At 37.4% G+C, this 144,179-nt stretch overlaps 4 protein-coding genes across 4 annotated transcripts; 2 read left to right on the top strand and 2 right to left on the bottom strand.

Moving 5' to 3' along the window:
* The first annotated feature begins 6,241 nt into the window (after nt 1-6,241).
* Nucleotides 6,242-16,637, top strand: LOC133877061 (beta-galactosidase 8-like). Its single transcript, XM_062315297.1, has 19 exons — nt 6,242-6,758; nt 6,847-6,942; nt 7,275-7,387; nt 7,550-7,616; nt 7,707-7,799; nt 7,917-8,060; nt 8,237-8,325; nt 8,501-8,606; nt 9,645-9,732; nt 10,014-10,132; nt 10,281-10,442; nt 12,023-12,225; nt 12,354-12,463; nt 14,621-14,730; nt 14,900-15,013; nt 15,279-15,380; nt 15,624-15,835; nt 15,911-16,247; nt 16,339-16,637. Exons 1-19 carry the CDS (start codon nt 6,603-6,605, stop codon nt 16,459-16,461), a joined length of 2,544 nt encoding a protein of 847 aa, XP_062171281.1. The 5' UTR covers nt 6,242-6,602; the 3' UTR covers nt 16,462-16,637.
* Nucleotides 16,638-57,576: 40,939 nt separating this feature from the next.
* Nucleotides 57,577-59,318, bottom strand: LOC133878657 (uncharacterized). Its single transcript, XM_062317231.1, has 2 exons — nt 58,927-59,318; nt 57,577-58,433 (listed from the first exon to the last, which is right to left on the bottom strand). Exons 1-2 carry the CDS (start codon nt 59,243-59,245, stop codon nt 57,697-57,699), a joined length of 1,056 nt encoding a protein of 351 aa, XP_062173215.1. The 5' UTR covers nt 59,246-59,318; the 3' UTR covers nt 57,577-57,696.
* Nucleotides 59,319-71,179: 11,861 nt separating this feature from the next.
* LOC133877265 (probable pyridoxal 5'-phosphate synthase subunit PDX2) lies at nt 71,180-100,043 on the bottom strand. Its single transcript, XM_062315506.1, has 7 exons — nt 99,856-100,043; nt 99,653-99,780; nt 98,994-99,081; nt 98,780-98,853; nt 87,451-87,642; nt 71,587-71,684; nt 71,180-71,517 (listed from the first exon to the last, which is right to left on the bottom strand). Exons 1-7 carry the CDS (start codon nt 99,908-99,910, stop codon nt 71,391-71,393), a joined length of 762 nt encoding a protein of 253 aa, XP_062171490.1. The 5' UTR covers nt 99,911-100,043; the 3' UTR covers nt 71,180-71,390.
* Nucleotides 100,044-113,454: 13,411 nt separating this feature from the next.
* On the top strand, nt 113,455-131,786 carry LOC133876827 (serine/threonine-protein kinase GRIK2-like). Its single transcript, XM_062315068.1, has 13 exons — nt 113,455-114,052; nt 114,303-114,498; nt 114,692-115,076; nt 116,227-116,301; nt 116,409-116,453; nt 116,761-116,835; nt 117,441-117,528; nt 117,689-117,813; nt 118,398-118,493; nt 130,658-130,724; nt 130,835-130,950; nt 131,049-131,127; nt 131,281-131,786. The coding sequence occupies exons 3-13, from the start codon at nt 114,756-114,758 to the stop codon at nt 131,442-131,444; spliced, it is 1,251 nt and encodes a 416-aa protein (XP_062171052.1). The 5' UTR covers nt 113,455-114,052; nt 114,303-114,498; nt 114,692-114,755; the 3' UTR covers nt 131,445-131,786.
* Nucleotides 131,787-144,179: the final 12,393 nt, after the last annotated feature.

Here is a 144,179-nt window from a genome sequence, read left to right as displayed (position 1 = left end):
GGGTTGTAGAGCAGCTTTGGCCAATAGGTGGGCTGCCTCGTTTGCTTCCCGCTTCGTATGCAATACGCACCAAGTGTGGAAACTATGCGGCACAAGTTGGATCTTCCCTCTCAAGAGCGTGGACTATCTCTAATGCACCGCCTTTTAGAATAACATTATAGAGATCTAGATCGATCTTTGCCAAAAACACAGCCTTCCATGCTACAAAAGCCTCCGTCACTGTAGGATCACTAATAAATTTCATCGAAGAGCACGTTCTAGCCATAACCTTCTCCTCATGGTCTCTAACAATTGCACCACAAATTGGGCACAAAGGGTTCTCAACTACAATTTTTTTAAACCAGTTTTCTTTGGTAGGTGAGTAACAAATTATTACAAGCCTTTCAAAAAAAAATACTCATTCCATAAACTAATTGGGATATGTATTCCATAACATGCTGAGGCCATCAACTTTAACCACTTTAGGTGGATGATAGGTGTGATAGGTGTTGTTTTCTGGCTGGCGTTACAAAAGCATGTCTTCCTAACATTCGCATAATATTAATTGGACGAAAATTTCATACAATCTGATTTGTAAAAAAATTTTTACAATCCAACTTCTAAATGTAAACACGTGCTTTTCACATACTTTTTTAATAGCTTTATAGCTTTAAATGATATATGTCGTTTTTATAAGTTAGTCTAGATGAAATTCTTACGAATCAGTTTATTTATAAGAAATTTCTATATGTCCCCAAAGGGTAACTCAATCGGGTAGGGATCACGCCTCATGAAACGGAGGTCAGTAGTTCGAATCCCCCCTCCCCCTCTCTTGTGTGGACTTGTAAAAAAAAAAAAAAAAAAAAAAATTCTGTCCATATATTTTAATTTATGATGAATAAATAATAATAAAACACGTGTCCTTTTTGTCATGTTCTCTTATGGAATACATAGATATCGCAATTAGTTGCCAACTCATTGAGCTAGTGGAGCTGCCGACCATCTGAATGATAAACCTACCTCTGGGGTTATAATTTCTTTACCATTATGCCCTTCCAATATTTTAATCCTGTTTGTCCTTTCCATCTATCCCGTTACGACAAAAGTCATGCAGATAAGAGAGAGAGAGAGAGAGGACTTAAGGGTCTTTTGTGACGCAGCACAAGTCCAACTGCTGCACGACACGTTTGAAAGTGACATTTGTCATGGAATTGACGACATATTATACCCATGAAATTGTTAAGGATAATCGTGCAATTATTAATTCAACTTATCCATTAATTAAATAAATAAAAGAATAATGATTCAATGCCACTTAAATATATAACTTTTCACCACTTTGTCTATGTGGCAAGGTAGTCCCCCACTACTTTTTGAATTTTTTATTTTTTAAAAATAAATTAAAGTGGGGACCACCTTGCCACATAGACAAGGTGGTGAAAAGTTGTATATTTAGGTGGTAGTGAATCATTACTCTAAATAAAATGTCTTTCACGTTCCTGTCCGTAAAAGAAATGTTTTCTTTTATTTTCATATATTTTTTTTTAATTTTTTATTTTACAAAAAATGCAAAATATACTAAAAAACATGTCTTGTGTTTCTAACCGTAGGATAAGGTGATAAGGTAATTGTCATCTTTTTTCGGCAAGGGCATCTTCATAAAGTCAAGAGAAGGGACCAGAAATTGATCTGGATTCCATTAACCCTGTCCTGCATGGAGAAAAAGATGAATTGGCAAGCTTTGGCAATTGGACGCGAATATTCCACACCCTAATCGCACGCTTGCCTCGCCTGTGTCCAACGTAAAGTGTTTAACACAAACGCACACACGCTCGGGCATTGTCAACAAATGTATGCGGTGGAAAATTCCGACGTGGATATTAATAACATCTGTATTTGTATAATGTAGTTGTTATATTTAGGGAGAAATGTTAGGCTTATACCCAATTCTCCACACTCAAATACCTATACTCTTACGTGACATTACCACATCAAATTTTTTTTTTTTTCTTGTTTTATTAAGATTGGTGAAAAGTTGGATTAAGAGAGAGAACCGGAGAACCATCCGGACTGGTCGAGAGAGACGGCTGGCGACTGGAGCTCTGGAGAGATGGATGGTAGGGTTGTTAATTTTTGACACGACCCGCGAACACGACACGAGAAAATAGGGTTTGAATTTTATATAATCGGGTTCTGGTTGAAATCGGGTCGACACGATTTTATTTTATTTTTATTTTTTTAAAAAAAAAAACCCGAACCGAAACACTCAAACACGAAATGCGTTATGCGATTATGCCCATTCTGATTTCTGAAAGACTGAACTGAAACCTAGCCCACTGCCCAAGTGCCCAGTAGCCCGCCCGCCCGCACGCCGCCATCTTGCACGCTGCCTACAAGCCAACTAGCAAAGTCGTAGTGTCACTGCGACGCTCGTACTGGCTTCCATTGCGAAACCCTAAAGAGACCATTCTTGACCAGATCTGACCTCTCTCTCTCTCTCTCTCTCTCTCTCTCTCTCTCGGTACGTACTCAATTTGCTTCCCCGCCACTTCCTTTCTCTTTTTACTTCGTTTTGACTGCAATTGTTGTATTCAATTGCAATGCTGAACGAATGCTTAATCGTTTGCCTCTGGATTTGAAGAATTTTGTTGGTCTTAGTGTGACTTTGTGTTCACAATAGAAATGGCGTGTATATAGATATTTGATTTCGAAACCGGCAATTGAAATTTGAAGGTAAAAAGCATATGAAAAAACATGCATATTATGAAGTTGATGTCAGGTCAGGTCGTGTCGTGTTGGGTAAACAGTAACACGATTATTAGCTGGGTTTATCGGGTCGTGTTCGGGTTACCTGATTATTAGTCGGGTCGCGTGTCACAACCCGATAAATAATCGGGTCGGGTTCGTGTTAGACCCATTTATGTAGTCGGGTCGGTCGGGTTGACACGAACCCGACCCGTGAACCCGAATTGCCCACCCTAATGGACGGCCAACGAGAGGGGAGCGAGAGAGAGAGTGCCGGAGACACAAAGAGAGAGAGAGAGAGAGAGAGAGGGGCTGGCCGGAGACTGGAGCTCGGGATATGGACGACTGGACCTAAAGCTCAGGAGAGATGGATGGTCAGCAAGAGGGGAGAGAGAGAGGGATGTAGATCCATGTTTTAGGGTTGTAGATGTTTCGAGGAAGAAAACGAAAACAAAAATAAAAACAAATATCTGGGTGTAGATATTTGGGTGTGGAGAGTTAGGTGTAAGCCTAACATTCCTCATTTTTAGATATTCGCATTCACATTTATGTGGTTATTGCGGTTATTAAATACAGTTATTATCCACTATCCGCATGTGAGAAAATGACATTTTGGATTACTAACTAAATCTATATGCAAGATAAAATAATGTAGTTATTAACATATTCAAACTTAAATATATTAAGATTTCACTTTTTACACAATTCAAGATTATCAAACATAGAGGATGATTGTCTCATAGAGTAGTTAGATTTGGATAACCCAAAGAAAACACAAAAAAGTAAATATGGTAAGATATAACTTTGAGATGATAGTGAAAAAAATCTAACATAACTTAAAGGTCATAAAGACCTAAACTTTACAAATTCAAAACGACATCGTTTTAGTAAATTTAATTAAATATATATTATATATAAATGGAATGCGGATACGGTTATTAACCGCTATATGTATTCCCATATGCAGAAATCGAATAGTGGTTAGGTACGGATAGCACAAGCGGGTGGTTATTATCCGCTCGCATTTTCGTCCCTAAAATGTACATACAAAATACCTAAAAAAAAATGCTATTATTTAATAATTAATTTTTATTGTCAAATCATGTCAGTGGTATGATAATTCTATAATAATTTAATAAATAGTATTTCTTAACTTCAAAATACTAACGACCTGCTTTCAAAACCTGGAAACCGGTTTCAACACGGAAACCTGCCCGAATTCAAGAAGAATTCAAGAGAAAAATGAATTCTACGTGTGGGTCCCACTCCACCGGTTGGCCGGTCTACAAAAGAAACAAAAAAACGCATGGGTCCCACTCTTTAAACTGGCCAATCTCCAAAAGAAACAAAAAAAATAAAAATAAAAACATGTGAGTCTCACCCTTTAAATAATTAAATAATAATTATTTAAATTAAATAATAGTTTTTAATATTTTTTTATAATAAATAAATATTCTTTCAATCATTATTTCATACTACTTTTCATAACACTAATCATTATATACAACTTTTCATACCTCCAATCATTTTCTACTATTAAAAAAATACTATTTTTTAATCTCAAAAAGAGTTCTAATTCTATTTTTCATTCAAACATAATTTTTTTGCCTCGAAATCGACAAACAGAATAAAAATTCTATTCAAATTTTTAAAATTTAACAAACAAACGACCCATTACTTTTTTCTAATGTGAAAAGTGTATATAGAATTAAAAGTGACAATGATGGGTATTGGGCTTTATGAACCATTTTTTGTTGGGTTGTGATTCATGTACAACTAATGCACAACCTTAATACATATTGGGGTGAGACCTATGTGTAGGCTCCACCCCATTGTATCTTGAAGTTTTGCATTAGTCGTGTTAAAGTTGTCTTTTTAACATTTCTCTTTCTTATCTATTTTCCATGATGTTGAGACTGATCGCGTTGTCGGTGAGGGCAAATTGGGTAGAGTATACTTGGGTGTATTGCTCACATTAAAGGTCTAAACTACCTAAGGTCTATAATTATTATTATTCTTTTAATTTTTTTTTTTTAAAAAAAATACAAAACCAGACTCCAACTTATTTGCATGATTTTGTGATTTTTTTTTTGTTTAATTAAAAGAATAAAAAAATTCAATAATTATATCAATAGTTATGCCATAGGATAGCAATTCAATGGAATAATAATTTTTTTGTTTGGTAGGGTTTATTTTTTGGAATAGTTATTCCCTTTGGAATAATTATTCCCTTACGAAGATGAATACTTATTCCTTTAAAAAATGAGAGGAATAATTATTTCTAAGGAAATAAATTATATTTTTCAGAAAAAACCATTTATTTTATATTTTCTCTTATTTTTTTTTAAAGAAAAAAGAAAAAAAAAACCCTTCACTGTCTGGTCGACCACCCATTGGGGTGGCCGGCCAGCCCATATATGGCACCGGGGGTGGTCGCACCACCCTTGGAATGCCTCGTGGTGGCTGAACCACTCCCAGGCCAAATGGGGGTGGTTTCGTGGGTGGCCGAACCACTCCCATGTGGCCCAAATGATTCGTTTTTTTTTTTTTTTTTGGAAGCCTCCAAAAAAAAAAAAAAAATTACAAAAAGGGCAGCCACGTGTCGTTGACGTGAAAATCAGTTAGTTTTGAACGGAAAAATAGACGGAGGTATCATCTTCGTTTTTTTTCATAGCACAAGTACTACTTATGAAAAAAATGAAAATTTTGAAGACAAAAAATAAAAGTTTTAAACCACAAGAGATAAAAAGGTATTTAGCGAAAAAAAAAACAGAAAAAAGAAAAAAAGGGCCTTGACTTTTTGATAGTACTTCTATCAAATTTAACCTTTCACCAATCACAATACCCCAATGCAATAATTTTTAATTAAAAATGAAAACATTTGCTTATCGGAATGTGCTCTTAGTATGTTGGAATGTTCGATTTTTTGTATTATATTATACTATTCTTTATTATATTTAAAATTGTAAATACTGAAGAAATTTATTTTTTGAAATTATGTTTGGATAGTTTAAAAAATTTGAGGTAAAATTTTAAAAAATAAAATAAAACTTAAGTAGAATTTAAATTTAACAAAACAACCCATACATGTATTTAAAAATTAATAAAATATAATAATAAAAAAATGTGTTACCTAAAACACGCTCTTAAACCTTTCCAGCCAAACAAGATGCATAATCGGTTCAATAATGCCGCTTCAAAAGTGTGAATGAAAATGCTACATATCTTAATTTTTTTATTTTTTTTTTAAAAAAAAATTAGTTCTCAAATAAATGATACAAGCATTTTGAAAATGTGCATGACACGTCATTTAAGAACAAAATTTTAAAAGAAAAATTTGAAAAGTAGCCTGCCGTATGTTTGTCTTCACGGTCTAAGAGGAACCCACCACAACCACCACGCGTCACAATAAAATCGCATGGCCACCAATCTTCACGTGAGCTTATGGACACCTGATATTTTCTCCAACTTCAGCTGTAGTCACTCTTTATATAAAGCGAGGCATTTATGAGTGAGCTAGAAGAGAGTAGGAAGAAGAAGAAGAAGATAGACGACGCCGACGCCGACGCCGACGCTGACGACGGCGATGATGATGATGATGATGACGCGCTCTTAGGCGGAGGTGACGTGTACTCTCCGGCTTAGCTTAGCTTAGCTTAGCTGCTCCCAGTTGATTTCCTTGCCTCCAAGATAACAAAGCGGGCAAGCAAGATCATCAAACAAAGCATCATCCAAAGCAATGTTTCAAATAAAGCAAGCAAATAACTTGCTTTTAAGCCATTAACCGCTGTTTCAACGAATAATAAAAAAAAAAGTGTTACTACTTACAACGATACAAAAAGAAACTAAAGAAAAACTTGTCTCATCCGCGCGCAGCCATGAGAGGGGCAGGGTTTCTGTCAGTGCTGTGCTGGGTGCTGCTGACGACGTCGTTTGCTGCCAACTTGACGTACGATCACAGAGCGCTGGTGATCGACGGCAAGCGGCAGGTCTTGATCTCCGGCTCCATTCATTACCCTCGCAGCACTCCCGAGGTGCCAAATGTTATTCAGACTCTGCTCTCTCTCTCTCTCTGAAGCGCGCTCTCTGTTTGTGTTACTAATTTGGTTAATGTTGTTGCAGATGTGGCCGGATTTGGTTAAAAAATCCAAGGACGGAGGATTGGATGTGATCGAGACCTACGTTTTCTGGAACTTGCACGAGCCAGTTCGAAACCAGGTTTCTTTCCTTCTTTTTTATTTTCTCTGTCTTGGTCACTGGCACTGTTTCCGCATTTGGCAAATTCCTTGAGGCTTCGTTTTTGTTGGTGGGAGAAAATGTGGAAGAATTACAGAACTCAAAACAGAAGATACTACTCAGCTGGCTCTAATTAATGTAGAGTTTTTTATATTCAGGGGAAAAAACATTTTTTATAAAATAAAAAATATTCCAATTTTATCATATTAGGCTTTCCTTTGTTTTCTCAACAACCAGGTGAACATTACTCTAATTCTTGATTTTCTTGCAATTTGCTTCTTGATTTTGTACTGACCCATTTGACATATCTACAGTATGACTTCAAGGGAAGGAAGGATTTGGTGAAATTTGTGAAGACTGTTGCGGATGCTGGTCTTTATGTTCATCTTCGTATTGGTCCCTATGTATGCGCCGAATGGAACTATGGGTAAAGACTTTTGCTTTCCCAGCTTTGGTGGGAAAAATAGAAGCTAGATTTTATTTTTTATTTTTGTAAGTAAAATAGAAGCTAGTTGTTAATTGTTTCCTTTTCCTTTTCTAATCTTAAATTTTTCCTTGCATAATCGTTTGTGTTTTAATTTTTGAACAGTGGTTTTCCTCTATGGTTGCATTTTATACCCGGAATTGAGTTTCGAACTGATAATGAGCCGTTCAAGGTTTTCAAACTCACCCTGCATTCTATTAATGTGCTATTATTTTGGTGTTTTCTTAAGTTTATCCATTGATTGTAAAACACTCTGTTTCAGGCAGAAATGAAGCGATTCACGGCCAAGATTGTGGACATGATGAAGCAGGAGAAACTTTACGCCTCTCAGGGCGGACCTATCATTTTATCTCAGGTAATTTTCCAAATATTTTACGCAATTGCGGTTTCACACTTGGATAGAAATTTAATGGGTCCTAGACGATCCGAAATTGAACTTTTGGTTGTTGAAGGTTATTCTTTTTTATGCCAGATAGAGAATGAGTATGGAAATATTGATTCAGCATATGGGTCTGCTGCCAAATCTTATATCAGTTGGGCAGCATCCATGGCTACATCTTTGGATACAGGGGTGCCCTGGGTCATGTGCCAACAAGCAGATGCTCCTGATCCCATTGTGAGTTTTCTCATTTACCTTGCATGGCAATTTACTGGCTTGGTCAGAAATCTATCATGAGCACAACATAGGTGTTACAAACGCAGTGACCAACTTATTTCAAATAGTATATTTACCAATCAAAGCGTGCTACTCACTTGGCTTTCTATAATCTTTTTAATCTCATTTGCTTTCAGATCAACACTTGCAATGGATTTTACTGTGACCAATTCAAACCTAATTCTGACAAGAAGCCAAAAATGTGGACTGAGAATTGGAGTGGATGGTAAGCTGTCCCTTCTAGTTACTAACATTCTGGTTGTTATAATGAAAAGTTGGATGTTGTTCCCTGAGATATGACCTCATGGTTTATATCCACATTAGCCTCTGATTTTTATTTTTTTGGATGGAAACATATTTCTTCCTTCACTGGATACTTTTTTATTTGCATGGAATTTTAGGTTTCAATCATTCGGTGGTCCTATGCCCTACAGACCTGTGGAAGACCTTGCATTTGCTGTGGCTCGCTTTTTCCAGCTTGGTGGAACTTTCCAAAATTATTATATGGTACTGAAATTATATTGATAGTTTATGTTACATAGTTCTTAGGGGAAAACACACTTAGCCCTCATGAACTGATAGGTCATTTGCAAATAGTCACACATTTGTGGTATTTGACCCCTCAAACTACCATTTCCTTTCAATTGGCACCCTCTGTTAGTTTTTGGCGTTAAAATGGGCACACATTTGTGCATGTGACTTACATGTGCAAAGTTTTTATTTGAAATATTTAAATTACCCTCCAACCAAAGTGAAAAAAAATGGATTGAGGGGGTGGCCAATTAGTTGGGATGGTCAAATCTAGTATTCGTTTTCTATGGATGCCGAACGATCCCCTCAGCCCAAGGGGGTGGTTCGGCTACGTCCAAAGTCATTTTCTGTGGGTGGCCAAACCTGCGGGGGTGGTTTGGCTGCCCCCAAAATCGTTTTATGGTGGTGGTCCAACCACCCTCTTGGACTGAGGGGGTCGTTTGGCCACCCCATCTCTTATTTATTTATTTTTTTTTTAGTTTAATTTTTGTTTAGGAAAATGATAGGTGGGGGACAAACAACCATCCCCAATCACCTCATTTTGATTTTTTAAATAAAAAAAATATAAATTTGTCCTTTGATGTGACATCAAAAGACAAATTTATATATTTTTTGATTTAAAAATGAAAAAGGGGGTGATGGGGGACGGTTGTTTGTCCCCCATGTATCATTGCTCTTTTGTTTAGTGGTTAACTTTCTTTTTTTGAATGACAAATGCGACGTTCTAACTACTAAAATCGAGGTATTTTTGGCATTTCAAATAAAAAATTTGCACGTGAATGTCAAAAGCGGTATTTTCCATCCATTTGAATGTCAAACACCAACGGGATCAAGTGTCACAAATAATAATTTTGGGGGTGAGTGCAAATGAGATGTCAGTTCGAAAGGGTAAGTGTATTTTCCCCTAGTTTTTATGAAGATTTCTTGATACTTGTAGTCTAGGATAAAATCCAGTCTAAACTCTGACACTAAAAATCATGAATGATGAATCAAATTGTTTTTGCTCTTAAACAGTACCATGGTGGTACTAACTTTGGCCGGACTACTGGTGGACCCTTCATTTCCACAAGTTATGATTATGATGCTCCAATTGATGAGTATGGTATGGTATCCATCCATCTTTTGCCAATATTCTAAATCTACCATTTACATTGTAAGCCTGAGAGTTATGTGTGCAGATGCTCCTCCAGGTCATCAATTATATACAGCCTAACTAGCACTCGCTGTCAATGAGATGCTTAGCACTTATGATGTGCTTATCATATTTTAATATTTGAAAATAAAAAGTTGTATAATAGCGCCTCTAGTTACTCAGTTTTATAGTATAGTTGGAATGTCTTTGATCTGTGATTGAATTCAAAATTTTCCATGCTTTTGGTGCAGGGATTCTTAGACAACCAAAGTGGGGTCACTTAAAAGATGTCCATAAGGCAGTAAAGCTTTGCGAAGAAGCATTGGTGGCCACTGATCCAAAGGTTACTTCTCTTGGTCCAAACTTGGAGGTATAGCCAGTTAATATACATTACATCTTTTACAGTTGTTGGGGAACACAATTTCTGCTCGGTCCGTAGTATCTCCACGCCTAAATTTGTGTGTGCTTTGAGATGTAAGGTTAGTTTTGTTTTAACATCGGTTTATGTTGAATTTCAGGCCACAGTTTATAAAGCAGGATCCAGATGTGCTGCTTTTCTTGCCAATGTGGGCACCCAGTCTGATGCAACTGTGAATTTCAATGGCAATTCATATCACTTGCCTGCATGGTCCGTGAGCATTTTACCTGACTGCAAGAATGTAGTTCTTAATACTGCAAAGGTTTGCCTCATGAGCTTGCATTGCATAATTTTACATTTTGATTCTAGTAGATTCCCTTGGTTTATTGTAGATGCACAGGATACTAGGATATTTTGTGCTAAATGTGTGAATCATGATTGCTTTTTCTCAGTTAGATTTGTAGCTCAATTCCACGGGTTGTCCATCAAAAGTGTATTAATGACTCCAATGAGTTGTAACTCAGATGCTACCGCCTTCCCTTCATAAGAATTGGGTGGTGGGTTAGGTCGTAAGTTCAAGAGCCCCTGAGTACATGGGTGACTTACCAATCCAGGAACAGAAGTATATTAATTGTTTTATGGCTCTGTAAAGTTTTCTACTTATTTCATTTAAAATTGTCTGTCCCTAAAATTTATTTTACAGTTGATATTATTTATATGGTTTACAACAGAATGGTGAAGAACTTCTTTGGGATGGTGGCTTTGCTTAAATATTTACTTGCAGATTCCAACTTGCCTTAGGGTTTTTTTGTGGGTTCATGATTTCTATTTTGTTCGTCTTGATTTACTTCCTATCCTATATATCTGCAGCATGCCTAGATAGCTTGAAGTCTGGTCAGAAACAGGCATTTTGTATTATTCTTGAACATTATATACTAGTTTTCCATATATTTGATGTTCTTCCTTCAATAGATATTTATAGACGGACAGAAATTTCCTAGCTACCAACTTCTAATAGTGACATGTGTCCCTTATATGTGAGAAGCACATGTTTTTTTAATATTTTAAAGGACATGTGTCGCTTTTAGAAGTTGGTTTGTATGAGTTGTAGGAAATTTGTGTCCTTTATAGACATCCTTTTGAGGTGACTTTCAGCACCAACTTCTATTGAACACTGTCAGAAATTCTAATTTTTTTTTAAGAAATTATTTTATATAATATTGTTGGAAAAGTAAACCAAGTTTCAAATTCTTGGCTTATTCATTACAATTAGTTTTTCCGTTTTAGGATTTTTCAGTTACTTAGTGGTATTGTCCAGGTTTGTTTAGGAAATTTGTTAGTGGTTCTGTATATATTTTGGTGTAAGGGAGGAGGATTTTGTGCTTGAGCTAGACTAATGAAGTTACAGAAAGTTTATCCACCCTGGTTGTGGACCTCTCGTCCCAAATTGATTGTTTTTTTTTTATTATTGACCTATGCAACCATTTCAAGCCACATGCTTTCTACCACATTGTTTTGAATGAAGTTTTACCATAACATTTCTCTAGAAGTTGCTGTAACCAGTAGGTAATTAATTCAATTATGGAATTATGAATCATCATTAGAGCCCTGTTCAGTATGATTTCTATAACCCAATGTGGAAAAGAATGAATTTCTCTCACTCGGTGTGTGCTGCAACCAAAGAGGGTTAACATTGCCCGCATCGCAGTAAGTTTTCAAAAGCGTTTCGGGTATGTGAAGCGTCTTCTTGCTTGCTCACACATTGGAGCTGTGGAACCAACGAAAGATTCTCATGCTAAGCACTTCTCGTGGAATTTATTTATTTATTTATTTTTTGCAATCAATTTCAATGTCTTATCAGCATTATCTAATTAATCACTTAATATAACGTTCTCAAGACAGGTTAACTCTGTGGCTATGATTCCAAGCTTCATTCATCAATCTTTGAGTGGCAATGTTGATTCCTCTGAAGCATTAGGCTCAGATTGGAGCTGGATAAATGAACCAGTGGGTATCTCAAAGGATGATGCATTTGTCAAACTTGGACTATTGGAGCAAATAAATACTACAGCTGATAGAAGTGACTACTTATGGTACTCATTAAGGTAAAGAAGTCTCTTGTTTGTAAAGCTTCTTTGTTTGACATAATGTTTTCCGCTCCAGCCAGTTATATTATGATATGATCCTATTGTAATTTTTTATTTTATTTTATTTTTCTGGTTACTTTTGTCAGCACTAATATTAAAGGTGATGAGCCTTTCCTTGAAGATGGATCTCAAACAGTTCTCCATGTGGAATCAATTGGTCATGCCCTTCATGCTTTTATTAATGGGAAGCTTGCAGGTGATTGGCAATCATAAACTAATGAGGATTTTATATGCTTGAATTAACATAGATTTATGTTTCCTTACGTTATGCCTTTTCACACTGTTTTTTGGCTCTTCCCCCACCCTCCCTTTTTCCCACCTTTCTTGGAAACCTTGGGGATGGGTTCTTTTGTAAATTTTTGATTGTTCCTCCCTTGCTAACCTGAAGCAAAGGGGCTTTGGTAGCATTTTGATAGCCAGGGCAAAATTCTAGAGGAAACCTCAATCTTGGCTTCCTTGGTAAAATTGTCGAAGGCAAAAGTTACTTTTTCATTCATTAGGTTAAGGGAGGCATAGGAGGTTCCAAAATTTATACTTTATGTTGTGTGTGTATATATATTGAAAAATCTAGTTTAGACTCCAAGTTGTAGCAAACAGTGAATATCTCAATCATAACAACAATTAAGATTATTGAAGTTATCAATTTTAAATTCAAACGCTACAGATGTCAATACCAAAACCAAGCAAAGTAGTAAATCAATCAAAACAAAGATTTTGGTAACGAAGTGGAAACTATTTGAAGAACTCTTCAAATAGTAAAGCAACTCCGGAGCCAGCCAACCTAAAAGGCATCCACTATAGAAGACCTGTGTTATAGATTGTTTACTTACAAAACTTTGTAATCCGAAGACTCAATCTCGTAAGTAAACGACACGTTCACTTCCTACCGTAGTGGCTCTAGAACTTTTAGCCCTCTTCTATATGGATTACTTATATGAATGAACCTCGACTTCTTCAAAAACTAGAACTCAAGTGGCTGTAGACTTTTTTGGTGGTTCAGAGATAAAGATGAAAGAAGGAGAAGGTTTAGAACTGTTTAGGCTCAAGAACAATATGAAACCTCTCCAATATTGATGAAAAATAGCCTCTCCAATATGAAACCTCTTCTATATTGATGGGGAGAAAACATGGCTTCTTAGACTAAGTCGGTTAGGGTTTTATAGCTTTTTCATCGGCGGTGTCTGGACCCGTAGGAACAAGGCTCTTTGGAGCTTCAAATAAAATGACTCGTTTAGACTTGTGGGAACGATTTTCCGAATGAGCGTCTCGGTGGCTCCTTATAACATTTGCTCGTTCGGACAACAGTAGATGAGTTTCCGAACGAGCTAATTTGTCCAGATTTTCAGACTTCTATTGACAATCCATTTTAATCCAGTAAACATCGGAATTGGAAAATATTAGTGAAATACATAGTTATAGCATTTTGAGTCAGCTTCGCAAAGCCACTAAGTTTGCCTTCATTTGACGTCGAAATCAAAAGATGTGGCTGTTTTAATCTGACTAGGTCTATGTTGGACAGCATACACAAACTTGAATTCTCATGTTTTGGATCAACTTTGCACTGGTTTAACTCTAGACTTTAAACTTATAACCAAACATGTTTTGACATTAAATTTTCCAACACTAAAAGCGTAATATATATATATATTATGCATTCAACTACTGTGCTGGTTCTGTTTTTAATTAAAGAAGCCATTTATGTATTTTTTTAGTGGAAAGAGAGCTGGAAGAATTTTTTCATCGACTCCATTTCTGCTTAGTTCTTAATCATTCTCTTGCTTCTCTTGGTTCATTTTGTTGATAGACTTAATTGATCACTTTGAAGCTTTTTCCTCCTCTATAATTTTTAATTTTTAAACTTTTTTTTTTCACTTTGTTGGGAAAGACAAAAGTCCATCTTTCAACAGTGCAGTCTTTGCAGCAATACAGTCAGTGTAGTTGACAATTCTGGTTGGTATATGATACATTACCTTTACCTTACTAAATCTAACTTTTGAGCCCTATGGGGATATTCTGTAGTTTGAACCAATTAATAATAATTTCAAAATACTGCAGGCGGAATATGTCTTTCATTGGGTGCCCAGTGCACCAAGGCTGTTACCGCTAGTATGGTAGTTCTAGGTTTCTATCTTGTGTAAAGTCTCTCATATTATTCCCTGCTTACTAAAGTTTGATATCTCCTGTAAATGAAAAAGATACAGAAACTAGGATCAAGCCTGGTCCAAGCAAAAATTTCATAAAATGTTTCACAGTAGTACTTTTCAAATGTATTATGGGTGAATACTTTGCCAAACTTATGCATCACAATACTGTATATTTTGTACTGATCATGTAACAATTGAAACCTTTGCAGGGAGCGGAAAAGGTAACAGTGGCAACGCTAAGGTTGCAGTGGAGATCCCCATTGCACTTGTAGCTGGGAAGAACGCAATTGATCTCCTCAGTTTGACAGTGGGACTTCAGGTCAGCCTTCCTGCATTTATTAAATCAGGGAAATTATTTATTGCTACAATGGTTTTCATTTTCAATGAATATATTATCTGTTGGATGATTTTTTTATTTTTTATTTTTCCAAAAAATAAATCACTAGTTATAAGAAATTTAAATACAAACATCTATTCATTTATATCAGAACTATGGAGCTTTTTTTGAGAAAAGTGGTGCGGGTATCACTGGTCCAGTAAAGCTGAAAGGCACAAAAAATGGCACTACTGTTGATCTTTCTTTTCAGCAATGGACATATCAGGTTAGTGTTCTTTTTTCCTTTTCTATTTTAAATCCGTACGTCCTGCGATTGGTTACGGAAAGATAATAAATTCTTGAAACAGCAAATAGGCAAAACAAAGACAATCTCAATTTCTCAATTAATTCATCGAGAATAACTAGACAGACAAGTTATACACTCCCAAATAGGATATTTTAGTTTTTTCCTTTAACTCTGAAAGGATTAAATGCAATAATATTCACTTTCCTCTTTTGTTTTTTTCCTCTCTTTTTCTCTGTGAGTGCAGGTTGGACTTAAAGGTGAAGAATTAGGTCTGTCTAGTGGAAGTTCTTCACAGTGGGTTTCACAACCTACCTTGCTCAAGAACCAACCCTTGACTTGGTACAAGGTAACCTTATTTTGTAATATTTTGGATGTGACTTAAATCATTCAAATAGCTTATTTCACAAACAAGGGAAACAATAGTGATCGATTTAACTAACGGTGACATGGTTGTCTATGTGTGCCTTTGTCCATATCCACCTCAAGTGGATTCCAGTAGAAGGCTAGTCATGATCTAGAAGAAGATTACTTGGAGGTCAATTGGGAAAACTTTTTAGATACTAATCAAAAGCCATACTTGTTGATTCAGACAAAGTTTGATGCGCCTGCTGGAAATGATCCAGTTGCAGTAGACTTTACAGGGATGGGGAAAGGTGAGGCATGGGTGAATGGACAAAGCATTGGACGGTATTGGCCGACATATATCGCTTCAAAGGGTGGTTGTACTGACTCTTGCAATTACCGAGGATCTTACAGTTCAAACAAATGCCTCAAGAACTGTGGGAAGCCATCTCAGACACTGTAAGTGCTGTAAAGATTCTTCATGTGAAATGTTTGCAAGTAAAAGATTTGGTTCTTATATCCCTGAACTCACAGGTACCATGTACCCCGTTCATGGTTGCAAACGAGTGGCAACACTCTTGTACTTTTTGAGGAAATCGGCGGTGATCCAACACAGATATCTGTTGCCACAAGACAGATTGGAAGTTTGTGCTCGCATGTGTCAGAGTCTCACCCATCACCTATAGAAACATGGAATGCAGATTCAAGTTCAGGAATGAAATTAGGGCCTACACTATCATTGGAGTGCCCATTTCCTGGTCAGGTCATGTCTTCAATCAAGTTTGCAAGTTTTGGGACTCCACATGGGATTTGTGGGGCCTTTAGACATGGCCAGTGCAGCAGCAAGAGGGCTCTTTCCATTGTACAGAAGGTGTGATTTTGCTCGTTCTTTTTTGTTAAGTTTCGTATATCCCTTAATACCAACTTATATTGGCTTATCTGACTAGTCTAAACTCTTACAGGCTTGCATTGGATCAAAGAGTTGTAGAATTGGAGTATCAATTAATACGTTTGGTGACCCTTGTGAAGGAGTAACAAAGAGTTTAGCAATAGAAGCTTCCTGTACACAGAGAGACATCCTCTGAACCTTCAATTTATTGATTATAAGAGTAGACTCTCCGCATAAGCTTCCAAGTGAATAAGCTTTTTACTGGCTATTATTGTAGAATGAATCCCTACAGGAGGAAGGAAAGGTATCTCATGAGTCATACCTCATTGTATTCTTGAAAGAATAATATATAATTACACTCTTTGGGACTTCTGATCAATTGTAAAATAATAATGGACTATTCAAGGAGCACTACGTCAAATATGGTTTTTAGTGACGATAATAATAGCGACAACACAGATCTCTTCACTAATATTGGGTACTAGCAATGACAAGATGCGGTCATTTGTATTAAACTTTAAAATATACCTTTTAGTGACAACAAAACTTGGCTATGGTTAACCTCAAGGGGTTCGGTCGAGTGATGATGGCCATGGACTTGGTGGCATCTCTTTTTATTAGGTCTAATGTTCGAATATTTGTGGTTGTAAATAGTTCCTTGGGCCACGCCTATGGTAAATGTGAGTCTTACCCAGTCCGTGCTGGGGTGCTTTGCTCGGATCCGAAGTTTGTACTTCAAAACTTGGTATAGGAAGTGGATGTAGTTAATGCCCTAACAGGAAGTATTCTAGCACTTAAAAAATAATGTGGCAAACCTTTATCAAGGACTTAAATAGTGATGACACGTTGTCAGGGTCCTTGGGTTTTATTTCAAATTATGCACAAATTTAAAATTCAAGGGATGGGTTTGTAGCCCTACGAATCCCTTTGTTCTATTTGCTACTGACAATACATTTTCATCGCTACAAGGTAATTTGGTTATGATATTTGTAGCGACAATTTGAACGCTCAGTAATATTTTTGCCTTCAAATATTAGTGACAACTTTACCATTATTGCTAATATGTTTGTATTCCTCTCTTCCTCTTCTTCTTTTCTTTTCTCTTCCTTTCTCTTTTTTTTTTTTTTTTTTTTTTTTTTTTTTTTTTTTAAAAAAAAAAAAATTAGTTTATTTTTTTAAGCAATATAAAGGAGAAAGTGGGGGGGGGGGGACATCAAGAATACATTAAAGCAAAGTATAGAAAAGGACTAAGCAACTCAACAATGAGCTTGATATAACTATATAGAGTGTCATAACAACTAAATAAGAAGGGAATGTGCCAATTGAATGACATGACCCTATAAATTCTTGGCAAAATGTTAAGGAAATTGGCCACCAGTTACTGTGGTTTGTAGCACGAGCAGGGGTATGAATCTCATAAGATCCCTCTACCTTTTTTGTAACAAGGATGGCATAGTCATGGGGTATGGGAAGAGGCATGAACCTCATAAGGTCCCTCAATCCTACTCGAGCCTCCTTAATGAAATTGCTGCAGTAGCACACCGAAAGTAGATCCACAGCAGCAAGGATGATACTAATGTGTTGCACATGACTATTTTTGCATTTAACTTTGCAAAACACCCTTAAAATTATTAGAAAATAAACTAATAAAAACTAAAAATTAAATTATTAAAAATAATAAATTAAACAAAGAAACATAAAAAATTAAATGAAGGAAAATACCCTTTGGCCCCCCAAACTATAACACTTTTTTTATTTACGTCACCAAACTTCAAAACTGGCATATGGATAAGTCAAACTACCATCAATTGTCAAAAAAGCCACTCTGTCAGCGTTGGATATTAAGATGGATGGAAAAGTGGCGCCACACGCGACCACTTTTCTGTCTTTCTTCCTAAAATACCTAATTTTTATTAAAAACTAAAATAAAACTAAAATAATCAAAATAAATAAAACAAAAAAACCCTTAAGGGTGGCCAAACCTTGTGGGGGTGGTTTGCCCACCTCAAATGATAAAAGGGGGGTGGCTAAAGTCACCCTATAAACTAAGGGGTGGTTCAGCCACCCTTGCATTTTTTTTCCCAGTTTATTAGTATTGTTGTTATTATTATTATATAAGTAAGTTTAATTTGTTTTTTATTTTTTAATAATTATAATGTGGGCAATTATGGTATTTTTAAAAGTAAAAAAGGGGGTATTATGGGAAGAATGACATAAAAGTGGTCACAAACGGTGCACGTGACCACATTTCTATCCATTTTAACGTGTAGTTCGGGGACAAAATGTATTTTCCCCTTAAAATTATTATTAAAAAAAATAAGAAAAAAAATAAGGTGGCCGAACCACCCTAATAGACTGTGGAGGTGGTTCGGCCACCCTCATTTCACATTTTTTGAGGTAGCCAAACCACCTCCAACTATGTGGGGGTGGTTCAACCATTCCCATACATTAGAGGGGTGGTTTTGCAACATCGCGCTTAAAAATTAGGGTTTAGGACACCTTACTCTTGCCTAAGGGTGTTTAGGTTAGTCGTAAGTATCAAAAGGGGGAGAAAATGAGATTTTTGGATCTTTGGAATTTTTCTGCGTGTAACGATTGATCTTCCTCTTGGAACAATCGAATGGTGCTACTCAGCCCATAATGATCGAACTGTACGACTCTGAGCACAATGATTGATCATTATTTTTAACGATCAAAAGGTGACAGTTTGCATGCGAATAAGCATTGGCCATTTTAGCATGAGCTCGTGGAAGGGAGTGTATTTAAGGATCTAGGTTGAACTCTAGAACCCATTTGTCACCCTCCAGCCACTAAATGTTGGGAATAGTTTTGTAAAAACATGTTTACGCAACGGAAAATAAAATTTCTAAGCCAAAATCGACTTTATGAAGAACAAGTGATGAACGATGCTATTTTAAAATGAAATTGCAGAACAAGAATTACTTACTTGAAGAATTCAGCCACTCCTTGGCTTTTTGGACAAAACTTTGCTCCTTGCTCCTTAGTAAAGAACGTGTGATCTCAGGGATTAGGAGACCTTTTAGATCTTCTCACCAATGACTAATTATAACCAAGAGCATAGGCTCTCAACTTGCTCTTCAAAACTTAAACTCATTCTCGAGAGTTAACTCAAGAATATTAGTTCTTAGTAAAAACTAAAGAACTATTGTTATCAGTTATTTTACAAGAGCTACAAACATATCTATTTATAGGCTCTGAATACTAGGAGAGTGAGAGATTTAAGCAATGTAGGACAAGTTGTAGTAAAAGTCTAGTTGAACTAGAACTCCCACTAGGTACATGATGCATAGGCCAATGATTAATTCCCTGGCCCATGTGTCATTTGCTATTCATTTGGGCTTGGGTTTCTCCCAACCCAATCTCCCATCTTGCGTTTCATGCATAGTTTCTCTCTAACCCATTTTTTAATAAATTAAAACAAGTAGCCTAATAAATAAAAAGTCTGATCTGGTTAAATTAAATCAGTTTGGCGGGGGACTTAAAGGAACAAAATAAAAATAGCCAAAATAGTACAAACTCATCAAGTCACTATTTAATTACAATTGATTCAACTAAAAAATTGTAATTGTACTATAGTTTTATTTATTTATTTTATTAAAATAATTAATCCCTTTGACTTAATATTGACTTTTGATTCCTCCATGAAGTCTTCCGTCGGAGAATTAAGGCAGGGGATGCTGTCAATTAATTATGTAACTTTTTATCCTTGAGTCACTATTATTGTTATTCTTGTACTTATGAAAAAACCCTATCACATGTACATGGTATTTTGTATGTCATACCAAAATGGTCTGGCCAGGGACTGAGAATAACCAATTCATAAAATCTATCTTAAGGAAAAAAAATTTGTCCTTTTTAAGAAAATGATTTGGATTCTTTCTTGAGAAAAGCTTTCTCACAATGTTAGATGTGATAACCTAACACACAGGGAATGTTGACCCAAGCAAAGGTCTCATCCATAGATGTATCAAAGCAACTTCCATTTCACATATGAGTATACAATCCTTTCAGAATTTAGAATCAATACATTAAGTAGTCTTTTAGGAGTTATTTTCTTTCCATATTGATAGTACATTTTATGAAAGACAACTCAGTGGTCTGTTCAGTGCATAATACCTACACATCAACCTGAAGCCTTTAGCTTCAATCAATCAAGGTAGATCTTGAGGTTCGATGTGTAACAATCTTTCACAAATGGAATGTCCAATTCCATTGCCGAGAACTATCTCATAATTTAGAACTACAAGGATTATGGACTATGACCTTGTGTGATAACCCCGTTACTCACACCCATAGACCATATTCAATGTAATCCAATGACCTTTCACATGCACAACATATATACCTTGTAATAGGCATGTAAAGGATACTATATGCCATATGCTCAAATAATTTAATTGGTGAATACCGACTTATATTCATTACAAACTTTGAATGTCAAGATAAATATAATATTATTGGGATTTAGAGCACAATCCCCAACACTAAACCCTAGAGAGAGGGAGAGAGAGAGAAGAAGAAGAAGAAGAAGAAGGAAGGATATTTGGAGGGTTTTAGGGTCTCTAACTTCAAGAGATGTAAACCCTTCACCCAAAGCTTGGTTCTTTTCTTGTTATATACTTGTTTAACCCTTGTGAAAATTGAAATTGACTTCTAAATAAAAGACAAGTGTGTGCAAAGTGTGCAACAAAAATATCAATGCGGAAAGCAAACAACACAAAGATTTTTGTTGACGAAGTGGAAACTCAATCAAGAGAAAAACCACTCTGAGGCAGCCAAACCCAGGAATTCCACTATTCAGAAGACAAAGTTAGATACAAGATAGTAACACTCACATATACCCGATGCAGTGGTCGTACCTTGCTCTCTAACGTGTAACCCAACACGAACGCTTCCCAACCAGGTCTCCTACCTGAAGGGGTCTTCAATGGAATCCTTTACCTTATGGCCAACCCCTAAGATAGACTTCAGATGTAGTGCAGCAACAACACACTTGCAATGGCTTCATAGGAAAAATAACGTCTCTGAGCACTTGTGGAATTCAATACCGAATTCTTGCAGTTCTCAATGCCCAGTGCCTCTATTTATAGGTTGGGGGCTCAAATGAGCGTCAGGAAAAATATAGCTGGGCGCCGTCCGGACGGTGGTCATGGCCGTCCGGACGGACAACTGTGCGACAGGATTTTCCAAAAATTTCGCTGAGAAATCTTTCATGTTTAAGAGCCGCGTCCGGACGGGATGACACATCGTCCGGACGGTCTCACGTCCGCTGCAAGTAATTTCCTTATAAGGCTTCGCGCGTTCGGACCATGGGGGATGAGCGTCCGGACGGCTGAACTTCAACACCCAATTTCCATATCTGCTATGCGCGTGTTCGGACCATGAGAGGCAGTCGTTCGGATGGTTGAAGTCGAATCGGCAATTTCCATATTAGTTGCACGCGCGTCCGGACCAAGGCTGACTAACGTCCGGACGGTGATATTTGAATTGCGATTCTTGCCTTAAGGAGACACGCGTCCGGACGGGATATCACATCGTCCAGACGGTTGAATCAGTCTTCCCATATTCGAACTTGGAAAGAATCTGAAGTTGGTCGAGCACTGATAGGCGTCCGGACGTGCTGCTGAATTGTCCGGACTGATGCAAGCTGGATAGAAACTTCTCGACATAGTGGAGGGTTCGTACGAAAATGCACGTCGACCGGACGGATGATGCTTGGTCTGACTGGCGTCCAGACGGTATGGCACGTCGTCCGAACGGATGGAACAGTGGTCAGATGGGCGTCCGGACCGGAGCCAGATCGTCCGGACGGCTGACAGGGAACCAAAATCTTCAATCTTTTACGCAATGCAAAGTCTTCTGAGAGTGCTCTGAATAGTGGAATCCCTGTTTACAGCATCTTTACAAATAAATGATTTTGTCCAAACACAGAATGAGGCCAATAATACTAACACCTTGTTTAAATTTTGTTTAGTGTATGCTCTCGTGTGTTTGTGCGTGCCTTGGAATGTTCAAGATGGGTTAAAGGAAAGGCTTTTTGGAATTTCAAACTTTCTACCCAGAGAACAATCTAATGACCCAACCAATGATTGAACATTGTGAAAAACGATCAAACATTCAGAACAATTGAACATTTCCAATAACAATTGAATGTTCAACTAGCAGAATGTCTAAAATTCATAATTTTAGCCTAGATGTGCGACTAATAGCAGAACCTTTTGCAGACGACGGTGTTGGAAGATTCAAGGATATTTACCAAGAGGATCTTTGCGACCAAGGTGAATGAAACTCACGTGGAAACTTTTCTCAATCTTTAAGGCATGTTTATTTTATTATCAAACGAACATGATTTATACTCACATGAAATATTTTGTATGACAACATGTATTCTATTTTTGTGTAAATGGAGTTTTGGAAAAAAGAGTTGTGCATTGTATGAGTTTTATAAGTACATCCCTATAAAATGTGTAATGCCCAAGACATTTTGTAGAAATTAAAATATGAAATTCAAGTAAATAATTGACTAAAGTTAATTTAGTGTCCTTAAAAATGCAAGAGAATATTTTAAGTCCAAAGAAAAGTAAAAGAGTTAGAAAACAAAATAAAAGATAAGAGAAGAAGAATCAGATATAGTAAGGAAATAAGGTAAATGAAATAAATGAAAAAGAAACTAAATAAAAGAATGATTAAAAAGAAAGGAAATCAGATGGAGAAAAATAATAATAAAATAAAATAGAATGAATCTAAGAGCATTCATAGCAGCTTCCTTAAAGGGGGTCTATTCTCTAAGTTTTAGGAAAAATTCCAAGAAAGTTACAAAAACCCCTCCACAGCAGCTTTCCTAAAATTTTTTGTTTCCCTGGGAAGTGAATAGTGCTTCCCAATGCATTGGGAAGCACTTTGGGAACTACTATTCACTTTCCATTCAATTGTTTATTCACAAAATATATTATCTATCTCCTACTTTATTTATCTTTCCTACTTTTAATTAAAGTAAATGTAAAAAATATATTATCTCTCTCCTACTTTATCTTATTTTTCCTACTTTTAATTAAAGTAAAGTAAAAAAAATAATATTTTAATGATATAGGGAAAAATGAAAGGAAGCTGCTGTGAGATGTTTTTTGATAGGAAAGTAAAAAGTAGTTTTGTTCTCTATATTTGAGAAAAATAGTTGGGAAGCTGCTGGAATGCTCTATAAGTGAAGTAATAGTTGTCGGTCATTGTGGAGAACATGGAGAGTAGTAGGTGAAGAATAGTCAACTACAGGAATAAAGAAGGGGAAATAAAAGCAAGACTTGATGGTTAATAAAAATAAATGGCCGAATGGCCATTTAGAACACACAAAGGCCGGATGGCCTTTGTTCAAAGCATGCAGCCATTAAACACAGGGGCCAAATTGCCAGTTTTAAAAAAAGGACCAGATGCCTTTTATTTGAAGACTGTGCGCCTTTTTTCTTTTGGGTAGTTCGAAAATCCCAAGCCTTTTCTTATTATTTTCTCTTAAGGTTTTTCGTGGAAAAACCTTGATCCACGAAGATCTAACCCTCCAAACTCAAATCCAACTTCGGAAACGTGATCTACGAAGCTGGATCTACGTTTTTACCGATCATTTTGAGGTAAAATACTAAACTCATGATTTCGTGATTTTGGGTTAAAATATTGAAATGTGAGTTTAATCTAGTGTTTTCTTTAGGTAATGAGTTACTTGGAACTTACTTGAAGCTACCCAAACCATGGGTTTTGGTTTGGTGAAATTTTGCTAAGTTTTCCACAAACCCTAACTTTTGGGTATTTAATTTTAGTGGTGGTTTCATGTGATTAACCCTTAGTAAATGTTATTGAGTTAATAGTATTGTGATTTGGAGTAGTGTTTTGTGAATTGGGTAAAAATATGAAAACCCTAATTTGATGGGTTAAATTAATTTGGGATTTTAAAGTGTTTAAAACCTAGATTGTTAATTTGTGGATTAACTGTGTTTATTGTGATGGTTAATCCCAAATTAGCTATAGGATTTGTAAAAAGAGATTAGTGAAGATAATTTTTGGCTAATATTATTATAAAAGTGTGAGTGAAAATAATTTATGGTTTAGTGAAATTAATTGTGGGATTAGTGTTAATGTTATGAGTAATTAATTAAATGGTGATTTTAATGTCTAACCCCAAGTAAATACTTTGGGTTAGTATTATTTGAGTTTAGTTAGTATCTAGAATTTATGGGTAGATGTTTGGAACCCTAGAAATTCTATGGGTTTTCCATGGGTTAGCTCTTGAGTTGTTTAAGAGCTAAATGTGAGTCTAATGTTAGAAAATGTCAAGTAATATGAAATGTATTGTTTTTCAATTATGCATTGCAAGGTGGTGTCTAGGAAACCTAGTGCTTAATATCCGCACAGCCAGGTGAGTATTCTACTCACTGGGAAACTATTATTTTCATATATTAATAAATTGCAAAATATATATGTTGTTTTATAAATCCGAACCAACTGTATGTTGAATATATCTGTTTTGGATGATTTGAGTACTTTTGAGTATATTGAAAATATGATAATGTTTTGAAGTATGAATATGATATATGGAGTTGGAATGAATTGTGTGATTGTATGATGTGGTTGGGAATTTTGTAGACTATGATTGCAATGTAAATGAACGTGATTTTGAGTGAGTTATAAAATTGGAAATATGATGCATTGCGTGCCTACGAGCACAACTTGGTACTTGCGTGCCTATGAGCACAACCCAGTTACTTGCATATGCATACATATATTGTGATGTGATGGAATGTGTTCCATGTAACACCCCGGTCCCATATTGGGAAGAGATGAATAACTCACATAGAGTGAGTAGTTTATGAAGATATTCATGGGTGCTAAGTTCCACTGATGTATGTTTTAATGAGTACTCACAAGCGCACGAATCGTTTGCAATATAGTGTGTGCAAGTGCGAGGTCGAATCCACAGGGAAATGGTCAAATGTTGGTGTCTTGTTTAATCAACCTCATTTTAACCTAGTTCCAAAAGTTTGAGGATTGATTCAAGAGTAAAAGACTAAATAAAAGAGATGAAATGAAATATGCAAATTAAAAGGAACTAAGGCTAAGGAATCTACCAAACCAAATCCAACAACTCACACTTTTGGTTTCCACTTGAACACCCAAAGAACATTAAGCTTTGGATGTCATTCAAGTGTCTTAACTACAAACTCTAGAACCATTAAATGAATCAAACTCAAAGATAAATCACAAAGAGTACCCATTTGAAATCAAATCATCCAATGTATCCATTCAATGAACAAATCACAATGGATATCATCATTCAAATCGATAAAACAATGTATCCATCGGTTGAAACACATTAAATGTCCTATATCTACTAACAACCATATTCATTGCAAAAGATAAAGCATTTAAATGAATGGAACTTGAACAACAAATATGATATATCATCAAATGTGTAAGTAGTACAACAAGAGTATGAGTGTCATTAATGGAAAGGTTTCATCCTCAACCTTAGTTGAGGCTACTAGCCTTCCATGACTAAGAACACCACAAGAAAATGAAGAAAAAACATGGAAATAAAAGAAAAGTTTTACAAAGAGAAAGTGTCTAAGAACAAAAGCTATTGAAATACACTATGAAATGAACGAAATTAAACCTAGCTACTGTTCTCTGAACTCTCCCAACAAGGAGGCATGCTATGGCTTTTATAGAAGGAAATTAGGGCTAGAAACCCATGTAAAATGACTCCTCTAACCCCCTCTAGGGTTCCTCTCTTGCTAGAGACAACCAAGGTCACGAAACCAGCGTGTTTTGCTACGAAAATCAGAGGGAGAACTGCTTTTTTGTCATGGAGAAGCTCCTGATTGGGTGTTCTGGCGCGCTTCTGCAAAAGTAACTTCTGGGAAATTTCGATCAATCGATTAATATTCGATCGATCGACTTCGGGCAAAATTCGATCGATCGAATTTAAGTTCGATCGATCGAGTTCTTCAGAACTTTCGAATTTTCCAAGCAATTCCACATGAATTTTTGCCATTCCTCATTTATTGACCTACAAAACAAAAAAACACAAAAACTAACCAAAGCATCAGAAAATAACAAGGCTAAAGGTCTAACTAATGTAAATCAAGGGGTCCAAATACACAATATTTGGCACTCATTAAATACCCCCAAACTTACATTTTGCTAGTCCCTTAGCAAAAACAAAATGGAAAACAAAATCAAAGCATGAAACATAAGTCCTCTTTCATGGGAGAAACGATTGCATTTAGCATATGCAACAAGCCTTTTAAACCCCTAGGACTCCCTAGTGGACGAGTGAAGTCTCGTGAGGGTTTGCCAGAAATGATACCCACCAACATTGAAGTACTGAATTATCAATTGAGCAAAAATCATCATTCAAACACATGGTTCACACATCATGAGTATTTTTTTAACAAAATGAATATCATATTATCATGTTATCAAAGATCGATCAACTCATAGATGGAAAATTGAGACAACACATGTTCAAAAGTGTAAGGTGTGAATAACATAGAGTCATGGGGTTTCGATTTTCCTCAAAGCACATATATCCAAAAATTCGCAGGACTTCCATCAAATAACCAAGGCTTATCTTACATTTATTATTATTTATTTATTATTTTTGTGTCGGCTGTGCAATGTTTGACTCCATTAAGCTTTCTAATTGACCCATGTAACGAGTGTTGGGCCAGTGACTCCCAAACTAGATGGTTTTAGGGCACTAGATGTAAAAACATCCCTAAGGGCTTAATTACTCAAGTCAAAAAGGTTACGAAGTCAAACTAGCCAAACAAACATTCAAGCTGAAATTCTCATCTTTTTACGCGAACACCCAATGCTTAATGAGGCAAGGAGCCTGGTTACTCAATGAGAAGTCAAAATGGTAATATTTTTCTAAGCAGATTTTTTTTTTTTTTTTTTTTTTTTTTTTTTTTTTTTTTTTTTTTTTTTTTTTTTTTTTATAACAATAAGCCAAGGTTTCATCAACAAGTCATCCTACAAATCTCCAGACACATAATTTTTAATTCAAATCTCATACCCCATAGAAACAATGCTAATGTGCTTGTGATAAACAATTTAAACATGTCAAGTCTCTCTAATCCAAAGATGAGTCAAAAGATCTCAGATTTTAATGATATGCAAAATTCAACATGTTAAACAAACCAATGAGATGCAAACCATAGCAAGATGTAACCATGCTCAACTAACAATAATGTATATATATTAACAAAGCAAACATTAAATGAAAACAGACAGAAATGTCTACCCCACCCCCAAACTAGAATGACACATTGTCCCCAATGTGGTTAGAGATACAATACCGAAATGGTGATGTAAGCTGGGCACACTGCAATCCCCCAAACTTGAACGGCAGACACTGTCCTGAAAATCACAACTAAAACAAAAGAAATAAAATCAAATGATAAGGAAAAATGATGAGGGTTGCCTCCCACAAGCGCTAAGTTTTCAGTCTTCAGGCAAACTTTCCATCCTGACGACAATCACTCCGAGTAACTCGGATCCTCTAAAAGGGTCGTCTCAACCTCCGAGCTCTGTAACTCCAAAAATGGCTTCAGTCGTTGCCCGTTCACCTTGAACGTGCTGCCATTTTTTGGATCCTCAATCTCAATAGCCCCATAAGAAAACACTGATCGAACTATGAAAAGGCCTATCCGAGATCGAAACTTCCCAGGAAACAGATGCAGACGTGAATTGTAAAGAAGGACTTTCTGACTGGGCTCAAAGAATCGCCTCAATATGTTCTGGTCGTGAACCTTCTTCATCCGTGCTTTGTACATCCTAGCACAATCATAACCATCGTTCCTCAGCTCTTCCAATTCATTGAGTTGGAGCTTCCTCTGTGAGCCAGCCTTTGTGAGATCGAAATTCAGCTGCTTAATGGCCCAGTAGACTCTGTGCTCCAATTCCACGAGCAGATGGCATGCTTTCCCATACACTATACGGTAAGGTGACATGCCAATCGGTGTCTTGAAAGCTGTCCGGTACACCCATAATGCATCGTTCAACTGGAGAGACCAATCTTTTCTTGACGGGTTCACCGTCTTCTCTAAAATCCTCTTGATCTCTCTATTTGAAACCACCACTTGTCCACTCGTCTGAGGGTGATAGGGAGTGGCAACCTTGTGCGTGATGCAATATTTTTTCATCAGCTGCTCGAAGACCCGGTTTGCAGAAATGCTTTCCACCATCACTAATAATTGCTCGAGGAGTACCAAAACGAGCGAATATAGTGTCTTTTAAAAACTGGACCACAATTCTGTGGTCGTTGGTCTTGCAAGCAACTGCCTCTACCCATTTGGACACGTAGTCCACAACAACCAAAATGTACAGATAGCCGAAGGAGTTTGGGAAAGGTCCCATGAAATCAATGCCCCATACATCGAAAATCTCAACAATAAGAATCGGGTTGAGGGGCATCATATTTCGACGTGAAATACTCCCTAGCTTCTGACAGCGCTCGCATGCAACACAATAAGTGTGAGCGTCTTGAAAGATGGTAGGCCAGTAAAATCCGCACTGCAAAATCTTTGCAGCGGTCTTCTTCGCACTGAAGTGGCCTCCACAGGCATGATCATGACAAAAGGAAATGACACTAGATTGGTCAGGCTTGGGAATGCATCTCCTAATGATCTGATCGGGACAATACTTGAACAAGTAAGGATCGTCCCAGAAAAGATTCTTCACCATGGACAGAAATTTGGACTTATCTTGCCGTCCCCAATGCGAAGGCATTTGACCGGTGACAAGATAGTTCACTATGTCAGCAAACCATGGTGAGTGAGTATGAGCAATATGCATCAACTGCTCATCGGGGAAGGTCTCAGAGATGGGGGCGGCTTCTTCCGTGAAGTCCACGGTAATCCTCGAGAGATGATCAGCCACCACGTTTTCGGAACCCTTCTTGTCCCGAATCTCAATGTCGAACTCTTGTAAGAGCAAAATCCACCGGATGAGGCGAGATTTAGCATCCTTTTTGGAAAAAAGATACTTCAATGCCGCGTGATCTGAGTAGATGATGACTTTCGATCCTAATAGGTAGGATCGAAACTTATCCAGAGCAAAAACGACTGCCAGCAGCTCCTTCTCAGTGGTCGAATAATTTAGCTGGGCGTCGTTCAGAGTCCGACTAGCATAATAAATGACGTGGGGAAGTTTGTCAATGCGCTGCCCCAACACAGCTCCAACGGCGTAATCGGACGCGTCACACATGATCTCGAAAGGTGTACCCCAGCTTGGGGGCCGAATGATGGGTGTGGACGTCAGAATTGCCTTCAAGGCCCCAAATGCCTTCTTACAATCTTCATCAAAAATGAAAGGGGCCTCCTTCACCAATAATTTGCACAAGGGCTGGGCGATCTTGCTGAAATCCTGAGTGAATCGCCGATAGAATCCTGCATGGCCCAGAAAAGAGCGAACCTCTTTCACCGTCCGTGGGGGAGGAAGGTTGGATATCAGATCTACCTTTGCCTTGTCGACTTCAATCCCCCGACGAGAGATGACGTGCCCGAGCACGATTCCTTGTTGCACCATAAAATGGCACTTCTCCCAATTGAGCACTAGGTTCTTCTCTTTACACGTCTCCAAAACCAACGTGAGGTGGTGCAAACACTCCTCAAAAGATGACCCGAAAACCGAAAAGTCATCCATAAACACCTCCAGGAAACGCTCTACCATATCAGAAAAGATGCTGATCATGCACCGCTGAAAAGTAGCTGGTGCATTGCATAAGCCAAAGGGCATGCGTCGGTAGGCGAACGTTCTGAACGGACAAGTGAAGGTCGTCTTCTCTTGGTCTTCAGGGTCCACAGGGACCTGGTTATATCCAGAATAACCATCCAAAAAGCAATAATACTCGTGCCCGGCCAACCGCTCCACCATTTGATCAATGAACGGAAGAGGAAAGTGATCTTTCCTGGTGGCGGTGTTCAGCTTGCGATAGTCAATGCAGACTCTCCATCCAGACTGTACTCGAGTTGGAACCAACTCGCCTTCCTTGTTCTGCACGACTGTAACTCCAGCTCGCTTGGGCACGACATGAATGGGGCTCACCCATTTGCTGTCAGAGATGGGGTAGATGATGCCAGCATCTAACAACTTGATGACTTCTCCTCTGACGACTTCTTGCATGGTCGGGTTGAGCCTTCTTTGTGGCTCCCTTGATGGCTTGGTGTCTTCTTCCAAGTGTATCCTATGCATCACCACCGAGGGGCTGATTCCCTTAATGTCTTCAATGGTCCAGCCTATAGCTTCCTTATGCTCCCTCAAGACATCTAACAACCTCTCCTCCTGAGAGGTGTGAAGATCTGAAGCTATGATGACAGGCAAAGTGTCTGCTGGACCGAGGAACTTATACTTGAGATTGTCCGGTAGGGGCTTAAGTTCCTTCTTTGGAGGCTCAGGTACTGCTGCCTCCTCTTCCTTCTTGCTCTCCAGAGGAGCAAACTCCAAAACAGCATTTGCTTGCTCAAGCAGGACATCCAAGTCCAGATCCTCTCCAAATTGAGCAAGGCATGCTTCCAGGGGGTCTTGAATGCTTGACTCTTCAATGCTTTCCTCCAGGATTTCCTCTATCAAGCAGACATTGTTGATCTCATCACACTCCCTCGGCTGTTTGCTGATGGTGAAAATGTTCAGCTTTACCGTCATGTTGCCGAAAGAGATCTTCATTACCCCCGTCCTACAGTTGATCAGGGCGTTAGCCGTAGCTAAGAATGGTCGTCCTAGGATTACCGGTATCTGAACTCCAACGTTCTGTACTGGCTCGGTGTCAAGCACTATGAAATCCACGGGGAAGTAAAACTTATCCACCTTAATCAAAACATCCTCCACTATTCCCCGTGGTATCTTCACTGACCGGTCAGCCAACAGCAGTGTCGTGGAGGTGGGCTTCAATTCTCCTAAGCCTAATTGCAGGTAAACTGAATAGGGTAGGAGATTGACATTGGCTCCAAGGTCAAGCAGGGCCTTCTCAATGTGGCTGACTCCTATTGTGCAAGAGATGGTAGGACATCCAGGGTCCTTGTACTTGATGGGCAGCCGGTATTGGAGGATTGAGCTGACTTGCTCGGTTAAACAAACTTTCCTCGGGACATTGTTCCTCCGCTTGACGGTGATTAAGTCCTTCAAGAACTTGGCGTAAGACGGTACTTGCTAGATGGCATCCAAGAATGGAATGTTGATCTGCACTTGTTTGAATACCTCCCGAATGTCCTCGAATGTTCCTCCTTTCTTGGGTGCAAGAAGTCTATCAGGGTAAGGCGCCCTAGGTATAAACGGCCTAAGAGGAGGAGTCTCTACGGTCGGAGCCTCTACGGTCGGAGCTAATGTAGATGGCTCGGCATCTTTCTTCTCGACGCTCCTGCTTCCTTGTTCTCCTTGTGCAGCAGGGTTCTCTTCCGGTTGAACCACTTGGTTGTCCACTTGTTTCCCTGATCTAAGTGTGACAACGGCTTGCACATGCTCCTGCCCATACACTGCATTTGATGATCCTCCCTCGTGAAATTGCAACTTCGGATTCGGCACAGGCTAACTAGGGAGCTTTCCCTTCTCTCTCTCCCCCAGGTGACTAGCAATTTGCCCGATCTGGGTCTCCATCTTGGCAATAGCTTGAGTGTTCACCATGGTAGCATTCTTCACGTCACTGATGGATTGGCCGGTAATCTGGATGAAGGCCTTAAGAGTGTCTTCCAACGATGATTGTGAAGAAGAGGCAGGGGCTTGAGTGGGGGACTGGTATGATGGTGCTGGCTGGGCTGGACGGCTTTGATGGTGAACCGGCTGATGAAAACCAGGGGGGCATTGAGTATGAGATTGGTGAGGAGCTCCCCCTTGAGCCAAAGGCTGGTTCTGCTTCCAAGAAAAGTTAGGGTGGTTCCGCCACCCTGGATTGTATGATTCGGAGAAAGGTCCATTGGCTTGCTTTCGATAATCGTTGAAAGCGTTCACTTGCTCCATTGGTGATTCGACAAAAGTTGGCAATGATGGGCAAGTCTGTGCTAAGTGCAAGGGACTAGCACAGATGGAACAGCAGTCAACATGGAATGGGTTGGCAGCATTCATGGATTTGCTAACAACTAGGGCTTCGACCTTTTTGGTAAGGGCATCTATCTTCATTTTTAATTCTACATCCTCCTTAACCTCATAGATGCCTCCCTTTTTCTGAATGCGAGCAGCTCTATCTCGACAGCTTGAAAAATCCCACTGTTGGGAATTGTCGGATAACTGATCTAAGGTCCTATACGCTTCCTCTCCCGTCAAACTCAGAAATGCGCCTCCGTTCATCGACTCGATCATGCTACGATTGGATTGAGTTAATCCTTGATAGAAAAATTGCACCAGTCTCCATTTCTCGTATCCATGTGGAGGGCACTTGATCAGCATATCTTGAAATCTCTCCCAACTCTCAGAAAATTTCTCATCTTCCTCTTGAGTAAATGAACTTATTTCCTTCCTACACTCATTGACTTTGGACATGGGGAAGAATTTGTTGTAGAACTTGTTGAGCAAGTTCTCCCAAGAAGTGATGGAACCAGGCATGTTTGAATCCAACCATGCTTTGGCCCTATCATGAAGTGAGAAAGGAAATAGCCTAAGATGCACAGACTCTTCAGAAAAATTTTGAAATTTGAAGGTGGCACAAATGTCCTTGAATTTCTTCACATGGCTATAAGGATTTTCGAGGTCTAAGCCATGGAATGCGGGTAGGAGTTGAATGACATGAGGCTTGAGGTCAAAATGAGTGGCATTGGTTGGGGGTAACACGATACATGAAGGAGAATTTGTTGCAACGGGTGCAAACAAATCCCTAAGTGTTCTAGTATGATCCACGTTTTCTCCCCGATTCCTCTCATTTTCATTTGCATGCATGTTATCTCCCATCTCAACAGAATTTCTAAGATTTCTCCTAAGAGTTCTTTCAATTTCGGGATCTAAAGATGTCAAGTCTAAGTTCAATGATCTTCTACCAAGCATACACCAAACATACACAAATGTTTAATCCAAAGAAAACAATCAAACAAAAATAAAGAAAACAATTTGCTAATAGGGAACCAAGTTCTCCAAAGTACAATCTAGGCTAATTCCCAGGTAGGTGAGGGGGGTCACAATGGACACACTTAAATCCCAAGACCAATCCTTGCCAGAATTCACCTTGACATTGCCCTTAGATTGCTAAGTACCCTTACTAGCAAAATATTTTCTTTTTTTTTTCTTTTTCTCTTCTTTTTTTTTTTATAACAAAGAAAAATAACACAACTAAGATAAATTTGAAAGACTAACACAAATGCATACAATTTACACTAAGACAGCAGTAAAAATAAAGATAAGAATACTTACAAGTTGGGACCAAAAAGAATTTTTGGTAAAAATTTTCTGCTGCTGATCTTATCCAGGAGCTGCCTTCTGAGTTGAAATCGATCGATCGAATATCGATCGATCGAAATAATATTCGATCGATCGAATATTCGAAATTTTTGCAGGGCCCAGAAATAGAAACAAAAAGTAGAACAGAAAATCTTCTCCTTTTTTTTTTTTTTTTTTTTTTTTTTTTTTTTTATGTTAGAACAAAATAACACAAATCTAGGATAATATAAAACACAAACTAAACAGAATTTGAACTAAATTATAATGAACTAAAAGAAAATTTAAACAAACAACAAAATACTATTAAACAGAAACAAATTATGAACAAAAAATGCACAAAATGGACTGAAAAAAAGGTACTGGAACAGTGATACTCACCTAGTTCCGAGCTGCTGCTGTGCAGGGAGTCGTTCGATCGAAGTATATTTCGATCGAAAGTCGATCGATCAAATATATTGTCGATCGATCATTTTTTTATAGTGCAGATTCTAAGTCGACCGATCGAAAGTCGATCGATCGAATTTATTTTCGATCGAATGATTCTTCAGGGCACCCAGTAAGTTGCAAAAGCTGCAGAACAGATCCGGGAAAAACAAAGAAAAGACTTAGAATGCAGAACAGAAGCTAAACAACAGCAAAAATGAAACAAAAATCTATCTAACTAGTAGAAAAACAAAATCAATCAAACAAAAACCAATTTTTGAACCGATTTCCCCGGCAACGGCGCCAAAAACTTGATGTGTTTTAAATAGTACTCGCAAGTGCACGAATCGTTTTGCAATATAGTGTTATGCAAGTGCGAGGTCGATCCCACAGGGAAATGGTCAAATATTGGTATCTTGCTTAATCAACCTCATTTTAACCTAGTTCCAAAGGTTTGAGACTTGATTCAAGAACAAAAGACTAAATGAAAGAGATGTAATGAAATATGTAAAATAAAAGGAACTAAGGTTAAGGAATCCACCAAACCAAATCCTACAACTCACACTCTTGGTTTCCACTTGAACACCCAAAGAACATTAAGCTTAGGGTGTTATTCAAGTTTCTTAACCATAAACCCGAGAACCATTAAATGAATCCAACACATTGACAAATCACAAAGAGTACCGATTGAAATCAAAACATCCAATGTATCATTCAATCACAATGGATATCATCATTCAAACCGATAAAACAATGTATTAGTCGGTTGAAACACATAAAATGTCCTCTATCCACCACTAACCACATTCATTGCAAAAGATAAAGCTTTAAATGAATGGAACTTGAACAACTAACATGATATATCATTAAATGTGCAAGTGGTACAGCAAGGTTGTGAGTGTCATCAATGGAAAGGTTTCATCCTCAACCCTAGTTGAGGTTACTAGCCTTCCATGACTAAGAACACCACAAGAAAATGATGAACAACCATGGAAATGAAAGAAAAGCTCTACAAAGAGAAAGTATTCTGAAAATAAACTACTGAATTACACTACAATAAGCACGAAATTAAAACTAACTACAGAGTTTCTGCTCTATTCTTTCCTCTCCTACTCTCTCTACTACCCTCCCAACAAGGGGATGGCTATGGCTTTTATAGAAGCAAGCCATGGCAAGAAATGACTCCTCTACCCTCCTCTAGGGTTCCTCTGCAGCTAGAGACAACCACAAACACGAAACCAACGTGTTCTGCAGCGGAAATCAGAGGGAGGACTGCTTTTTGGCTTCTGATTGGGCGTTCTGGCGCGCTCTGCAAAAGCAATTTCTAGGAAAATTCGATCGATCAACTTTTATTTCGATCGATCGACTTCGGGCAAATATTCGATCGATCGAATTTTAAGTTCGATCGATCGACTTTTTAGGATCTCCGAATTTCCAGCTATTTCCTTATGAAGTTTGTCATTCCTCTCTTATTGTCCTACAGAAACAGAAAACACAAAAACTATCCAAAACATTAGAAAAATAACAAGGCTAAAGGTCTAACTAGTGCAAATCAAGGGGTCCAAATACACAATATTTGGCACTCATCAAATACCCCCAAACTTACATTTTGCTAGTCCCTTAGCAAAAACAAAATGAAAAACAAAATCAAAGCATGAAACATAAGTCCTCTTTCGTGGGAGAAACGATTGCATTTAGCATATGCAATAAGCCTTTTAAACCCCTAGGACTCCCTAGTGGACGAGTGAAGTCTCGTGAGGGTTTGCCAGAAATGGTACCCACAAACATTGAAATGCCGTATTTATCAATTGAGCGAAAATCATCATTCAAACACATGGTTCACACATCATGAGCATGTTTAACAAAATGAATATCACATTATCATGTTATCAAAAATCGATCAACTCATAGATGGAAAATTGAGACAACACATGTTCAAAAGTGTAAGGTGTGAATAGCATAGAATCATGGGGTTTCGATTTTCCTCAAAGCACATATATCCAAAAATTCGCAGGACTTCCGTCAAATAACCAAGGCTCATCATATATTTATTATCATTTACTATTATTTTGTGTCGGCTGTGCAATGTTTGACTCCTTTAAGCTTTCTAATTGACCTATGTAACGAGTGTTGGGCCAGTGACTCCCAAACCAGATGGTCTTAGGGCACTAGATGTAAAAACATCCCTAAGGGCTTAATTACTCAAGTCAAAAAGGCTACGAAGTTAAACTAGCCAAACAATCATCCAAGTTGAAATTCTCATCTTTTTACGCGAACACCCAATGCTTAATGAGGCAAGGGGCCCGGTTACTCAATGAAAAGTCAAATTGGTGATTTTATTCTAAACTTTTTTTTTTTTTTTTTTTTTTTTTTTTTTTTTTTTATGTATATATATATATATCAATAAGCCAAGGTTTCATCAACAAGTCATCCTACAAATCTTAAGACACATAAATTTTAATTCAAATCTCATACCCCACAGAAACAAATGCTAATGTGCTTGTGATGAACAGTTTAAACATGTCAAGTCTCTCTAATCCAATGATGAGTCAAAAGATCTCAGATTTTCATGATATGCAAAATTCAACATTTTAAACAAACCAATGAGATGCAAACCATAGTAAGATGTAACCATGCTCAACTAACAATAAAGCATCTTTTTTTTTAATTGAATGAGTATTAACAAGGCAATAAAACAAGAATTAAATGAAAACAGACAGAAATGTCTACCCCACCCCCAAACTAGAATAACACATTGTCCCCAATGTGGCTAGAGATACAATACCGAAGGGTGATGCAAGTTGGGCACACTTGTAAGAGAAGCGCTCCCCAAAACTTGAATGGCGGACACTATCCTGAAAATCACAACTGAAACACAAGAAGATCAAATGATAGGAAAAAATGATGATGAGGGTTGCCTCCCACAAGCGCTAAGTTTTCAGTCTTCAGCCAGACTTTCCATCCTGACGACAATCAGTCCAAGTAACTCGGGTCCTCTAAAAGGGTCATCTCAACCTCCGAGCTCGGTAACTCCAAGAATGGCTTCAGTCGTTGCCCGTTCACCTTGAACGTGCTGCCATTTTTTGGATCCTCAATCTCAATGGCCCCATAAGAAAACACTGATCGAACTATGAAAGGGCCTGTCCATCGAGATCGGAGCTTCCCTGGGAACAGATGCAGACGTGAATTGTAAAGAAGGACTTTCTGACCGGGCTCAAAAGATCGTCTCAATATGTTTTGGTCGTGAGCCTTCTTCATCCGTGCTTTGTACATCCTAGCACAGTCATAGGCATCATTCCTCAGCTCTTCCAATTCATTGAGTTGGAGCTTCCTCTGTGAGCCAGCCTTTGTGAGATCGAAATTTAGCTGCTTAATGGCCCAGTAGGCTCTATGCTCCAACTCCACAGGCAGATGGCATGCTTTCCCGTACACGATACGGTAAGGTGACATGCCAATCGGTGTCTTGAATGCTGTTCGGTATGCCCATAATGCATCATTCAACCGGAGAGACCAATCTTTCCTTGACGGGTTCACCGTCTTTTCCAAAATCCTCTTGATCTCTCTATTTGAAACCTCCACTTGTCCACTCGTCTGAGGGTGATAAGGAGTGGCAACCTTGTGCGTGATGCAATATTTCTTCATCAGCTGTTCGAAGACCCGATTGCAGAAGTGCTTTCCACCATCACTAATAATTGCTCGAGGAGTACCAAAACGAGCGAATATAGTGTCTTTTAAAAACTGGACCACAATTCTGTGGTCGTTGGTCTTGCAAGCAACTGCCTCTACCCATTTGGACACGTAGTCCACAACAACCAAAATGTACAGATAGCCGAAGGAGTTTGGGAAAGGTCCCATGAAATCAATGCCCCATACATCGAAAATCTCAACAATAAGAATCGGGTTGAGGGGCATCATATTTCGACGTGAAATACTCCCTAGCTTCTGACAGCGCTCGCATGCAACACAATAAGTGTGAGCGTCTTGAAAGATGGTAGGCCAGTAAAATCCGCACTGCAAAATCTTTGCAGCGGTCTTCTTCGCACTGAAGTGGCCTCCACAGGCATGATCATGACAAAAGGAAATGACACTAGATTGGTCAGGCTTGGGAATGCATCTCCTAATGATCTGATCGGGACAATACTTGAACAAGTAAGGATCGTCCCAGAAAAGATTCTTCACCATGGACAGAAATTTGGACTTATCTTGCCGTCCCCAATGCGAAGGCATTTGACCGGTGACAAGATAGTTCACTATGTCAGCAAACCATGGTGAGTGAGTATGAGCAATATGCATCAACTGCTCATCGGGGAAGGTCTCAGAGATGGGGGCGGCTTCTTCCGTGAAGTCCACGGTAATCCTCGAGAGATGATCAGCCACCACGTTTTCGGAACCCTTCTTGTCCCGAATCTCAATGTCGAACTCTTGTAAGAGCAAAATCCACCGGATGAGGCGAGATTTAGCATCCTTTTTGGAAAAAAGATACTTCAATGCCGCGTGATCTGAGTAGATGATGACTTTCGATCCTAATAGGTAGGATCGAAACTTATCCAGAGCAAAAACGACTGCCAGCAGCTCCTTCTCAGTGGTCGAATAATTCAGCTGGGCGTCGTTCAGAGTCCGACTAGCATAATAAATGACGTGGGGAAGTTTGTCAATGCGCTGCCCCAACACAGCTCCAACGGCGTAATCGGACGCGTCACACATGATCTCGAAAGGTGTACCCCAGCTTGGGGGCCGAATGATGGGTGTGGACGTCAGAATTGCCTTCAAGGCCCCAAATGCCTTCTTACAATCTTCATCAAAAATGAAAGGGGCCTCCTTCACCAATAATTTGCACAAGGGCTGGGCGATCTTGCTGAAATCCTGAATGAATCGCTGATAGAATCCTGCATGGCCCAGAAAAGAGCGAACCTCTTTCACCGTCCGTGTGGGAGGAAGGTTGGATATCAGATCTACCTTTGCCTTGTCGACTTCAATCCCCCGACGAGAGATGACGTGCCCGAGCACGATTCCTTGTTACACCATAAAATGGCACTTCTCCCAATTGAGCACTAGGTTCTTCTCTTTACACGTCTCCAAAACCAACGTGAGGTGGTGCAAACACTCCTCAAAAGATGACCCGAAAACCGAAAAGTCATCCATAAACACCTCCAGGAAACGCTCTACCATATCAGAAAAGATGCTGATCATGCACCGCTGAAAAGTAGCTGGTGCATTGCATAAGCCAAAGGGCATGCGTCGGTAGGCGAACGTTCCGAACGGACAAGTGAAGGTCGTCTTCTCTTGGTCTTCAGGGTCCACAGGGACCTGGTTATATCCAGAATAATCATCCAAAAAGCAATAATACTCGTGCCCGGCCAACCGCTCCACCATTTGATCAATGAACGGAAGAGGAAAGTGATCTTTCCTGGTGGCGGTGTTCAGCTTGCGGTAGTCAATGCAGACTCTCCATCCAGACTGTACTCGAGTTGGAACCAACTCGCCTTCCTTGTTCTGCACGACTGTAACTCCAGCTCGCTTGGGCACGACATGAATGGGGCTCACCCATTTGCTGTCAGAGATGGGGTAGATGATGCCAGCATCTAACAACTTGATGACTTCTCCTCTGACGACTTCTTGCATGGTCGGGTTGAGCCTTCTTTGTGGCTCCCTTGATGGCTTGGTGTCTTCTTCCAAGTGTATCCTATGCATCACCACCGAGGGGCTGATTCCCTTAATGTCTTCAATGGTCCAGCCTATAGCTTCCTTATGCTCCCTCAAGACATCTAACAACCTCTCCTCCTGAAAGGTGTGAAGATCTGAAGCTATGATGACAGGCAAAGTGTGCTGGACCGAGGAACTTATACTTGAGATTGTCCGGTAGGGGCTTAAGTTCCTTCTTTGGAGGCTCAGGTACTGCTGCCTCCTCTTCCTTCTTGCTCTCCAGAGGAGCAAACTCCAAAACAGCATTTGCTTGCTCAAGCAGGACATCCAAGTCCAGATCCTCTCCAAATTGAGCAAGGCATGCTTCCAGGGGGTCTTGAATGCTTGACTCTTCAATGCTTTCCTCCAGGATTTCCTCTATCAAGCAGACATTGTTGATCTCATCACACTCCCTCGGCTGTTTGCTGATGGTGAAAATGTTCAGCTCTACCGTCATGTTGCCGAAAGAGATCTTCATTACCCCCGTCCTACAGTTGATCAGGGCGTTAGCCGTAGCTAAGAATGGTCGTCCTAGGATTACCGGTATCTGAACTCCAACGTTCTGTACTGGCTCGGTGTCAAGCACTATGAAATCCACGGGGAAGTAAAACTTATCCACCTTAATCAAAACATCCTCCACTATTCCCCGTGGTATCTTAACTGACCGGTCAGCCAACTGCAGTGTCGTGGAGGTTGGCTTCAATTCTCCTAACCCCAATTGCAGGTAAACTGAATAGGGTAGGAGATTGACACTGGCTCCAAGGTCTAGCAGTGCCTTCTCAATGTGGCTGATGCCTATTGTGCAGGAAATGGTAGGACATCCGGGGTCCTTATACTTGATAGGCAGCCTACACTGGAGGATTGAGCTGACTTGCTCAATCAAGCAAACTTTTTTCGGGACATTGGTTTTCCGCTTTACAGTTACCAAATCCTTTAAGAACTTAGCGTAAGACGGCACTTGCTGGATGGCATCCAAGAACGGGATGTTGATCTGCACTTATTTGAACACCTCCAGAATGTCCTCGAACTTTCCTCCCTTCTTTGGCGCGAGAAGTCTATCAGGGAATGGTGCCTTAGGTATGAACGACCTAGGAGGAGTCTCTATGGTCGGAGCTAATGTAGATGGCTCAGCATCTCTCTTCTCTACGCTCCTGCTTCCTTGTCCTTCTTGTGCAGCAGGGTTCTCCTCTGGGTGAACCACTTGGTTGTCTACTTGTTTCCCTTACCTTAGTGTGACAACGGCTTGCACATGCTTCAGCCCATGCACTGCATTGGATGAACTTCCCTCACGGAACTGTAACTTTGGATTTGGCACAGGCTGACTAAGGAGCTTTCCCTTCTCTCTCGCCCCCAGGTGACTAGCAATTTGCCCGATCTGGGTCTCCATCTTGGCAATAGCTTGAGTGTTCACCATGGTAGCATTCTTCACGTCATTAATGGATTGGCCTGTAAGCTGGATGAAAGCCTTAAGAGTGTCTTCCAAAGAAGACTGTGAAGAAGAGGCAGGGGCTTGAGTAGGGGCTTGGTATGATGGTGCTGGCTGGGATGGACGGTTTTGATGGTGAACCGGCTGATGAAATCCAGGGGGGTATTGAGTATGGGATTGGTGAGGCACTCCCCCTTGAGTCATAGGCTGGTTCTGCTTCCAAGAAAAGTTAGGGTGGTTCCGCCACCCTGGATTGTATGATTCGGAAAAAGGTCCATTGGCTTGCTTCCTATAGTCGTTGAAAGCGTTCACTTGCTCCATTGGTGACTCGACAAAAGCCGGCAATGATGGGCCAGTTTGTGCCAAGTGCATGGGACTAGCACAGATGGAACAGCAGTCAACATGGAAGGGATTGGCAGCATTCATGGATTTGCTAACAACTAGGGCTTCGACCTTTTTGGTAAGGGCATCTGCCTTCATTTTTAATTTTATATCCTCCTTAACCTCGTAGATGCCTCCCTTCTTCTGAATGAGAGCTGCTTTATCTCGACAGCTTGAAAAATCCCACTGTTGGGAATTGTCGGATAACTGATCTAAGGTCCTATACGCCTCCTCTCCCGTCAAACTCAGAAATGCGCCTCCGTTCATCGACTCGATCATGCTACGGTTGGATTGAGTTAATCCTTGATAGAAAAATTGCACGAGTCTCCACTTCTCGTATCCATGTGGAGATGAATAACTCACATAGAGTGAGTAGTTTATGAAGATATTCATGGGTGCTACGTCCCACTGATGTGTGTTTTAATGAGTACTCGCAAGCGCACGAATCGTTTGCAATATAGTGTGTGCAAGTGCGAGGTCGAATCCACAGGGAAATGGTCAAATGTTGGTGTCTTATTTAATCAACCTCATTTTAACCTAATTCCAAAAGTTTGAGGATTGATTCAAGAGTAAAAGACTAAATAAAAGAGATGAAATGAAATATGCAAATTAAAAGGAACTAAGGCTAAGGAATCTACCAAACCAAATCCAACAACTCACACTCTTGGTTTCCACTTGAACACCCAAAGAACATTAAGCTTTGGATGTCATTCAAGTGTCTTAACCACAAACTCTAGAACCATTAAATGAATCCAACTCAAAGATAAATCACAAAGAGTACCCATTTGAAATCAAATCATCCAATGTATCCATTCAATGAACAAATCACAATGGATATCATCATTCAAATCGATAAAACAATGTATCCATCGGTTGAAACACATTAAATGTCCTATATCTACTAACAACCACATTCATTGCAAAAGATAAAGCATTTAAATGAATGGAACTTGAACAACAAATATGATATATCATCAAATGTGCAAGTAGTACAACAAGAGTGTGAGTGTCATCAATGGAAAGGTTTCATCCTCAACCTTAGTTGAGGCTACTAGCCTTCCATGACTAAGAACACCACAAGAAAATGAAGAACAAACATGGAAATAAAAGAAAAGTTTTACAAAGAGAAAGTGTCTAAGAACAAAAGCTACTGAAATACACTATGAAATGAACGAAATTAAACCTAGCTACTGTTCTCTGAACTCCCCCAACAAGGAGGCATGGCTATGGCTTTTATAGAAGGAAATTAGGGCTAGAAACCCATGTAAAATGACTCCTCTAACCCCCTCTAGGGTTCCTCTCTTGCTAGAGACAACCAAGGTCACAAAACCAGCGTGTTCTGCTGCGAAAATCAAAGGGAGAACTGCTTTTTTGTCATGGAGAAGCTCCTGATTGGGTGTTCTGGCGCGCTTCTGCAAAAGTAAGTTCTGGGAAATTTCGATCGAATGATTAATATTCGATCGATCGACTTCGGGCAAAATTCGATCGATCGAATTTAAGTTCGATCGATCGAGTTCTTCAGAACTTTCGAATTTTCCAAGCAATTCCACATGAATTTTTGCCATTCCTCACTTATTAACCTACAAAATATAAAAACACAAAAACTAACCAAAGCATCAGAAAATAACAAGGCTAAAGGTCTAACTAATGTAAATCAAGGGGTCCAAATACACAATATTTGGCACTCATCACCCACATTGCCTAGTTACTGGGTGAAACTGAGCTTTATAAGGGATTTTAGGAAAGTTTCAAATTGACTAGTCCTTGTGGGGTAATAGCGCAGATGTGGCTAGTGCTTTTCCTTGGGTCGTTACAATTGGTATCAGAGCCACCTAGTAACGCCAGGTCATGTGGTACTGGAGCACTGCATGACGTGGCCCTGACGAGGACATCAGGGGTTTAAGGGGGGAGTTTGTAATACCCCGGTCCCATATTGGGAAGAGATGAATAACTCACATAGAGTGAGTAGTTTATGAAGATACTCATGGGTGCTAAGTCCCACATTGCTTAGTTACTAGGTGAAACTGGGCTCTATAAGGGATTCTAGGGAAGTTCCAAATTGACTCGTCCTTTTGGGGTGATAGCGCAGATGTGGCTATCGCTTTTCCTTGGGTCGTTACATTGCATGTCTTATATATTGTAGTTTTGCTAAACGTATTATTTGCATGATTTAAATGCAATTAGTTTGAAAGTGCGTAGATGGTTGCATTGCTTAGAGTTAGAGATGCCATTGTCTATGTAATACTGGACAAGTTGTCCTACAAAGGCAATAAGTGGACGGGAGTAGGCATGGTGTTATGGGATGCTAATGTCTATGTAAGACCGTCGCGAGTTGTTGTTGTTCTTCAGCTAAGACGTGCTTGTATATTGGAGTCTAACTCTAGTACTCACATGATCACACTAACGTTCGAAGGCTATTAGCTTGATGGGAGTAGGCTTAGTGTTGCCTAATTCAGGGAATGTGAATGTCTTAGTACAGCTAAACTAGATGTCATGTTTTCCTGCTTACGTACTTGTATGCTTGAAATTACTCACGTACATGTATATGATTAAGCCACCGATCAAAAGTAATATATTGTAGATGAGTCGATATGTAGAAGCTTCCAAGGTGTATGGGATGACTGGAACTTCTATATATGTTCACAGCTACATAGCATACTTTAAATGTTTTCTATTAGTCGGTGTTTGCTATATCAGCTATTGGAGGTTTTTCAAATAAAAGTTTATAAATTGGTAGCTGATATTGTGTGCACGAGATTATAAAAGAAAAGTTGGTTCTTTGCAAAAACTCAGTTAGTTTAATATCACTGAGGTCTCAGTATTATGTACTGAGACGGTGAACTCATTCTTTCACCTGTGCGGATGCAGCAACCCCTGCAACCATTCAGACATTGATGCTTTGGTTGCAAGTTCTACGGATATAGATATTGACTCGTCCACCTAGCTTATGAGATGCTATGATTGGAGCACATCGCAACAGTCATAAGTTATGAACTCATGGGTAGTTCGCACTTTGGGTATTTTATTTATGGCTTGTGTCCTATGTGGCATATATATTTTTGTGAGCCTGTATTTTTGGTATGTAAATTAGAGTTTAATACTTTGTAAGATTTAACCAAATAGACTAGTATATGGCTTTTGTTGTTGGTAACAGTTATGTATTAGATGTATTTCTGCTATTGATATGTGTTCCGCTGCACATTGATATTTATATTCCGCTGTGTTAGATGTAACTTTGAATATCAAGTACATGTTATGGAACGTGTACGTTATGTTGGCTGTAACACCCCACCTTCTATAAAAAGGCGTAAGTAAATTTTTTTTTACATGACATTACGATCACATCAGATTTGTAATTTTAGCAGTGGAATATATATATATATTCAACAGATTGGGATTTTAATAACACATCAGAGCTTCTAACTAAAATACCTCAAATTAGATATTTAAAGTGTATCTGCATAATTATACATAAGATAGTATTTGTGCCGCACAAGGCATATATAATTTACAAGCCAAAATAACTAGAGTATATATACTACATACCAACAGAAATATAAACATTGTTTCTAAATATTAACATAAAGAACTACAACATAGTAGTTCACAAAATGGATGCAGCCTTACCTCAAATACTAATATCAGGATCCATCTAAGGGTCTGGATAATCCAGATACTTCTCATCTTCATAACATGTATTAATCATTAATATAGAGAGAACAACAATACAAAATACATAAGTGAGTCCGTTGTTTCCAGTAATATAATGAATGTTGATTTAATAAATGTAACACAATGTAATATAACTTCATAAGCACATGTATACGCAATATATAGTATACGGTCGCGAATCATAGAACAGATTGAATATATACACAATTATAAAGTAATCATATGATAGTTTTATATGCAATGTCTTAATTTAATTTTGTTTACTCTCTACTTATGAAAGAACCAACGGTCCGGATTAACGTGTTGTAGAAGCCAACGGTTCTCCTCACTTAAAGCTTATTTGTTTGTTACTAGAATCCAAAGGTCCCAGCAGACTAAGAGCCAAAGGTCATAGCCCGTTTATTTATTAAGTTTCATGGAAGCCAAAGGTTCTATTGGCAGCCATCACCTCCTCGCTGCATACCAGCTTTGTTATTAACCATTTTAGTTAAAAAATAGAAAATATGTAAAATCACATGTGCAAACAATAAATAAATAGGTATCCACAATATTATGGAAAATCCACCAGCATCATCCTCAGTAAGTATAAAGATACTTACAGTTTCTGCATCAAAAGATGTCCATAGAAATATTGACTACATAATTATATACATACAATAATAAATTAGCATAAGTTGCTAAGAGAATATTTGCTATTATTATTACTACCATTAATCATTATTTATTTAGATATCACAACAGCTATATATTTAAATATAACAATTATGTATCAAATCACGTAGATATTATCGTGTCTTTATATTCATTTATATTACACAAATAGATAAAATAATTCAATTGACGTTAGCCATGTTTTTAAATAGAAATGGACGGCATAACGGCATAAATATTGATATTTTATATTTTTAAATTGGACAAAATAACAGAATTAATATATTAAATACCTATTAGTATTTAAAAAATTTGGGTAGTGTAACGGTGCTACAAAAATATTTCATTTTTTCATTTTGAATTAATCCCTCCGCATATATATATATATATATATATATATATATATATATATATATATATATATATATATATAACACATATATCACTATCAATAACACACACACACACACACACACGTTTTGTTCCACAGCACCCATGTTTTGTTCACACACACACTTATTTACATCTTCTTACACACATATCTATGCTTTCCACACCACACACACATATTTGACACCTAATAACATCTTCTAGAATGGTCTTGCATATTCAAGTTTTATTGACCGGATGAGGTTTATATATATACATATATAAAAGTAAACGAAACAGAGGTGTCTTCCATTTTTTTTTTTTAAGGAACGACGAAACAGAGACAAGAAGAAAAGAGAATCGTGAGGCAGAGGGAAGAGCTTACTATCTTCTTCTAGATTGAATGCTAGTAGAGTGGTACAATATACCTGTTTTACAAAGGAAACAAGTTAAATAAAAGAGGTAAAGCTTTTATCATTTCTTTAATGGAAGAACCAAATTTTCTAGAGATAAAAGATGAAACTTACATCCAAAGTTTCCCTTTTTGATCTCTTAGAAAGATTGATCCTCTCTTCTATCTTTTATTATCGTTTCTTTCTTAATAGTAGTTGAATAGGAAGAGGTAGTGTGATTTTGGTTACAGAGAACACAAATGCAGAGAGTTTTGAGAGGATAAATTCTGATTTTCTGCACTGAGAAGTGTTCACAGCTTGGGTTCTTGTAGATTTCTCAAACCGTTGGATATATATCAATACATACATGATCGATGGATGGGCATTAAGCGAATTTGAAGAGCTGGATCTTCGACGAATGTTCATAGATCAAGGGCAGGGATGAGGTTACAAGTAGGCGGCAGTGGTACTTATATAGATATCTCAAATCTTAAGTAATTCAATGCTAAGTACACCCGCCTTAAAGCTGATTTTATTTTAACCAAATTCTTTCATTGTTTCTGGGTCGATCTTGCAGATCAATAGCAAGGTGGATTTCGTTGACTAAGTTGGGCCATTCTTGTAGGTCAATAGCATGACAAGTTTCAGGCCAAAATGCGTGTGGTTTGGGTTGGGCACTAAACATGTGATTAGAAGGAGCGTTAATCATGGATTGTGAAAAGGCTAATTTTTTTTAATTTTTTTTTTGAATAAGAACATGGGTTTGTAATAACCTACGTCTTCAAAAAAATTGTTATCTTCTCTTAAGATTATTATTTTAAATTTGTAATATTTAGGAGCTAATTGTGTGTCTAAATGAACTAAAAATCATTAACGGAAAAGATGATTTTTGCTAAAAATTAGCAAAAATCATTGACAATTTAACTATTATATATATATAAATTATTATCTCCGGGTGTTACATTGGCTGAGCGACAAGTAGTCGTGCCACTGTGAAGATCTGTTTGTATATTTTCTTTAAAAAAAAAGGTCGTCACAAAATGCAATGATTAATTGCATCATATGGCATGGATACCACTTGAAGCATGTGCATATCAGTATATGAGCTTGATTCTACGGTCCAAACAAGTAGATTTTAAGTTTTCTCGGATCCATTAGCAAGAGTGACCAGCACAACCATCCACAAATGACAGTCGTACCCTACGGCATCACTAGTTGTGTGGATCACTCCAGATTGGACCCAATCGGGCCACTTGTGGTGGCTAAACCATTGTACCTCATCGAAGCACCGATGTTGTACCAGAGGTCCTATCGAGGATGCACGTAATACCCCAAAAATCATATTTTGAAATAATAATAAATAATTGTGGTTGGTACATAACAATTAACAAAAACCCTTTTTACAAAGTATACTTGCCTCCTTATTCTACTAAAATAATTACCTTAAATTAAATAATTAATAAATAAAATAAACCTAGGTTGAACGTTTGACCCATTCTTGGAACGTTCGATATGGAACCCTACTCGAATGTTTGAAGTGTCTTTGGAACATTCAAGGTGGACCCCCTTCTACGTGTGTTTAGAATAGTATGCCAAATGTTTGAGCTCGTACACTAAACTTTCGATGTTGCTTGAAAAACAATTTTAACCTAGTATTCACCTTATTCAGTTTTATCCCCTCAACCCTTTCCTTTTAAAACCATCTCCACGCTCCTCAGATGCCTCCACATCCTTGATGCACCCATTCTACCATATTTTTTGAGTGAGAGAGAGATCTTAGAGAGAGGAGGTGTTATTGGTGTGTTATAGCTTCATTGAGGTAAAACCTGAGCTTCAAACTCGTTTTTCATATTATTAATATCCTGATCATGTGTTGTAATGAGTCTTCAATGTATCATGATGTGCTCATAATCATCTCCCTTAAAAATGAATGTTCTTTAAAAAGCTAGGATTTTACACTTATTTTTCGTAAACCTTCGTGATGGCATGATTTAACATGTTGCATTCAAGCTATTTTGAGCCTTGGTTCTAAGGAAGAATGGTCTGAGTTTGAGTTTGGATATTTTCATGCATTTTGGTACCTCTCGAATGTTTGCTGCAGTTGACCGAACGTTCAATCTTTGTTGGTCGAATGCTCGACCTTGATACCGAATGATCGAAAGTGGCCAGAAATGGGTAATTAGGGTTTTAATGATATGTTAGAATGCTAAGGTCATATTTAGGGTTTTTTTTATATGCATGAGTTAGGGCTCTCATTGTATTATGTTTAATATTAAGATATGTTTCGCAATAGCGGGAGTTCGAGATGTACAAGCCCTTGGATGAGCGTTTGAGGTAAGTAAATACTTACAAAACTCATCTTGTTTTAACATGTGATATGTCAATGGACTGATCAAGATTTATCCTTGTAATGATATACCATGAGCCTACTATTTTATACTACTTCATGATGAGTAATACTTATATTACAATGTTAATAAATGAACAATATTTGCATCGTATGACATGGTACATCGGTAAGCGCGGTAGAAGAGCAATAGGCTTACTATACAGGCTTGACCTTATGGTCATAGAAGTTACTTGAGATGATGATGGGCCTTGGATCCAATGATTTTTTTGTGATCAGCGCACCATACCCGAATGGGGGTCACGGTTACGGCTTTGCTAGTAGCATGGGCCACTCGAGGTCAGACTCAGTCGGACTAGTAGTATATGACAATATGCGTACAATATCTGGAGCACTAATGTTGTATTACAGGTTCCTCAGGATAGCGCCAACCTTATCGGAAATGGGATAATATCCTGGGCAGACCATATGATAAAGATCTACAACCTAAATTACTTATATATATATTAAAACCCACATTTAAAATTCTAGAAATATCTAGTGTTACATGAGGCTCATTTTGAGGTAAGTAAAATTTATTTACTAAGTCATAGACTTACGTAGTTATTTTTGTTTCACTATGAAACACCTTAGTGTTTTGCAGGTTAGCAGGTTTCATGTTGATAGGGTGAGAAATTCTTTAGGATGAAGACACCAAGCGAATGGATCATATTGTCTAGTTTGGGTAATTAGAATTTAACTGTTATAGTAATGTCTGTTTAGAAGCTTGAGTCTATGTTTTATGATATATAAATATGCTTTGTGGATTTAGAAATAAAAGTCTCATATCATGATTTCCGTTTTCGCATGCCTTTCTACTCTAATAAATGTAAGGGTAATTTCCCCCAACCAATTACTAGTTAATTGCATTGAGGACATCGCCAATAACCCTCCAAATTAAGTAAATACAATTACTTAATTTTGGGGCTATTACAAAGCACAAACCTCACCGTAAGAGGGTAAAGGGTATGGGTAAGCCATACATGTTCACATATGTTATCATATATTATTGTTAGTATAATGCATCAACATGATTTTTTGTCTTGTTATTTTGACAAACACCCTATCTGTAACACTCAGTATTTTAAGATATTGAATAAAATATCTTAAAATATGATTTATGACCTAATAATAAGGAAAAATAATAAATATGAATATTTATGAAAATAAATATTCATTTATTAAGGAGCTTTTATAGTTCTAGTTTAATAAAAGTTCAAACAGACCTTAAACTTTGGAATAATGAAAATAGGGTCAAACGAACTCCGTTTTGGTTGATTCAAATCCAGAACGTTCTTCTAGAAGTCCTTTAGCTACCCTCCAAATTTCATAATTTTTGGACTTTGTTAAGGGTATGAAAACATCTGTGAAACATACTACCCTTAAATAGGACGAAAATTCAGATATATATAATTTGTGGGCCCATTTTATGCCTACATGAACTCAACCCAGTCCACATGCCAGCCCAGCCCTCACATATAAGCCCATGTTCACACTCCAACCCGTTCCACCTTCAATTGAAACAAAAGAAACGAATTGGTTCAATTTAGTTAGAAATCAACTAAATAGTTAGTTAGAGATAAGAGGCATATTTTTTTTTTGAGAAGCTTCCATGGATCAAACTTGCTGCCCAAGTAGCATTCCTGACCCTTGAATTTGATCTCTCTCAAGCCATCTAAGCCGTCCAAGCTCCTTTAAAAAGGGTGGTGCAGCTCCCTTCTTCCACGCACCTCCTTTTTCTTCTTTCTTTTTCGGTTTGCAGCAACTCTTCCTCCCGTCTTCTCTAAAATTCTGCAGTGTTTCTCTCTCTCTCTCTCTCTCTCTCTCTATTTTCCTGGTTTTACAGCAAGATCCTCTCCATCTCTGCCTCTCGATCAACAGCAAAACAGAGAAAAGAAGATCTATTCTCTTCTCTTCCTCGGTACAGACCAGTAGTAGAAAACCCAGCACCTTCTCTTTTAAGTTGAAAAATCTCTCTTCCTCTTCCTCTTGGCTTTACACGTGAAGCCCAAGCCTTAAACTCTCTCACCGTAAGTCTCTCCCTCAACTCTCTATTCTTCTCTTAGGGTATGTGTGCGTGTGTTTGGCTATGCAAAAACAAAAGAGAAGAGAAGAAAGAAAAGAAGAAGAGATAAAACGTTCTAGATCTTAAAGATAAAAGAAAGAAGAAGAAAATATATAAGGAAAATGATATTTAGTTTTAAATAAATTGTTATTTTAATATTTTGGTGATTTTATAGTTTTTATTATTTTGAGTATCTGATATTTTAAGTTGTGTTTTAACAGGGTATTTCAAGTGGCGTATTTAGATAATAAATCACGCTGTTATAATGCCTGAGTAAAATGTCACTATTTTACAAAAGCGTCGTTACGCCGCCCAATTGTTTTACAATATTTTTAGGCATTAATAATAATAATGACGTTAACGTTATTCTGCTCAACTTTATAAAAAGATAACAATGGAATTAATTATGTAGTTATTCTAATCCACCTGTTTTTAAAGTATAAAACCCGTTAATTATATTAACGAAGTTATTAAGTTTATTTGATATAAAATAAGTCATATATTGGCTTAAACATATTTTGGTATCTCACTATTTCAGTTAAAATAACTGAAACAGTACTTGCCTTAATATTAGTTGATTTAAGGTTAAGTTATTTTGGGTTGCAAAACTCTATTTTAAAAATTATGAATTTTAGCTATTTTATCTATTTTTATAAAATGTGTATTTTGGCTATTATATATAAATGCTATTATAATGCCGCGTGAATATTTAATCAATTTTATATGCCATTATAATGTCCAAATGACATTATATTGATTAAAGATCAAAAATGGAAAAAGAAATATTATGCTTAAGGATCTTAATAAATACCGTAATAAATTATGCATAAAAGATTAGTAATAAAATGTAATTGGACATATTGTAGATAATTAGGAAATTATATTAAGGTTTAAAAGTCAAGAATGAAAATAGGATTAAAATGCATTTGTAGTGAATTATACTAATTCACTATTTGCTTGTATTATATATGTATATATTACAATGATTATATCTGTGAACGCTTTCCTAAAGCCAGAAGAATTACTGTGAGTATTTCTTACTCACTGAGGATGATACGTGTGGTTTAGTCTTTAATGACTAGTGATTGCTGTTTTATTTAATTGTATGCATATGGTTTGACATTTGATAAGTTTAACATGCTTTGGTTGAAATTATGTATCTGATGTTGTTTGCATGATTATACTGTGGTAAAGTTATGAGTTATGAATGGGTTAATAAAAAGATTGGAGGTTTAGGTATCAAGGCGTCAATGAATTGAGGATACCAACGGATGAACTGAGGTTTAGATACCAAGGTGTCAAACAATTGACTAAACCAGTGGGTAAACTGAAAATTTAAGTACCAAGGCATCAATACACTGATAAAACCGACGGATAAACCAAAGGTTGAAGGAATAATGGTAATAAGCTAGCGGGCACAAGGCCTCGTGGTAGACTGGCGAGCACAAGGCCCTAAGAACCAACAAGCTTTACAGTTTAAGGAGTACAAGACTCATTCATAGATAACCCCTTAGCTAAGCACAAGGCTTTAGCAAGAATGAATGCAATTATATGACTTAAGTAAATAAAGAGCTAAAGTAAATAAATGAATGTGATTAAATGTATGTGGATATAACTGTCATCATTTGATTGCATTGTATATAGTTAAATAAATCAGTGTATCACTGTGGTTGAGGACTGTTGACTGGCTCGACTACAGCATATGATTGTGGTGTTAACCACAATCATATGTGAGTTTTTGCATGAATAAAGGAAGCAGCTTAAGGGCGAGACTTTTAGTGTATAATCATTATTTGGAGAAAACAGTATTTATGTATTTATTAAGTGTCGCATGTGGCACATATTGTATTATTTTGGAATGTAATTATTATATCAGAACAAAAGGTTATTATTTTTAAGGTTATTCAGTCAACTTTGATGTGTCATTGTTAAAGAAAAATTATATTCCGCTACAAATTTATAACTCTGATGAGATTGTAAGGTCACGTGGAAATCGAAAAATTTTCACTTACGTTTTTTTGTAAAAAGCGGGGCTTTACACTATCACAAATGTAAAGCCCACGGCAAATGGTAAGGAAAGCTACAGCTCCTACAAACCCGTTAATTGAAGTTACCTTTCTAAACGAGAGGAGTGCATGAAGAAAATAAATAAGACTATGCATATAAAGTTGTCATCATATCATTGCATTTTGTGCTTCTAGATAAACCAGTAACCTTTATATTATTGAAACAATTGACTCACTCAATTATAGTATGGGATTGTGGTGATAACCACAATCACATCAATGATTATGTAGGACAGGAGGAAGGTCAAGACTATTAGAATCATTATGCCAATCCTGATACTTATGGATGAGGCTATCTACTGTCTCTTTCGTGTGATAGACTACCTCGCTTAGTCTATCTTTTGTATATATGCTAGACTTATCATTTACATATTTCTTTTAATATGTAATTTTTACGTTATGGTTTGTATTAGGTTAAAACAATGGTTACATAGTATCAATGTCGCATGTGGCACATATGTTACCGCTTTAGTGTGTATTTATTATGTAAGAACACGTTGTTCATATCTATTTATATTAAGGTATTTTTGACAAGCTCTAATGTGTTATAAGGGAATCGTCTCTCTCATTTAAAAAATAAAAAAAAAAATAAAAAAAAAAAAAAGAAAAAAAAAAAAAGACATATATATTTTTTCGCTGCAAGTTTTATGGTCTCTAATGTAGTAATGTCACGTGGTTATTCAGATATAATCCCTTACGCCTTTTTGTAAAAGGTGGTGAGTTACAAAATCAACTTTTGGTTATCTATTTTTATTAGCTGGATGACCAATCTCATGGAAAAGTGCAAAACATACCATCATTGCTTCATCCACAATGGAAGCTGAATTTGTGATATGCTTTGAGGCCAAAGTTCGTGGTTTATTGTTGCCAAACTTTATTAATTTCAAGACTTGGAATGTCGACACTATTGCTAAGCCACTGAAAATTTATTGTGATAATTCTGCAGCTGTGTTTTTCTCAAAGAACAACAAATATTCTAATGGTGCTAAGCATATGAAGCTTAAATATTTTGTTGTTAAGGAAGAAGTTCATAAACAACGAGTGTCTATAGAACATATTACTACGACGCTCATAATTGCAGATCCATTAACAAAAGGGTTACCACCAAAGACATTTAAGGAACACGTTAACAAAATGGGTCTTGATTGTAACCCGTTGTGCCTGTAATAGTTATGGATTGCATAATGTTTGTTTATGTTATTAGACACTTTTGAGATCTCATTAATTATGTTTATGATATTTCTTGTTTTCCAATTTGCACGTACATATAAGATTGGATGATTGACAACATGAATAGTCTTTGACAAAAGACAATTTTTGTTGGACCATTTGAGACACTTCTCATTTATGAACCATGATTGAACCGGTTGCTAGTGTCGCTGTACATGGAAGGGATTATGTTGCCTTTTGATGTACAACTTCCATGACTCACAGTAGTAGGTTGTTTGATTATAGAAATGTTTATGATGACCAACTTAAAGTAAGGACAGATTAGATTTTTTGTGCACCTCATGTTAAACCTCTTATTGAGTCTAAAACATTATTAGTCATAGGGGCCAAGTGGGAAAATGTAAGAATTTAATGCTCCACATGACATGGCACATATGATTATTTATTAGACTCCTAATGTCTTAAGGTTATTTAATTGCCATTAATAAACTGTTGGTTAATTAATTAAGAAAAGTTGTTTCGTATTTAATTCTTACTTAATTTGATGGGAAGTGGAATTAATGATGAATAAGGAAACCGGTCATCTCTTTACCCTATAAATATGCACAATATCCATTAGTTTTATACATCCTAAAAGGAGGGTCAAGTAAGAGAAACCATTTCCTAGTGTTTAGGCTTTGAGAAGCTAGATTTTATTGCTATGGATTCTAGTATGTTTCTTTTATCCATTTATTATGAAAATCATGATAGTTAAGATGTTGGAAGTTATAAAATATTATGTAGAATTATTTAACAGAAGGAACCACTCGATCTTAGCTTAAGTAGACATCTAGCGGACCATTTTGCTCCAACTCTGCTGGAATATATCCTGGCTTGAGCCAAGATCAAGCAGATAATCAAATATGTAGATTTGGTGCAGGAAATGCCGAGATATGCCAGCTGGAGTATATATTTACACCACAAAGGAAATAATTCATCAAAGGAAAGAACGTACATCATCTCAAGATGGAAATTAAGCACACTCATGCAATACAAAACAAGTCAATCATGCACAACCACTACAAAAATTTTGTGAAATTGCCACGTGCATTTTGACACGTGTACGGCACTGTACACGTGTCAAAATGTTTGCCACGAGTATTTTGACACGCGTCTTACGCGTGTCAGATGTGCAAGACTCTAATTGCACATTTTGACACGTGTATTGAAATACACGTGTCAAACCGTTTGACACGTGTATTTGCAATATTCGTGTCAAAACGTTTTTTTTTAAAAAAAAAAAAATCCAAATTGAATTTTTAAAACTTAAATTTGGAATTTTTTTTCAATTTAATTTTGTTATTGTTTATTTAAATTTATTTGGGTTAATAAATTTTTGTTTTTTTTTCCAAATTTTATTATTTTCGACGACAAAAATACAAAAAAAAAAACAAACAGTACATTATTAGAGAGAGAGAGACGTAGAGATCCAGAGAGAGAGGGAGGCAGAGAGAGATAGGGAGAGAGAGAGAGAGAGTAGAGAGAGAGAGACATAGAGATACTGAGAGAGAGATAGGGAGAGATACACACACACACACACACACACACACACAGAGTGTGATGTCCCACATCGCCTGGGAATGAGGATGTGCTTATATGTATAAATGCACCATTTATGACACAACGCGTTTTAAAGCCGTGATGGTCATGAACCTATCAGAACTCCGCAGTTAAGCGAACCGCTGCGAGAGCAATCCCAGGATGGGTGACCTCTTGGGAAGTCTAATATGGGGAGCCAAAAGCGGACAGTATTGTGTCATTGGGGGTGGGTCGTTACAAATGGTATCAGAGCCATTGCCCAGCCTGAGATAGTGGGAGCGTGCACAAGCCCAATGAGAGGGACGCCAGCGGGGAAGCTGGGTCCAAAGAGGGGGTGATTGTGACGTCCCACATCGCCTGGGAATGAGGATGTGCTTATATGTATAAATGCACCCTTTATGACACAACGCGTTTTAAAGCCGTGATGGTCATGAACCTATCAGAACTCCGTAGTTAAGCGAGCCGCTGCGAGAGCAATCCCAGGATGGGTGACCTCCTGGGAAGTCTGATATGGTGAACCAAAAGCGGACAATATTGTGTCATTGGGGGTGGGTCGTTACAGAGAGAGACCGAGAACCGAGCAGAGAGAGCTGGAGAGAGGGCGGCTCACCGGCGGGAAGGGCGGATGCGCGGTGGCCAGAAGCTGGCCGCTACGGCTGTGATGGAGAGGGAGAGAGAGAGAGGTAGAGAGAGAGAGACCGAGAACCGAGAACCGAGCAGAGAAAGGTGGAGAGAGGGCGTCTCACCGGCGGGAAGGGCTGATGCGCGGTGGCCGGAAGCTGGCCGGCGCGGCTGTGACGGAGAGGGAGAGAGAGAGAGAGAGGGAGAGAGAGAGAGAGAATTCAGATCGGAAATGGGTTTCTGCTACCCATTTCCGATCTATATATATATATATATATATATATATATATATATATATATATATATATATATATATATATATATATATATATATATATATATATATATATACGCGGGAAAAAACACATATAACCGGGAGAAAACACATATACACGTTCTGGCCAAACAGTACACGTGCCCAATCCGGGACGTGTATTTAAATACACGTCCCTAATTGTTAAAATTCTATTTAATTCAAAAAAAATTATATTTGGAAAAAAATAACAGTTGGACACGCGTATTAAATACGCGTGTCCAATTGGACATGCGTATTTAATACTTAAATACACGTCCCTAATTGTTAAAATTCTATTTAATTCAAAAAAATTATATTTGGAAAAAAAATAACAGTTGGACACGTGTATTACATACACGCGTCCATTTGTGGACACGGTACAATTAGACACGTGTATTAAGATACACGTGTCTAATTGGACGCGTGTCTACAGTAATCGGTACTGTAGACACGCGTCCAATTGTTGTGATTTTTGTAGTGAACTAAAATGGATATGTATCTCACCCTACTTATATAAATTTGTACGTAATACTTGTACAAGTTTTAGTGTGTCAAAAAATATATCCAAGTTCTTCTCCGTATTTTTCATATATTAATTATAAGTAAATAAATAAATTTTCATTCACCATATAACTTCCCCTTGTATCGACATACAACTGTTTGTAAAATGATCTCTTAAAAGTTTATGGAAAGGATCGTGTCATGGGCGAACTTTAGAGCGCTTATTTTTGTTTTTAACTGAATACAAAGCTGAAGACGTAAAATAGGATGAACGTCCTTACACCTGATTTGATACAAAGGACGATGTTTATTTATCAGGATTTTCTTCAATATTGAGCAAGTTCTTTCATAGCACCGAACCCAGTTTGCCTCTGAAACCTGCAAGCTTTACAAAGAGGTGAATAGAGAGATAGAGTCTGGTACTTGTCCTCCCCACCCATCATTGGCATGGGAACCCCAATCTTGACAGGGCTAACATAGTCTGGTCTGTATGTCTTACCCAACACTCCCTCAACAAGATCTGTTAGGTTGGAAAACCTGAACTGCGTCTCCAAGTGAGCAAAAGCATCATCTGCCGGTAACTGGTACTTGTGAACCCAGTTTTCTTTTTCTCCAATGGGTCTCACCCTAATGTCTATTTCAACCAGCCTAGCAATGGAAACTCTTATATTGTTAGCATCGTCGGTTCTTTCAACTATAACTTCTCTTGTTTCACCATTAGTCCTCCATTCAGCCTCTCCATCAATAGCGATGTCAACAGCCTCACCATCCCAACTTACAGTGAGAGCATCAACATTGTCGTCCCATTTTGAGACTCTCTTTGCTGCAATGACAATGGTGTGAGTGTCAAACATGATAGCCAGGGCTTGGACCCACGTAAAGTCACGAGTCCTTCCTTGTGGTCGGCTTCCGATGAAATGGGCATTGACCTGGAGGTTATCATCTGAAACAATGGCAAAGTTTCCGCCCTTTGCTCCATGGAAGTAGAACATTACACCATCCCCACCAACAAACCGAGGATCATAACAGAGGGAGCCATATCCGTTGCAGTTGGCTCTTCTCCCTGCCAAATGGCACGAACTCGGTGTTAGTTGAGATTCAATATATATTTGCCTGCTTTTAAAGAGGAGACGTGACATACATCATCTTCTTGTCCTTATCTCATCTTCACACTTCTCAAAATTATTATTAGATCTGTGAGGCCATGTGAGAGATACACATGAACTCCACAAATTTAATGGTAATTTTGAAAAGTAGGGGATGAAAGAAGGACTATGAGAAGAAATAAATCATTTTTCTTTAAAGAGAAATGCTTTCTCCTACCCTTCTCATATCCTTCTATTTTGAAGATCAACCATAGGATGCGTAAAAATTCAATAGTTAATTTTCAAAAAATGAAGATGGGAGGATCCAATTAGTGTACTAAATAAAATGTCTCGCTTTTAAATACGCTCTCGACGTTTGCAATAGAGACACAAAATAAGGTGTACGTTAAATGTAATAAATAATTGAAGTAATAAAGAAGATAGAAAAAGTTCGTTGGAAAGGATGCTTACACTTGCAAGTGACTTCGCACTTGCTACTGCAGTCGACAAAGCACCCCTTCGTCTTCTTGTTGTGCTTGGGCTTCCTCTTCGGGCATTGAGATGGACACTGCAGGGTTTTGGAGTTGCATGCCCCCTTTGCATTGCAGTTAGCTCGTTCCTCTCCCGTTTTTGCCGGTGCCAGCAATTTGTAATCTGTTGTGTCATTGCCGCTGTTCCCATTACCATTGCCATTGCCATTGTTGCCACTCGCACCCTGAGCAATGATCACATCCATGGAGAGGACTAGAATAAAGAAAGCCAGCAAAATGCATGACTTTATTTTATCCATCTCTATGAATTATATGATGTATAATGTAACTGCACTTTCGCTTAATTATTTCTCTTCCCTTTCTGTAGATTCCCTATTGCTATGAGAACGGAGGAAAGAGATGGAAAGGGTAGAGGGTGCAAAGGGGGCCTTTAAAAGACTGTTCTGGTGAGAAATAGGCCTTGGAGTTCGCCTTAATTCAGGTGGCTTTTCTTCTTCCTCTAAATAAACAGCTAAGAAAGAGCTCTTCTACAATCATTCCTTATAGATATATTGCTAGCTTTGAGTATATATAGAGGTTTTGAGTATTTTTTAAGAAAAAAGACACATGAAACTTGACAAAGCTTGTGCTTGCGTAAGCTTGTGATAAATTAACCACTTGGTAAGACAGCAACATTTTCTCCGAGGTCTTAGGTTTGCAAGAACCTTAATTAAAAGGTTTGGCTTTTTGAAATGTGGTTCATATACATTTTTCTGCATGAGACTTCATATTCCGCCAAAAGTTTTAGTTGAAATTATTAAAGTGTCCCACATCGCTAAGATTTTCTTCACCTGGATACTTTATAAGCTATGGTGTTTCCTTCTCTCTCAATGCGTCTTTTGAGAATGTTAATTGGCTCATTGACTTTTACATGGTATCAAAACTCCAAGTTTCTTATGATGATGGATATTTTCCTCCTGTTGTTTACGTATTTGGTCATTAATATCTACACGTGAGGTGGCATGTTAAAGTGTCTCATTTCGCTAAGATTTCCTTCACCTAGGTACTTTATAAGTCATGGTGTATCCGTCTCTTTTAATACGTTTTTTTGAGAGTGTCAATAGACCCATGAACTTTTACATAAACTTTCAAAATTAAGTGGGTTGACTTTAAATTAAGAAGAAATTAATTAATGAAGAAAGCTACATGCATATTTTTTTAAAATTTAAACTTAAGCAGGAAAGCAGCCGCTGTTAAAGACACATTTCTTTGTCTGGCTAGTTGAAAATAGCTTGGATCATACCACAATGCTATATTAATATATGAATAGCCTTTGATTGTAATTAAAGAAAAGGGGCATATGAGCCAATTGGCCGGACATATATATGGAGCTTGCGAGCCCTACAATTATGGACCTCTAAAACCGTAGGAAGCGTATACATTTTTTTTTTCCCTCTAATTAAAAAGTGCAAGCAGAAGAGATTAATTGTGACTATTCTACTTGAGCGTGATTATAATAACATTTACTTGCTAGAAGCCGCATAGAAAAGACCTAAACGATCGAAACCACATGACGCTCCCTCAAATATTTGTTAATATAATGCCGTATTAGCTAAGCTACGGCTAATGTTCAAATGACACAAAATTCAGGTTATTAGGATGGGAAATGATTTTTGGGGACGTTTTTCTGTCCCCCAACACTACAAAAATCACTTCATTTTGCCACGTGCATTTTGCCACGTGTACAGTGTCGTACACGTGTCAAACAGTTTGACACGTTCATTTTGACACGCGTGAGACGCGTGTCAAATGTGCATGTCACTAACTGCACAATTTGACACGTGTATTCCAATACTCGTGTCAAAATGTTTTGACACGTGTATTGTAATACACGTATCAAATTTGACACGTGTATTACAATACACGTGTCAAATTTAATTTTTTTAAAAAAAAAAAAAATTAAAAATACAATTAAATAATTAAATTTAAATTTTATTTAAATAAAAAACTGAATTTGGATTTTTTTTTTTTAAATTTAATTTTGTTATTGTTTTTTTAAATTTATTTGGGTTAATTAATTTTTTTTTTTTTTTCAGATTTTATAATTTCCGACCACAAATAACACAATATTTATTTATTTTACCCAAAAACAGCACGAAATCATATTACACAAACCAATAGTTAATAAAATATTCGTTAACAAGCAAATATTTACGAACAAAAAATAATTACACAAAATATCTACAAATCTGAAGGGCGTCCCTGCGAATCACGAGGTACTGTCCCAGGCGTGTTCTCGCCAACCGGCGATTGCTGCGCAATGAATGGTGTAGCGGGCGAAGGTGTAGCAACAGTGGAGTGCTGGCTTAGCTGTCGTCCAACAGGCGACAACGTACCAACTGTTGTCGAATTACCTGCAAATAATATAGACAATTAAAGTATATAATATTACTTGCAAAATTAAAGGGGTAATGAAAACAAATTGAAATTAATTTTGTCCTACACACAATATAAATCATACCTGCAGATACACTACTAACAGACGACGTACTACCTACGTGTGCAGGTGAAAACTGAGCACCAAGACATGGTGCTGATACTCCCATGGAGGACATGAAGACCTCAAACTGTCGCATGCGCTGCTCTATGCCGTCGAACTATTGCACGCGCTGCTCCAACCGGTCATTCCTCGCTCGCTCAGCCTGTAGCTCCGCTTGGATCTCTTCCATCTTCCGAGACTGTTCGGCCCAATCCCGAGACGTGCCCTGAGATGGTCCCCCCTGTGACCGAGGCCTATATGAGAAACATGTCCCCCGAACAGGTGTGACGTTCGGCCCAACCTGCCGAACCCTCCCTGCATACTCAGGCCTCCCAACCGCCTGTTCGTAAGCGTCGTTCGGTGCCCAACGCACCGTGTCTGCAGAGACGCTTTGCGTGGCTGCTGGATCACTGGATAAACTCTGCGTCATCCTCTCTTGTACGTCGTCAACATGAAAAAGTCATATATTGAATAATGACATATCACACATAATTTAAAAATATTAGTAAATTAAATCAGTAGCATACGCATAGGACCCGTGTACGTTCGTTCACGTAAGTGCCGTCCTTCCTTATGTGGGTCTTCACGAACGACGCGGCGCGAGTGGGGGGCGTGCCAGATGTACATGTCTGTCGTCATGCAGTTGACATATATAACAAACAGATAGTGATAAAAATAGTATAAAGAAAAAGAAAAACAATTACCAACAAATATGAAAAACATAAACATATATATTTTCATACCTCCTCGTGATTAAATCTGGCATAACTTTTAGATCCCGCACAATGGGGAAGGTCATTCTGCTCCCGCAACCTCTTCATCCGTTCAGAGGTTGCCTACGCATTGAACATGAAAATAAAAATGTAAGCATTGACACACTTAAATTAAAACTAAAATTAAATGAACTGTTATTAAAAAATAGTTGACATTTTTTTGGCCTACATACGATTTTATGCTCCCTGCACCAATCTCTCAGCAGGAACTCTACATCTGCTGCATCATACTCCTCAAAAAAATTGTCCGGCATTCTCGCACGGATACTCTCGGGCGTGTCACCGTCTCCAATACATAGTTTGGTTTTGAACCTCGACTTCCACGAGCGGTGCTTACGGCCAATATCATTCAACGCCTCCTGTTGTGCCCTACGCGCGTCTACTGATACATGTAGATAGAACTCCTCCTGCACATTCAATCAAAGCATTATAGGTTTAAAAACTTCAAGAAAAACATTAATCTAAAGTTTAATTCAAATAAATAATTAAATTATATTCATAAACATACCATCAGCGCGTCCCACATTGACTGCTTAATCTGCTTATTTACCCTCGCTCATTCGTCCCTCATGTGTATGTAGGACCCACTCCTGATCATCTTTCCCTCTGCCCGCCGAAAACGATTGCAAGCTCGTCCTACAGGTTGTATAGCAGCATTGTACTGCAATACAACCTTCTTCCCCCTCGGGAGCACCCAGTTTCTCGCTGGGTCGTCAATCACCTCATAGTAAATGGTCCCGTCTGGGTTGTACCCTAATGAAAAAAATATTCAACATTTAATTGGTTAACAATAAATAACATATATATATATATATATATATATATATATATATATATATATATATATAAACAAATTGTAATCAAATAGTTATTTTTTTCCAAACAAAAAAAAAATATGTTGGTAACATAATATGAGTTTTAAGGATGTCTAAATATGTACTTACCCATCAACTGAATCTGCTCAATCCCTATGTGCTGGGTCGCTGGGTCGCCTGCAACCTCCTCGCCAACTCCTCCGGCTGGTGGAGGCTGCTGATCATCATCTGAATCCATACCCTGGGGGCTACCGGGGGCCAACTGATCGGTACCCAACATCGCAACGTCCTCCTCATGGGTACTCTGGCTCCCCCCCACATCTGGCATCTGACTCTCACCGGAAATTGGTTTAGGGTTTATTAGGATTTACGGTTTAGGGTTTAGGGTTTAGGGTTTGTTATGGTTTAGGGTTTAGGGTTTGTTATGGTTTAGGGTTTATGGTTTAGGGTTTGTTAGGGTTTACGGTTTAGGGTTTAGGATTTAGGGTTTGTTATGGTTTAGGGTTTAGGGTTTAGGGTTAGGGTATAAATTTAGAAATTGTAGGATTTTTTTTTTTTTTTTTTTTAAGGATCTAGGATTAGGGTTTGTTAGGGTTTAGGGTTTTAGTTTCTTAGGGTTTAGGGTTTAAGGTTAGGATTTTTGTTTTTATTGTTAGGGTTTATTTTTTTAGAAAGTGTAGGATATTTTTTTTTTAGGGTTTAGGGTTTAGGGTTCGTTATGGTTTAGGGTTAGGGTTTTTATTTAGAAAGTGTAGTATTTTTTTTTTTTTAAAAGGATCTAGGATTAGGGTTTAGGGTTTAGGGTTTAGGGTTTTAGTTTCTTAGGGTTTAGGGTTTAAGGTTTGTATTTTTGTTTTTAGTGTTAGGGTTTCTTTTTTTAGAAAGTGTAGGATATTTTTTTTTTAGGGTTTAGGGTTGAGGGTTTGTTAGGGTTTAGGCTTTAAGGTTTAGGGTTAGGGTTTTTAGGGTTTGAAAGTGTAGGATTTTTTTTTGTTTAAGGATCTAGGATTAGGGTTTAGGGTTTTAGTTTCTTAGGGTTTAGGGTTTAAGGTTAGGATTTTTGTTTTTAGTGTTAGGGTTTCTTTTTTTAGAAAGTGTAGGATATTTTTTTTTTTTAGGGTTTAGGGTTTGTTAGGGTTTAGGGTTTAAGGTTTAGGGTTAAGGTTTTTAGGGTTTGAAAGTGTAGGATTTTTTTTTTAGGGTTTAGGGTTTAGGATTTAGGATTTAAGGTTTAGGGTTAGGGTTTTTTTTTTAGAAAATGAAGGATTTTTTTTTTTTCTAGGGTTTAGGGTTTGGGTATTTTTTTTAGAAACTGTAGGATTTTTTTTTTTTTTTTTTTGGGTTAGGGTATTTTTTTTTAGAAAGTGTAGGATATATTTTTTTTAGGGTTTAAGGTTTAGGGTTAGGGTTTTTTTTTTAGAAAGTGTAGGAATTTTTTTTTTAGGGTTTAGGGTTTAGGATTTAGGGTTTAAGGTTTAGGGTAGGGTTTTTTTTTTAGAAAGTGTAGGATTTTTTTTTTTGGAAAAAGGGTTTAGGATTAGGGTTTAGGGTTTTAGTTTTTTTTTTGGAAGTATAGGAATTTTTTGTTTTTTTAAGGGTTTAGGGTTAGGGTTTTAGTTTTTTCTTAAGGGTTTAGAGGGTTTTAGTTTAGGGTTTTTTCTTGGGTTAGGGTTTTTGTTTTGTTTTAAGAGTTGAATGTTCTTTTTGTAAAAAAACAAAAACAAATATGGGTTTAGGGTGTTTCTTTTTTTAAAAAAAAGGGGTTTATTGTTCCGTGTTTAGAGTTAGGGCTTAGGGTTTACGGTTTACGGTTATGAATTTAGTGTTTAGGGTTAGGGTGTTAAGGTATTTTTTTAAAAAAAATGGTTTAAGGTTAGGGTTAGAGTTTTTGTTTTGTTATAGGGTTTGGGCTTTAGGGTTAGGGTTTTGCTTTTTGTAAAGGGTTTATGGTTAGGGTGTTTGTTTTTTTTTAGTGGTTTAGGGTTAAGGAGCTTGGTTTTTTGGTTTTTTTAAGGGTTTTTGGTCATAAATTAAATATTTTGGGTCATTTTATGTTTCTCAAATTGTTTTTTTAAGAAAATACCAAAAACGAATAGTACGATATACTTGTTTCAATTTTAGTTTAAACAATTCTATAATTTTATTTTTAAAAAGTGATTTTCTATATGAGGATCATTTTGTTGAGTCATTTTGTCAGATTTCGGTTTTATAGAATTCCCAAAAACCAAAATATGATAATTGTCGAAAATGATAATAACAACACAAATTTCTAAATGGTAAAATATATCACCAAAAAACATACAACTGTACGCATGCATATTTTCCATGCATAATAACCAACCACAGAAAAATCAAAAAAATGATACAACAATATATAGTAATACTGCAATGATAAACAATTAAGAAAAATATATAAATAAATACAGTGAAATATTTGAAATTTATTATAGCCAAAAAATGTAGGAAACAAATTTTGAAAATTACTCACAATCCTATACTCTGTGATGTAATATACTACTGATTGTTGTATTTTTTGTACCTGCATTTTTTGGGAGGAACAAATTAATACTATCAGCAAAAATAAAAAACACAAAATTACAAAAAAACTAACTTAATATTATTACAAAGAGAGAGAGAGAGAGAGAGAGACAGAGCCGTAGAGATACAGAGAGAGAGGGAGGCAGAGAGAGATAGAGGCAGAGAGAGAGAGAGAGAGAGAGAGAGAGAGAGAGAGAGAGAGACATAGAGATACAGAGAGAGAGAAGAGAGAGATAGGGAGAGAGCGAGAGAGGGAGAGAGAGAGAGTATACTGAGAGAGGCAGAGAGAGATACAGAGAGAGAGAGAGAGAGAGAGAGAGAGAGAGAGAGGTAGAGAGAGAAAGAGATAGAGAGGAAGAGGGAGATAGAGAGAGAGAGGTAGACAGAGAGAGAAAGAGATAGAGAGGAAGAGAGAGATAGAGAGAGAAAGGTAGAGAGAGAGGGAGAGACAGAGCGAGATATTAGAGAGAGAGAGAGAGACCGAGAACCGAGCAAAGGAGAGGTGGAGAGAGGGCGTCTCACCGGCGGGAAGGGCGGATCGCGGTGGCCGGGAGCTGTCCGGTGCTGCTGTATGTGTCGACGGAGAGGGGGAGAGAGAGAGAGAGAGAGAGAGAGAGAGAGAGAGAGTGATCAGAAATGGGTAGCTTCCAGAGGAAGCTACCCATTTCCTATATATATATTTAATATATTATTATTTGAATTTTAAAATTTATATATATATATATATACACATATAGACGCACAGCAAGGCCAGGTGGCGCACGGGAGAACTCCCGCGCAGCTGTCCTGGCCAAAGGATTGGGCACATGTACTGAGTACACGTGTCCAATCCGGGACGTGTATTTAAATACACGTCCCCAATTGTATTTATTTAAAAAAAAATTATATATATGTATTTATATAATTTAACCACATAAAAAAAAAAAATACAAACTCATGCAGCCCTAAATGTATGTACCGTACATATAGCTAAACCTTACGCGCTAAAACTAAACCGTAAACTATAATTTAAAACTAAACCCTAACCCTAAAATTAAACTCTAACACTAAGTATATATACTATATTAAACCCTAAATAAAAAATAAAAACTAAAACCTAACCATAAAATTAAACTCTAACCCTAAGTGCATAGACTATATATAGCTATAAACTATAATCCTAAGGGTACGTACTGTATATAGTCATAAACCCTAACCCTAATCCTCTGTCCAAAAGTATATATATATATATATATAGTTATAAACCATAACCCTAAGTACATGTACTATATATATATATATATAGCTATAAATCATAATCCTAAGTATATGTACTATATATATCGGAACAATCTAATTTTGAACTGCTCATGATTTAATATATATATTTAAAAGTGTATAATAATAACACATGAAAAATATATTGACATTATTATTCATAAAATGTAAAATCAATTAAATTATAACCCATAGCGATAAGTGTATATATTATATATACCTATACACCATAAAACCCTAACCCTAAGTGTATATACTATATATAGCGATAAACCTTAACCCTAAGTATATATACTATATATAGCTATAAACCCTAACCCTAAGTGTATATACTATATATAGTGATAAACCCTAACCCTAAGTATGTATACTATATATAGCTATAAATCATAAGTTTAAGTGTATATACTATATATATCGGAACAATCTAATTTTGAACTGCTCATGATTTAATATATATATATTTAAAAGTGTACAATAATGACACATGAAAAATATATTGACATTATTATTCATTAAATGTAAAATCAATTAAATTATAACCCATAACCCTAAGTGTATATATTATATATACCTATAAACCTTAAAACCCAAACCCTAAGTGTATATACTATATATATCGATAAACCATAATCCTAAGTATATATACTATATATAGGTATAAACCCTAGCCCTAAGTGTATATACTATATACACTATATATAGCTATAAACCCTAACCCTAAGTGTATGTACTATATATAGCCATAAACCCTAAATGTATGTACTATATGAGGGACTAAACTATAAATATTTAATTCATTATGTAGCGCAGAACTCTTAAAATAATTGCATTTACTATATATAGCCATAAATAGCAAGGTTACTGTATATAGTTTCTAAACCGTTTACATGCATGTATATCTATATATATAGTATTAATTATAGGTTTTTTAACTTTGTTATGTTTAATTTTTTTTTTTTTTTTTTTTGTTTCTAAACGTAGATGGTGTACAAAACTAAACCCTAATTTGAACTATTTGGTTTAATTAGATATATAGCACCAAATTTGTTTAATTATGCATATAGTACAATATGTAAATTAGGTTAGGGTTTACGTACTTATTAGTATACTATATATATATAAATAAGGAACCTAAAAAGTATAAATTCCAACCATAAAATTTACATATAGCATATAGTTTTCAAACCTAATTTTATGTGTATAAGTTATGTACACCGTATTTTCAAAGATTTGTATGATTAATAAGATAAGGAGTTTTTATTTTTTTTGTTTTAAAAAATTAATACAACACAAAATTTTTTTTTTTAATATATATTTTGCAAAAAATAACAGTTTGACACGTGTATTATTACACGTGTCCAATTGGACACGCGTATGAAATACTCATGTCCAAATGGACACGTGTATTATTACACGTGTCCAATTGGACACGCGTATTTAATACGCGCGTCCAATTGGACGCGTGTATTTAGACACGCGTCCAAAATGGACACGTGTAATAATACACGTGTCCATTTGGACACGAGTATTTCATACGCGTGTCCAATTGGACACGTGTATTAAATAAGCGTGTCCAATTTGACACGTGTATTTAATACACGTGTCCATTTTGGACGGCTGTACAATTAGACACGTGTCTCCAAAGACACGTGTCAAATTGGACGCGTGTCTACAGTAATGGGTACTGTAGATACGCGTCAAAATGCTTCTATTTTTGTAGTGCAACCTGCATTTTTTATTAAAAAATGATTTTTTATTTTTATTTTTTTTTATCAAAAAGTAACTTCTGATGAGTTACTTTTTGATGATAAAAAATAAAATAAAATAAAATAAAATCTTTTTTTCATGAAAAGGGGCGGGCAGGATCGGTAACTCGGCCCCTGTGAATCACGCCTCTATTAGGACCTCTTTAATGCCTTGGATGCAATGATATTCTAGATTTTTTATTATTATTATTTGCACTAACATTGATAGAATTAATGAATTAAAGTCGCATTCTCAACCAAAATCATCTTGAAATTTATGCTGCAATTAAGTGAGAAGTTCTCCGTACGAAGATTTCAAAAGTGAAATTTTTTTCCACATGACCTCCTAATTACTGATTAAGATCCTATTAAATTATTTGTTAGAATTTGAAAAAATTCAGGTAAGTGATTATGAGAAAATATTTATGAGACTCACCTGACCGAATAAAAATTAGATTGTCTAACTTCTTATTCGGTCAAATAGGTCTCATAGGTAATCTCTCACAATCACCTGTTCGAATTCTTTCAAATTCAAACAAATAATTTGAGAGGATCTCACCCTGAACTACGTATCAAAGTCAATCGTAAGAAAAAAAAAAACGAAAGTCAACCATAGAGTTGATGCAATAACACGTTTGCCGGCGCCGTCCTGTTGGTTTATCAATCCAATGAAGGCAAAAAAAGGCAAAAAAAAAAAAAAAAAAAAACATTGGTTGGAGCTCACATGGCTTCATCATCATAAGAAAAAAAATAATAATAATAAATAAATAAATAAACGTTAAAAAAAATACTTCTCTTCTATCTTTGTTTCGTTTTTTATTCTCAAAATAAAAACAGTAACTAATATCTTAAAATATAAAATTCTTAAAATTAGTTTCATCTTTATGTTATATCATAACATTTTTTTTCAAACAAAAAATCATTCTCAAAACACATTAACAAATAGACGCAACATAATTGGGAGGTACTGCCCAAGGAAAGAAAAATGTTAGTTCCGGATCAGGGATAATAAATAAAATTGATGTAAAACTAAATTTACCCCATCTAACTACTTTTTCTTTTTTCTTTTTTCTTTTTTTTCTCTTTTCTCTTTTTCGCAATATCCCATTCAGCAATCCGAAATGATAAAAATACCATGCATAAGATTGAAAATTTTGAAAAAACAAAAATAAAAAATTTAGATAAAAAAATACAAAGACAAAAACAAAAATCTGAAAATGATTAAACAAATACTAACAAATGATATTTTTGTCATTTGAGCGCAAAATGGGGTATTGCAATCCCAATGGTAAATTGAGAGGACATAACAAAATAAAAACATTACGAATATGGTGATAATTAGATGAGTAATGCTAGAAGTCACTCTTTTGTCATTTTTGTGTCCCTCCAAAAACAATGTGACTTTTAAAATCATCATTGAGTTTGTCATTGATCACTATTGAATTTTAATCAATTAAGTGATAATTTTAAAAGTCACATCATTCTTTGAGGGACACAAGAGTGACTTCTAAAATTTGAGTAATGCATTTATATATTTATTTTGGGAAAAATGCACATACCCCTCTTAAACTACTACTCATTTGTCAATGTGCTCTCAAAACTACCAATTGTATTAATATACTCCCCTGAATTACCAAACAATGTCAATGTGCCCCACAATAACAAAAATATCATTCATAAAAAAATCCGAAAAGTTATTTTTTAGATTTTGTTTTATATAATTTCAGTTTGAGCCACCCCTAGAATTCTCATTTTTCTCTCTTTAAAAATAAATAAATAAATAAATTCAATCTTTAAAAAAAAAAAAAAAATCTTTTTCTTTTTAATTGAAAAAAAAAATTAGTTTTAGTTTCTTTTCGAATTTATAAGGATATATTTGTCTTGTTGAAACTTTTTAAAGGTTATTTTTGTCTTTTTTGTTGGCTTTACGAGGGACATTGACATTTTTTAATAGTTTAGAAAAAAGAAAAACATTGACACAAATAGTAGTTTATGAGGCACATTAACAATAGAGTAGTAATTTAAGGGAGTGTGTACTTTTCTCATTTTTTTATATATCCATTTATATCATCATCGTCATTCTTATTATTGCTGTTGTTTTTCTGTAGTTATTCCTATTATTATTGGTAGATTTTACAATCTACGTATTTGCTTAAACCTACTTTAGTTTACCGAATAAACCCTAGATATGTATGTGAACATGTACGTAGATTTGGAAGATAAGAGCATCGGAAACCTACTAACCGGACAATAATTCTGTTATTTATGCATCATCATGTACAAGTTCAGCTAAAATTCCATTGTCAAGAAGAAATCGGGGGTTACATTTTGCCTGATAAGTGTCATCCTGATCGTCGACTCTACGATCGCCGGGCTATCATCACTGAAGAGGCCGGCCGCTGGCCTTTAAAGAGAGACAAAATCAATAGATTTGTATCCATCACATGCCTAAGCAGCTTTAATCCTCTTTATTTGAGCATAAATGTCCTAATAAAACATTAATGGTAAATGCCACATGGTCACTTTTACATACATATGTGTACATTGACATTTAACAAGAACCCAATTGACTAAATATAATCACTTCAATAAAAATTTCAAGCTACCATAAAGAAGTGATGTTCAAATTTTATATACACCATCTGTAATGCAGAACTGGATGTCTGCCTCAAAACTAAACCAAACATAGAGAATACTTGTTCAATGAATCAATATGGATGTCAGCCTTTAAGGCGAAGAACAATTATTCAGAAAAAGAACATGTGGTAAAGATGATTATTAGTTTCTCACTGCAACTACTGAAATATAGGAAGGTCGTTCCTTGGCTGTTTGTTTAAACTTAAATCCATTCCTCCAACAGAAACAATGCTACCTGAGGCTCCTTCAAAAGCATTGCTTGCCATCTTCAAAAAGTAACTATGCCTGCAAAAGCAATTGTTTAGATCCTCATATAGTGTCATAAAATAATTGAACATTGGAAAATACATCTACCATCGAGTATCTGCTGTCAATTCAGGATGAAAGGCTGTCGCTAGCAAGTTGCCCTGCCTTACAGCTACAATCACTTTCTTTTCAGACCAATTTTTCTCCTGAAATATCGATAATGTATAAGTAAAAAGAAATGATTATTGTACAACTTTCGTACAACGATTGTACAACTTTAACCTTTTTTTGTGATCAACCATTGGATCTGTTTTCCTACATGTGGGCCATAAATATCCAATGGTTGATCTTAAAAAAAGTTGTTAAGTTGTACAAAAGTTATACGAAAGTTGTGCAATAAACATTACTTATAAGTAAATGCCATCATAAGTAGACTAACTAATTGATATTATTACTTTCAAGGTAACTACTTCCAGTGGCATATTGTGTATGGCTATAGTCACTAATATTTAAAGTATTGATTAAGTAATTAAATTTATATCTTCCTATCAATTTAAGCTTTTAGGATAAGTGGTAATTTAATATAGTATCAGAGCCAAAGGTCCTGAGTTCGAACCTTGACTCCGTCATTTACCTCTCATTTCAATTAAATATTCCACGTGTTGGGCCTCACTTATTAAAAGGAAGTCTGAACCAACACGTGAGGGAGAGTGTTAAAGTATTGATTAAGTGATTAAATCTAATTCTTCCTATCAACTTAAGCTTTTGGGATAAGTGGTAATTTAACAACTAACTGGTCTTTCTTTTTTTTCTTTTTCTTTTTTTGGAAAAATGCTGAAGTGGTCCTGAAGTATAGCCTTTTATCAAATCATTCTCTAAGGGTCAAAAGTTATAAATTTACTTCCTAAGGTTAAAAACATTATCACATACATCATTCCGTTCAATTTTTAATTGTATTGTCATGTCATACTCAATCAGAAAACGACAAGTGTCCCATATAGAATCACACAATACTTTGACACTAAATGCATCTTGGCCTTTGATGTAGGCCAGAATTTGAGTTCTCCAGCCGGTGAAGTTGGTGTTGGAGAGCTTAATATTCAGGTCGCGATTCATATTTGGAACAGTGAAACACCACATTGGAAGCGGAAGGATTGGAAGGGTGGATTTGTGTGGAACGAGTGGGGGAAGAGATAGTGGATGAGGCAATGGATCCAGACATGTTGACGAGGAGAAAAAAAAAAACAAAGGAATGGAGAAAACGTTAGTCTATAAGGGCTCTAATACCATATAGAATCACACAATACTTTGACTGAATAATTCAGTTTTTCTCTTACTCATCTAGTGAGTGTGTATTAAAGTATATATAGAGTTTACAAGACTACAAGATATCTATGACTACCATGATTTACACGATAAAGCTTATCCCTAGCATTCGGGTATGGCTAGATAAGAATCACGAACCTAGATAGTATTCTAATTACATTGAACCTTATTAACCTGATAATCTATTAAGAGTTCTACTATGACTCTTTGAGTTGTTGATTAACTTCAGAGTTGTAATGTGCGTCAATATCCCATTGATTAAAAAAAAAAATTATAAATATAGATATAAAAAAACAAAAATAAAAATAAAAAAGTCAAATTTTCTGAGGGTGGTCAAACCACTTCCAATGGCCTTAAGCTTATCATTAGCACCCATGTGATCTTTTTGGCATTGGGTCACCAATTTGAAAGCAATTTGTAGAGAGCCACATTTGAATCAAATCCAAAAGGGACGGGCTCTTTTGGAGATGCAAACCAAGTGGTCTTGTCACATCGAATTGCAAATAGAGGGCGGGCTAGCTAAGCCGCCAAGTCTTGAATTACATTGCTGAGAGAAAACAATGCAAGGAAATGAACCCCTCTGACTACCAAAGAAAAACATACATGCCTATGTTTGGTGGCTAAGAAGATGTAGAAAAAGCAATATAAAGCAAGTTTTTTTTTATGACGAGGAACCCCTTCAAGGCAGTGTCACTTCGTGTACCCAAACCTGTCAAGAAAACCTCGAACCCATGTAAAGCGCCCCATCTACACGGATTAAGTAATACTCCGGCTTCGCCGGCAGGCAGGCCCCAAAGAATTGTTTGCACCCAAGGGCAATACAAAGCAAGTTTTAAGTGCATGGGTTACAAAAATGATCAATCTAGCATCATAACAAACCATCATAACGAAACATATATGTGTATGTCTCTATCTTTGTGCTTTATGCTTTGTTTCGTAAGTGAGAAAGCGATAGAAAAAGAAAAGGAAATCACCCCAAGAGAATATGGGGGTGGTCAGACCGCCACAAGAAAAAATGGTTTTTTTATAATTATTTTAGTTTTCCTTTTTGTTTTTTATACTTATATTTATAATTTTCTATTTTTTCCTTTTATTTTTATATTTTTTGCTATTCAATGGGACACATGTCGTCTTCAAATTGGGTATAATGTGAACGTTAAAAATTTAACAGAAGGGGATCCTCTCTCACCCTTGTTGTTTGCTTTTGTGATGGAGGCTTTGAGTCGAATGATTTCTGCTACGGTCAGTGGGGGGGTCTACTTGAAGGCTTCAAAGTTGGCAATGCTACTTTCACTCATTTGCTGTTTGCCGATGATACTTTGATCTTTTGCAATGTTCGTCCTTCTCAGTTGCGCTATCTTCAAAGTCTCTTTCTTCTGTTTGAAGCTGCATCAGGCTTGAAGGTTAATTAGGCCAAGTCAGATTTAATTCTTGTGGGTGAAGTAAATCAAGTGGGAAGTTTAGCCGATATCCTAGGGTGTGGGGTTGACATTCTGCCGATGAAGTATCTAGGTCTTCCGTTGGGGGCTTCCTATAAATCTATTTATATTTGGGACGGTGTTATCGAGAAGATTAAACGTCGGTTGGCCAACTAGAAAATGCTACGCCTTTCCAAGGGAAGTAGAGTCACCCTTATCAAGAGTACCCTTGTCAACTTACCCACGTATTTTGTCTCTTTTTCCTCTCCTAGTAAGTGTAGGTGCTCGCATTAAGAAGCAACAACGAGACTTTTTATGGGGAGGGATCGGTGATGAGTTCAAACATCACTTGGTGAGTTGGTCCTAAGATTTGTACCCCAATTTCAGAGGCTGAGCTGATTATCAGAAGTTTGGTGATGTTCAACCGAGCTCTGTTAGTTAAATGGTTGTGGTGTTATGGGATTGAGAGAGAAACTTGGTGGAGAATTGTGGTTTGGCAATTTATGGGGAGGTTGGTGCTTCTTTGAGCCTGCAGGTACTTTTGGGGTGGGGTTGGGGAAGAACATCAGGAAAGGGTGAGAGACATTCTTAGGCTTTTCTAGATTTGAGGAGGGAGATAGGGCTAGAACCAAATTTTGACATGATCTGTGGTGTGGGGATACAATTCTTAAGGAAGCTTTTCTTGTTTTATTTGGTATTGCTCGTGCGAATGACGCTTCTATTGCGGATAATTTGACGCTCTAGGGTGGTTCTAATCAGTGGAGCGTGAGCTTTTCTAGAGAGGTGCATGACTGGGAAGTGGATGTCTTTGCTTCTTTTTTCCAAGTGTTCCACTCAGTCAATGTAAGAAGAGGTAGTGAAGATAGGTTGTGGTGGGTCTCCTCCAAAAAAGGCATGTTCAAGGTCGGGTCTTTCTTTAGCACTCTGGCTTCCTCTGTGGAGAGTCACTTTCATTGGAAGAGTGTGTGGCGGACTCAGGCTCTTACGATGGCGGCTTTTTTTGCGTGGTCGGCGGCCCTAGGTAAGATCCTTACTTTGGATAACCTTGGGAAGAGGCATGTTATTTTGATGGATAGATGTTGCATGTGCAAGCGAAATGGGGAATCGATGGATCACCTTCTTCTTCACTGCAATGTGGTTTACGCTTTATGGAGTGCTCTCTTTACTCGTTTTGGTTTGGCTTGGATTATGCCTAGAAGAGTCTTTAACTTGTTTGCTTGTTGGTGGACGTCCGAAAGGCCAAGGAGTGCTGCGATTTGGAAGATGGTGCCGACATGCCTTCTTTGGTGTGTTTGGAAGGAAAGAAATATTAGGTGTTTCGAGGATTTGGAGAGGTACTTGGATGATATTTTAGTTTCTTTTGTCATACTTTGTCTCTTTCAACGACGGCTTTTGTGTCCCCTTTATCGCTTAATTTTGGCAATTTTCTTGTTCGTTTTTCGCTTTCTAGTTAGGTGCTTTCTCTTGCATACTTCTGGTATACTTCGAGGCGCCTTACGCTTTTAATAAGACCAGTTTATTACTTATATATAAAAAAAATAAAATAAAATAAAATGATCTATTTGATAACAATTTCAAGCTTTAGGGAGTGAATTGATAACTTTTGAATCTTATGTAGCAATTTGATAAAAAGTCATACATCAAGATCACTGGATCATTTGTCCCTTTTTCTTTTGCCTTTGCTGCGCCAAATGAAATTGCAGCTTGTAAGTTCATGTGCCGTCTCTCAGGCGCGGAGGCAAGCCTTCTAACCTTCAAGGGCCCCATATGGGAGAAGGAAGACTTAACCGGAATGGGATTTTCCTGTCATTTCCTTATTTTGAATGACTGAAACTTGTGATGTTACGGATCTACACCCAGTGCAAAGATATCCCAATTAGAATTAGGTCTCTTGTTAGATATGGTAAGAGACGGATTGTCCCCTTTAGGAGAATAATGAATTTATTATCCCTATTAAGAAAATAAGGAAACTTGCTCATAAAGCAGCATCTCTAGGAAAATAAGGGATTTGTCCCTTTTAGGAAAATAAGGAGACTTACTCATAAAGCAGTATCTCTAGGAGGAAAATAAGGGATTTGTCTCCCTTTAGAATTATATTTACTATTTACGTTATTTCTATTCTTACTATGTAATCTTCTATTTAAACATGAGAAGTGATGAATAAAAATATGAAAAGTTTAATATTCAATTCTAGCAGTTGTTTTAGGAGGTTTACGGTTCTTTGCACTACCCTAAAATTTGGAGGCCAGGATTCCTCGAATTATTCTACCAAAATTTATCGTTCTTGTTTATTTTTCATCATTTGTTACGGAGGCCCGTAACAACTTGGTATCAGAGTCAAACAAAGACATGACAGAGCAACGGCAAGATAGCATGGAAAGGGTGTTGAATACGTTGAGTACCATGGAAGACCGAATTCTCAAACATATGGAAGAGAGGATGGCGGCGATGATCAACCAATCCTAGAATTCTCATGGACACAACCGAGTGGGTTAGGAAAGCTCTTCAAGGAACAAATCCAAGGGCTTTAACGCATGGACAGCTCAGATTTTCAAGCAATGAAGAGATAACATTGAGACACATCACAAGGTAATAGACTTATCAAAAAAAACATCACAAGGTAATATCACTCTCATCTTCACCTCCCGTTGTGGTCGCCTATCAAAAGGCAGAGAGCTTCGTAAATCTCAACCAGAACATTGAGGACGTAGAAGAATCCATTACAGATGAGAGTTTATGCCCAGCCACGAACATTGAGCCCATGGAAGAGCGGCCTGTGACGGCAATGATGGAGCAAAAAGTGGCGGTTCAAATCTAGAGCACATTTGGGTTTTAGGACTCAACTGAGAGGGATGCCATCTCGCCTCGCCTCTTCGACCGGAAGTTCGCAACGCGGAACCACGTCGAATCCAGAGCCATTGACCTAACCCAGGACGTTGTGGTCGTCGAACCCTTTTAGGAACCCATATGTGGTTCGCTTCAACCTTACTTCAAGGTCGGCACTGGTCATGGCTATCTTGGCTTCATCCTTCATTTTTTGAAGGTTAAGGTATGGGTTTCAAATAATAAACTGAAATTTTTGAGTGTTTTCGACTCTCTGAAGAATCTTGTTGTCATACTATACAAATGGAGTTGGAAATATAGACGCAAGAGGCTTGAGCAGTTTCTGCTATGGCGGTAATGGGCTTTTGCAATTAACCACATGACTGGAAATAAATCGGGTATAAACAAATTTAAGGAAGCTGGAGAGTTGGCTGTAGGAAGAAGACGTTGGAAATGGAAATTAATGGCCATTGGAAAGATGAATTTTAGAGCATTGGTTTGTTGGTTGTCTTGGAAAGGGGCGAATTGAAGAGAACCGTGAGTGCTTGTGTAGTGTGCAAGCCAAAATCTTAGGTGAAAAGTAGTGGAGAATTAATGGAGGGTGGGTGAGATGTTGATGGTCTATGCCTATCCGAGTGAAATGGTGTCGCCATTTCTAACCAATGTGTCAGAAAATATTCAAAAAAAAAAAAAAATGGAGGAACAGGTTACAGGAACCACATGGGTCTTCAAATGCAGTTCGTTTATTTTGACTTCTTCAAGTGATGACACCCCACGTCAGCAGCAATCCGAGAAATAATTCAAGGACCTTGAGGACAAGGTCCATTTGAAGGGAGTAGGAGTGTTACAGGTTTACACCCAGTGCAAAGATGTCCCAATTAGAATTAGGTCTCTTGTTAGATAAGGTAAGAGACGTATGATGCAATCAAATAAAAAATAAAATAAATAAATAAATAAAAAATAAAAGAACAAAGAAAAGGGATATGGGCTATTTCGAGAGAGCCGTGATCTCTAATGGCTACTTTGAGGGAGCCGTGACCTCCAGGATACCAACAAAGGTTCTAGGTTTTCATAATATTCAGCATGATATTTTAATGATTAGAGTTACACTTATATAGAAGACAGCTAAGTCATAAGACATAACCATTAGGTCTAACCGTCATAACACAATGCAGGAAAATAAACTAATGGAAAATACATTCCTTATTAGCTAAAACACTTAAGAAAATAATATATGGAGATTATACTCCTTATTCACTGCTGTCTTGGGGATTCAGTACTGCCACGTGTGCTGCCACGTAAGCTCTAAAATTCTGAACGTATCATCCCTCTCCCATAACATCTTCCTTGTCCCCAAGGAAAAATTCTGGTTTTGCAAAACTCACTCCATTGCCAACTTGCAACCTATCTGGATCATTTTTTTTTTTATAAGTAAAGTATATTGAAAAAGCGCAAAAGGGCGCAACCCATAGTACACAGGACGTATACAAGAGGCCCTTAATTCAAAGAAAAAAGAGAGCACCTATCTATGAATTCAAAATAAGAACACTCATGGATAAACTGAATTTTCTCTCTCAACATAAACAACGTTTGTAGCATCATTTTCTTCAAGTTCATCAAATCAGTCTCACAATCTTCAAAACAACGTGCATTTCATTCCCTCCATACACACCACATCAAACACAAAGGAACCATGCGCAAATCGGTATCAAAGTTTGATTACCCTTTTGCCCCATCCAACTCCCCAACATATCTTTCACCGATTGCGGCATTACCCACTCCACCCCAAACATTTGCAGAATCGTCCTCCACAATTCTATAGCAACCATACAATGCAGAAACAAATGGTCAATAGACTCACCAGAATTCTTACACATATAGCACCACTCTATCACAATAATGTTTCTCCTTCTTAAATTATCCAAAGTTAAGATTTTCCCTAAAGTTGCCGTCCACACATAGAATGCCACTCTCAGGGGGACCTTAACTTTCCAAATACTTTTCCACGGAAAAAAAGATTGAATAGGACTAGATAAAACCTTATAGTAAGACTTTACCTGAAAAGATTTCTTTCGCGCTGGAATCCAACACATTTTATCCTCTCCCTCACTTCTAACTTTAAGAGTATACAACATCTCAAAAAATCTACTAACCCCTTCCACCTCCCAATCATGAACTGGGCGAGAAAACAAAATATTCCACAGAATTGTGCCATTTTGTCTCTGCATATTCTCCTCCACCCAGGCATCCTTGCCTCTAGCAATGAGAAACAATTCTGGAAAAAGAGTCTTCAAAGGAAATTCCCCACACCACACATCATGCCAAAATAGAACTTTCGAACCATTCCCGATCTCATATCTCACATGAGCTGCAAAAGAATCCCATCCCCTCCTAATACTCTTCTAAACTCCGAACCCAAAAGAACCCACAACCTCCTTAGAGCACCAACCACCCCCCATACTTCCATATTTAGAATCCACCACTTTTCTCCACAGAGCATCCCTCTCCAAAACATATCTCCATAACCATTTACCCATCAAAGCTTTATTGAACATAACCATATTTCTCACTCCTAGTCCCCCCGAAACCTTTGAAGAACAAATCGTATGGCAATTAACCAAATGAAATTTAAATTCATCTCCAATACCACCCCAAAGGAAGTCTCTCTGAAGTTTTTCCAAACGATTTGCCACTCCCACTGGAATAGGGAAGAGAGACATAAAATACGTAGGTAAACTTGAAAGAGTACTACTAATCAAAGTTAACCTCCCACCCTTAGATAAATACAAACTCTTCCACCCCGCTAATCTCGCTTCCATCCTCTCAATGACGCTATTCCACATATGAGCGTCTTTATACTTAGCACCCAATGGCAAACCCAAATACTTTAACGGAAGTGAGGCCACACCACACCCAAGAATACTAGCCAACTCCTCCACATCCCCTACCTCACCTACCGGAACCATCTCAGATTTAGACAAATTAATTCCCAAGCCTGAAGCTGCTTCAAAACAAAGCAACAAACACCTCAAGTCTCGGATTTGGTCAGCAATAGGATCACAAAAAATCAACGTATCATCTGCAAATAAAAGATGGGATACTATCATAGCATCTTGCGTACTCGATCCCACTGAGAACCCCGATAGGCGCCCACTATCCACCGTCGCATATATCATCCGACTGAAAGCCTCCATCACCAACACAAACAAAAGCGGAGACAAAGGATCCCCTTGTCGAAGACCCCGTGAGCTACAAAAAAACCCTGAAGGCGACCCATTGATATTTATGGAAAAACAAACAATAGAAATACAATGAGCAATCCAGCCACACCATCTCTCCCCAAAACCGCATCTCTTCAAGACATAAAGCAGAAACTCCCAACTTACATGATCATACGCCTTCTCCAAATCCAATTTACAAATAATGCCCGGAGTTCCAGATCGAATCCTGCTATCCACGCATTCATTTGCCACCAAAACAGAATCCAATATTTGCCTCCCCTTGATAAAAGCAGTCTGAGAATGGGAAACAACCTTCCCCAACATCAACTTCAACCTATTTGCCAGGACCTTTGAGATAATTTTGTACATTCCACCTATTAAACTGATAGGTCGAAAATCCTTGATATCCACTGCTCCAGCTTTCTTTGAAATCAGCGACACAAAGGTAGCGTTAAGGCGCTTTTCGAACTTTCCACTGGTTTGAAACTCCTTTAACACCGCAATAATATCAGTCCTCAAAATCTCCCAACACTTCTGAAAAAATGCCATAGTAAAACCATCAAGCCCAGGAGCCTTATCGCCTTTGAAATTCTGAATTACCGCCCAAATTTCATCTTCCTCAAACTCACGTTCCATCCATGTTCTATCCTCTTCATCAATGGAAAGAAAAGATAAATCATCTGCCTTTGGTCTCCACTGATATTGCTCATTGTACAGCTTTTTGTAGAACTTCACAATATGATCTTGGATAACTGTCCTATCATCAGTCAATTGTCCATCCACCACTAGAGCCTCAATCGTATTATGTCTTCTATGAGAGTTAGCTAGCCGGTGGAAGAATTTGGTATTACTGTCACCCTCTTTTAACCACAATGCCCTAGATTTATGTCTTCAACTCACTTCTTCAAGAAGAACATGCCGCTCTAAGTTTCTAGAAAACTCTTCTCTCTTGAACTTTTCTTCATCAGATAACGGCCTATCCTCTGCGATCAAATCCAGCTCACACAGACCCTTTTCCAGTTTCTTTTTCTGAACCCCTACATTCCCAAACACCTCCTCATTCCATTGTTTAAGATCAGTTTTCAATGCTTTTAACTAACTGGCAAACACAAAGCTAGGCGTACCTTCATACATATAAGATCCCCACCATCTCTTCACCTGCTCCTCAAATCCTTCCTCTTGCAACCACATATTTTCAAATTTAAACGACCCCCTACCACGTCTCCCGACTCCACAATCCAAAAGCAGAGGATAATGACCCGAAAGAATACGAGGTAGACGTCTTTGCGACACATCTGGAAAATATTCCTCCCATTCTGTAGAAAGCAAAAATCGATCAATTCTGGACCAAGAGCAGCAATTTGACCAAGTGGATCTCCCCCCAACCAAAGGAATATCGATGAGACCCTGTTCAAAAATAAACTCAAAAAACTCAACCATAGCCTGAGATGATCTCACTTCCCCTCCTCTTTCGCTCGGAGACCGAACGATGTTAAAATCCCCCCCCCCCCCCCCAATACACCAAGGCATCTCCCAAATATTCCTCAAACCTGCCAATTCATCCCAAAGCCCTCTCCTATCACCATCATCATTAGTTCCATAAACACCCGCAAAACCCCAATCAAAATTTACTGACACACTACGGAATGCACAAGCTACCACATACCTCCCCACATACTCTTCAATCTTCTCGACTACTCTTCTATCCCACATTAACAAGATGCCTCCTAAAGCCCCTCTAGAACCCAAATCAACAAGAGCTTTAATTCCATATGGAAAAGTCGATCCAGCGATAAAATCCCAACTTCTTTGACCAACTTCTTCTTCTTTTTTGTTTTTCTCTCTCTTCCTGAACCAAGCAAAAATCACGTCATGCTCTCCCTTCTCCTTCTCATTCTGTTTCAGTTCTGGTTTTGTAAAAATTACTCCATGCTCTTCCAACCCTTACTTCCTATCTTCTTTCTTCTTCACAATCTGCTGAAGCACTCCCTTGATATTGTTAGCCCCTTCTTAATAGAGAGACTGTGACTCTCTTGGCCTACTGGACCCATTCTTCAACTTCTTTGGTTTCGGCTCAAGCTGGTTGCTAGGTAGAACTCTACCGTTGAAGCCAAACTGCACTCGTCATGCTCTCCCTTCTCCTTCTCATTCTGTTTCAGTTCTGGTTTTGTAAAAATTACTCCATGCTCTTCCAACCCTTACTTCCTATCTTCTTTCTTCTTCACAATCTGCTGAAGCACTCCCTTGATATTGTTAGCCCCTTCTTAATAGAGAGACTGTGACTCTCTTGGCCTACTGGACCCATTCTTCAACTTCTTTGGTTTCGGCTCAAGCTGGTTGCTAGGTAGAACTCTACCGTTGAAGCCAAACTGCACTGGACTAGCTGCTACCAGAATTCCAGCAACTCCTCCCCCGACAACACGACCATCAAGGCTTGAAATACCCCTAGAAAAATCAGGCTGCATCGTGACGTCCTTGCCAGCCTTGACATCAATTATATGGGGCATAAAATTTGTACCAACAAAACCTGCGTTGAACTCTTCCGTTATGGGCAAAGATTGGCTAGCCAGAGGTGCGTGGTGGAAAAAAGCTTTCAATTCTTTTCCTAATCTCCTCCATTTATTTGCTCAATTCCTCTTTCCACGCGAGGAATTCTGACCGCAGCTTTTCCCACCTTGCTCATTCTTCTTTATTTTGGAAATTCAGGAAGACATGGTGATGGTGTGGATCGAAGATTGTTGTAGAAAACAATCAACTTTCGTCCTGATACCACTTGATGCAATCAAATTAAAAAAAGGAATAAAGAAAATGGATATAGGCTACTTCAAGAGAGCCGTGATCTCCAATGGCTATTTCGAGGGAGCTGTGACCTCCAAGATACCAACAAAGGTTCTAGGTTTTCATAATATTCAGCATGTTATTTTATTGATTAGGGTTACACTTATATAAAAGATGGCTAAGTCATAAAACATAACCATTAGGTCTAGCCGTCATAAGACATAACCATTAGGTCTAGCTGTCATAACATAATGCAGGAAAATAAGCTAATGAAAAATATTTTTTTTTTATAGGTAATAAACAAAATAGCATTAAAAAAGCGTAAAATGCGCGCATACAGGAAATATACAAAAAGAACACCACAACAAAAGAAAAACAACAAAGGAAGAACACCCGAAAAACCCAAAAGATAGAAGAAATGCTACATCAAACCCCTAACTTCTTGCCTCTAACCCGGCTATGACTCACTCCCCTAGCATCGAAATTAATTGAACATTCTAGATTCTTGACCTCTCTTTTCCCCTTTTTTCTTTTTATCTCCTTATCCTTCTTAGGAGGGGAATCAGAGCCATAGCGCTGATCCTCAATCAAAGTCAAAAAATCCAGAAAACCCTTCTGATCAAATCCTACGAACGAAACCCCCATCGTGTGAAAACACGACCTACTATCTTTCACTACCCTGGGGTAAACAACACTTTCCTTCAGACCAACCCCCTTAGAAGATTCCCCCACCTCAAAGACCCCAAACGACAAACCAGGTAACTGGGGGCACCCATACACAGAGGAGAACGGCCTTGGCCACGGAGGAAACAAAACCCACTGAAAAGGGGGAATGGAAGCCTAAACCCCGGGAGGACCTCCAAACTTCCCAAAATGAGGATCCCCACCAAAAATCCGTACCAAGGCAGGGGCATCCGAATGCACCACTGCCTGCCGAAGGAGAAATCCTGAAGGATCACCAGAAACAACGCCGACGGAAGCATGCCCAGCACCGCCTAACGAGGCACCAGGCTCACCAAACTAAAACTCCTCGACGCCCGACCTCACCAAGACAGAGCCAACCGACGAAAGAGCCACTGCTTGCCGAAGGATGAGCCCTGAACCGAAAAAACTTAAAACCAAAGAAGACCGCACCCCAGAAGGAAGATCACTCAGAAGCACCGGAGGAAGCAACACTGGCGCCGGAAGGGGGGGAAGAATGGTAGCCTGCTTGACGAACTCGACCACTGGAACGAGCTGCCGATCACTGGAACCACCCCCTGAATGTGACAGACCTAGATCCACCCCAGAATCTGCCGCCGACGTCACGTCCAGCCGAAGAGCGCTCCCAAGGACCTCCGTCGAACGTTGAAGACACCCCGGACTTGATCCCCGCCCCGAAATCGCACCAGAAATCGAAGACAGCTTATGGCCCGAAACAGCATCCAACTTGGCATTGGGCTTAATCACTTTAGCCCCAGCCCGAAACCCTTTAAAAAAGACTTAACCCTCTTAAGCACCCGGCCCGCCACAAAACCCACCCTACGTTTAAAACCAAACAAAGACTTAGAGCCCAACTGTTTCGAAAAGCCACAGGCCCAAACCAGCGCCTTGAGAAGCGACCCAGAATTTCAAAAATCTTCTCGAACACTCCAAACACGCCATCCCCTTGCAAAGAAACGTCGCCCTCAACAGCTGAATCCCTGGACACGCCAACCGGTCTACAGACACAACCTCGAGACCTGAAATGATCATCCACACGATGGTCCATACCCGAGGGACCAACCGCTTCCTCCTCCAGAGCGGAGCAATCTCTCGCCTGACAGACCGCCCCCATCTCCATACCCCACAGCTGCTTCTTCTCCACGTCGCACCTGACCGACAAAGGCCAATCTCCATCAATCTTTGCCGCAACCCTAGTTCCTGAGTTCTGAGCCAGAAGCCGGCAACCCAATGCAGAGACGGTTGCTGCTGAACTCACCACCTCCGCAAACGACGGACAACCTGTTCCTTTCCCCAGCTTTATTCCCGACGGAAAACCACCAGAGGAAGGTAGACCGCCAGAAGACGAAGACCCAATCGTGGTTCCCAGAAAATCTAGAATTTTGCTCAGCTCCCCAGACACACAGCTCCACCATTTCCCGTCCCGATCTTCAGGAAAGAGAATACGCCCTCTCCGGCCTCCGTCAAAAACAGCTACCTCCAAGAACCGCCCAGACCTGTTTTCACCTCTCCGAGTGATGGTCGCCTTAGACCCCTCCCTAAAGGATTTTACAAATTCCTCGATCCCAGGACTACCCAAAACTTCTTCCACCCTCGACAGCATCCAAGCAGTGCAGCTCAACCCGAAAACAGCAGAACCTGAAAACCCTTTCCTCTTTTTCTCCACCCGAAGCTCGGCAGACCCTGCTTCCACCGAGAATTGGAAGGACTTTGCCTCCACAAAGAACCGGCTCTCCATCAAGCCGAAACCGACACCCCTATAGGGAATGCATCCCTTCCAACAGAACGAAAAAATTAAACCCACCACCCGGGAATCTCCAAGAAAAGGAAAGAGAGAACGACGGAGTCAGTCCATGCTTCTAAGATGACAATAAAAGTTGACAGGAATTTATCTTTTCCTCGATAAGTTTTTTAAAAATATATTCCTTATTAGCTAAAACACTTAGGAAAATAATATATGGAGATTCTACTCCTTATTCATTGCTATCTTGAGGATTCAGTGCTGCCATGTGTGCTACCACGTAAGCCCTAAACTTATGAAAGTATCAACATATTGTCCCCTTTAGGAGAATAATGGATTTATTATCCCTATTAGAAAAATAAGGAGACTTGCTCATAAAACAGTATCTCTAGTAAGAAAATAAAGGATTTGCCCCTATTAGGAAAATAAGGAGACTTGTTTATAAAGCAGTATCTCTAGTAGGAAAATAAGGAATTTGTCTCCCTTTAGAATTATATTTACTATTTACATTATTTCTATTCTTACTATGTAATCTTCTATTTAAACGTGAGTAGTGATCAATAAAAATATGAGAAGTTTAATATTCAACTATAGCAATTGTTTTAGAAGGTTTAGGGTTCCTCAAACTACCCTAAAATTAGGAGGCACGGGATTCCTCGAATTATCCTACCAAAATTTATGGTTCTTGTTTATTTTTCATCCTTTGTTACGGAAGCTCGTAACTAGAGTTGAATATTAAACTTCTCATATTTTTATTAATCACTTCTCACATTTAAATAGAAGATACATAGTAAGAATAGAAATAACGTAAATAGTAAATATAATTCTAAAGGGAGACAAATCCCTTATTTTCCTATTAGAGATACTACTTTATGAGCAAGTCACTTTATTTTCCTTATAGGGACAAATCCCTTATTTTCCTACTAGAGATACTGCTTTATGAGCAAGTCTCCTTATTTTCCTAATAGGGATAATAAATTCATTATTCTCTTAAAGGGGACAATACGTCTCTTACCTTATCTAACAAGAGACTTCATTCTAATTGGGATATCTTTGCACCGGGTGTAGACCAGTAACATGTGACTCATTCGGCCTTTGAAAGAGAGTGGAGTAATGGGTTTTCAGAAAGTGGAGGCCAAGGAAAGGAGTATCTATCAATAAAAAATGGGGTGAATATTCAAATTAACATGGCCTTGAAGCAGTCATAAAAAAACCCAACCCAAGCCCCCCCCCCCCCCCCCCCCCCCCCCAACAATCCCCCTCTTTTCCACCTATAAACTGATAATAAACTAATTTTCGTATGACGGCTCCATTTTTACATTAGCTGAAAGCTAATATAGGTGAGAAGAGAAAAAAGGCACAAGTGGAAGATTAACAAAGTCCTCTTAGTCCAAGAACAAAAGCAATCATGTTTAAGGAGTATCAAGCATCAATCTGTGAGTATTAAAGAAAAAAGTACATTATCACATTGCCAGTTCACAAGATAGTCTGTTCTCTATCTGTGTAACATTCAGAAGACCCAAAGGCATGATGCTATACCAGTTCAATATAGGCAAAATTTAAGAGATTGTTGTGTTTCATAATTCCATGATATAAAATGCATTCTACGAGCCATCACTCCTAATCTTATCTCCTCTACCCACAAACATTAGAATAGTTGATACACTAATTGGAACTGGTTGATTGTACTCTTTGTATTATGATGTGGTTATTCTACTTGTTTGATATGAACACTATAATTTTCTTTTGTCACAAGATAGGGAAAAGATTGTCAACTCCAGCAATAGGAAACAAGCATGTGTTGCAGGCTTATCTTTTACAGTATAATTAAACAGCAACAAGGCCAGTCAAAGTTTTGAGAAGACAAATAAAATACACTTTAGTTTATATATTGAATAGCGGAGAATTTTTCTTTTAAAGTATGGCCAGTAAAAAATCATATGGCAATGAGCATATAACAAACCTCTTGCATTTCAACAGCAGAATTCGAAAACAACACCTTGTTTGAGGGGACAGGATAATCAGCTAGCACTTGAACTTCTGGCCCTACTTCAAGGATTGCAGGAGCTCGGATGAAAACTCCACGAAATGTCTCAGGACCACCTTCCTTAGACGCAAGATCTGGTACTGAAAGCTCTGCCTCAAAGCTTTGGATCTGAAAAAACATGAATTTGTTTTGACAACAATCATACTTGAGATACCCCAGAAGTGGATAGTGACAATAAATTGACTCACATATCACTATATAAAGTTTCAAAGAAGTCAGTCCCTAATAAGCAGGACTTCTGTAGAAGCGAAGATCAAAATTTTTGTTACATTAACTCCAGGAATTTTTTTCTTCTTTTGGGGGGGAGGGGGCTGATGGGTGACTCCATACATTACATATCCTACTTATCTATGAAATTTCTAGGAGAGTAGAATAACAAACACAGCATTCTGAGTATGAATGTTTTATTCAAGAAGAAAGCAATCTACAGAGTCAATCCAAAATTACATGAACTATGGGACATAACCTCATACCCAATGAAAGACTGCATAAATCGTTACTTCAAAGCAAAGCCATTACTGAAGAATCTATACCTAACAATATGCAAGATAGCTCTTTGATGAGGGTTGGATTTTAGGAGGGAGAAAGCGACAATGTAGAACAATAATCCGCTAAAAGAGAAGGAAAGGGAAAAGGGAGCAATGCTCAGCCAAATTTCTATTAAATCAAAAAAAAAAAAACAAAAACAAAAAGAATAATGATTTTCAATGTTGTTTCCTCTTCATTCACAGATATATATACTAGCTCCAACATTATGTATCCTTGGGAGGGAGAGAGAGAGAAAGAGAGAGATTGTCCTAATGAAGAATTGCTGCAGCGAAATGTAGTTTTGGCTCAATTGATTACAATATATGGTTGCATGAGACTGAAATGATTACAGTATATGGTTAGCATCCAAGCAACGGTGGCGGTGTGGGCTTTCTCGTTGATCTTCTCCTTGGTGAGTTGTGATGGGTCTCTAGATGGTGTTTTGTAGAAACAAAATCGTACGGGTTGATCGACGTGGGTGTCCTTGTTTTGCGTATCTTCAAACGAAGCAGGAGTTTTATGGGTTCCATCTCCATGGGCAAAGAGACTGAAATGGTTGTCGTCGATCATGGAGGAGCTGCTTAAGGTTGACGTTGCAAAGGAGTTCTTGAAGTCCTATAGAGTAGGTTCAAAAGCTTTCATTGTCCAGACAAGGAACAGGTCAGGTTTGGGAGCTATACGGTTGTGAGAGGAGGATATGGCAGTGGTGGGCGGCACAGTTCAATTCTCATACCGAAGGGTCGGGAGGCCTTGGCTGGTTCAATTGGGTGATGGAGTTGCGTAAGGATGCAGCTTCCTTTGAGATTTCGATCAGCTGTGGTCGAAGGGGTGGTCCGGACCCTCAACTACCGTACGGTGGTGGGAATGGAGCTCTGCGTTTGGGGGAAGCTTCTTTTGGGCATGCACCAGAAAATATGGAATGTTTTCCGACGTCTAAGATGCTTGAAACAGGGAAGGAGGCAAAGCAACAGTTGAACAAGGAGACAATGATTGGTTGTGCAAGACCCCATGCGTCCTTCTCCGATGATGCAGGAACCCGGGTACGATCCACGAGTTGTTAGGGTGGTACGAAGATGGTATGTTCCAATTATTCCCAATGACGGCTGTAATGTTGTACGTGTGGCAAAAGGAGGATATGCTCCTCGTTGTTGTTGTCGCGACTTGCATGCCCAGCTGGTGTGTATGAGGGAGGAAATGGACCGGATGATGGTAAGGCTGGATGCGGACCTGCATCAATCTGGTTCGGGTTTCATTGCTAGCCCTATCGTGGCACAGGGGCAAGCTGGTTCAGATTTTGTAGCTGACCCAGTGGAGTGTGTTGAGTTGGGGTCTGGCCCAGGCTCAAAAGTTACGTCTGATATGTTAATTCCCAATCCAACTTAGATAGGTCACGCATTAGGGACGAATCATAACACCTAACCAAGCCCAATCTTAAACCCATCTCGTGGAAGGTAAAGACACAGGCCAGGACTTCTTCTGTCTCGGTACAGACTCGGGTTTTTTGTGAATCAGGTGGGTGTAAGGTCGAGCTCAGGCAGGGTTGAGAGAGCTCCAAAAGCACCGTAGGCATGTCCTGTAGCAGATGCCAAGCAGTGAGCTGATAAGGGGAAAAGGAGTTCAAAGGTTGATGGTTTTATCGATGCCAATGTTGATAGAGCACCTAAGGTTTTGCTGGAGGTTACCCCATTGTAGCATCTTGAGCTAGTTTCACGTTCAGACTGTGTGGATAACCTTGTAGAAATGCTTTTTAGACCTGGGTTTCCAATCACGAACAATGTTGATTTGGTTGTAGATAGGTCTGAGTTTTCAGGCTTGGCCAAGAAGTCTCTGCATGAAGATTGAACATATGCCGAGGGCAATCCTTTGGGCGTGGGTGGTTTTGTGACAGAAGAGGAATATGTTTTGTTGGATGGCCCAGTCAATGAAGAAGGTCTATCGAAAAAGGAAGTAGACATTGGGCTGGAGGTAAGGGTGGGTGAAGATAGTGGTTCGGGAGGCAAAGAGTCTTGTAGATTAGATGGGCTTGACATTCATTATGAAGAAAAATATGGAAAGGCAGATTCAGAATTGGTGATTTGTAATAGGGAAGACGTTTGCAAACCTTTGAACTGTTACTCCCTTAACGTGTTTACTCAATCTGAATATTCAGAGCCTTTGGCTTCTAGCTAAGGACTAGCAAAAGGTGAAGGATATACGCCATTTTATTGGTCTATCTTGTAATGGGTTTGAAGGGTAATTTTGGCTTTGTTTACAACTACCAAAGCGAGTCATAATCAGGAGGGATGGGTTTCTATCTCCAAAGCAGCCTTTCATAGTAATTGAGAGCTGAAAAGAGTATACTGCTCAATAAACTATGATTACGCGGGTGGAAGTTCAAGCCGTAGCAGAGTGAAGGGGAGGTATCTCGGTTTATCCATGAAGCCCAAACTTTTATTTTGGAATGTAAGAGGGTTAAATGAAGGGGAGAAGCGCCTTGGAGTTAGGAATTTACTCAGATAATGGAAGCCCAATGTTATTTAAATTCAGGAGACCAAGATGGAGCTTGCTTATGTCCTATAGTATTGTGCGTAGCTTATGGGTTGCAGTCATGCAGATTGGTGTTGTTTGGACTCTATGGGGGCCTCCGGTGGTATTTTGCTCATGTGAGATAGAAGGGTGGTGGAGAGAATTGAAGAGTATGTGGGTGAGTACTTGACTGTCGTTTCTTTAAAAAATGTCGAAGACCAATATACTTGGGCTTTTGTGGGGGGTTTATGGACCAAACACTAATGGTGATAGTAGGTTTTTATGGGATGAATTAGCTAGTTTGCGTAGTTGGTGGGACATACCCTGGTGCATCGGGGGGGATTTCAATGTCGCGCTTTCGCTATGTTAGATTTTTTTGAGTTAATTTCAGAGCAAAGACTCATGGATATAACTCTAGTGAGTGGTTTTTTTACATGGTCTAGCAATTGACACCTTCCTTCCAGGTCTTCAATTGATAGATTTCCTATTTCCCCGGATTGGGAGGTCCAGTTTCCTAATTTGATTCAAAAGAGGTTCCCTAGACTATGCTCAGATCATTTCCCTATTCATCTTGATTGCGGAGGTCTTCATGGAGCCAAAAGATATTTCAAGTTCAAGAACATGTGGCTAAAATCAAAGGATTTTGTTGATAGGTTCTCTTTCCACTTTCAAGATTCTCCAAGTTATGTTCTGGCTTGCAAACTTAAGGCTCTTAAAGCTGACTTAAGAGCTTGGAATGAGGAGTTTGGCAACATAAGGAGAAAGAAACAGGCGTTGATGGAAGATTTACAGGTTCTTGAGGGTTTGGAGGAAGAGAGAGGTTTATATGAGGCGGAGCTTACAAGGAAGGATGCAGCGATTCATGATTTTGAGAGGACAACTATTTTGGAGGAGGTGAGTTGGAGGTAAAAATCGAGGGCGCTTTGGTTAAGAGAAGGTGATAAGTGCACAAAGTTATTTCATCGAGTGGCTAACTCGAATAGAAGAAATAACTCCATACAACAACTGGTGGTTAATGGTACAATTTGTTCTGATTAGATAGGGCTTAGAAAACATATTTTGTGGTTCTATGATAATCTGTTCTTCGAGCAATACAGTTGGTGACCTATGTTGGATGGACTCTCCTTTGAGTCCATTGGGAAAGAGGGGGGGAGGCCATTTGGTTGGAGAGACCTTTCGAGAAGGCTAAGGTTTCTGAGGTGGTGAAAGCCTTTAATTTGAAAAGGCTCCGGGTTTTAATGATTTTTCTGTGGGTTTCTTCCACACTTGTTGGGAGGTACTCAAAGCAAACATTATGAATGTCTTCCATGATTTCCATGCTAGGTATGTTTGGAAAAAGCCTCAACACCACCTTCATTTCTCTTATACCAAAGAAACCAGGGGCCATAGACATTTAAGGAATTTCAACCTATTAGCTTAGTGGGAGGGAGTGTACAAGATTGTTGCCAAAGTTCTAGCTAATGGGTTGAAAATGGTGGCAGAGAAGATTATCTCTAAGCCTCAGTACACCTTCATCAAGGGTAGGTATAATACCCAAAAAGATAATTAACAAAGTTTAATATAATTAAACTAACTAAATAAGTAATTAGAACTAATGGAGAAAAGCAATACTAAGAAAATTTAGGAAAAAATCCAATTTTTAGCTTTCAGTTTGAACTCAAAGGTTTCCAGTTCGAACGGGCCTTTGAAAATTACGGTAAAATGTTTCCCGAGAGGTCCATCCTAAGTTCGTTTCAAGTTAGTTCGAACTAGTTACCATTTAGCATGGTAGAAAGTCTTCCCAAGAGGTTAGTTCCAAGTTCGAACTAGAAGAATTTTGGGTTTGGCCGAGAGCTCAATCCTAAGTTCGTCCTAAGCTTTGAGGACTTGGAAAGTACGTTGGAAGAGATTATTTCCTCGTTTTACCATTCCTTGTATTTTTGGACTACGGCTTTTGTCCACCCTTTGTGTTTTTATTTCCTAACTTTTTCACTCGTTTTTCTCTTTCTAACTAAGTGTTTTCCTTGTATACTCACAGTGTACTAAGGAGCGCCTTACGCTTTTTTAATGAGATTGGCTTCTTGCTTGTCAAAAAAAAAAATCGTCCTAAATCAATTCGAACGGGTGTGTTCCAGAGTATATAGTTCTAAGTCCGTTCTAAGTTAGTTCGAATGGGGAATGTTTTGAGCTTCACAAAGAGCTCTATTCCAAGTTCGTCCTAAGTCAGTTCGAACTGGGCTCGTCCTAAGTTAGTTTGAACTGGGCCCATCCTAAGTCAGTTCCAATTGACAGATTCAGTTCAAACCACATCAGTTCAAACTGAATTTTATCGGTTCAAATGGGAGGCCACCAAATCAACTATATAAGGGCTGGAACATGAATTTTCAGCCATTTAGCACATTTATCTCCCCTCTCTCACGTCTCTCTCTCATTTCTCTCCTAGGGTTTGAGTCAAAACGTTGGGTATTGATTCAAGAAAGTTTCTAAAGACAAATCTAACCCTGGAAACAAGATTCTTGGTGTTAGAACGTCATTTTCAACAATCGATTTGAGGTAAGTTCGTAATCATTAATTTTCTTCAAGTTAAGCTACATATTGAAATGTGATGCTTAATCTTGGGAATTTCTTTAGGGTTGTTATTTATTAGAGGGTTCTAAGTTAGGGTAAAGCTATGAGTAGGAGTTTCATTGTGCGAAACTTCAATTTCTCCATTTGACCAAAGGTAAGAACTAAACCCTAAATGTTTCGAAGTCTTATAAATTGGAGGTTTTTAGTTGTAAACCCTAGAATTCCTCTATGGGTTGGATTAAATGGTGAATGGGTCGTAAAGTAAACCTTAGATTACTATGGGTTGTCATGGGAGGATGATACTTGAGAGGTTCGAGTATTATTGGGTTGTTGTCTAGAGTTAAAGTATGGTTGCGAGTAGAGTTTAATGGTAATTTGCAATGTGATAAATGCAATGAGCATTGCAAAGGCTTGGCTTGGGGATCTTTCACAAGCATTGTCAAGAATATGTAAGCATATTACTTACTAAGGAAAAATAACAGAATTTAAATTGTTTTCAAAGCATGATATCAATGTTTTAATTGAGCTGAATATTTTATGATGATAGTTCTATGCGTACTTTTGATAGTTTCACTTGTGTTAAGATATGTTTTATGAATTGTGTTGATGAAATGGAGGGTGGTGTTCCAATGGGATCCATGGGCCATATGGAGTGTGGCTTTGGAAAAATCAAGAGAGGTTGGGGGGCACTTTTCTAGCCATACTAGATTTGTGATGGGTGATGTCTCTAAATGGAACATCAACTTTCACATAGTGGCTCACGATTGGGAGGTGGATCTCTTTACCTCGTTTTTCACCTTGTTGTATTCCTTTAGAGTGAGAGGGGGGTGGTGAAGACAAGCTTTGTTGGGTGGTTCCTTTTGTATACTTCTTGTATACTTAGGGACGCCTTATGTTTTCAATGAGATTGGTTTATTACTTATTAAAATAAAAAAATAAAAAATAAAAACAAGCTTTGTTGGGTACCCTCTAAGAGGGGTTGTTTGACATCAGATCATACTATAATGTTCTTATTCCTCATGATACTCCTTTCCCTTGGAATGGTATTTGGCGGAATAAGGTTCCCTTGAGAGTGGCGTTCTTTGCTTGGACATTAGAGAAGATCCTCACCATGGACAATCTAAAGAAACATGTCATTGTGATGTTGCATGTGCAAGAAGAATGGGGAGTTAGTGGATTATCTTCTACTCCATTGTGAATTCGCCAGTGCTCTTTGGAATACTGTCTTCAACAACGTAGGGTTGGCTTGGGTTATGCCGAGTCGGGTGGTAAATCTCTTTGCTTGCTGGAAAGCGAATGGTGGTAGGTTTCAACTTGATGCAGTTTGAAAGATGATTTTGTCCTGCCTTATGTAGTGTCTTTGGAGGCAAAGAAACGATCGGCATCCTGCCTTATGTGGTGTCTTTGGAAGGAAAAAAATTATTTGAGCTTTGAGGACCGCGAGAGGATTTTGGTGGAAATGAAGACTTTATTTATTATTTAATCCTCTTTTTCATTGGGCTGCAACTTTTGGCTCTAATATTATGAATTTTCATGTTTTTTAGATCCACTTTCTGCTACTAGCTAGATGTCCCTCTTGAATACTTCATGTGTACTTGGGTTGTGCCTTTGCGCTTTTCAATAAATTTGTTATTACTTATAAAAAAACATTAATCTACTTCAACTTCTAGGTAGTCTAAATATACTTCCAATACATAAAGTTCAATATAGATATTAAGTAGTCCAAATACATGCACAATCACAACTTAATAAAAGACAATACAATGCATGCTAAACAAACATGAATTTAGAAGAAAACTCTTAGGCTTCTACTCCAAACCCAATAAAACTTTTAGTCTTCAATTTTTTCCAACTAAGCACCCGCATGACATGGCTGCCACATTGGCACTACATCATCCTCCACGAGTGAGAAAGAACTTGTCCATGAACTGCCATCCAACTCCCCATGGTATGCTGATAAATCTTGACTATTGGAAGTGAGATGAGTGTTGATATTTGGAGGGAGCTCAATCTCATAAGCATTATCATTTATTTTCTCAAAGACTTGACATGGACCAATCTTCTTCTCTTTGAATTTGTTGTAAGAATCGTTCCTTCTCTCTTTCTTCAAGAAAACCCACACAAAATCACCTTCTTTGATAACTTTGGCACGACGATAAACATTAGCAGTCTTCTTGTTCTTTTTTGTACTTTCTTCAAGCTTCTTTCTTATTTCTTCATGAACGTGTGCCAAAATGAGAAAAGTACCACCTTGTTCTTGTGAAGATTTGAGAGTGTTTTCCTTTTTATATAGTACAAGAACGATTTCTAATTTTCTCATCCTAAAGGTGTAGGTATTTCTACAGCCGTCATGGAAAACATACCTATCATATTGCCAAGGTCTTTCTAAGAGTATATGACATACATCCATATGTAACTACATCACACAACACTTGGTCATGGTAATTGTTATCAATTAAAAATGAAACAAAACAACATTTCGTAACCTTTATCTCATTACTTTTCTTGAACCATGCAACCCAATAAGGCTTTGGATGAGGCTTGGTCTGAAACTTGAGCTTATTCACCATATTTTGAGAAACAATATTTTCACAGTTACCACCATCAATCACAATGGTACACACCTTATCATGAGCTTTGCATCAAGTTTTGAAAATGTTTGAACGACACCAATTTTCATCGGAATCAACCCTTGGAGTTGTAAGAGCCCTTTGTATCACTAAACGTTCACCTTCTTCCGGTTCAATCTCCACATGCTCGATGTCACCTCCTTCATCATATATGGATTGATTTGATTCAATCAAATCATCATAATTTTCTTCATCAACAAGATCCACACGTGCATCAACTAGTCTTTTTGGACAATTCTTGTAACGATGACCAACTTGTCCACACTTGAAACAAGAATTAGAATTTGCTGCATGGCCTAACTGATTCTCAACACAGGCAATAGGGATTATTTTGTAGAAGTTTTAGTAACACTCGAGATTAGAACTAGTACCTTCACCATGTGAAGTTTCACCTTTGGAAGATGGATAGAGGCTACAAATCTCCACCAATTTCTTGACACAACAACGAGCAAGTTTGGCCTCCACTTTCAAGGCTAGTTGATATGCATAATTTTTTTGATAAGTATGTTGATATGCATAATTTATCCTCAATAACAGGTGCATTTCAATTTCATCACGATATGCCATTTTAAACTCACCAACGTACCTCGCAATGAGTTGCTCTTTGGTCTCTTGAATCCATTGTGAGCCATGAGCTTATAAAATTTTTGGTGTAGTCCATCACACTTTTAGAATCTTGGCAAAGGTTGTTGTTTGAGAAAAGGCCATTTGAGCAGAGTACACCAAAAGGAATTTCTCTTTAAGCCTAGACTTCATTTGCTCCCAAGAAGAAATCTTAGGCTTTCCTTTGCGAAGTCTTATCTCTTGGACTTTATCCCACCATGCCGAAGCATAGACATGAAGCCTTGTTGCTACTAGCTTCACACATTTATTCTCCAGTGTCTCCCTATAATCAAAGAATTTCTCAATGGCACTATGCCACTCAAGAAACTCTTCGGTTTGAAGGCGACCATAGAACTCCAATAAGTCGATCTTCAAAGTATTGGAATCTCGATAAAATCTCCATTCTCCAAGATTGGCAAAGAGATTCGCATCAAATTCGTCACTAAAAGACTCCTGACCTGCTTCACCACGCTTACTACAAGCATCTTGGAGTTCAAGTCGCAAGGTAAATTGCTCATCTTGTCTTTGAAGTGCTTGAAGTTCATCATCTCCTTATCTCTCAAGCCTCCCATCCAGTTACCACGTCTTCCTCCACTTACTCATGCCACCATGAGAGAAAGTAAATGAAGATGGCCCAAGAGTGTAAGTAATTGCAAGCTCTGATATCAAATGATGAGGGTTGGATTTAGGAGGGAGAAAGGGACAATATAGAACAATAATCCACAACTAAGTAGTCCAAATACATCCCCAATCACAACTTACTAAGAGACAATACAATGTAAACTAAACAAAAATCAGTTTAGAAGAAAACTCTTGGGCTTCTACTCCAAACCAAAGAAAACTTTTAGTTTTCAACTTTTTTTCAATTAAGCATCCACATGACATGGTTGCCACATTGGCACTACATCACTCTTTCAACGCCCTCCCATCATTTTACTAGACAGAATGCTACATTAATCACTTTCCAACCAAATATGGCAAATCAAGGCCAATGAAACTACTTTTCAAATTGGGGACACCCACTCTGGTAAAAGCAGCTTCCTTGCACCAGAATTTGATATAGGCCGATACCACATAGACTTGGTAATATTATAGGAGAAGACCACTTGGTTCAAACACTCAACCACTAGGCTTCAAAACACTGCAGCCAATGGTACCCTGTATGTGATGTGTTACTATTTTTCCTTTGAACGCCAACCATAAAATAAAAGGTTCTTCCTCTCTTCCCCAGCACCCTCATACTTTGCAGATTGTTTTTCCTCTTTTCTTTTTTATGCCCACCACATGGAGAAGAGGATCAACGATGCAATGAAGAAGCCATTTGACAGAAAGAAGACAAAGATGAAGCCATTTCACAAGGGACTAGTCGTTCGGGAGGCAAGGGATCAAGGTTTGGGTCTCGTCCACTAAAGAAGACGAAGATGAAGAAGCCATTTCATAGAGAGAAAAGTGTGAGAAATGAATCTTGGATAAGAGAAATTATGAACTGCTACATTGCAGACAATCATAATTTTCAATGCCCAACCTTTCAAAACAGTACAAGATAACCTAATATTCATAGCCTTAGGTTCAGTTAAGCTTTTCTGTTAACAGTATATTTTGGTTTGAGGCGAATTCTGAAAGAAAAAAAATGCAGATATAAAATCAACCAATTTTAGAACAAAATTCAATTCTATACAATTCAAATTGTGCCACAGATTCATACAAACTACAAATATCACAACCGATCAACTACTATACTGATTCCTACGCAATAATGTGATACCACCTCTACTTGCAACCGCATTCCAATTCACAGAAATAAATATCACATAAATCACACAACAATATTGAATGTAAATTACCATCAAAGATATCCCCAAAAATATTTTCCAATGAGCTTTAACCCAAACAGTACTTTCTCCCTTTGTAGCAAGGTGAAAGGTGAGGTCATGGGTTCATGTCCCATCGGACGCATGTGTAACTTACCAATAAAAAAAATAAAAAAAAAAAGATATCCCCAAAAATATTTAGAATTACAAATGAAAAGTTTCATGACATCCTAAAACCTGATGCCACAATCATTTTTGGTTATGAATCCCAATTTAAAGTTTTTTTAAGGCCCCATAACAACAGATTTTTAACATGAGATGCTATAAATAACAAAACAATTCAAATTCCACAAGACTCTCAAACATACTAAGTATGTCTCCTCATATCCAAACACCCAAACTTGTTTAATGTCTCGTCATATCAGATTCCCACGCCTTACTCTTACAAATTCAATTTATTTACTTCTCATTGTAAAAATATCCCGCATCCAAACTTGTTTAATGTCTCATCATATCAGATTCCCACACCTTACTCTTACAAATTCAATTTATTTACTTCTCATTGTAAAAATATCCTGGAAAAACATAATTGACTTGAGAGTGCAGAGTGCAGAGACTTACCTGACAACCAAAGAAATTCCTATGTACAGTACAATCTAGGCCCCCAATCAGTTCCTGACCACCTAGTTTTTGCCCTGAAAATACATGACATGCATTCAAATTATAAACAATTTTTGGGTGCTCTTATTTCTTTAAGGGAAAAAAAAAAATCAAGGTTAAATGCATAAAATTAACCCTAATTCAATTTTAAGGGGACAAAGGATGCAAAACCCACCTGTAGCGTTGTTTGCCAAGAAGATAAGCCCTGCACAGGTCCCCCAAACAGGCTTCCCCATTTTAACAAACTCACGCAAAGCAGGAAACTACATGTAAATTAAAAAATAATTATTTAGCTACATTTTGTTCTGAAGTACATATAAGAACTGAAATTTTAAATATATTACTCCAAAGCCCTGCATTTTAAATTACATGGGATCTGACAAAAGAAAACCTCGACACAATTGGACCAATAGAAAACTTTTTACAATTTAAACCATCATCTATTTCATACCAAAAGAATTTGAAACAAAAATACTAAATTTTTTGCTCTTGGTAAAAAATGAGTTGACTGTGTTATTGAATATTTCTAACAAAAAAATATAATATTTCTAACAAAAGAAGGCAAACTCATTCAATGAAATCACAAGGTATATAACAACGACTTCTTTTTTTTCCCCAATCAACATTAACTGTCATTTTCAGCGCGAAACCAATTAATGATTACATGAAATAAGTAAACCAAACTATATCAAGGCAATTTTCATATTACGCAATGATGTAAGAAAGTATAAAAGCTTTGATAAAATCAGCAAAAGGTGTAGATTGTTTGTTAGCCAATTGTCTTTTCTGTTTTGCTCCAAAAGAAAGAACGTATAGAGAACAAGCGAGATAGACCAGGTTGTGGTACTCGGCGAGCTTAGCCATGGTAGTGCTCTCTCCTCCGGGGATGATAAGGGAAGCTACGTTGTCAAGCTGCTCAGGCTTCCTTATCTCCACGCCTTTGACCCCCAACCTTCTCAGTGCTGCCACAATAAATAAAGAAAGAGATTCAGTTCATCAGCACAAACACGAGCATGAGAGAGAGAGAGAGAGAGTGCCTGCGATGTGTTCGTTGAAAGATCCCTGTAGAGCGAGCACGCCGACGACGGCCATGGCGGTGAAATACTAGCCGTCAAGCTGAGTCTGCGAATGCGTGATACAGAGTGACAGAGACGGAGAGTCGTAAACAACTAAAGGACCTCTCGTTTCGTATGGCGCTCCTCGTTGGTGGAAAGTGGCCACTGGCCACCTTGACTTGTGTTTTATATTTGGTCGCCCAATTTTTAACCTATGACGTCATGATACGTGGGTCCACGTACCAGAACAAAGGTCCGGCTACTGGCGGCCAGAATTCCAACCCAAATTATACCACGGGCGGAATTTGAGATATGGGAGGACCAAACTTAAGAAAATGAAGATTTTTAATGGTAAAAAATTAATTTTTGAATGTCAAATTTTAAAAAATAATAATAATAATTTAAGAAAATATTAAAAAAAACTAAAAATTTTGGAGGACTTCTATCTTCAAAATCAAGAGCAGTTCTACTCCTAAAAGCATCTCTAGCAATAATAGACAATTCAGACCATTTGTTTTAACAAACTATCTAAAACATGAGACTTAAGTGTGGTTAGGCGAAGATTTAAAACCTATTTTACAATTCTTTAAATCCAAACTGTTCGTTGAGATGAATGGTCTGGATCATGCCATGTAAGCATGATTAGGTGGACATTTGAAATATTTTTAACTATACTTAGACATGATATATGCCAAAATTAGGTTTTTTAAGGAGGATCATGTAAACAATTTCAAAGCAAAGAGTAAAGTAGTTCTAGAAGAGATACTGGATGCAAGAAATGCTACATATTAAAAAAATTCCTGCAAATGAGGTGGTTGTATCAAATACACTACAGCTTACTACTAGTGAGACACCGAGTACTATCATACAATGTCGCTGCAAGAGGATCGTTAGAACACCTAACAAATTCATGTTCTTAGGAGAAGTTCATGAGGCTATACCCGATGAACTTGAATGAATCCAAGTACCTACAATGAAGCGGTTAATGATGTGAATGCAAACTATTGGGTCAAAGCTATGGAAATGAGTTGGAATCTTTGTATTCCAACAATGTTTGTACTCTTGTAAAGGCACCTAATGATATTAAACCTATTGGTTGTAAATGGATTTACAAGAGAAAGAAAGTGGTGGATGGGAAGATTGAAACCTTAAAGGCAAGGTTGGTGGCAAAATGTTTTACTCAGAAATAAGTGATCAATTATGAGGAAACATTTTCGTTGATAGCCATGCTTAAGTCCATCCGAATACTCTTGGTCATTGCCACTCATTTTGACTATGAGATTTGGCAAATAAACGTCAAGACAACCTTTCTAAATGGGCAACTTGACGATGACATCTGTATGATGCAATCAAATGGGTTTATAGCTCAAAACCAAGAGAATATGATATGTAAATTGCAAAGGTCTCCATTTATGGACTTAAGTAAGCATCCCGATCATGGACCATCCAGTTTGATGAGACAATCAAATTTTTCGGTTTTGAACAAAACCTCGATGAGCCATCTCGTTAGACTGTGTACAAGAAGTATCAAAATAAGGTAGTAACATTATTGGTGCTATATGTTGATGATGTCCTACACATTGGAAATAATGTAGGGATATTATCAACATGAAGAATCTGGTTGTCTAATCAATTTGATATGAAAGACTTTGGAGAAATAAGCTATATCCTAGGGATCAAGCTCTCGCAAGATCACATAAATAGGATGATAGGCTTATCCCAAACTGCATACATAGATATGGTCTTAGCAAATTTTAGCATGCTAAACTCCAAGAAATGGTTACTTCCCTTTAGACATGGAGTTCATCTTACCAAGAAGCAATGTCCTAAAACATTTCAAGAGGAAGAGCAAAAGAGGGTTGTTCCTTATTCTTCGGCGATAGGAAGCCTTATGTATGCTATGCTTTGTACTAGACCATACATTTTTTTTTTTTTTTGCAGTTGGCATGGTTAAAAAATATCAGCCAAACCCCGGACCACCATATTAAGTAGCAATGAAGCATATACTCAAGTATCTTCGAAGAATGAGGGATTATATACTTCTCTACTAATGTGAGGATTTAACAGCAACTGCTTACATAGATTCTAACTTTCAGTCATATCGTGATTCCCGAAAGTCTACCTGAGGGTATGTATTTACCCTAGGTAGAGGAGTCATTAGTTGAAGAAGTGTTAAGCAGCCTTGTATTGATGACTCCACTATATAAGTTGAATAGGATGTGGCTTGTGAGGTAGCAAAGAGAAGCAGTATGGCTCAAAAAGTTCATAGTGGATCTTGGTATTATGAGGATAGGACAGTCTCTTATTACGTTGTTTTACGACCACAGTGGAGAAGTTGCACAATTCAAAGAACCATAGGAGAGGGAAACACATCGAGTGCAAATATCATCTCATTAGAGAGATAGTATCTTGAAGAGTTGTAGTTGTAGCAAAAATTCTATCGGTTGAGAATTTGGTTGATCCTTTCACTAAGACCTTGCCACAAAAGATTTTCAAATCTCACTTAGAGGGAATGTGAGTCAAATTTATGCCTAATTGGAATTGAGGGCAAATGGAAGTTTGTTGGGGATTATGCCCTAAATCTCAATATATTATAAATGATATTCTATTTTGTAATGAATAAAGTTATTATTCATTGATCTATTTAATTAAGCATATGGCATATGATCCTTTTACATGCTTATTATGTTATTTATATTGTGCATGTAAATGGTCCGTAGATTACATTGAATAAAGTCTATGGTGTGAGTAACGAGGTTATCACACAAGGTCTTAGGCCATAAACATTGTAATCGTAAATCTTTTCTTGTTTACAGTCGGTAATGGAATTAGGCATTCCATTTGCGAAAATTGTTACACATCAATCATAATGATTTATCTTGATTGAGTGAAGTTGGTAACTTTGGGTTGATATGTAGGTGTAATGCATTGAACAAACCATAAGAGTTATTTTTCAAAAAAAGAATATTGTCAATAGGAATGACTGTAACTCCCAAGACTTCTTATGATGTTGATTATAAATCCTAAGAGAAATATGAACTCATATGTTAAGTGGATGTCACTTTGATGCATTTACGAGAAAGACCTTTACTGCGGTCAAAATTCTTGGTGCATTCAGTGATCACATGTAGCATCGTGAAAAAGTTTTTCTCAAGAATGAATCAAAATCATTTATTTGTAGGATAAGAAATTGCCTCTTTAGATAGACTTTATAGATTGAATTATTCTCAATCACTGGCTAAGACATTTTGGTAAGGAATACCAAAATATTGATGGTGAAAGGGTTTTCACAAGTATGAAAATAATACATAAAATCAATGACTCAAGGATAAAGATGTAGAGAATTAAAGTGATGGTGTCATTAGCTTTAATTCAGCTATGGTAAATTTCATAAAGGAATCAAAAGTCAATATTAAAAAAGTTTAAGAGAGTAATTGATTTAATAAAAAAATATAAACTAGAGTGTAATTACAATTGTTTAGTGGAATCAACTGTAATTAAATAGGGACTTGTGATAGTCAAACCTATTTGAAGCTAGTTTTTATTTTTTCCCTTTAGGTCCCTCACCAAGCTACTATAAGTTAACCAGGCCAGGCTTTTTATTTATTGGGATGCATGTTTTTATTTGTTAACACATGGGCTAGAGAGAAATAATGCATGAGGTGCATGTATGGGTGATTGGGCTTGAGATAAAACCCAAGCCCAGGACCACTGCAGGAGACGCATGGGCCAAGGATTAAATCCCTAGCCCCATGTGTCACATTCAAAAGGAGTGGAGGCTAGGGTTTTCCTAGCCCTAGCCGTCCACCCCTAGTCTCACATGGACTAATTCTCTCATTTCTCATAGTATTTAAAGCCTAAAAATAGAGAAGTCTACAGCTCTTGCAAAATACACCATTACTAAGAATTGAACATTCTGAAGTATTCTCAAGAATAAGTTTAGGGGAAATTTCACTTAACACCCCCGAATTGTCGCCCTTTTTCCAATCATTCCCCTAAACTTCAAACACTCTCAATTTAGTGTATTCATCTTTGAATTTTTTTCAATTTATCCTATCCATTAGGATTTTCCGTTAAATCCTAACGGAAGGTGTCGAAATTCCCAATATGGCTCTCCATTTTTTTAAGAAAAAAAAATTCAAGAATTTAGGCGTTGATCAAGATTTAACGGAATTTCCAAAAATTTGTATGCCTGAATCTTTGAATTTTTTTGGAAAAAATACATTTTACACCCCAAAGTTTGACAACTTTTTACTTTTGTCTCTGATGTTTAAAAAGTAGCAATGTACCCCAACAAAATTTTCAAATTTTTCAATGTACAAAAATTTCAAAATTTCCCAATATACACGTGTTAAGTTCCAAAATGTTATCCTTTGAATAAAAAAAAAAAAAGGGTGGTCGTAGCAACCCCCTTGTCCAAATGGGGGTGGCCTTTTTTTTTTTTTTTTTTTTATTCTTATCTCTTTTTTTTAAAATATATATATATGGGCATCTAGGTCTTTTCAATAGTTTATGTTAAAGAAGACAAAAAAAAATTAACAGAGTGCTTATATTGAAAAATTCGAATGAACCTTTCAAGTAGAGACCTTAAGATTTTTCTGACAACCTTGTTGTCAAAAAAAATTTCACCTAGATTCAAACTCGAATTCATGATATCGTTTAATGAGCATAGAACTCATCAAGCGTCTCTCACTCTCTTTCATTCGAATTTCTTCAAATTTCAATTTCAACATTTGAAGTTTGGAGGCTTTCACTCCCTTAACGCCTTCATGGGTTACCTTTAGGATATCCCATGCCTCTTTGGCACTCTCTATTTAGAAATTCTCTTCAAGAGAAACAACCATAAAAATGGCATTCAACCCCTTACTATTGAAGTTACACTCATTTATGTTCTCTTTGGACCAATCAGCCAAGGCCTTGTTGGGATGTTCCCACCCAATCTCGGTGATTGCCCAAACAAGCTCCTCCAAGGACTTAAGAAAAGCTCTCATTCGATCTTTCCAATACTCATAGTTACTGTAACACCTAGGGTCCATAGGTGTGAAAATGCAGTTACGGTTAATGGTTAACGGTTATTGCCTTTAACCGTAACCGTAACCGCTTTAGGCAGTTATTATATTTTAATATAAGCGCAACCTCTCTGCCATAGGCACACACATACATATATACACAGACATATATGCATACATACATACATAAAATAGGGTTAAATACATTTTTGCCCCATGGGTTTTAACAACTTTATTTTTTTCACATTGGTTTCACTTTCGATCACATGCGGTACATAGCTTATAGGCATATACGGGAATAGTACATCCGTCCATTTACCTTCAAGAAAACTAACAAATTTCTACGTCAAACTAATCAAAACTTGCCACGTGTCCTCTACCTCATTAAAAAAAATAATATAATTTTAAAATTTAGAAAACTTAAATTTTAAAATCAAGGAAAAAAATGAGCCACCCCTAGGGCCGATCTGGGGGTGGCTAAGGGCCTTGGGGGTGGCGCGGCCACCCCATTTTGGCAAGGGGTGGTTTCCACAACCCCCTTACAACCGGTCTGAGGATGGCCAAACCCTGCCCAAGGAGCCAAACTCTAACTTTTTATTTTTCTTTTTGACCTTTTAGAGGTGACCGAACCACCTGCAAGAGCCACAAGGATGATTTCACCTACCCCCTATGGCCACACCCAATGGGCCACACCATAACCTTTTTTTTTTTTTTTTTTGCCCCTTGGGGTTGCTGAACTACCCCCATTGGCTCTGGGAGTGGTTCAGCCACCCCCAGATCGGCAATAGAGGGTGGCCAAAATCATCCCCAAACCAAATGGGGATGGCCACACCACCCCTAAGCCCCTTAGGGGCGGTTTTAGCCACCCCCAGTTTGCGATTCGGGGTGGCCGAACCGCTCCCATAGCCTATAGGGGTGGTTCAGCCACCCCCAGATTGGCTCTAGGAGTGACTTTCATAATAGTTTTTTAAAATATTTTTTATTTTTTCTTTGATTTTTTAATTTTAATTTTTTTTTAATGAGGTATAGGACACGTGGCAAGTTTTGATTGGTTTAACGTATAAATCTGTTAGTTTTCTTAACGACAGATGGACAGAGGTACTATTCCAGTATATGCCCATAAGCGAGGTACCACATGTGATCGAAAGTGAAACCGATATGGGAAAGAATAAATTTGTTAAAATCCTGAGGTAGGCGGTTAGTAGTTGGTAACTGTCTTCGCCTACCCCTAACTGTCCCTCCCTAGGCGGTTAGCAGTTTTTTCCAACTGCTTGCAAAATCGGTTAGCCGGTTAGCAATTATTAATTGCCCGCATTTTTCACCCCTACCCGATGAATTTTAGTCTCTTAGATTCATTTATATAACTTAGTGATAATGTTAAAAAAACATTATCATTAAACTTTTATGATTGTTTTATAACTTAAGAAACTTCTCAATCAAGTTTTTAAGGTATTTTAACTTTTGACCCTAAAACTTTGCTGGATGAAAACTGAGTCAAACAAACTTAGATTGAGTCACATTGAAGCTTGTAATTCTTATATCAGAACTCTCTACCTTTTCATAGAGTTTTAAAAAGAGTCAATTCTTTGAAATTTCTAGCAAGTGATTATTCATTCGCCAAAATGACCCTTTTTTACTAACACTTTATTTATATTTTAGTGTTGGCAAATATGTATTTGGACATATATGGACTCAATTTAGTAAATAAATATTTGTCACTTGAGTTCAGTGAAGTCATAATTCAAATAGGAGACTTTTGACTTCTTGCCTACAAAGCGAAGTCCTAAATCTTCCAACTGTCGACAAAATTTAAAAATTGTCTAAAAATACTATGCTAGGGCCGACCACTTTAGTCCTTAGGCTTTTAGAATTTAGTTCATTAATATTCTTCAAGTCATAAGGGTGGACTCGACTTTAGCATAAAGTATGAGATTTTTTGGTTTAACTTATCAAACAATTTTTTTTTAATCCCATTCTATGCCCAATGGCTGGCCACCCCATGCCTTCTTCGGCTTTGTTCTATTTCTATAAGTAGCATATAAGGACTCCTTACTTCATACCTTAAAGTAAGTTGGTTGCTTGCCTTTCTTTCCTTTCCTTTCCTTTCATAGCTTTCCTTGGCTTTTCTCTAGCTACCACACCCCACCTTAAGGAAAGTTTGAAGTTTTCTTTCAAAGCCATCTTGGTAAGTGTTCAATGCATGGTGTTGTCTCTTGGGTATTCTTGAGAAAGCAATTTGAATCACTTTTACCATATCGAGTCCAAAAACTCTAAATATATGGTTTGAATGTGAACTTTCAAGAAAATATTCAATGATTCACTCAACATTCTCTCTTTGCTATGTTGATTTATTCTTTACTTTGATAAGTTGTTTAAAGACCCAATAAGTCTAAGAGATAAAAGAAGTAAATAAAAAAAGTGAAATAAATTGCCTTTACATTGACATCTTTACTTTTATTGTCCTTATGATTGTCTTTAAGACTCTTATGAGTGACCATTTTTATATTTGGTCCTTATGATATATCTTAAAACCTAAGGTTTATGTTTAAACATTATGTTACTGCAACTTCGGCTTGCTTTAGCGTTTAAAAATTGATATTGGTAGTAAGACTATTATAAGTGATCGTTCTTTACATTTATTGTCTTTGTAGTATATCTTTACTAGGATTTATATTTAGACGTCTTTTGGCATATAAGCACTAATCTTAGTACTTAGATTATTCTGAATAATCGTCTTTACATTTAGTTATTGTGGTATATCTTAATACCTAAAGATTCATGTTTAAACGAACAAATTTCGCGGTTTAAATATTAATATTGGTAATAAGACTATTACGAGTGATTGTTTTTACTTTTATTGTCCTTATGACTGACTTTAAGACCATCATAAGTGACCGTCTCATATTAATGGAGTGATAAAAATGAATGTAAAGTTATGAGAGTCCGAAAACAATGAATTATTTGGAAATGAACTAATATATATATTATTTGCATTAATATGATTTATATGCAGAAAATAAGTTATGGATCTTTTCTTAAAATAGTAAGTATGAAAGTACTTACTAAAACATGATATTAGTTTTAATAAGTATATTGTTTGTTGTGTTATCTTACATATATTTTATACATGTAAACAGTAAGTATGGATTACTTACTGAGGACTGATACTAGTTTTAATAATATAATACTTGCTAGTTTATTTATTAACTTATTTGATTATATGTGCATGAATATGATATTGCATATTGTCTTATTTTATTCCATAACAGACAATAAAAGATATTAATGCATTTTGGGTTCTAGTCCTCAGATTAGTGGTTGGAATCCCCAATGCTAAAAGATAAAAATAAAGTAGGTTCTAGTCCCAAGATTGGCGGTTAGAGTCCCCAATGTTGAAAGATAATAATAATGTGGTTCTAGTCCTCGGGCTAGTGATTAAAGTCACTAGTGTGCTAATAAAGCTATAACATAGGATTAGAGTTTTCTATTATCCATAAGCGTGGGGTTGGAGTTCCCTATCAGTTGAGAGATTGGAGTCCTCTAAAGTCAGGGACCGAACCAGGATTTTCCATCTGGAGGGCCAAAGTATGAATAAATGATCAAATTTATTTTTAGTAGGGGTCAAGCCTAATTTTTAAGCCTATATATATATATAACTTAATAAAAATATTTTAAAAGAAAATTTAAAACCATGGCCTCTCTTGGTCTATGCTTGGGTCAGTCCCTGTCTAGAGTGATGCATTGCATGAATAATATAGAAATTACATGACTGTCATTAATGATACAATAATAAACCAATAACTTTTATACTTATTGAAGTAATAGAGCTCACTTGTTTTCCTATGTAAATATGGTAATGCCATATTTACATTTACGTAGACAATAATGTATGATTGGAGCAAGAGAGTCAGGATTCTTTCGCCAGTTTTGGTCATTCTCAATGAGGCCACTTGTTGCCTCTTTATTATGATAGACTAATATGTTTCGTCTATCTCTTGCCAAATACTTGTTTTATTCGAATATATTTTTATGTATTTGCTTACCATGCGTTGTATAAATAGTGTGATTATGTTTGTTTATGTGTTGCTTGTGGCACTCGTGCTTATTTAATACACTTAATGTGTACTTATATTGTAAAGGTACAATGCTTATATTTATTTTCAATTGAGGTATTTCAGTAAGCTTTATTGTGTAATGCATGGAAACTGGAGGTTTTTGCTGACGATTTTATTGTATAGAATTGGGACGTCACAATTACTCCCATCAAAGTAGGGAAGAACAGACAATGAGACTGAGTCATGATAACTGGGACTAAGAATCACACTCTCAAACTAAATCAAAACAAAGTGTACATCGCTCTAATATCAATTGAAAAGCCGCTTTGGACCTTAAACAAAATAAACATCACAAAGCAGTAATATATATCAAATAAAAATTATGTAGTGATATAAAGCATCGACACATCAAACAACAAAGTTTTTGTTGATGAAGATGAAACACTTTGACATTCAATGGTAAAACCTCCCCAAGGTAGTAAAACCCATGAAATCATTAAACAAGAAGAATGATACACATGTAATAGACATATACAAACCCTTTTGTAATGCTAAGACATTTTGTGTGCAGACGAGCTCCTCACTCACCTCCTTGTCTCTTCGGCATGCTCCATTTCTTCACTAGCCTATCTTCTTTCGAATTTCTTTATTGACCCCCCGGTAGACTTCAATTAATCCATTGATGTTGCAGCAACAACGTGGATTGATTTCTACCCCATGAGACTTCAATTCACGTAAACAATCTCTTGGCACATAACCTTAAGCACCTTGTCTTATGAACACAATGATAGTGATGCTTATTACCAAAAGGCTCTTTGAACTCTTCTGAGTGTTCTTCGAAAAAGTGTAAGAGAGCTCTTGAATAATGAATAGACCCAGCCTTTAAAAGAAAAGTAAGATTTAGTTATGCATGGTTGGGTTCAGTCATGAGTTGAGCATGTCCAGATATGATTAAGGTTTCATGCTTAATCAAGTCACCATATCCGGACAATAGGGAACATAACAAGGAGTATGCACTCTCGGATCTCCATCATGTTCAAACATCAATATCCATGTCCGGACACCAACTTTAGTAATGAATTCCTTGACTTAGGTCATGTTTGTAGATGTGTAAACATAACAAAGAACAGGTGCTCTCGGATCTAGCTCATGTCTGTACATCAAACTCTATGTCCAAACATCTGCTTCAGAATCAACACCATGTTCGAACATTGGGAAATATGACTAAGAACATGTGCTCTCGGATATAGTTCATGTCCGGACATGTGTCCTCCATATCTGGACACAAGCTTCCATACTTATCTTCTTGGAGAAATTTCACATTCTTCAACATAGACCTAAGTACAACAGCTATCCATGTCCCAAAAAAAAAAAAAAAAATAGAAATGTTGGACACTGAATGAGCCAACTAGAAAACCTAACAACAACCCTTATTAAGATGGTTGCAAATGCCATTCCAAGCTACACTATGTCCCTCTTCATCTTCCCAAAGGCTTTATGCCATGACATTGACTCTACCCTAAGAAAATTATGTTGGAATTATCCACAGGAAAAAAAAAAAAAAAAAAAAAAAGAGGAAGAAAAAAAGCATTGTCTATCCCTCATTGGTAGAAATAAGATATGTTCCCCCTCGTCCGATGGGGGGCCTAGGTTTGAGGAATATGGAATTTCACAATCGATCTTTGTTGGCAAAGTTTGAATGTTTTATCCTACTTGGTTGGACTCTCTTTGGGCGAACTCACCCAAATCAAAATATCTGAGGAGATTGGATTTTATTGATGCTGCCCTTAGCCCTACATTCTCCTAGATTTGGAAATGAATTATAAACAAACAATAAGGGGATCATTTGCAAAGGAGATTGTAAGGCTGTGTCTACTAATCCTAACCTTAATATTTGGAACTTCCCTTAGGTTCCCATTATCTCCGATTTTAAACCTTCCCTCAACCAACACCTTACTAGCCATCCAAACTTTAGCATTCTTGATTTTACTAGCCCTTACTCTAGATCCTAGAACCCTAACCTTCTTTCTCTCATCTTTGACCTCTTTATCCCAACAAATTGCTCTCATTCACCTTAGTGTTAAAGTGTTTTCAAAATTAATATGTATATATATTTATTTTGGGTTTTGAGAATGTTTTAAAATGAAGGTATTAAAGAATAAAGAGCATTAAATAAAGATAGTCCCACATGAGAAAAATAGAAAGTGTAGTTGGCATTTATAAGGCCCAGTACACTCTAAGCATTTAAAGTAATGCTTGGGTATATACATTTATGTATATACTCTAGTACGGTGCGAAGCACCGAACACACATGCGTACATGTGGTAGCGGGCTGTAGGGCGCCAGTGGCGCCTTGATGGTGCACTTAACACGAAGTATCGGAGTTTGGAGCGATCTAATCCTAACCATTCAATTTTGGATGGTCATGATCATTGGATCTAATGGTTTGATTTAGACCATAGAATGCTTCTTTAGTAGATCCAGTGGTTGTATTTATTGGACCATCACTAAAGTAAACAGTAAGGTCAAATCACATTTGATCTAACAGTTGAGATGAAATAATAACGATATAATGATTATGATTAAATAATCATTGATAGTTATTTGATATGATGATCACAATTAAGTGTTTATTAAAATAGCAATTTATGATTGTTACTTTATCAGTTATGGATGGTTAGATTAGTAGTTAATAAATAATTATTATTCAACACAATACAAAAGTAAATGTTGTCCAGTTACTAAAAGATAACAATTTTTCTTTAATTTTTAGTTCTTTTTCTTGATACCTTATGTATTTAAATTTCAAGTCTCTGTCATTTGCTATAATAGAAGATCTGAGAGTATTTGGTTTATTTTTCATTTGTGCAAAACACAATTAAGCAAATAGAGGATTCTAAGCTCCATTGTATCATGGAGAAATATTTGTTGTACGGTTGAATTAGCAGTTATTAAATAATTGTTGCCATACAATACAGAAGTAATTGTTACCCAGTTATTAAAAGATAACAATTTTTCTTTAGTTTTAGTTCTTTTTCCTAGTACTTAATGTATTTAGATTTCGAGTCTCTGTCTCATGTTATAATAGAAAATCTGAGAGTATTTGGTTTATTTTTCGTTTGTGTAAAACACAATTAAACAAACAGAGGATTCTGGGCTCCAAGTATCCTGGAGAAATATTTGTTGTTATCCTTTGCATACTTTCTGGTGGGGACAAATAATTTCTTAAGGAAAACGACATTGTAGTGCATCATAGGAGCATTTCGTTTATGCTTTCTTTTACTTTTATCTAACACTTAGCCTACACCCCCCAACCCCCCACCCCATCCCCGGGAAACAGTTGGACATTAATTTATGGACCGTCTCTTCACCAAAGTTATATGGAGAAATATCTACTAACCCCTCAACTCTTCTACCGTTGCCCCTCTTACTATTGAAGATTGGTCCAAAGGTTTGATTAGACCTCACTCTTCTATGGGAATTCCTAAAACAAAGTTTTTGCTTTCCAAATGTCTGCATCAATATCTTTGGACCATATCTAGATGGCCATAGATAAATCAATCCATGAAGGGGTTATACTCGATCCCTCCTCTAGACTAAAGACCATCCTCTCAATAGTTAAGGCACACTTGCAACGTCCTGATTGGATGTCAGCAGTGCCTCCCCCTTAACAATTTCATTTTAGTGGTTGTTGCAGCTTCCAAGTAGGGGTTCGAGAATGATTGGGAGATCTTTTGAGGTTTATGCCCCTTCCTGTACCCTTTGGCTTACTTCAGTTACTGCTTTATGAGGCACATACAGATGATCAAGTTGTTTATGGACCAATTTCCTATTTCCTATTCCTATTCTTAGTATTGTTTCTTTCGTTTGAGTATGTTGTTGGGGAGCTCTCCGCCTTTTGATTTTTTGTTCCCATGTGACCCTTTTCCCTATATTGATTGGATCCCCCCCTCATACATGCATAATCAAGGCCAATTTTAATGTGACAATGTGTCTTTTTTAATGTGCAGCTATTCATTGTGACTATAATGGTTTTATTCTGGATGCCTGCACCAAAAAATTGCCTCTTGTTGAGACCTTTGTAGGGGAGGCTAAGGTTCCTCTTTGTAATCCGTTTAGGCAACTCACATGGCTACCCTTCTATTCAGGTTGAAGGGGAGACTACCTTTTAACTATTATTGCAATCAACAAATGCCATCTTTTCACAGGTTGGTTGTGTGCCTCTATCATCAACGACATCCATTAATATCTACTTCTCTTTTTGACAAGTGGATTGCTTTAAAGATTTCAAGATGTGCTAACTCTCGTGCATACTTAATTACAAAATGAGTTTTTTTTTTTCCATCATGTGTTTAGAAATATTCATTTACTTTCTTCCACTAGGATTTAGAGTGGAAAGACCCCAAGTTTAATATCCTTACTCACTTCTCCCCACTTTGATTATAAAAGGAAAAAGAAAAAAAATAAATAAAGAAGTAAAACAAAAACCCATAAAAGGAATACGGAAGAACGTGGCCCGGCTCAACCCCCCGGTAGGTGTAGCTCCCCATGTTCGAACCGACCCGACAAAGTGTTGGAAAACCGTTCTGACCTCGCCCGAGTGTTGTACCTCAAACAACCATAAATGGCCAGCAGAGGGTTTCCTTTACGTAGTACCTGAGAGGAGAGCCTTCCGCTGCTGCTTCTTCTTCGGACGCGCTTCAAGTTTTCCTATTTTTGTCTCCTACATATGGCCGGCCACCGATATTCCCTATTATAATCCCTATTTCCCAATATATCCCCGGTACTTCAAAATTTAAAAATCTTCCTAAACCTTCCATTTTCCCCAGATCATCGTTTCCAAATTCTCGCTTTAAAATATTTGTTTCCTCACCTAGGGTTTCGATCCTCAGATCCTTAATCCTCAACTTCTTTGGGTAGCCCTATTTTCGCTTCTTTTCATCCGATTTCCCGCTTTTCTGAAGCAAACTAGGGTTTTCATTTTTTCGCAGTCGGTTGTTTAATTTATTTCTATTTGGAGAGTTGGATTTCAATCTAGGGGCTTTGAATGTTGTTCCCGAGGGTTTTTCTTTTCGGTGGAAATTTTTGGCTTTGACAAGTTTGGGAGAAGAGAAGGTTAGGGTTTTGAATTTTGATTATATACTGTTATGGATATGCTCAATTTTCGAATACATTTTGTAATTGTTTTTCGTGCCTTTTGGGTCTGAAATTTCTATGCAAATTTTTTCTTTTAATTTGACGTGTTATTTTATTAGTTTTCTGTTGGTTAAATTATCAACTTTTATTATTTTAATTTTAATTTCGTTGTCTCTCTTCTTCTTCTTCTTCTTTTTTTTTTTTTTTTGCTTTTTTAATAATTGAAAAGGTCAACGTGTTGAGTGCTGGGGAAGGGTGTGGTTTGACCCTGCATTTGTTGCTATAAACTGGAGCTGTAAAGATGTTGGCTCTGAATGGTAATGGGTTCAATAACATAAGTTGTTCCTTTCATTTGGCTGAATGGCATCCGTTACAATAACCAAGCTGATTCGGGCTTGGAGCCCTCTCCTCCTCCTGTAAATCAGGTTTTCATTCTTCGTTCTAAGTGGCACAATGTATATTCATTTGATTTCGGCTGAATTTCTCAAAATTTGTGCTGTGAAAACTACTTAAAGATTGAAAAGAAACATTTTTGTTAAATTTAGTTCGGGGTAGCTTTTCTTGGAAGTGGGTTACGGTATTTGTGGTTTTTTAATTTTAGGGTATGCCTTTTTACAGGTGTTGGGATATATTTGTTGAGTTGCTCATAATTAAAGTAACTACTTCAAGGTTCAAGTTTCTCATGCTGAGTAAGATTATTGCCAGAATGATAGGCTGCTGCGGTTGCTTTGGCTTTGGTTTTAGCAGAAGGCCCAAACGACAACCAAGGCCAACTTCAGGCTTCAATAATAACCATTCCCTGGATTTGTTGTTGGATGAAGATATTGAAGAAGATGATGATTGTTCATACAATGGTGAAGTTACCGATACCACTCATGGAGATGATGGTGAGTTGCACAGCCGCACCAAACATTCTGAAGAGATTTTAAGGTTCAGAGAACAAAATGGAATGGTTTGCAGGCAATTTCCTGTCAAGGAAACTCGTAAAGTTGTTCGCACAGAGGTATAATTTGGTCTTATTTGTGTGATGAAAACTTAGCTTTTTGCTCTTTAAAAATTATACAAGTGTGCAAGGTAACCTTTTGCTATTTGACACTTATGTCACATACAAATACAATTTGGTTGACCATAAACTTTGACATGAAGATAGTTTGTTGTATAGAGATGGAAGTTTTCTGAATTGACTGTGATATTGGGGATCTTATTCTGCTTATTACTGCATTTATTAACGAATCACTTCGTAAAGATTCATACATGTAGCTGTATTTCATTAAGAATGTTTCAATTTTTTTTTTTTTGATAAGTAATAAACTGGTCTTATTAAAAGTGTAAGGCACCCTAAGTACACTAGAAGTATACAAGAGAAAACACCTAATTAGAAAGCAAAAAACGAACAAGAAAATCACCAAAACTAAGCGACAAAGGGGACACAAAAGCCACTGTCCAAAGATACAAAGTATGAAAAAACGAATCTAAAATATCGTCAAAGGACCTCTCCAAATCCTCGAAACACCTATTATTTATTTATTTCCAAACACACCAAAGAAGGCATGGAAGTCAAATACTCTCCTAGGCATAACCCAAGACAAAACAAAACGAGTAAAGAGAGCACTCCATAGAAGTAAGCCACATCGCAGTGAAGAAGAAGGTGATCCACCGATTCCCCGTTTCGCTTGCACTTGCAATATCTATCCATCAAAATAACGTGCCTCGTCCTGAGGTTATCCATTGTAAGGATCTTATTTAGAGCCGTCGACCACGCAAAATAAGCCATCTGCGTAGGAGCCTGAGTTCGCCACACACTATTCCAAGGAAAGTGACTCCCCACAGAGCAAGCCAGAGAGCTAAAGAAAGACCCGACCTTGAACAAGCCTTTTTTGGAGGAGACCCATCGTTGCCTATCTTCACTACCTCTTCTTACGTTGACTGAGTGCAACACCTGAAACAAGAAGCAAAGACATCGACTTCCCAGTCACACACTTCTCTAGAAAAGCTCACACTCCACTGATTAGAACCACTTAAGAGCTCCAAGTGGCATTTCAAAAATATTCTAACAGTTTCCCAATGGGATTTCAATTTTATGTTGTTCCCTTTGCCATTTTCTACTCATATCAATATTTCTTTTTAAAACTTATTTTCAATGCATTTTTCAGGATGAAAATGGCAATAAGATGGTCAATGAGTATGTTCGTGAGTATAAGATTGGTGCTGGTAGCTATGGGAAAGTGGTAAGCATAATCTTGATGACATTGTTTTGTATATTTTTGCATCAATGGGTTATTTCTTTAGCATTTTTCGTATTGTTTCTTTAGCATTTTCCTTGTATGTGCAACAGGTTTTATATCGAAGCAGTGTAGACGGAGAGCATTATGCAATTAAGGTACTGTTTTTCTTAGAAGAGTTCTTTCTTGTGCATGTTATGGTTATAAATCGGGTAGTACTGATGATGTATTCTGGTCATTTTAATTTATTTGGGGTTAGTCTATTTGTACTTCCATTGTGATGTAATTTTTCTCCATTAGAAAAAATATTGGAAACAGTAATGAGTGAAGCTAGTTCTGTACCAGGTTATTAAGTTCCTCTAGATTTATTAATAACATAATATTTGGTATTCTTTTGGATAACTCAGAAGTTCACGCCAAATAGAGGTTTCACTTTGTAATCTTATGAGCATAATTTAATGACAGGCCTTTCATAAGTCTCATTTGTTAAAGCTACGAGTTGCACCCTCAGAGACTGCTATGACTGATGTGTTTCGCGAGGTATCTGCTCTTTGTCTTTTATTTTGTGATTTATGCTGTTTTGTATTGGAAAACTTGCATATTTGTCTTGTTGACTTGGTTGATGCTTTAGTAATTTTCTTCTTTTTATGGGTTAGCTTTGGCTGTTCCTGTGTATACTCCCGGTGTACTTAAGGGCGACTTACGCTTATATATAAAGTTTTCTTACTTATAAAAAAAAAAAAAAGTAATTTTCTTGCTCACCATGGTCACATTACAGTTTATTGTTGTCAAAGTCGGGCTGAAATATAACTTCTTGTACATATCTTGTGGTTGTGCAGGATCATCATTCTCATACCTATATACAAAAATTTCTTTTCTTAGGCTGCTTAAAACTTTTGATGCTTCTTCTAATTATGATATCTCCAAGACTGAGACTTATTTTTGTTTTTGAACAAAGTGTTCAACAATTCATTTTACAAGAGCATAATGCGTTGTCTATTGGTTTTTCTTTACATATCAATGGTTGACTTTTTATTCTTTTTTTGTCAGGTAAATCAGTGGTTGATTACATAAGCTGATTTAGCTCTTTCATGTTTAAGCATGAGTCTTATCAGAGAATATCGTATTTGCTTTTTTCCTTGCAGGTTCTTATTATGAAAATGTTGGATCATCCTAATATAGTCAATCTCATCGAGGTGATTGATGACCCAAACACTGATCACTTCTACATGGGTATATTTTGCTACTTTTTTGGTTTCCGTATTTCCAGTTTGAGCAATGTGCTCTATTTTGCAATATTTACTGTTCCTGAAGATATGAGTATTGAAGAACAAGGTTAGCATTTTTGCTTAATGTAATTGACCTTTTTTTTTTTTTTTTTTTTTTGGTTTAGTTCTTGAATATGTGGAGGGCAAATGGGTTTGTGAGGGTTCAGGTCCGCCAGGTGGCTTGGGAGAAGCCACAGCAAAAAAGTACTTGCGGGATATAGTTTCGGGGCTTATGTACCTCCATGCTCATGTATGATCTTGAAAGTCTACTTTTGATCTTTCTCTCTCTCTCTCTCTCTCTCTCTCTCTCTCTCTTTTTTGGTCTCATGCCATCCATTTGAGTATGATTTTGGCACGAGTCAGGTGATTGCTTGGATCAACATCAGTTACTTGCAAATAAAAATGTTAGGAAGAATCTTCTAGTTCTTGCTGATATTTCATATCCTTGTTTTTGATGAGCTATAATTGTGTTTTACAAGTAAAACGGCTTAGAGCAATGCTTCTATCATCAGTTGTTATGCTGTAGATTTTTAAATCTTATAATCAGACTTTAAATTATAAGAACTTCAAGTATTCTTCCTGCTTTTATAAAATGGTTGGGGTGTTTTCAGGGTTGTAGCAGTACTTTTTTGAGTGATTAATGTTTATTGTCTCGTTAGTTTATATATTTATAAAAATATTTGGTAAAATGCATCACTGAAGTATTTTGGCATAGATGGAACTGGAGCATCCAGGACACATTATATGCATTTACTTAGGCATTTTTTCTCCCTTTCGTGAAGTTTTTAGGCTTCAATTATGGTGAATCTTATTATGTTTCCTTGGAAAATGCAGAATATTGTGCATGGGGATATTAAACCTGATAATTTGTTGGTTACTCGCAACGGTACAGTTAAGATTGGGGATTTCAGTGTCAGCCAGGTATTTGAGGTAATGAAAGTGCTTCCTCCTTAATTTCTTTTGGATTGCTTCATGGAATGGTAAGAAAAAGGTTATGATAATATTCCATCATATGTATTTTTAAATGATATGCATGAAGGTGGAATGTTCTTCCCCCTCCCCCCTTCTGCCCCCTCTGTGTTGATGAATGAGGAGTTATTGATATTTCTACGAGTGGTATTTTATTGAAGACTTAAAGTTGTTTCTCACAAATAAAATTTCAAATTATTTATCAGGAAAATGATAAGATCACTTGTGACGTGCTTTTTATTTTTTTGTATTATTATTATATAGCAGAATTCAGATTTTTAATATTTCAAACCGAAAGAGATTCGTTTTTTTTTTTGATAAGTAAGAAAAGTTTTATTAGAAAAAGCGTAAGGTGCCCCTAAGTATACAGGAACAACCAAAGCTAACTTGCCAAAAGCACCCAACAAAACCCTAAAGCCCAATGAAAGAGATTCAATTTTAAGACTGATTCACCAGACATTTTAGAGAGATAAGGTCTAACTATTGATTTAGTGCAAATTGTTGTGCAATATGGAAGAATTTTTTATTTTTTGATAAGTAATGCCAATTCATTAATAAAGCACAGATGGGTGCAACCCTAATACACATGAAGTATACAAGAGAGCCCAAATAGGAACGGACATAAAATAAATTAAAAAAATCTGCATAAAAACATTCAAGCTATGCTGAGAAGCTATCCAAATGTACAACGTGTTGAGTAAACGCTTTCTTAGTTCCACCATCGATGTCTCTACATCTTCAAAGTTTCGGGCATTTCGCTTCTGCCAAACACACCACATTAAACACAAAGGAGCTAACCACCAAACTTCTTTTGCTAGACCATACCCAAACGACGCGCCCCAACTAGTCAATAACTCCAGCATCATTCGTGGCATAACCCACTCTACTCCAAATAAAGTAAGAATGTAACTCCATAGATCTCGGGCAACTTCGCAATGAAGTAATAAATGTTCTATTGACTCCTCACTCTTTTTACACATACAACACCACTATCACCACGACTTTCCGCTTTCGCAAATTGTCATGCGTTAAAATTTTACCTAAAGCTGCTGTCCATACAAAGAAAGCCACCCTTGTCAGAGCCTTAACATACCAGATACTCTTCCATGGAAATGAAGGGCTATATTTCCTATTTAACACTTCATAATAGGACTTCACTTCAAATAAACCCCTTTTGGAAAGGTTCCAAATTAACCTGTCATCCTCTCTGTGTCAAACCGAAATAGAATAAAGCCGAGTGAAGAAAGAAAGTACCATCTCCATTTCCCAATCCAGAACTTGACGTGTAAAAATAACATTCCACTGAATAACTCCATTTTGAACAACCAAGTTTTCTTCCACCATCGCATCTTTATTCCTAACAATACTAACAAATTTGGAAAACATTGCTTCAAAGATTTCTCCCCACACCACCAATCATGCCAAAAACTTGCATGAGATCCATCCCCAACCTCAAAACGAACAAAGTTGCTAAACTTATCCCACCCCCTCCTAATATGTTTCCACACACCCCCTCCAAAATTACCCAACACCTCTTTTGAACACCACCCACCCTTTAGACTCTTAAATTTGACGTCAATCACCAATCGCCATAATGCCTCTCTCTCCTTACCATACTGCCATAACCATTTCCCCAGAAAAACTTGATTAAACTGGGTGAAATAAGCTAGGGGTTCGTTTCCTTTCCACCTCCTAGTCTCTCGTTTGTTGTTTGGGGTTTGAACTTTGTTTTTCCAGTTCTTTGGGTCGCGATTCACGTAGGGGAGTCAGCCGGTGGTTTTTATGGTTGGGTGGATTTCTCTTCCGGCGACGATGTGAATCATTTTTGTTTGGCCGTTCGGTGTGTCATGCGATGGATAAGAGATTTTCAATGGAGTCGAAGTCTTGTCTTCTCGGTTTTGGATGGGGTGTCAGCGCTGAGGGTGGAGAAGAGAAAGAATTTTTTCGGCGAGGTCATAATGAGTACCTAGTGTTTCGAGTGGCTTGCGTCGACGTTGGAAGCGCTATTGGGTTTCCTGGAAGAGCAAGAATTTGTTAAGTCCTTCAGGGAAGGAGGATCGAAAATCATGATTGCTTGAAGAGGTGGTAACAAAGTTGGCCGATTCCTAGAGGTGGCAGCTTTCGGGATGGGCAGTCAAAAAGGGTTTATTTGATCGTGAGGGTTGTGGAGGGTGGGGGTGGCACAAATTCTTTGGCGAGCTGGGAAAGGCCGCAGAATACCTCTCTGCCATAGTGGAATGTAGGTTTGGTTCCTCGTCTGCGCCGGACAAGAAGGATGGGAAGGAAGAATGGCCAAGTTTGGGTTTGGCTCCAAAGTGGACGGGGCCTTCTTTTGCAGAGGTGTTGAGGTCGGATTTGGTCATTGCTGCAAAGGCGTTGCCCACCATGGGGGGTCATCATTCCAGGGTGAAGACATCGCCGGCGGAGCCGTGTGCTCTAGACCTAGCGGTGAGGTTAGCAGAGGAAGACTCTAGATCGGCGGTGGATTGCTCCACTTTGGAGTCTCCTCCGCTTGATCTGTTGGACAAAGACCAGCCTCATCTTCCGCTGGGCAAGAAGTCGATCCCACGTTCAAATTCGAAATTTCAAACTTGCGCACGTGGAGCAAGTTGGTCATTGGTTTCAACTTGGCCATGGGCCGGGCTATAGGAAAGCTTCTGGACCAGTTTGCCGGGTCTGGCTTGGGCCATAAACGCTCGGGTCTTCGCTTGGGCCGTTTCCTGTCAAAATCCAAAGTCTCCTGTTCGTCGAGACTCATGCCGGAGATGACGCTGGAGATATCTTCTGAGGTGTTTATGGGATTGTTTTCTCTTGGGGGGGGGGGGGTCGTCTAGTCGTCATCCAGCAATCTCTCTAGTCAAGTCGTCTCCCCCTTTCACCTTCCCCCCCCCCTTGCCGCCTCCGGAGATGCCGCCTCCGGTGACTCTAGTTGCTCCCTCGGCTCCGGCTAGGCTGTTTGTGAGCTCTGGCTTTTTCAGTTGCTCATGTGGTGTTGAGCCTTCCGACTTCAATCCTCCCCTCTCAGGAGCTTCTGAGTTGGGGGAGAAGATTCATTCTTTCCTCCCCTTGCTGCAAAATTCCAAATCTTTTTAGCAATATTATTGGAGGGCTAGGGAGCTTAGGGAAGGTCATTCGGTGAAGTGAAATGATGGGTTATTATCATATTCTCTGGAAGCCTCGAAGACGACTGTCGGCTTTGTTGTTAATAAGGTTACGGTTGCAAAGCCTCCAGCGAAGGTGGTTGTAGAGCCTCCAGTGAAGCAGGCCTTACTTAGGAAGGGGTTTCTCAACCCTCACCTGTCTGTGACAGTCACCCTCGCTTCGCTTCGGGAGGTCAACGATGTCGAGGTGGTAGGACCTACCTCCCCTTCTAGTGGTTGCATCATTCCTTCTTCTGTCGAGGGAAATAGATTCTCCCAATCTCGGGATTGGCATGTCGGTTTTGATCACACCGGGGAGATTGTGGTTTGGAGGAGGACGTTGATTTTTGGGATGGATTGCCCTTGGATTGGGCGTTGGATTGTGCTTTTGGGGAGGATGCCTTGGCTATTCGGGATGCCATGGAAAAAGAATTTCAACGGGACAAGATGATAGCTTGCCAGTAGTCCAAAAGCAAGAGGGAGCTCCTGAATTTGCAAAGCTCCATCAATTATGGCGACTTTAAAGCTTCATCTAGGCGTAGGAAAGGCAAGGCTCACATGACGTAGGATTGTGTGCCTTGGTGGGTTCTAGGGTTTATGTGGGTTTTGTTGGGCTTTTGCGGGTTAGTTTTGGTTGTTCCTCTGTATACTATTTGTGTACTTAAGGGCGCTTTACGCTTTCTTTAATAAATTTTTGTTAACTTATAAAAAAAAAACAATAATCTGGATGAAATTGTGAACTCCCAATCCACCTGAATGTAATGGAGTATAGAGAAACTTCTCTCTTTTTTCTTGTTCTGCTATTTCAACTTGCACTAAATCACAAAACCTAGGGTAAAGCAAGTATAGAGAATGGGTAAATGCTCTCTCTCTCTGCCCTAGCGGCGGCGCGTGAGAGCGTGTTACTCTAGGGGTTTGCCTTGTTTCGCCTACCAGACGTCTGGTTGTTGTGCGGGGATAGTGTTTTGAGCATCAGGTGTTTGTGGGTCGCGCTAGTAGCTCGCGTAGGAGCGTCAGCCGGTGGGTCTCGTGACTGTGTGGCTCTTTTCTGTCAAAAATGTGAACATCCTCCGGGTCGGCCGCTTGGGTTCTGGGTGTTTTTGAGATGGAGATAAGTTTTATCGTGGAGTCGAAGACTTATATATTCTCGGTTTTGGATGGGGCGTCGACGCTGAGGGTGGGGGAGAAGAGAAAAAGCTTCTCTAGCGAAATTTTCATTAGTTCTTCATGTTCTGAGTGGTTGGCTTCGACGTTGGAGAATCTCGTGGGTTATCCGGAAGATTAAGTCTTCATCAAATCTTTCAGAGAAGGATTGAGAGTCTTGATTGCTCGAAGATGGTGTAACCAAGCCGGCCGTTTCTTAGAGGCAGCATCATTCGGGATGGGTGGCCGGAAAGGGTTTATACTGATCCCTGAGGGATGTGGAGGGTGGGGTTGGATCAAATTCTCCGACGAGTTGAGAAAGGCCACAGTTCCTTCTCTGCTTTAGTGGCCCTTGCATGAGTCGGTGGAGAATAAGGGGAAGGAAGTAAAGGCATGGCCGAGTTTGGTTCCTTTCACGAAGGGGCCCTCCTTTATGGAGGTGTTGAAGGCAGGCTCGGCCGTTGTCGTGAAGAAGGTGCCTATCGTGGGGGATTGTTTTTTCGGAAGAAAGGTTACGCCGGTGGAATAGTGTGATCTTGACATTCTACTTGTGGTGAGGGTGTTAGATGCAGATATGAGGTTGGCGTTGGACTGTTCTACCTTGGAGTCTTCTTCGTTTGATCTGTTGGGTAAGGACTAGCCTCTCCGTCCGCTGGGTAAGACTTATCTTCCACATGCGAGTTTGAAATTTGAAATTTCAAAGTTGCGCACGTGGAGTAAGCGGGTCATAGGGTTCAACACGGTTTTGGGCCGGGTTGCTAAGAAGCTTTTGGGCTGGCTTGCAAGGTATGGATTGAGACGAAAGGGCTTGCGTTTGGGTCGTCTCATGCCAAAACCCAGATCCTCCCGGTCGTCAAGTTTCATGCCGGAGACGACGCTGGTGGCCTTTTCTAGGCTGTGCGAAGACATTTTGCCGGAGTCGATGATGGAGTTTCCCTTTGGGGATCCTTTGTGCGAAGATAGACCTAGGGGTGGGTCGTCTCTGGTTAAGTCGGCTCCTCCGTTTATCTTCCCACCTCTGCCGACTGCGGAGATGCCGTCTCCGGCGACTTTGGTTGCCCCTCCGGCGTTGACTGGGCTTTTGTGTGGTGCAGAGCTCTCCGTCTCAACTATTCCTTCTCCCTCAGGGGCCTCTGAGTTGGGGAAGAAGATTCGTTCTTCCCCCTCCCCCTTGCTGCAAAGTCGCCCTTTTCAGCATTATTACAGGAGGGCTAGGAAGCTCAGGGTAGGGCATTCTGTGTTATGGAATGATGGGATTTTATCAGACACTTTGGAAGCTTTGAAGCTATCTGCAGAACCTGCTCTTTTTAAGGATACAAGTGGAGAGTTTCATGCGAAAAAGAAGACAGAGACTTCAGCAAAACAGGGTCTATTTAGGAAGGGATTTCTCAATCTTCACCCGATTGGTTATGTTCCTCCCGTTTTGCCACGGGAGGTCAAGGGCGTCGGGGTAGCAGGACCTTCCTCTCCTCCGAGTGGCTGCATCATTCCTCGTTCCGTTGAGGGAAATGGTTTCTTCCAATTTCGGAATTGACCTGTCAGTTTTGATCATAACGGAGAGATCATAGTTTGGGAGGAGGAAGATGATTATCGGGAGGGAGTGCCCTTGGATTGGGCATTGGAAGGGGCTTTTGGGGAGGAGGCCTTGGCAATTAGGGATGCCATGGAAGAAGATTTTCAGCGGGAGAAGATGATTGCGCGCCAAAAGTCTAAAGGAAAAAGGGAGCTACTTAATTTGCATAGGTCCATCAATTATGGTGCTGTGAAAGATCCCTCTAGGAGTAGGAAAGGCAAGGCACACATGATGTAGGTTTGTGTGCTTTGGTAGGTGGTGGGTTGTTTAGTATCTTACTTGGATTCTATTGTAGTTTGTTTTGTGGTTTTTCTTTGATTTTGGGGGTTTAGGTTTTGTTGGTTCTGTTGGGTTTTTGTGGGTTAGCTTTGGTTGTTCCTGTGTATACTTCCTGTATACGTAGGGGCTTCTTACGCTTTCATTAATAAAGTCTTCTTACTTATCAAAAAAAAAAAATGGAGTACAGATCTTGTTCCAATTCATTAAATGAAATTTGGCCTCATCTCCAATGCCACTCTGAAAAAAATCCCTTTGAAGTTTATCAAGACGATTAGCCATGCCCACTGGAATATGGAACAATGACAAGTAATACGTTGGAAGGCTGGAAAGAGTACTTTTAAGAAGAGTCAGCCGACCACCCTTTGACAAATACATTCGCTTCCATCCAGCCAACCTTCGTTGCATTTTCTCAACGATATCATTCCAAATAGGCACAGCTTTATAAGAAGCACCCAACGGCAAACCCAAGTATTTCATAGGCAAAGATGCGACCTGACATCCAATGAGTTGAGCCAACCCTACGACATCCTCTACCTCTCCAATAGGAACAATTTCTAATTTTCCTAAATTAATCATCAATCCTGAAGCTGCCTCAAAACATAAGAAGATACATCGCATATGTCGAATTTGTTCTTGCGCACCACAAAAAATTAATGTGTCATCAGCAAACAGTAAATGATTCACAACTAAAGCTTCAGAATTCCTAAGTCCCATTGAAAACCTTGTCAAATGACCCTGATCCATTGCAACAATCAACATTCGGCTCAAAGCCTCCATAACCACCACAAACAATAAAGGTGAAAGTAGATTCCTTTGTCACAACCCACAAGTGTTAATAAAAAAACCCGAGGGGGTTCTATTCACAAGAATAGAAAATCTCACTGTAGAACTACAAAATCACATCCAAGCCCTCCATTTCTCCCCAAAATCACACCGCTGCAGCATATAGAGCAAGAAGTCTCAATTCACATGATCATATGCCTTTTCCAAATCCAGCTTACACAGCACCCTAGATTTCCCCGATCGAATTTGACTATCCAAGCATTCATTAGCAACAAGCACTGAATCCAAAATTTGTCGATCGTCAATAAATGCGTTCTGTGTGTTTGAGATAATATTTCCCAATACTGACTTAAACCTGTTCGTTAGAACTATGGAAATAATCATACATCCCCCCCCAAAAAAAACTAATGGGGCGAAAATCTTTCACATCCATAGCACAAGTCTTCTTTGAAATTAGAGAAACAAAAGTAGCACTTAGACTCTTTTCAAACTGACCTCGATTATGAAATTATGCAAAAATAGCCATAAGATCATTTTTTACAATTTCCCAACACTTCTGAAAGAAAGCCATTGTGAAGCCGTCTGGTCTCGGAGCCTTATCTCCATTCAAATCCTTTACCACATCCCACATCTCGTTCTCCTCAAACTCTCTTTCTAACCAAATACTTTCATCCGGATCAATGGATAGGAAAGATAAACCATTCACCCTTGGCCTCCAAGAACATTGCTCAAAATACAGTTTGTTGTAATACTGGACTATATGCTCCTGGATCTCCACAGGATTCTTGGATGTTGCACCATTTATATTCAAAGAGTCAATATGATTGAATTTACGATGTAAGTTGGCTACCCTGTGAAAAAATTTTGTGTTCTTGTCCCCCTCCTTCAGCCACAAAACTCGTGATTTCTGTCTTCAGTTCATTTCCTCAAATAGAAGAGTTTTCTCCATCTCTCTTGACAAATCTATCTTTCAAACCCTTTCGTCCTCCTCTAAACAATGGCACTCTTCAACTAAGTCTAGCTCTCGAATGCCTTCCAATAACTCATTCTTTTTCTTCCCTACATCACCAAACACTTTCTCATTCCATTTTTTCAAATCCGTCTTCAAAGCCTTCAACTTACTACCCAAAATGTAACTTGGTAATCCAGAAAACTCACAGGACAACCACCAAGTTTTAACTTGATCTATAAAACCATCCGATTTCAGCCACATGTTTTCAAATTTAAAATACCTGCTCCCTCTTCCTGGCGCCCCACAATCCAACAGCAAAGGAAAGTGATCGGATAGAAGTCTTGGCAATCTCCTCTATGTCACTTCAGGAAAACGTTCTTCCCACTATGGAGAAATTAAGAATCTATCAATTTTAGACCATGTTTGATTTTCCTGATTATTTGACCGGCCACCTTCAAGTGGTAGATCCACCAAATTTTGCATGAATATGAAGTCTGAAAACTCTTCCATTGCTGCAAAAAAGTTGGAAACACCTAACCTACTTGGAAAACAAACCACATTAAAATCTCCCCCAATACACCATGGCATCTCCCACCAACTCATCAATTCAGCTAACTCATCCCACAGATCCCTCATATACCTATCATCATTCGGACCATACACCCCCCCAAATGCCCATACAACATTATCACCAGTATTGCGCAGAGAACAAGCAACTGTAAATCTTCCTACACACTCCACTTTCTCCACCACCCGTCTATTCGACATTAACTAACACCCCCCCCCCCCCCCCCCCCCCCGGCGGCGACGCTCCACTTGCTCCCATAGAGAACCAATATATATATAAACTCCGCACCACCTCCCTTGATATAACTGCCATCTTTGTCTCCACTAAGCATACAACATTCGCCTTCCAATCACTTAGTAGCCCCCTAATCTCCAACCTTTTCTTAATCTCATTAATCCCTCTGACGTTCCACGTTAAGATTTTAGGCTTCATAAAAAGCGAGATGAGCCCATTCCCCTGTGTCGGCCTCTAACAGATTGTACCCTCTTCTCATAATTAATAGACCAAGCCAGTCTATTTAATTCCCGCTGTCCTCTTGCCCCTGATGTAGACATATATATGTATTGCAAACCTCCATGTTTCTCCTTTCATAGTTTAACCATACAGAATTTAATTTGTGTTCATGTATTGACACCTATTAAGTACATGTCTTCAAGTAAAATAGCCGAGAAAATGTAATTGAAAATTTTCTATGTTGTTCATTCATTTCTTTCCTTTAAAATTTATAAGTTTAGCATTAGTTTTTTTCACACGCTAGTTTTAGAACCTAATTTAGAAATGAAATTTGAGTAATGGAATGTAAGTGTTATATGATTAAAATCTACAAGATTTCATGGAGCAGGATGCTTGGTTTCCTGGATATAGAGTTTACTTAGGACTACTACCTGGAGAAGGGGGGGGGGGGGGGGGGGGGGTTGGTGCAAACAGGAGTCATGGTGTTGGATGTTTAAGCTGTGATGGCTACTTATAATTTGATAGTACTTGTAAGCATGGTCCAGGGATTAAGAATAAAACTTAAAAGCTTTGGACACTGACTAACTCATTGATGAGAGATTATACTTCAAAGTAGTAAAGGGTCAAGCTTAAGCAGCCAACTTTCCCAAAATGACTCGCTGAGGGAGGGAGTTCTAAATATAGCAGTTGCTACCCCACTTCTTCACTGTGATATTGTGAGAGATTGTGGAATTTGGTGTTTCAAATGTTTGGAGTAGAGTGGGTTATGCCGGGACAGGTGGTGGAGCTCTTGGTGTGCTGGAAATGAAGGTTTTGTTGGTATGATTTAGACATTGTGGGGAATGTAATATGTTCTTGTTTGATGTGGTGCATTTGGAGAAAAAGAAATGCTTGAAGTTTCGAAGATTGCGAGAAGACGAGTTAGGAGCTACAACTTTGGTTTCTAAAATCACTCTTCGAGTGGATCTATGTTAATGTCCTTCTCAATATCTCTGGCTTTGTAGATTTTTGTGCTCTCTTTCATCTTTCTTGACCTAGTTGGGTGTTATTCTCTTGTATACATCATGTGCACTTAGGTTGCGTGCCCCTTGCACTTTTAATACATTTCCTTTACTTATCAATAAAAGTAGTTGCTACCATTCTAAATGTTGTCAATTGGATTTCTTGGAATATGACTGTTGCCATCAAGGCCTATGGTGTTTTCCATTGCTGCATGTGTCATTATTTCACCTATTGGTTTTGGTGAAATTAGAGAAGAACATGTCATGTGTCTTTAGGTTGCGTGCCCCTTGCATCAATAAAAGTAGTTGCTACCATTCTAAATGTAGTCAATTGGGTCAATTGGATTTCTTGGAATATGACTGTTGCCATCAAGGCCTATGTTGTTTTCCATAGCCACATGTGTCATTATTTCACCTATTGATGTTGGTGAATTATTAATTTCATGAAAGTAGCTGAGATAAGGATGTTATAGTGGATCAATGGTTACATGGGCAAAGATACGAATGAGAATGAAAATGTCCTTTCAAAGTGGCATCAGTTGGAGGGGAAGAGGGGAAGATACTTGAGAATTGAGATGGTTTGCATGTGCAGTGAAGACATATGTGTGTGCCTGTGTGAAAGAGTGAGTTGATAGCGAAAAGGATTAAGTGGATAGAAATAGTTTGAAATGGCGTGATTTTTAAAAATGTAATTTGAGTATAGAATCTTGACAAGATTGAATGGAGGAGGATCGATGTAGCCGATTCCTATTACTTTGGAAATCCATGTAGTTGCATCCAACTACTTTGGATTTAAGCTTAGTAGAATTGATTTGAGCTTAGTTACATCAATTTAATAAAGGTCTTTGACAAACATGCCTTCTTTTGATGTTCTTTTGGGCTGCTTTAATATTGACCCACCTTCCTTCCCCTGCCCTTTTCATTGGCAAGCATTGCATTTGCAAAACATGCTTCTAAAATTTTTGTTACTATGATGTGGTGGAACTGTCTTGTTAGAGTATTCACAGCAACTTCTCTCTGGTTTTCCTTAAATTTAGAGAACAAAACTACTTTTTACTTCTCTATCCAAATACATTTCACAATAGCTTCCCTTATCTTTCCTTATTTCAATTAAATATTCTTTTTTTACAAATATAAGTTTGTACCTACCCTCATATTTTTCACAAAATTCTAACACATTTCCCAATAAAAGGCAAAAAGATGAAAGATGAGAGGAAAGAAAAATGGGTAATTACCTTTTCTCCTCATGAACTACCAACTCTTGCGCAGAGCCCCCACAAACTACCAACTCGACCAAAATAGAGCATTCAACTACCAATGACAACTTTTTTCCCCCCTTCCGTTAGTTAAAGGGGTTAAAACAAACGGTTAACAGGTCACGTGACCGTCATGTGCCATTTGACATGGGGGCATGTTGGAAGATGGTGGTAGTTCATGGGGGGAAAAGAGAAAGAAAATGAGGGTAAAACGGCATGTGACGGTCACGTGACCCGTTGACCGTTTGTTTCAACCCCTCTGACTGACGGAAGGGGGGAAAATGGTTGTCTTTGGTAGTTGAATGCTCTATTTTGGTCGAGTTGGTAGTTTGTGAGGGCTTTGCGCAAAAGTTGTAGTTCATGGGGGAAAAGGTAATTACCTCAAATAAAAATATTTTGTATTTAAATAATGGGTAGGAAAGCTCTTTTGGTTCTCTACACATTGAGTTTAACTGTAGCATTCCCAATGCTTAGGGAATCGATAGAGTATTTGCTGTGGGTGATTTTTTGTGATTTTTTGTTACATTTTTCCTATATGTAGGGAAGGGAAGGGGTTATAGGGAAGTTGTTGGGAATGCTCTTATAAAATTGTATTTTCAAATTAGTTAGTATAAATGTCTTTCTAATTGAGCTCCATGTGGGAGCAGAGTTGTAGTTCTTAATTTTTTGTTTTTGTTTTGATAGGTTAGAAAAGAATTAGCATTAAAAAAGCATAAAAGCGCCTCTAAGCATACTGAGAGTATGCAATGATACAAAAACAAAAGAAAAACAGAAATCAAAGGAAGAACACCTGAAAAAACTCAAAAGACAGAAGAAAGGCTACTTTAAACCCTTTGTATTGGGATCTCACAAACATTAGCACTGGACATGTTTTTAGCAAGAGAAATAGTCACGTTTCTACTTAAACCATGTCATTTGTCACATATAGGACATTGACAGTATGTCTCAATTTCTCCTTTTATTGGTTTCATTTGCAGGATGATAATGATGAGCTCCGTCGCTCCCCTGGGACTCCTGTTTTCACTGCCCCCGAGTGCTGTCTTGGTTAGGGTTCTCTCTCAAGTTTGAAATATATGCCTAGTGACATTGAAATTAATTGACGTGGGATGTAGTTACCATGTCTTTTTTTTTTTTTTTTTCTTCCTCTTCAACAGGTCTAACCTATCACGGCAAAGCTGCAGACACGTGGGCCGTGGGAGTTACTTTGTACTGTATGATTCTGGGTCAATATCCATTTCTCGGGGAGACCCTGCAGGATACATATGAGAAGGTGCATAAAATTTGCTTCTATATTTCTGGTGACTTCCATTTTCTACTCTCAAGGCCCTGTGTTTTGTAGAATTGTCTAAGTGGTCTTTCCTTCTCCAGATTGTAAATAACCCCTTGGTTCTCCCGGATGATATGAACCCAGAGCTGAAGAACTTGCTAGAGGGGCTTCTTTGCAAAGGTCAGTGGAATGTATTGATTACCAACATTTTGTCATATCCGGCCATGCCTATGAAATTCCCGAATTCCGAATTCCCTCGAAGCTTTCCCACGTCTTTCTTGTCTCTTTTATTATGATAGATCCGCAATTGAACTTAAACATTGTCTTTCGCAGAACCAAACAGGAGAATGACATTGAAGGGTGTTGGGGAGCATAGCTGGGTTGTTGGGGAAGATGGGCCAATTCCTCAGCATTCATGTTGGTGCAAACGTAAGAGGCCGCAGAGGGAAGAAACCGATGGGAGCAATAATGATACTCACATAACCCCTACTGACTAAATTGTTTTCTTAGGTTTTGTAAAGTAGAACAGCTATTTTCTTTTTCTCCTTGTTGACGCGTCAATCTGACTGGAAAGGAGGCAAATCATGACGTGCCGTTTCAAGGAAAAGTTTCTGGAGTAGATAAAAGCCCAAAAGTGAGTTGGTGATTAGGATTTTAGTGCTTGTGAATTGGGGATTTTGTCATGATGTGAAGAGAACCAGTCCTGCATCTCAAATATTGTTTTTGAGTGATTTGATTGAGAAACTCATTTCATATTGTAGGATATATGAAACGGTATTCAGAATTGAGTAATGAGTCTCAACTTAGATAGGATCAATGTTTAATTGGGCTTCAGAGTAGCTGTTTACTTTTTTTTTATGCTTTGGTGGATTGTTTTTGTTATTATTATTATTATTATTAGAGATGATTTGGTGGATATAGTTTCTATAACTTCTGCTATAAATATTATCTAATAAAATCGAATGTAAATAAGTAGAAGAAATAGGATTGCATACTTGTGTCGATGAAGAATAATCGTAATGTAATGAAGTAGTGAAACCAATTGCTTGATTTGGTTCTTTGTGAATATGATTTACTTATATATTGAATTATGAGTAATGCTATTTAGTAGACTGTTATTTAATTGTTATTATTATTTTTTTACATGTGCTTATCTATCTGTTAATTTTTAATGTCACATCATCAAGTTGTGTGACAATCGTACAATAGTTTACTAATTTTGTCTAACGTGGTGTGACGTTTAGCATTACTTATTTTTACCGAGTGCCGTAACGGGTATACATGGGTTATTACAAATAACAAATCTCAATTCACATTTATCGTCTTTAGGTCTAGAACTATCAAAATTTATTTTAAACCATCCTCATGAAAGAGGACATATAAAATTTATGCGTACAATTAACTTCAGGATTATATTATGTTATATTATGCCAACACACGAGTAAATACTAAATACTTTGAATGATCTTTCACTCAAGCACTAGGTTAATTAAGAAATTCGGACCTCAACCAATAATGTTGGGAGGATTTTTTTCATTAAGTGTACTTACACTATTGAATAATGTCTCCATGTTGATCAATATTTAAAGGTGAATCAATAGTTTAACAATGCTTCTATATATATCTTCCCAGACGGTTCAACATTTTCTATAAATCTCAAAAGTATTCTCATTAGGATTCCTTAAATCTTAATCGTTATTTATTTATTTATTTTTTTTTTACCACATTTTAGAAATAATATATATTGATGTGGCGATTCCTAACTATTTAATTTGGAAATAATAATTGGGATTTAAGAAATTGTACATGATAGAATAATACTCTAAAAATTATAGAAGGTTTTGATCCCAACTGATTATAGTAAGAATATTAACAACCTCCTAATTGGAAACCCAAGTGACAAGTGCCCTTAGGGTCCCTACGTCCATGACCCATAGCCAATGGCCCTTGGGGATTATCATGGGAGGCGGTGCATGGGATCTCCATTGTGCCATGTCATTTAACTTCCCCAATATTTTGGAGGGAGAGTAAGCACTCATAGAAACCATAAAGAGATTAAAGAGAGGTGTTCTTTGTATACATGTTTTTGTGCACACACTCACGTTTAGTGTGTGACTCATGTATAAGATATGGATCCTATATGTATGGGTCCCACACTAAATGTGTGTTTACAAAATGTGTAAAAAAGTATGTACGAATATCATTTATCAACTATAAAAGGGTGGGAGGTTGAGGCCAGTACTTTTTTGAGCTAATATTCTATTAAGAAGTAGGCGGGAAAAACTCTTTATAAATAGAGAGGAAGCAACTCCTACCAGTACGATCCCTTTCTGGCCATTTTTTGCTTTATTAATTCCCTTCACTTTTAGCTTCCTCGAAACGACCCTACTAACTTAAACATTGGAGGTATTTCCCGTCGGCACACTCGGAAATCCTCCTTGCTTACCTCTTGTTTCTTTTGCAGGCACCTTCAACCAAGCCTTTGGCATATGGTCAATTGTATCAACAATTTGATGCCATTTGTGGAAACGACTAATTTGTAATTCCTTAAGACAAAGACCTAATGTCAAACACTAGGTCAAAGATTGACTTGTAATTCCCTTAGACAAAGACCCCAGGGATTCTACATATCAACAAATTTGTACCTTGCAAACCTAATTCTGGTTTTAGATTTTCAGGATCGACTTTGAGGAAGGTTGAGAAGACACTGACAAAGACAACAAAGGCGAGTGACAGCGTGTGGAGGAAGCAGCATAAATTGCAAGTAGTGAGTGGAGGTGTGTGCATGGTCAAATAGACTCTTAATTTCTGTCAAGTGAAAAGCTGGCATCAACAAAGCGTTTGGTGTGTTACTTTTGCAGTGAAAACATCAAAGAAACACTTAAATGAGAAAACTTGCACGGGCAACGAAAGGAGGATTATTAGAGACACTAAGAAAATGGTAGCTTTGATACCATGTAAAATATAAATTAAAAGACGAAAATAATAATAGAAGCAAAAAGAAGAAAAGAACACAAGAGGTTTGGGGTGGTTCATCCTTAGAGGTCTACGTGGCTAAGTAAGGTAGGCAATTAATAACCAACTATAAAAGGGTCTAATTTGAGGAGCACATTCTAATTTCCAAGTCCATAATAATTTATTATGCTTTGAGCATTTAGGAATATTCTTTTACAACTCATATATGTATGAAGCCAAGTTGCTTTCTTACCATTAACTTTAATTACCATTAGAAATTGGTCCCCCACCACATCATTCTTTAATATTAGTGTTAGTGATAGGAATTTGAACAAGTAATTTATTTCATTAAAATATTACCAACTAGGTTCTTATGCCTATTGCTATACAATTCCTATACAGGAGTGCTATATACAGTCATTAACCTTGAGATTCCAATAGATATTATTCTTCTTTTCACTATCAACACATGCATTTAAGGAAAAAGTAGTGAAGTGATATATATCAACCCCAAAAGTTTTGAAAGAAAATATAATGCAGAATAAATAAATAGACACAAAAAATTATGTGATTTGGCTTATGACCTACATTTATAGAATAAAACTCAAAATACTACATTTTACTTTTATTTCTGAGTTCTGTTTACAATATAATTAACAAGCTCCTATTTATAGAAGAATTAGATAATACAAATAGATTTCAACTACAACTAGATAATGGCGACTAAGTGATAGACTTCGAGTGTAATTAGGTTATAGTTTTCAACTGTAGGTAGGTGATAGTCTTCGACTGTAACTTGAATTCTTAATCTCTTGATATACTCTAACAAAAGTTAAATATTGTCACTAACATTAACGGTCACATGATAGCCTCATGTATATCTTGAATCACGTGCTTTCAAATTATTTATTCTGTGCCATCGGTGGTGATGGTTTAGTGGTCTTAAAGTAATTCGAAGCGGTTGGACAAGTACTAGGGCAAGGGCTTGTTGAACTCTCGCCTTAGGTCTCATGCACTAATGTCTTAATGGTCCTGGGTCTGACTTCAGGGAGCGCTTGCTCTGCATGTTAAGTTGATAGAACTAACACTTTAGAGGATGGGAGGGACCTGATCGAGGACAAAAATTTAAAAGGACGAATCTCATAAAAAAAAACATGTGATTGGAGAGAAAGTTTGATATTCCCAAGAATGGCTTAAACCTAATATTAATGAATACCGACTTATTTGGTATTCGTCTACCAGTCTTGGTGTGCTAGCTAGCTAGCTAGCTAGCTTTTGAAGCATGCGTGGGGTGGACTGATTGCATGCAACAACATTATCCCCGGCCTTGGCCTTGTCCTTGTCCTTATTTCCCAACCAAAAACATTTCATTTGTTTAATTACTCGAAAACGATCGATCTGCATACTTAAAAGTAGAACCATCCATCCAATCGACCGAACATGTTTGCTGACTTTTCTAACCATCAATGCTAGCGGCCGCAGAATTGCTTGCTTTTAGGTTTACTTTCTTGGCTATAACCTAAGCTAACTTCTCCATCATCATACTCCGCACGTCTCTCTCTCTCTCTCTCTCTGTCTGTCTCATCTGCCGGTGCTGGCGTAACTTTAATTTCGGTGATCGAATAACGCCAAATCGGAAGAAAAGCAACACGTGCATTTGGTTACAAAGATGATGACGCTCAAAGCAATGTATATATATATATATATATATATATAGACGACGGACAAGCTTAGATTTATTAATATGCTTTAATATATATATATATATATATATATATATATATATATATATATATATATATATATATATATATATATATATATATATATATATATATCGGCGCATGCACCCAGAGCAATATATATGGCTATTTACAGGGTCTTCATTTGCTTCACGCAACTCACAGTCAACAAGACATGCCAAACTGCCGCCTTACGTCCATTTACGTGCGATGGACATAAGTAGTTTTGTTAGGTGAGTTATATAATTAGTCTTTTATAATTATTTGTTTGAATTTTTTTTAAGTTTGGGTAAATAATTGTAGACGGCCATTATATATTCTGGGATTAAGATCCTTTCAAATTTATTTAATCGAATTTAAGAAAATTTAGGCAGGTGATTGTGAGAGATCACTAATTATGAGACCCACCTTACCATATAAAAATTAGGTTGCTCAACCATTTATCTGGTCAGGTGAGTCCTAAAATGATCATTTTTTATAATCACTTATCCGAATTCAAACAAATAATTATAAACAACCTTGATCCGCTTCTCATATATATATATAGCTGCTATAGAAGTATATATTCCCCGCTTCTCTTTCTTTTTATTTCTTCTGTTAGAATCAAGAGCTAGGGGTAAAGATCTTTAATTCCTTGCTATATATGTATTTAAAAAACATGTAAAATGAATACATTAAATTTTTATAGGAGTCGGAGAAAATCTTTGTCCTTTTAATAATTAAGATAATTAAGAGTAATGCCAGAAACCATATTTTTATTCCATAATACTGACATGATATTTGTTAAAAAAAAAAAAAAAAAAAAATCAAGGGCAGTTTGAGATCGAATACCACATTAGTATTATAGAATAATTATGAGATAAAAAATATGGTATATAACATTACTCTCGAAACAAATTAACACTTTTCCTAAAATGTACGTATTTAGATGGATCAATTAATTCAGTTTTTGAAAATCTGTTAGTTTAACTTGAAAAAAAAAAAAAAAAAAGTATATATGGATTCAAATTTAAGAGTAATATATATGAGAAATGAAGTACATATGAAAATTTTATATTTTATGTTTTGGAGGAGTAATATATGATATTGGTGTAGCAGTGGTGCAACAGCAACGCAAGAAAATGGACCACTTGGGCACTGACACAAGAAGAGATTTCTGTGGCCCTGCCCTTGTGGCGCCCATGCTGCATGCCATGCAGCTTGTGTCAGACCCTCTGAAATCCAACCCCAGCCCACTTGGATTTTCTGACAAACGCACAGAAAATACATGAGCCTCCCTTTCTATTTTATTTTCAACTTTCCTCAAATCTATTCATCTACAATCCCTAATCCCACTCTAATTGGAATGAGACCCATTTGGATCCATAAAATTTTTTTTGAAACAATTTTTATGAAGCCTATCTATCTCAGCAAGCGAGCGGGTTGTTTTGGTGTTGAGCTTTTTATTAAGGATTTTGTTTCTTTTATTTATTGCTTAAATTGTTCGGACTTTCGTAGGGATTGTGATTCCATAGACACCCTAGATCTACTGTTCACTTGCAGCTACATAAATGGTTTTTCTTTTCATGATCATTTTTTATTTTATTATTTATTTCATTGCATAGTACCTAATGAGAAGATGATTTTTAGAAAGAAAAACGGATTTTTAACATCACTCTTTAATTTTTACTCTCCAAGAATTGAACTAAAAAAGGGACTAAAATCGGGATATTTGTATTTTCATGAGCAATGAACTAAAAAAAAAAAAATAAAGGATAGAAGAGAATAAAAAAAAGGAAGTTAACGGAGGATTAGGAAGGGTATGAAGGCTTAATTATGAGGTTGACCTGTGAGAAATTAAAGAGTAGTGTTTGTTCCTCCTCACATGGCTGCATTTTGGAATAATTAAAGAAAAGAATTAGATTCCTTTCCATCTTTTCATGTTTATGTTACTGATTCTTTTTAGCATTATACAAGAGCAGAATATATATATTTTTTTAATTTGAAAGTGATTGAGGAATTTTGTCCATTTTTTACCATCTTCTTTCCACATATTTCTTAAGTATTTGTTAAACTGACTTGGCCAATTGGTAAGGACCTCAAATTTAGTGTTAGAATATACAGCGAAAAATAATGAAATCTCATATATATTTAAAATATAAACAATTGGGCCCAAATTCGTTAACTTAAACTTTTGGGTTCAGTAATATCCTAATTAATTAATATGTTTTATATATTATGGTCTCATATATAGAAAGAATTCCCCTAAGGAATAAATCACCTCAACACTATATGTTGTCTTATTACCATGTGAATTTTTTTAACATCTAATCAAACCAAAAGTTAGAACATACTAGCTAGGATATTGCTTTAAAGAAATAAACTCAGAGATAATTTAATCTATTTCTAATTAATGATTATTATTAATTTTCTAAAGATGGTTCAAATATAGTAATATACTACAGTACTTATATGTATATATATCAACACTTCCTCTCGATCTCTCACATAACTGGAATATTCTCCCCACAAAGTCTCGTATTTCATGTTGCATCCCCTCTGCTCCAACTGATATTTCCTGCTCTCTTTGCTCTTTCCCTACTGATTCTCTGTTACACTTATTTTTCTCTTGTCCAATTGCTTGGGTGGTTTGGAGGAATTCCTTCTGGCCTTTGGATAGCCTTGCTCTTCAGATTGATTCTTTGTCTGATTGGTTGTCTATTATTCTACATCCGGATACTATTGGGATTCCTGCCTCAGACTCACACATTTTTCAAATATTTGCTGCAGTTGCTTGTGATCAGATTTGGTTTGCCCGAAATAAAGCTCTTCATGAGAACTTGATTCCCAATGCTCTAGATATCTCTAGCTGCATCAACAGGATTGCTTTGAATCATCATTCAGCTTGGAACACTAAGCTTGTTCCCCACCTTGCAGTTTGGTCTCCCCCTATTACGCCTTTTTATAAGATAAATTATGATACAGCTATTCGACAATCTTTCTCGGCTCAGGCTGCGGTTTGCAGGGATTCAACGGGTTCTATTGTTCAGTGCTCTTCTATTATAAGCCCACCTTGTTCTGCCCCTTTGGGTGAGGCTACTGCAGCTTTATTAGCAGCTCGTTTGGCTCTCTCGCCGAATCTGTCTTCTGTCATTCTTGAGGGTGATTCTCTAACAGTAACACTGGCACTTAATCACCCTAATATCACTCAAGATTGGAGGATCGCGTCCATGGTCTCTTGTATAATAACTACTTTTCCCATTACTACTAGCTGGTCTGCTAGTCATGTAAATCGAAGTGCAAACTTTTGTGCCCACAATGTGGCAAATTAGGCCGCAACTAGATTCTCCTCTAGCTGCATTCCCACTCTTTCTCTTAGTTCTGGCTCCTTACCTCCTTGTTTTGGAAAGTCCATTTCGTCTTCTTTTTTAGTTCCTTAATATGTGTCTTGCTCTTTTGTACTTATAAAAAAAAAAAAAAAAAAAAAAAATCAACCTATATTCATTTATGATTTAATTTCTATAATAGGATGCACTTGTAACTTGTTACTATGCTAAATTTCTATAATTAATGGCATGAAACCATTTTCGTTTTTTTTTTCTTCTAATTATTATTATTATTATTTACATTCTCAATATTTTATCACTATCCTCTGTGGCAAATCTTAGTGATCATATATATATAAATATAATAAACAATATACCAACCCATTAAATATTAAATAGATAAAAACGCGCTTGGATTCAAGTTATACTTAGTTCTCAAATGATTAGATAGTTGGTGATTATGAAATTAATAGGTACAAAAAAACTTATGAATTTGAATAAATTATTGTAAAAACTAGTTATGGTCGTTAACAACGCACATCCAAGTGGTTAATGCTTATTTGAGTGTGTCTATATATAATGTTAGTCATGCATGGTTTTTTTTACGTACCCAACCAAGGGACAGACAACCACTCTCAGCCAGTACTCCTATGATCGAGTGCATGACCATCCTCGATCTTGAGGGTAAGAATCGAAAGAGGGTGATGGATTAGCCCCACTATAAAAGCAAAATTTGGTGCAGATAGAACATATATACTGCACCAGATCGATGTTGTTTGCACCAAATCTAGTTGCCACCACCACTTTTGCATGATGGTTGGGAATTGCATTGGTCAACACTGCAGAGGGATCGAGATCGAGGGGCTTCCATTGCGATTTTTTTTTTTTACTGGCCACGTCGCACGTACACCCACGTGATCAATGCGTAAGAGGGGTGCATAAACCATCACATGCATACTGTTAGCATTACTCATATTTATATTCTTGAACAAATGTTCTAGAGGTCCCTAAGGTATTGCTTTTTATCAAATCATTCCATAAGGTTTAAATTTTATCCATTTATTCCTTTAAGGTTGCTATCAAATAAATTCTTTCGATAAATTTCTAATGGTGTTGATGTCACGCCATACTCAATTAGAAGGCGATGTGTGTCCCATTTAATAAAAAAAATTATGAACGATATATATATAAAATATAAATACAAAAAATAAAAAAAGGAAAATATTTTTTATTAAAAAACAAATTGAGGCGGGGTGGCCACTGGGGCTACCCCCATGCACCTCTCTTCAGTCACCCTCGCAAATTACTGCATTTATCCAAGTAACACGCAAACGAAGAATATTTATATTTATAATTTTATTTTATTTTATATATATATATATATATATATATATTTTAATTAAATGGGACACGTGTCACATTATGATTGGGTATGATGTAGTAGCACTGTTCAAAATTTAATGAAAAGTAGACAAAATAATCTATTCAATAAAAATTAAAACCTTAAAAACTAAAGCGATAAAATTTAAATCTTAGGGTTAAATATTATTTAGGCTCATAAACTAAGAACGATTTTTTATGAAAAGCACTATGAACTGACAAGTGTCATGATTTGGCCATTCAAACTACCAATTTGTTATTATTTAGTCTCATTCGTCAATCTTGACCATTATGTTTGATGGAAAATCAAATTTGACAAAAAAGTTTCGAAAATATCCTTATTTTGACAATTAAAAAAACCAAAATTACCCTTTGCATTCATTAATTAGTATAAAAAGGCTATTTTTTTTAAAAAAAAAAAATAGAAAAAAAAACTAGTCTTATTTGATTTTTGGAATAAAAGCAAAATTAGTCTATGTGGTTGACTTAAATTACAAATCACTTCTTGCGATATAAAAAATAATTGAGAGGTTATCGGGGTAGGCTAAAATAACAATTTAATTCATTGAGTCAAATTCTATCAAAACACTTGACGGATTTCATTAGTGTGTCATGTCAGAACCAATAAAATAATGACATATATCACTATTAATAAAAAAAATTAATATATTAAAAATATAAATATATAAAAACCTAAAAATTAAAAACTTCAAAAAAAAAAAAAAAAGTTATTAATTGAGGGAGCTAAATAATATTTAACCCTAAATCTTAAATAGCAATTTGATAAAAAGTCATGTACCAAGAATTTCTAAAACATTTTTGGATATATGTATATACATGCATGTATGTCCATCTCTATCTAATATTTCTGGATCCATAGAAAACATGGTATAAACCTAAAAATAAAATTTAAAAAAAAAGAAAAAAAAAAAAAAAAAAAAGAAGACAAAAGAGGCGTAAAATTGAAGGCGGTGGGCAGGAGTCAAGAGACAATTGAAAGTTATACAGTGGTTGATGGTACTTTCCGACCAAAAAGAAGGGTGGGAATTTAGTGGTACTTTTTATTTTTATTTATTATTATTATTATTATTATTATATTGTTATATAATTATATTGTTTTCTACTTTACTCCAAGTGCTCACAACTCTAATTATTTGATTAGTACCACTACTTGTCTTACAAAGATCTTTCTGTACTTTCCCCTTCAGAATTGAAGAGCTCTTTTTTAAACAACACACCCCAAAAAGAAAGGGGTACTTTGGTACTTCTATCGCTTTCCCTTTTCTTTTTCTTTTTCTTTTTCTTTTTCGTTTTATTCTATAATTTCTATCATCATTGCCTATTTGCCTAATTTTAGGTGCTGTTTTCCACTAAAACTCCGACGGCCCAACTCAATTAATAAATAAATAAATAAATACCACCTGCAGTACAATGTGACGATGTGTACTGCTATTTGGCTTTAACGGAAATGCTTGCTGCACAACCGGTTGTACACAATTTGTGCACAACCAGTCGTGGCTGTGCAAATAAGTAAATAACATCCCCCCTTGGCTTTAATGCTTACAAAAAGTCGCTAAAGCATTCCTAACGAGTTTTTTTTTAATTTCTTTTTTTATATTTTAACTAAATAATTTACATTTTTATTTTATTTTATTTATCACTGTCAACAAATTTCATGCACCAAAATGGAGAGCTCAGAGCATTTCTTTTGAGCTTTTAATTTCAAAATTTTTACTAAAATTTGATAAAAAATTTAAAAAAGTCTACTTCAACAAACTCTTTATAATTTTTTTATTTTATCTTTTGTCAGAATTTCACTCTAAATTTGACTCACAAATTTTATGAGCTATTAAATATTTTATCATTTCTCTCTCATTTCATTTCACTTTATTTTTTTACTTTTCCTCTCTTCTTAATGGTGTTATTTTGAATGCCAAGAAAATGCGCTGTCAACTGCGTGATTTGACCGGCCTTAATTACCAACGTATCATCGTCATTAAGAGGTCATGGGCTGTTCTATTATCGTGTTTTGAAAAAATACTTTTTAAAATTTTGATATGATATAAAAATAGAATGTATTTTTGTATTGCTGTTAATATTTGGTGTTTTAGCTGTTTGTTAATGTTTTAATTTAAAAAAGAGAAAATAAAAATTTTAATAAACGAAAAGGTTTTATTTGTTTGGGTGTAAAATATCTTTTTGTCTATTTTTTGGGGTTTTTTTTTCTTTAATTTAACGCCATCAACTAATGGAAAGGTATTTTGCATTTAAATGGTAGTTGAAGGGAGTTTAAAGTCATGGATGGTTATTTGGGAGGTAAGTGTAAAAGATGTGTCAGTTTATGGGGATAAGTGTTCCACCCACCCTCCTCATTTTTGTTTTGAAGCAAGTTAGAAAAATTAAATGAACAAAGAGAATCTAAACTCAAGATCAATCAAGATACATAGAAAATCAAAATTATAATAAAAATAAACTAGGAAAAACCAAAAAGCATAGAGCTAAAGAGACAAAAGAAGTATATATATATTGACACGTATTGTGAACTTAATACGAATACGTACCAAACACGAAATTAATATGTTAAAGTCTGAGAGATTTGACCTATTTAATTAAATGGGTCAGGTTATGGTTGACCTATAAAATTTTAATATCTATGGTTTGACATGATCCAAACTCGATACGTAATATTTAGGGCTAACAATTTTTTACACAACTTCTAAACTTGATACAAACCCAACAAGAAATTAACAGGTTAGATTTGAAGGGTCTAATCCATTTAATTAAATAGGTTAAGTTAAGATTAATTTTTATAATCTTATACTCATTTCTCGATACAACTCAAAATTGACACGCAAATATAAATTGTCATCTCTAATTAAAAAATGGTATGACCAAAACAATATCGGAACTTCAAATGTGTCTTGTTCGTGTTTGGCTCTTTGTTAAAAAGAAAAGAAAAGAAAAAGACTTGGGCGGCATTATGATTTATGCCTAGGAATAAATTCAAGGATTAGAATTTAGAAAGATGTTTTGCTTTTGGACTCTTTATTGTACATTTTTTTTTTATTTTTTTTTATTTTTTAGACTCTTTATTGTACATTGAAAGTTTGTTTGTTTGTTTTATTTTTTATTTTTTATTTTTATTTTAAATGAAGCGATTAGGGTAGCCATATGACTTGGCGAATATATAGGTCGGACCATCCATCATTAAGGCCCGGATAAAAGTGTTGTCTACCATGTAGCCTTTTTTTCACTTTTGTACCAGCAAGGATGTGCTTGTGCCTTGTGTCCAAATTTTTATTAAATTCCAAAGAACAGCATCAAACATTAATGATTATGGTCCGAGTATAAAAATTGGCCAAATAAAGGTTTAATTAAGAGTCTTCTTAACATTTTAAATCACGAGTTTCATATTTCCAATATTTTTTTTTTTTAGAAAAAAAACCAACTAATGGGAACAAAGGTTATAAGGAAACAAGACACCATGAGAGTGAGCTTTCCAATAGCACATCCAAACAAAAATACAATGTTAAAAATAAGAACAATAAATAGAAAATGATTAAAAAAAATGGTCTCGTCTTTTGTGTTTTGGCCTTTTGTGAGTACTTTATAAGTTATGGTATCCCTTCTTCTTTTAATGTACCTTTTGAGAGTGTCAATAGATCCATACACTTGTCACATGATTTTAGAGCCACAAGTTTCTTGCGATGATAAGCCTTTCTTTCGTCTACGTATTTAGCCATTAGTTGCTACACATGAGGGAGGGGGCGTGTTAAAGTGTCCCACATCGTTAAGATTTTCATTTATTTAAACACTTTATAAGTCATGATGTCCCCTCCTCTCTCAAGAC

The sequence above is a fragment of the Alnus glutinosa genome, chromosome 9 (assembly GCF_958979055.1).
Source record: "Alnus glutinosa chromosome 9, dhAlnGlut1.1, whole genome shotgun sequence".
Classification (NCBI taxonomy): Eukaryota; Viridiplantae; Streptophyta; class Magnoliopsida; order Fagales; family Betulaceae; genus Alnus; species Alnus glutinosa.
Note: the sequence above shows the minus strand (reverse complement) of the source record. Positions and strands in the feature narration are given on the sequence as shown.

Excerpts from the sequence above, each read along its gene's own strand:
- LOC133877061 (XM_062315297.1), top strand. The coding sequence starts at position 6,603 with ATGAGAGGGGCAGGGTTTCTGTCAGTGCTGTGCTGGGTGCTGCTGACG. Across the intron at positions 9,733-10,013 it reads TGCTCCAATTGATGAGTATG|GGATTCTTAGACAACCAAAG; the intron begins GTATGGTATCCA and ends CTTTTGGTGCAG. Across the intron at positions 12,464-14,620 it reads TATTAATGGGAAGCTTGCAG|GGAGCGGAAAAGGTAACAGT; the intron begins GTGATTGGCAAT and ends AAACCTTTGCAG.
- LOC133878657 (XM_062317231.1), bottom strand. The coding sequence starts at position 59,245 with ATGGATAAAATAAAGTCATGCATTTTGCTGGCTTTCTTTATTCTAGTC. Across the intron at positions 58,434-58,926 it reads GTGCGAAGTCACTTGCAAGT|GGAGAAGAGCCAACTGCAAC; the intron begins GTAAGCATCCTT and ends GCCATTTGGCAG.
- LOC133877265 (XM_062315506.1), bottom strand. The coding sequence starts at position 99,910 with ATGGCCGTCGTCGGCGTGCTCGCTCTACAGGGATCTTTCAACGAACAC. Across the intron at positions 99,082-99,652 it reads TCGCCGAGTACCACAACCTG|TTTCCTGCTTTGCGTGAGTT; the intron begins GTCTATCTCGCT and ends ATTTACATGTAG. Across the intron at positions 71,685-87,450 it reads CTGCTGTTGAAATGCAAGAG|GAGAAAAATTGGTCTGAAAA; the intron begins GTTTGTTATATG and ends TCGATATTTCAG.
- LOC133876827 (XM_062315068.1), top strand. The coding sequence starts at position 114,756 with ATGCTGAGTAAGATTATTGCCAGAATGATAGGCTGCTGCGGTTGCTTT. Across the intron at positions 130,725-130,834 it reads TGCCCCCGAGTGCTGTCTTG|GTCTAACCTATCACGGCAAA; the intron begins GTTAGGGTTCTC and ends CCTCTTCAACAG. Across the intron at positions 130,951-131,048 it reads TGCAGGATACATATGAGAAG|ATTGTAAATAACCCCTTGGT; the intron begins GTGCATAAAATT and ends TTCCTTCTCCAG.